This window comes from Crotalus tigris, unplaced genomic scaffold (genome assembly GCF_016545835.1).
Source record: "Crotalus tigris isolate CLP2741 ecotype Arizona unplaced genomic scaffold, ASM1654583v1 scf7180000019817.510193, whole genome shotgun sequence".
Classification (NCBI taxonomy): Eukaryota; Metazoa; Chordata; class Lepidosauria; order Squamata; family Viperidae; genus Crotalus; species Crotalus tigris.
In genome coordinates this window covers 143,719-245,726 of record NW_024097726.1, presented here as the reverse complement: position 1 = coordinate 245,726, position 102,008 = coordinate 143,719, and the positions used below count along the sequence as shown (strand labels likewise).

Genomic DNA, 102,008 nt, shown 5'->3' with positions numbered 1-102,008 from the left:
TCCTGTCCCTGCTCCACCCCTGCCCCGCCTGCCTGCAGGGCCACTCACCACCTCCAGGGCCCGCCACAGATCGCCCAGGCAGCCAAGCCACATCATTGTGGCTATGCCCTCTGTCCACGCCCCACAGCATCAACTGTGTGCAATGCGGTGTGAGGGCAGAGTCTTGTCTACGCTGCCTGGCTGCCATGTCCTTGGCTGCGCTGCTCCATGCAGGCCACGCTCGGGGATGACTCTCCTCCAGGGGGGCTGCTGGTGAGGAGGGGGTCACGGGAGGAGGCAAGACTGGGGCAACAGCATGTGTGCCCACAGAAAGGGCTCCAAGTGCCGCCTCTGGCACGCGTGCCATAGGTTCGCCACCACTGCTATATACTATTCTATATATTCTATATTATGCAGTCTTTGTCTTTTCATTTACAATTCTTTTTTCACTGTGTTGTTCCAAAGGTTTGTTTGTTTTTTCCAAAAGGCACCGTCCTGGACTTTCTTGTGTTTTTTATTTTCGTTTTGAAAATGTTTCATTTCCAATCCAAGAAGCTTCTCCAGTGCTAACTGACTGGTGGGGAATGGAAGAATTTATATTCTTTGCAGTCATCTGTTCTGAAGACTTCAGATGATTGCACAAAAAATATAAACACTTTCCCCACCAGTCAGTTAGAACTGAAGAAGCTTCTTGGATTAGAAGTGAAATGTTTTCAGAGGAAAAAGAACAAGAAAGCCCAGTTGCCTTTAGGGGGGGGAAAAGCACCTTTGGAAACAACCATGATCTGGATGATTGAGGCCCTCCATAGACATTCTCAATACATAGTACCTACACCAGTGATCCTCAACCTTTCTAATGCCGTGACCCCATAATACAGTTCCCCATGTTGTGGTGACCCCCAAGTGGGTGTGGCCACCAATAAGAGGGAGTAGGACAGCTAGGGAAAAGGGAAAAAAATGGGGGACAGCATGGTTTGGCGACCCCGTGAAATGGTCATTCGACCCCAAATGGGGTCCCGACCCACAGGTTGAGAACCACTGACCTACACAGATATATTTTTGACCCTTCTTAAAACTTTATTGGCCATATCAATGCAATTGAACCAATATCGATGGGGTTTCTTGAGTCTCACACATTGAAATATGAATCAAATTTGAGGTTGCTTAGCTAGTCACAGTATGGCTCAATGAGTGATGTGGTGCCATATGCTACTACAGACCTGGAAGGGCCATTGTTGATTACAGAATTTTAGTAACTTTTTGAAAAGATTAATCAGACATTTGATCAACCTTAAGGAAAATGTGATTTCTGATGGCCTTGTGAATTTGTAATTGAACTGCCAATGAAGCAATTTCAAAAATCCTCCCCCCAACCTGTAATTCCAACATTTCCTGGTGATGTCCTATGTAACCAACCAGGTCCAATCCTAAGTATAACAACAGATATTTGGGGATGTCAAGACATAAGGTCCACTGCTATATTTTTCCATCTGATGCAGATGCAGAAGTTGCAAGATTCACATCACTATGTCATGATATGTCCCCTCTTAACATTTAGTGTAATGAATTGTAATTGAAGGGCCTCTTTATATATACATACATTTATATGTATGTGTATGTATACATATATGTGTACATGTGTATCCATGTCTGTGTGTCTCTATATATGTGTCTCTGTATCCACATCCAATGGAACACTCACAGTTTTTTCCCAGATATTTTCATTCTTGGTGGTCCTTCCTTGTATAAGAAAGAGCTCTACATCCTTTTCTATTATCTCTGCTAAATTTCACCTTTGGTTTTCTTGCAAAAAGCCACACTTCTAATATCAAACCAAATCAAATCACTTTTGATTAAAGTAATTTGTCACCATATACTTTGAATAAAGGATGAGGTATCAGGAAGAATACATTTTGTTTCACTACAATTTCCTTATTATTAATTAACCGGATAATAAGTTACAGTACAAATAGTCGGATGGATAGAGAGTCAGCACAAAACTTTTTAAAAATAACATTATATGTACCAGTTTTAAAACATCCAGAAACACTAAATTTCATACAACCCTAACCAATCCAAAACTGAAACCTTATGATAACTGTGTTAAATACATGTTTCTCTCAAAATGGATAGATACTCAGATTCTTATACATTCAAAATAAGAAAGGGCTAGGTTAAGAGAATGGTTGAAAACATAGCAACCTGAACACTTATTTTGCAATGGGTACTCATAGGAAATGTCAGAAATCATAATAATCTTCCATAAATCCTCTTCTGACAGAAATATCTACTTCTATATGTACCTCTAGACAGCAATCAGATGTTCTATTCTTGTTTGGCAGCCATTTAATATAGTGAGAAATATTACATGATATACTCATTCCTCTTTATGAGTTGCTTCCTGTGATTTAGCTCAGGGCAGAAAACAATGATGTAGCACTTTGGCAAGAATATGCATCCCAGTAATGCAGCACTGGAGGACAAGATGGAGAAGACCTCCACAGCTACCATGGCTTTGCCTTTTGTGCTCAGATAGGCTGGAAAGAAGGAGACCCACACACTGCAAAAGGCCAACATGCTGAAGGTGATGAACTTGGCTTCGTTAAAACTGTCAGGTAATTTACGGGCGAGAAAAGCCACAATAAAGCTGGCAATGGCCAAGATACCCATGTAGCCCAAGACACAGAAGAAAAAGAAAGCTGATCCCTCATTGCACTGTAAAATCATTTCTTGAAGCTCTGAATGCATGTCCAACTCAGGGAATGGGGGAGATATCAACAACCAAAGGATACAAATACACACTTGGAAAAGAGAACAGGAAAGGACAGTGCAAAAAGCTAATCTTTTCCCCACCCATTTCCTCATTTGAGATCCTGGCTTAGAGGCCATGAAAGCAACAACTACAGTGATGGTTTTGGCCAGAACACTAGAAATGGCCACTGAAAAAGTGATGCCAAACATTGATTGTCTGAGAAGGCAGTTCACTTTGCCAGGCTGGCTGAGAAAGAACAAAGAGGAGAGAAAACAGAGCAGAAGAGAGACAAGTAGGATGTAGGTGAGAAACCGGTTGTTGACTTTGACAATAGCAGTCTCTCTGTACTTGATAAAAATTCCAAGTGCCCAAGAGGTCAAGAAGAAGAAACAAAAAGCCACTGAGGCTAAACAATGTCCCAAGGTTTCTTCAAAAGTTAGAAAGACTACCGATTTCAGGATACATCCTTTCTTTTCTTTATTTGGATAATGATCTTGTGAACATTCAAAACAGTCATCCATATCTGAAAGAAAAGTCAAGACATTTTTCATTTATCTATTCCATAACAATAGCAATAGCAACAACAATAGCACTTAGACTTACAGTATACTTCTTCATAGAACTTTACAGCACTCTCTAAGTGGTTTACAAAGTCAGTATATTTCCCCTAACAATCTGAGTTCTCATTTTACTGACTTTGAAGTGATGGAAGGCTGAGGGAACTTGAGCCAGTCAGGATCGAACTCCTGGCAGTGAGCAGAGTTAGCCTGCAATAATGCATTCTAACCACTGCATCACCACAGCTCCTAGTCATAATCTGGTTGATTGCCAACTGTTGTTCCATGTTGAATTCTTTCCACATGTTACCAGTTGGATCATGTTTCTATGAAAATACATTTTCCCTCAATGTGGATCATTTAGAATTGGCATAAATGAAGGGAAGTGTAATTGTTCTTTGAAATGCAATTTTTCGCACATTTTCAAATGTATTACAATATAGGCAATGTGAATTTTCCCATTTTCCCAAAACATGGAAAAAATAACTGTGATAATGGATATATAACAAGTAAGAGAATGAGAAATATGGACTCTGAGGTGCAAACAATATAATACATTTAAACCTGTTTAGCTTTCCTCCTTCCTAAAGAGTGAGTAAACTAAGAAAAGATTGGTATTTTTATTTGGGAAAAAAAGGTGGGGTCCAAGAAGAATAAATATACATTCATTATTTAAACTTTAATCAGAAGTTTAAATTTAATTTGCTTCTCCTTTTTTCCTATGCCATCTTTAAAAGAGATTAGTGGTCATCAAACCATACTTTCAGTTCAATAAAACAAAAAAGAAGAAAAAAAATTAAGAAATCGAATTAAATTAATGCTCATATACTCCAAATATATGCTCAGATGCTTTTGTTCTTTTTTTGTAAGAAGAAAACATGTTGTCTTTGTTTTTTCAGCATCCTTTTTCTTTAATTCTGAGTCTATTCTATGTTACTGGCTGATTACCTCTCATTCATGTATTTACTAGGTCAGACATTGCAAAGCTGGATTTAGAATGAGTAGGTTGTCATTCCAAGCAATTTGGTTCAGCATATACTCCAGGAAATATTAGGAATAGGTGCCTGGTATTAATCATCTGAAAATTATTACATTCACATAGCACCCAAAGTTAATCAAAATAATGTGTGACCATCAGTATTCTCAATATTTGATACTGTTACACGGACACTGAAAATCACAGAGACAATAACACCAATGCAAAAGAAATTAGAAATGTGGATATTAGCTTCTTCCTCTTCCTCTTCTTCCTCCTCCTCTTCTTCTTCCTCCTCTTCTTCTTCTTTCCCTCTCTCTCTCTCTCTCCCTCTCTCCCTCTCTCCCTCCCTTCCTCTCTCTCTCTCTCTCATCTATTATCTCTCATCTATCTATTATTCCACCAGGAACAGACAGACAGATATCCCCAGTGGAATAATAGTTGTAGGATTCCCATAAACAAATTTGAGAATCAACTATAAATATTCCCCATTAAAAATTGATAAAACTTGTAATTATACAAATATACATCTAGGATGTTACCTTTACTTGAAGCATATATAAGGAATGTTTTTAATGACAAATTAATGATCTAATACGAAAATATGGTGACAATACCAGTTTGATTTGAAATCTTCCCCTCTGAACATGGAACACAATCATAACAACAGAACACTCTCCCTTCAGCCCTTTTCTTCCAGTAACCCGGGGAACAAGGGTCATTACACAGAGAAACAGGCAAAACCTAGAGATATAGACATAGATATGAAAGAATCTGGATTAGACAATGGAAATTATCAAAATTGGATTATATGAATGACCTTTCACTTTATTAATATTTGGGTGGGGGTGTAGAAATTCCTAAAATCATAGAGACAAGAACAACAAGCAAAAGAAATTGCAATTCTGAATAATAACAACTATTCCTAATATAAATAAGGGTAATCTGGTGAAATAAAATATGATGATCTCCTCTTTCTTTCTTTCTTTCTTTCTTTCTTTCTTTCTTTCTTTCTTTCTTTCCTTCTTTCTTTTTTCTCTCTCCCTCTCCCTCTCCCTCTCCTCTTCTCCCTCTCTCCCTCTCCCTCTCCCACATCTCTGTCTCTGTCTCTGTCTCTGTCTCTCTCTCTCTGTCTCTGTCTCTCTCTGTGTCTCTCTCTGTCTCTCTGTCTCTCTCTCTCTGTCTCTCTCTCTTTCTCTCTCTCTCTCTCTCTATCTATCTATCTATCTATCTATCTATCTATCTATCTATCTATATATACACCTGTACCTATATCTATCTTTCATCTATCTACCTACCTACCTACCTACCTACCTATCTATCTATCTATCTATCTATCTATCTATCTATCTATCTATCTATCTATCTATCTATCATGACCTGCAGCATTGTTATATAATATGAATTTTCTCTAGACCATTGCAGAAATTCAGGGCTGTAGTATGTTTGAAAAAGATGATGGGAGACCTATTCTAAAAATAATAAAACTTTATTAAAACATACTACAGCCCTGAATTTCTGCAATGGTCTAGAGAAAATTCATATTATATAACAATGCTGCAGGTCATGACAGATAGATAGATAGATAGATAGATAGATAGATAGATAGATAGATAGATAGATAGATAGATATAGGCATATATATATACTAAGAAATAAAACGTGAGCACCAGGAAAAGTTAAAACATTAAAAGTTTTATAAAACATTTAAAAGTTTTTTAAAAAGCAGATCTAGCTTCCGTTGGCTCCTGCCAACATCATCAGGGTGCAAATGAATCAGTGGGGGAGACATTTATAAACAAGCCAGTGCCTGCACTCGACTCCTGGACCGCGTAACAGGTCCCAACCGGCCAATCGTTGCACCTGTGTCAATTGCTACATAATTGCTCAGTTTCTCCTCATTCTCCCCATCTACATGCGTACTTTCATTTTCCCACCTCTCTGCATCTGTGACTCAAGAGGGCACATAGCCTTTCTACAATCCAGCGTGTGATCATTATCACCAAGTTGCTTTTCCCCCTCCTCTCCCTTAAAACCTTCTACACAGATGGATCTCTTGCCCCCGCCACCCTTTTGACATCCATCACCATCATGTTCCTGCTCTCTATTCTGAGATCCTATTACAAACACCCTGCAAGCACTCGTACTATCGGACTTCCCTTCACAGTCGGTCTTTCTAACCACCCTCCTGCTGTAATCCTTAACAGCATCAATCTCCTTCTTTCTTGTAATAGCTCCTATTCCATTCGGAGAACCAATCCGTGATTCCTGCTGTCCGCTAAGCGGGGCGACAGATACCCTCCAGGGCGATCGTTTCAGCATCCAATCTAATTGGCGCGGTCCAGGAGTCGAGTGCAGACGCTGGCTTGTTTATAAATGTCTCCCCCACTGATTCATTTGCGCCCTGATGATGTTGGCAGGAGCCAACGAAAGCTAGGTCTGCTTTTTAAAAAAACTTTTAAATGTTTTATAAAACATTTAATCTTTTAACTTTTCCTGGTGCTCACGTTTTATTTCTTAGTATATATATATATATGCCTATATCTATCTATCTATCTATCTATCTATCTATCTATCTATCTATCTATCTATCTATCTATCTATCTATCATGACCTGCAGCATTGTTATATAATATGAGTTTTCTCTAGACTATTGCAGAAATGCAGGGCTGTAGTATGTTTGAAAAAGATGATGGGAGACCTATTCTAAAAATAATAAAACGTCATGAGATTTTATGAGGGAATGAACATAATTTCATACCTGGTTAAAACCAGGGTGCCAAATGATTGTGTTCTCAATGATAACCTCTTTTCCTTTTAGAGCACTGGGGTGTAACGTTCCAACTTTAACTCTCTGAAAGGATCTGTTTGGGAAAGTAATCATATTGATGATGTCAAAGCCACCTGGACTTTCTCTTCTGTCTTTAAAGAAGACTCTTTCTCCAGCTGAGTTGTTAAAAGAAACCTGTTGAAGAAATTTGTGAAGCTACTCAAAGAAGAAGAAGAAGAAGGAGGAGGAGGAGGAGGAGGAGGAGGACGAGGAGGGGGGAGAAGAGGAAAGAGGGAATAAAAAAAGGAAACAATGAATCATGGATAAAATAATTAAAGTTCTATTCCCAGGAAACCAACTAACATTTATTGGTTTGAAATACAGAAGAAGAAAATGTCCACCCACAAAGAATGATTAATAACTGAGATATGGAACTCACTTTTATTTTATGAATTAATTCTGACAAATACTTTAAAGCACCAAATTCAGCATTTCTCCTGGTACTTTATCATAAATCTGAAAACCAACTTCACTTCATAGAAATAATATACCACTACTATCAAAGAAGAACTATGATAACCCCTAGGTCTCCAGTCTAACAATCCTGTATTGAATACATTGCAAAAAGCTAAAACAAGTAAAATGTCCACAATTCAGAAAGGTTTGTTGGTCACAAAAAAGGTTAGCCTGCATTCAGACACAATACAATTGAATCCTTCATGGAACCAGGCTGGTTAAATTTACAAGACAGGCCAATTCAATGTAGAGATGAAACATTTATTTATGGAATGAACATTGATACATAAATTCTATTGACTGGGTTGAAATTGACAAAGACATGATTTATGTCCATCTTCTATTTTATAACATAGAATGACCTCAGACCCTAAAACCCTTGTGCCTCAGTCTCTCTATTGATCAGTGCCATAGGACAGGGTAAATAAGCTATGATAGCTGAAACACAAGATAGTGAGGCATGGAGAGATTACCTGCCAAGGCTGCAGATTTGGAATTTCAATCCATTGATTTTCTCTCGGTTGGGATTTTGGTCTCACTGCCTCATGCAAAGAATGTGCCACTGCATAAACAGCATTGTAGATACTGTAGCTTTGGCCAGTCATCTTCAACTCAAACAGAGGTGCAGGCAGATTCTCCAAATTCTCTTCCCCACTACAGGTTCCACTAAACATTGAAGGCAAATCTTCCTTTGAAAATATACAATCAAACAATTGTTGCCAAACATCTTGAAGAAATCCATCCTTGTGGGTTGAAGGTTTGATGACTCGAAGAAATTCTTTAAAGCCTTTAACTTCTCTTGAATGCACTGAAAAGGAAAGAGCCCCATGGAACAACTGAAGATCCCAGCCCCTTTGAAATCCTGTCAGTATGAAATCAATTGGATTCATCAGGATCCAAACTTTCCTAAATAATGCACTTTCTTTATTTTCAGGATCATGAAGAACCACAACAGTTCTGAGCCACACTATTGTGAATGAGTCTCCATAGACAAGAAAAACATTTGTTTTCTGATCCATCAATTTATTAGAAATAATTGAGACTGAATCGAACAATTCTGACAAATCTTCTAAGTGGATATGTTGTGGAATTTTTTGTGTGAAAGCTAAACAGATCCCATTCTGTGAAAGCAATGACTGCAGTTTCTGCGAAAAATGTTCTCCCTTAATTTCAAATGCAAAGACTCCAATCCACCTCCATCCAAAATGGAGGAAAAGTTGTATAACTCCCACGTACTGATAGTCCTCATTTGGCACCATGCAATAAAGTGAAGATAATTTGTTACTCTGAAACTCTTCTTGGGCAAAAGAGCCATAAGTCAACTACAGGAAAAGAAGGAAGGAAGGAAGGAAGGAAGGAAGGAAGGAAGGAAGGAAGGAAGGAAGGAAGGAAGGAAGGAAGACAGAAAGAGGAAAGGGAATGGAAGAGAAGGGAAGGGAAGGGAAGGAAAGGAAAGGAAAGGAAAGAAGGATAGGAAAATTATTATTTATGATAACCAGTGGAAAAAGATGGAAAAATCACTCCTGGATGGAAACTGAACAATTAAAAAGTTCTCAAACTCTAGCTACATTATAGTTTTGATGAACATTAACAGCAATAAAACCCCCAAGATGAAATATTTTCTCACTGAATGAATATAACTGGACTACAAGCTAAATTTAGTTTGCTACTATGGAGTTCCAGATAGCTCATGTCTATGAACAGCTTGGAACCTGCTTATTATCTGAGCATGTAAACTCTTCCTAGCTTAGGAAAAAAGCTTTTTAAGAGCTAGGGTTATTGTGTTACTTTCTGCCATTCTCTGCCCCAGGTAGAGAATGCATGAAAGACTATCCACAAGACTCTGGAGGAATAGAAAGAGTCAAATATGTCTTCATTTACTGCAATTATTATAGAAATCTCCAAAAGTAACATAAAGCTCCAATCCTTCAACTATTTCCTGGCAAATCAGTTGAATTTTACATTCAATTATTATTAACAGAAATCAACCCAGACATAGCAAAGAGAATTGTCACTATTATTGGGTGACTTGGTGGAATCTAGCAGTGAGTTGATGGCAGCAGTGAAAATGCTGGATAGCCTTGAGTTGGGGATGGGCAGGAAGTGACTGAAAGGAGATCCTCCCTAAAACCACGAGACATGATAGCAGTGTTCCAATATTTATGGGTTCCTACAAAGATGAAGGGTAAATTATTTTCGAAAGCTTCCAAAGGCAAGAGGAGAAACAATGGATGGAAACCAATCAAGGAGACAAACACCTAAAAATAAGGAGAAATTTCCTATGGGGAGAATAATTAACCAATGAAATAACTTGCAATCAGAGGTTGTGGGTGCTCCATCACTGGAGGCTTTAAAAAAGAGACTGGAAAATGATTTATCTGACATTATACATGTTCTCCTGCTCAAAGAGTTTATGTAGTAATTGTGTAGCATATGCTAGCCAGCCTTTGCACTCCTTATCTCAACACAGCTCCAGAATTCAACCACAGATAATGGTCAAATCAGAAGATCAAATGACCCTCTCAAATAACATTAATTTTGTACTGTAATTTATGATTTAAATTTTACTTTTCTAATCTATCAAAGAAAAGTGATATACTTCACTGATTACTTTGAGCCAACCTATTGGGTTGTGGGGGAAAATTGCAGATGGGAGAAAAAAGTGGATTGAATTGAAACCCTGCAGAAAGGCACACCAAAAAATAATCTCACATTCATTACACATGAAGTCAAATTACCTGTGGAATCTTGAAGAGGTTTATGCTTTCTGACATAAAGGATGAAGTAGGAGCACCTAGTCCTCCAATGATGGCCATGAGATTCTTCTGGTTATCACATTTGTAGTTAGGGACAAATTCCTGAGATTTGAAAAGCAGGTCCAGAGTGGTACGATAGGTCAACCTTGGGTTGTAGTAACTATCATAGATATGGAACCCAAGGGTGATGTTAGGTAAGATCTTGGAGTCTTCATTGATCTCCTTCACAACAAAGGCCACGGCAAGGACATGCTGATAAAATGTGGTTATTACACTGCAAATAAATTAAATAACCCATTGAAAAAATAATTTCACAATTCTTGTAAAGTGGCAGCATTTCTATATGAATAACAAATCATCTCTCTTGGAAGTAGGAATAGAATATCCTTTCTAAGATATTCAATAGATTTCCACAGAGTTCAATTTTACATTTTACCTGGTGTTTTCATGATTCGCAACAATGATATAATACAGCAAATAAAAATAGTGACTTTTTTCAGTTAACAAATATAATTCTGACAATTTGGGCACAAAGTATAATGGGAACAGCTTCAGCAAGTATCACTCATTTACTCTATGTACGTTTTGTGAGGGCTGATCATACAGAACATTTTTTAAATTACCTCAAGCTCATTAAATTTAAATTATACAATAAATTAATCATTATACTAAAGTCTTTTTCATGAAATACATGTTATTTTGGTGTAAGAAGTTCTTCAATAGACTTTTTGTACCTAACTTTCATGCATTTCATGAGAAGGACATTAATATAATGTAAAGAAAATGCTTTCTTCTGTTATAAGACAATACATTTGAATGATAAAGGCTTGTATGTGTGTTTGTGTGTGTGTATGTGTGTGTGTGTATGTATGTATGTGTAAACTCTGTATTTATTTTCAAAAGCTTTTATAGCTTTCTCCTGAAAGTTTGGTGTAAAATGTCCTTCAATAGACTTCTTGCACCAAACTTTCATGCATTTCACGAGAAGGTCTTTAATAGAATGTAAAGAAAGCATATATCAGAAATTTTGGGGGACCTGGCTAAGCTAAGAAAATACATGGGAAAAATAAAACTTCTTACAGAGGTAAGTCATAAGGTTTTAGAGAAGGGTGTTCCTTAAATTCAATTTCATAAAAGTGGTAAAAAATGTGAGACACCATCCCACCAATGACAAGATCACCAGGCTGGAACCACTCATGTGGAACAGAGAAAGCTTCACTTGAAGGGCATCTCACGAGTAACTACCTTGTGCATCAAGAATATCAAAAAGAATAACATCTTCATGCTTTTGGGATGGTGAAAATATTTTTGTCTTCCAGAGTATGTATGCACCCCAATGGTTCATCCACTGTTTAATCCAAAGATTTTATCTGAAAATGTCCTTCATGGGACAATCCATCAATTTATATTTGAAGAGCCATGAGGGTGCCAATTTGTATCTTGAATATCACCAGGATTGGAATATATATTATGGCAAGGAAGAAAGGCAGGAGTGAACGTGAAGCAATGATCATTATTATCCTTTGTGCCAATTTCCCTGTGGTTCAAAAGTTAATTAACAACTAGAACAGATACTTTAATTGTTGTTGAATTGAAATGTTTTCATGCAAAGTCTTTAATATTTGAGCCTAGCTAAAAAAAAAATATGATGATTCCTATAGATAATTGTTTTATTTTTCATGGAGCAGCATGGTGGCCTACAGGGGGAGTTTTTACCTCTCAGTTAGGAGGCTGTGAATTTGATCCTAGGTAGTGACAGATGTTTTGCTCTTTGGGCACAAAATATCTGCTGTGAACTCCATACAGGCATCAGGAAGGGCATCAGGCCAGTAAATGCTCAGGTCCATTCAGTCACCCTGATTCCACCCCAAAGAAAGGGATTACAGGGTCATTAAAAGAAAAAAAATTTTTTTTCATGAGATAATAAATGGCTAATAGTTTAATTATTTTTTTAACTGAACACAGGCCAATATAAATAGTCTAAGTTAGAGCATCACAAACCACAATAGGAAATATTGAACTGATACACAAAGAAAAGAAACATTATGGTTACTGAGTGTGACTGTGAGAATTTCCATGGCTCTGTTTCAGTAGGTTGTGTGTTCCACCAACAAATCCTTGTCTTCATGTATAGTGTTCCATGAGGATCCCTGGATATCGTCTCTGAAACTGTCATGGCTACCTCACCATATGTTTGCTGTATATTTTGTGGGTGCTGCTTCCTTTATTGTTGGTTGTTGATCCTAATAAACAAAATGTAAATTTCAGGATCTTGTTTCTCAGCTCTGGTTGCTGCATATTAATCTGGTTTTTTAAAAACTATATTTAATCATATCCTCACTAGCAGTGGGAATTTAATTTTTTAAAATGCTTTTGCTTAGCAACTTTGGGCCTAACTAAGATTCCTGTAAGAAATAATTATTTTGCTATTGGTGAGATAATAAGTGTCTGATGGTTTAATAATGAGAAAATGCCAATTAAAATAATATATAATAAGGGACAATGACAATAAAAATAGGCCTAATTGTTCAAATTCATGTTCATTTCTTACAATGGAGCAGGACTCCCATTTTTCATGTAAAGTGAACTGAGTAGTTGAAGAGAGAAGAGGAAACATTTTTATTTATTAAGGAATGCAAATTAAACAAGATAGCCATTTGGATGAATTCACTCATATTTCCAGGCAGAAAATGCTAATGTGAATAAACAGCAATATTGATATCATGAAATTAAAATACAGGACCCAAAGCAATTTATTTATTTATTTATTTATTATTTTGACAAATAATTCAAAGCATCAAACATATCCAACACATTTTCCTGTTCCTATTTTTCCCCAAACAACAATGACCCTCTGAAGTGAGTTGGGCTGAGAGAGAGGGACTGTCCTAAAGTCACCCAGGTGGCTTTCATGGTTAAAGTAGAACTCATGGTCTTCTGCTTTTTAGCCTGGTGTGGTATTTTATTAGCCATATATTATATGATGGAAGGGGTCTCCACTAAAGGACTAGTGGAAGACATACCTAAGTCAAACGAAATCAAATCAAAATCTATTACCGACACCAGCCAATATGTGTTTCTAATAAGGGGTGAGGTAGAAGGAAGATTACATTTCATATCTCTTTAAATTGCACCATTATTAAAATTGGATAGTAGGGTACAATAAAAATATATTATTAATCTTTTTCCATAGCCAGAAAGAACACATGATGTAGTACATTCTCTTTATTAATTGTTCCTGTGGTTTAGCTCAGGCCGCAAAATAATGATGTAGCACGTATATTACATGCATATATTACATAATATAAGGGGTCTCCTCCAAAGGACTAATGGAAGAAATACCTAAGTCAAACCAAATCAAATCAAACTTTATATAGACATCACCCAGCATACACTTCTAGTAAGGTATGAGGCAGTAGGAAACTTAAATTTCATATAATAAAAATACCTTGGTGGAGGGAGAGTGAATGGCTAGACTGTTCATGAATTTTTTTAAAAAAAAAACAGAGTTAAATGTATATTAAATGCTCAAGAACATTTTATCTTTTACCTTTCAAAGATGACCAATCAATCCAAAACTGACTCACTACAATGCTGAGCTAAATACATGTCTATAAAATATCCATCTGACGTGGTATTTTATTAAACATATATTACATAAAGAAAGGGGTCTCCTCCAAAGGACTAATGGAAGACATACCTAAATCAAACCAAATCAAATCAAATTTGATATGGACATCACCCAGCATACACTTCTAGTAAGGGATGAGGCAGAAGGAAAATTACATTTCATATAATGTACCCTAAATTGCAATAGCATACAGTAAAAATACCTTGGTGGATGGAGAATGAATGGCTATGATTGTTCATGAATTTTTTTAAAAAAAACAGAGTTAAATGTATATTAAATGCTCAAAAACATTTTACCTTTTACCTGTCAAAGATGACCAATGAATCCAAAAGAGATCCCCTGTGATACTGAGCTAAATACATGTCTATAAAATATGCATTAGATTTTTCCCATATTTATACACTGGTTTATGAAGTGAAGCTATAAAAACCATGAACTGCCAGCTGCCCTTTATCCTTAAAGTCAATATGTCAAATCTCTTAAAAATATAAACAGACAGATTGTCAAAATCTTGTTAGCTTGATGTATTCAAAGGAAAAAAAACGTTAGGTGAAACAATCTGATGTACTACATTCTCTTTATTAGTTTTTCCCTGTGGTTTAGCTCAGGCCGCAAAACAATGATGTAGCACTTTGGCAAGAATATGCATCCCAGTAATGCAGCACTGGAAGACAAGATGGAGAAGACCTCCACAGCTACCATGGCTTTGCCTTTTGTGCTCATATAGGCTGGAAAGAAGGAGATCCACACACTGCAAAAGGCCAACATGCTGAAGGTGATGAACTTGGCTTCATTGAAACTGTCAGGTAATTTACGGGCAAGGAAAGCCACAATGAAGCTGGCAATGGCCAAGAAACCCATGTAGCCCAAGACACAATAGAAGAATGTAGCTGCCCCCTCATTGCACTGTAAAATCACTTCTTGGGGCTCTAAGTGCATCTCTAACTCAGGGAATGGGGGATATGTTGACAACCAAAGAGTACAAATACATACTTGAACAAGAGAACAGGAAAGGACAGCAGCAAAGGCCAATCTTTTCCCCACCCACTTCCTCATTTGAGATCCAGGTTTAGTGGCCATGAAAGCCACAACCACCATGATGGTTTTGGCCAGTACACTAGAAATGGCCACTGAGAAGGTAATTCCAAAAGTTGGTTGTCTGAGAAGGCAGGTCACTTTGCCAGGTTGGCTGAGAAATAAAAAAGAGGAGAGAAAACAGAACAAAAGAGAGACAAGGAGGGAATAGGTGAGAGACCTGTTGTTGGCTCTGACAATGGGAGTGTCCCTGTGTTTAATAAAAGTTCCAAGTATCCAAGATGTCAAGAAAAAGAAACAAAGAGCTGCTGAAGCTAAACCAATTCCTAAGTTTTCTTCAAAAGTTAGAAAGACCAGCCGTTTCAGGATACATCCTTTCTTTTCTTTATTTGGATAATGATCTTCTGAACATTCAGAACAGTCATCCATATCTGGAAGGAAAAGTCAATGAATTTGTCACTTATCCATTTCATATTTTTGAAAATCATAGCCTGAGTGAATGCCAGTTCTTATTCTTTCCTATGATGTACCTTTCTGATAAAATTATATTAATAGGATCCCTGTATTTTGTCTTGACTTTAAGATGCTTTTGTTTTCTATGTGGAAAACTGTAGTTGGTTCTACAAACACCCACCCTGTGTGCCTTAGATGATAGAATATCTGATCCATTCACAAGACTTCTTTTATCTAGTGCTTTCACGTATTTTCAGGTTTTCATGGAAGTTAAAACTTGGAAAATGGCAGATCATGTGGAGAAGAAATGTTGCATTCATTACAGCTAAATTGAACCTAATCAGTTTACAGCACTCAGAATGTTGTTTCTTCAGCTTTACACTATCATTTATTTAAAATTAACTTTATTGTGCTTATTTCTGTACTGTCTTTAAAGGAGGAGCTTAGTATTTCACAAATCATACATTAATTCAGCCGAAAAGAACATATAAAGAATGTTCTCAGTTATGCTGATACATTCAAATAGAAACATAGAAAACTGATGGACCTAGTGGCCTTTTTTCTTGGTAAAGATCAAATATTTTATCCTTGTCTTTTTCCACCACATCTTTATCTTTAATTCTGAGTCTACTCTACAAACTGTAATAGGCTGGTCATCTCCCATTCATAAGTTTGTTAGGTCAGACATTGCTTAGCCGGACTTATGAGTAGGTTGAGATCCAACACATAATCCAGGAATCACCATCACAACACCTTGTTTTAATCATAGTATATGAACACCTGGTTTTAATCACATAGTATATGTGATCTACTTTGTCAAATGCTTCAGTAAGGCATTTGACAAAGTAGATCACAACCTACTACTTGATAAGATAGAAAAATGGGGGTTAGACAGCATCACCACCAGAATGATCCGTAGCTGGCTGAACGGCCGTATTCGGCATGTGGTCCTCAATGGAACCACATCTACATGGAGGGAAGTATGTAGTGGTGTGCCCCAAGGCTCTGTTCTGGGCCCAGTGCTGTTCAACATCAATGATTTGGACAAGGGGTTAGATGGGGAATTCATCAAATTTGCAGACGACACCAAGCTGGCAGGAACAGCCAACATTCTAGAAGACAGGCTTAGGATACAGGAGGATCTGGACAGACTTAAACACTGGGTGCTATCTAACAAAATGAAATTCAATAGTGAAAAAAATAAGGTTCTACATTTAGGCAAAAAAACCCCAAATGTACAGGTATAGTATAGGGGGTGCCTTGCTCAATAGTAGTAACTGTGAGAGGGATCTCGGAGTCTAGTGGACAATCATTTAAATATGACCCAGCAGTGTGCTGTAGCTGCCGAAAAAGCCAACATGATGTAAAAAAGATGTTGAGACTCTAGAAAGAGTACAGAGAAGAGCAACAAAGATAATTAGGGGACTGGAGGTTAAAACATATAAGGAAAGGTTGAAGGAATTGGGTATGTCTAGTTTAACGAAGAGAAGGACGATGGGGGACATGATAGCAGTGTTCCAATATCGCAGGGGCTGCCATAAAGAAGAGGGAGTCAAGCTATTCTCCAAAGCGCACAAAGGCAGGACAAGAAGCAATGGATGGAAACTAATCAAGGAGAGAAGCAACGTAGAACTAAGGATAAACTTCCTGACAGTTAGAACAATTAACCAGGGGAACAACCTGTCTCCAGAAGCGGTGAATGCGCCAACACTGGAAGTTTTTAAGGAGAAACTGGACAGCCATTTGTCCAAAATGGTATAGGGTTACTTGCCTGAGCTGGGGGTTGGACCTGATGACCTCCAAGGTCCCTTACAACTTTATTATTATTATTGTTGTTGTTGTTGTTGTTGTTGTTATTATTATTATTATTATTATTATTATTATTATTATATTCCTATATCAACCTAGCACCCAAAGTTCATTAAGACAATATTTGTTTCTGTTGCATGAGGATGGAAAATGTAGGGGCAAGAAGAGAAATGCAAAGGAAAATGCAAAGGTGAAGAAAAACAATTCCGTTGCTAATAAAAACTAAGGTTTCTGTGATGAAATAAGATCTTCCTCCCCCTCCCATCATCTATCTATCTATCTATCTATCTATCTATCTATCTATCTATCTATCTATCTATCTATCCTATCTATCACCTATCTACTTACCTATCTATTAATCCTTCATGGGGCAAATAAATGCTGGATTCCAATGAAGAGAATTAGCAATCAATTATTAATATTTCCTTTTAAGAATTGATACAAGTTGTAATTTTACATATTCACTATTATATTTTTGAAGCATTCGACGAAGTCCCATTCATCATCTTCAGGCTGGTGCTTTCAGCTTCGTGCTTTGAGCAGCAATGTGTGGTCTTAGCTGTTTATTCCTTTTAACTGCCAGTGGGGGTATGAACTGATTGGGTGGGAGCTTGGCTGTGTTCTGATTGGGTGGAGGTGTGTTCTGAATAGTTAGGGGCTTGGCTGTGCTCTGATTGGCTGGGGGAGTGTTCTGTTTGGTTGTGCTCAGGTTAGTCTGAGTTGCAGAGGGGTTTAAGATTTTGGGCTGCCTTGCTATTTTCTGGCTTCATGTTCGTGGTCGTGCCTCCTCTTCATGGAGGGTGTCAGTTTGCTTCATGTATGGATTGGAGGGGTTTAAAGTGGCTAATGATGCAGCTGTGGTCTGGCTTCTGGTTTGTGGTCGTGCCTCGTCATCGGTGTGGCTTTGGGTTTGTTTTTTGCGTGGATGTGTAGTGGTGACATCCTGTGTGGTTTTTGTGAGTGTGGGTCTGGTGTCATTTTTTGTGTTAGGGAGTCGTTTGTCAATAAGGGTGGGTTTCCAAATGGCTGGTAGGCGGGAGGTATCATCTCGCTTGTTCATGCTGTGTGGGCGTTTTTCTATCTCGATGGCTTCTCTGATTATTCTGTTATTAAAATGTTCACTTTTGGCAATGGTTCTGGTATTTTTTAAAGTCAATTTCATGTCCTGTGGCTTTAAGGTGTTGGACCAGGGAAGATGTTGGTTCCTCTTTTTTGACTGAGTTCTTATGTTCTTCAATGCATGCACTTATTCTTCTGTTGGTTTGTCCGATGTATGTGGTGGGACAAGTGGTGCATGGGATTTCGTATACTCCTTGATTTTCTAATTTCAATTTTATCTTTGGGGTTTCTAAGGATGGTGGATATTTTTCTGTTTGTGCAGAATGCTGTTTTGATGTTGTGTTTATGGAGGATCTTACTGATTCTGTCTGTGGTGCCTTTTATGTATGGGAGGAGGGCTTTGCCGTTTTCTTGTTCTTTGTCTTGGATTTTAGTGGGGGTTTCTTTTTGGATTAGGTTTGTAATCTTATTTCTATGGAATCCATTGGATGTTAGTACATTGGTGAGAGTGTGTAGTTCGGGTTTTAGGTGTTGTTCGTCAGCTAAGCGTTTTGTTCTGGAGATGAGTGTCTTGGCTACAGAGTTGATCTGTGCTGGGTGGTGGTGTGAGAGAGCGTGCAGATAGCAGTTTGTGTGTGTTTTCTTCTGGTAGATGGTGTGTCCTAGGGAGCCATTGGATTTCTTGTAGACTAAGACATCCAGGAAGGGAAGTTGGTTGTTAGCTTCTGTTTCCATGGTGAACTGTATTTTGGGGTGTAGGCTGTTGAGGTGTGTGAGGAAGTTGTCCAGTTTTTCTTTCCCATGTGGCCAGATTATGAAGGTGTCGTCTACGTATCTGAGCCAGAGTTTGGGTTTGTGATCCAATTTTTCTAGAGCTTGGGTTTCAAAGTTTGTCAATTCTGGTTGCTGCATATTAATCTGTTTTTTTAAAAACTATATTTAATCATATCCTCATTAGCAGGGGGAATTTAATTTTATAAAATGCTTTTGCTCAGCAAGTTTGGGCCTAACTAAGATTCCTGTAAGAAACAATTATTTTGCTATTGGTGAGATAACAAGTGTCTGATGGTTTAATAATGAGAAAATGCCAATTAAAATAATATATAGTAAGGGACAATAAAAATAGGCCTAATTGTTCAAATTCATGTTCATTTCTTACAATGGAGCAGGACTCCCATTTTTCATGTAAAATGAACTGAGTAGTTGAAGAGAAAAGAGTAAACATTTTTATTTATTAAGGAATGCAAATTAAACAAGATAGCCATTTGGATGAATTCACTCATATTTCCAGGCAGAGAATGCTAATGTGAATCAACAGCAATATTTATATCATGAAATTAAAATACAGGACCCAAAGCAATTTATTTATTTATTTTCGTATATTGACAAATAAACCCAAGCTCTAGAAAAATCGGATTACAAACCTAATCCAAAAAGAAACCCCCACTAAAATCCAAGACAAAGAACAAGAAAACGGCAAAGCCCTCCTCCCATACATAAAAGGCACCACAGACAGAATCAGTAAGATCCTCCATAAACACAACATCAAAACAGCATTCTGCACAAACAGAAAAATATCCACCATCCTTAGAAACCCCAAAGATAAAATTGAATTAGAAAATCAAGGAGTATACGAAATCCCATGCACCACTTGTCCCACCACATACATCGGACAAACCAACAGAAGAATAAGTGCACGCATTGAAGAACATAAGAACTCAGTCAAAAAAGAGGAACCAACATCTTCCCTGGTCCAACACCTTAAAGCCACAGGACATGAAATTGACTTTAAAAATACCAGAACCATTGCCAAAAGTGAACATTTTAATAACAGAATAATCAGAGAAGCCATCGAGATAGAAAAACGCCCACACAGCATGAACAAGCGAGATGATACCTCCCGCCTACCAGCCATTTGGAAACCCGCCCTCATTGACAAACGACTCCTAACACAAAAAATGATACCAGACCCACACTCACAAAAACCACACAGGAGGTCACCACCACACATCCACGCAAAAAACAAACCCAAAGCCACACCGATGACGAGGCACGACCACAAACCAGAAGCCAGACCACAGCTGCATCATTAGCCACTTTAAACCCCCCCAATCCATACATGAAGCAAACTGACACCCTCCATGAAGAGAAGCACGACCACGAACGCGAAGCCAAAAAATAGCAAGGCAGCCCAAAATCTTAAACCCCTCTGCAACTCAGACTAACCTGAGCACAACCAAACAGAACACTCCCCCAGCCAATCAGAGCACAGCCAAGCCCCTAACCAATCAGAACACACCTCCACCCAATCAGAACACAGCCAAGCTCCCACCCAATCAGTTCATACCCCCACTGGCAGTTAAAAGGAAGAAACAGCTAAGACCACACATTGCTGCTCGAAGCACGAAGCTGAAAACACCAGCCTGAAGATGACGAATGGGACTTCGTCGAAACGTCGCCAAGACACTTCCAATTTTACGCGGGAGAAAACCCGAACAACCAAAGACCTACATACAAATACCCGCGAAAACCTCAGAAAACACATATATATATATATATATATATATATATATATATATATATATATATATATATATATATATATATATATATATATAAAATAGTGAATATGTAAAATTACAACTTTTATATATATATATATATAGTGTGTGTGTGTATGTGTGTGTGTGTGTACAGTATTTGTATTTGTATCTTTTAATGACCCTGCAATTCTTTGCTTCGGGGTGTGGTTGAGGAAACTAATTAGAGCTTGGTGTTTACCGGTGGGAAGACCTTCATGATACATACATGGAGTTTGGAGCAGAGAATTACTCATTGAGCCCAGAGAGAGAAATACTTGCTGCTATCTGTGATCACAGGTTCCTGATTGTGGGGTGAGAGCTCCATCTCTAGACCACCATGCCGCTCTTTTGAAGCCTATATAATGAATGTTTAATTTATGAAATAACAATTTATTGAATAAAATATATAGTGAAACTGATAACCTACCAGTTTCATTAGAAATCTTTCCTTCTAGGCATGGAACACAGTCATAGCAACAGAACTGACTGCCTTCATCCCGTCTCTTCCAGTATCCAGGGGAACAGTGGTTGTTACACAAAGAAACCGGAAGAACCTACAGACATAAACATGATATGAAAGGATCCCGATTAAACAATGAAAATGGTCTACATTACATAAATGACCCTTAACATTTTTAACATTTTACATAGGGAATGTATTCCTGTGTATATGAACATGACTGAGCCAGAGTTAGAATGTTGTATTGCATGCTAATTCAGCTCACTGCCAGGAATTCAATGTTCATTGGCTCAAAGTTCACTCAGCCTTCTATCCTTCTGAGGTCAGTAAAATGAAGACCCAGATTGTTGGGGAAAATAGGTTGTCTCTATAAGCCACTTAGAGAGTGCTATAAAGCACTATGAAGCAGTACATTGTAAACAAGATGTTGAGCATTTGGAAAACTTGCCAAGAGCAACTAAGATGATTAAAGGCTTGGAGACTAAAACATATGAAGAACGGCTGCAGTATTTGGATTTGGCTATTCTAGAGAAAAGAAGGACTAGGGATTACATGATAGGAATATTTCAGTATTTTAGAAGTTGCCACAAAGAGGAGGGGGTCAATTTATTTTCCAAACCATCTGTAGGAAGGACAAGAAACAATGGATGGAAACCAATCAAGGACGGAAGAAACCTGGAACTAAGGAAAAACTTCCTAACAGTGAGGGCAATTAACCAGTGGAACAGCTTGCCTTCAGAAGTTGTGGGTGCTTGATCACTGGAGTTTTTTAAAGAATATAATAGAGCTGAAAGAGACCTTGGATTAGAAGACATCAAAGGTCCCTTCCAGCTCTATTCTGATTGATTGGTGTAAGTTTAAGCACTATTGCTATTGCTATTCATACCTGGTTAAAACCAGGGTGCCAAAGGATTGTGTTCTCAATGATAACTTCTTTCCCTTTTGGAGCATTGGGGTGTAACTTTCCAATTTTAATTCTCTGAAACGATCTGTTTGGGAAAGTGATCATGTTGATAATGTCAAAGCCACCTGGACCTTCTCTTCTGTTTTTAAAGAAGACACTTTCTCCAGCTGAGTTGTTAAAGGAAATCTCTTGAAGAAACTGGTGGAGCTACTTGAAGGAGAAAAATAAAGTCAAAAAGGAAACAATACATCAGGATTTTCTCTTTCTTTTACTCTTCCTTCCAAGGAAACCAAATAACATTCCCTGTCTTCAAATACAGAAGAAGAAAATGTCAACACACCAAGAACAATCAATAACTGAAATATGGAACTTACTTTATCAATTAATCGTCATGAAGCAAACTCAGCAATTCTTCTGGTAATTTACCATAAATCTAAAAACCAACATCATTTCATGGAAATAGCACACCTCTGCTACAATAGAACAACTGTCATAAGCTTTATGTTCCCAGGATAACAAATCTGCCTTGATTAAATTTCAAAAAAACTAATAAAAAAATGAAATGTTCCCATTTCAGAAAGATTTGTTGGGCAAAAAACAAAGACTGCCTTCAGAGGGCTCTCCATTGTATTCTTGGAACCAGGACTGATGAATTTATAAGTCAGGAAAGAAGAAATGGTGATTAATGGAATGATGATAGATACACTCATCCCTTTGATTAGAGTAGTATGAGTTTTAAATCTCTTTTATTCTATAACAAGTAACAATCTCTTGCAATAAAACTCTAGTTGCTTTAGGATCTCTAATGATATGTGGCTATAGACCAGGGGAAACAACTCATATCACATTGAGAATTACTATTTGCTAAAACAAAAGATAGGAATGGCATGGGGAGATTACCTGCCAAGGCTGCAGACTTGGAAATTCAACCTTTTGAATTTTTGTCCATTTGGGACTTGATGTCTTTGCCTCATGCAAAGAATGTGCCACTGCATAAACAGCATTGTAGATACTGTAGCTTTGGCTAGTCATCTTCAACTCAAACAGAGGTGCAGGCAGATTCTCCAAATTCTCTTCCCCAGTACAGGTTCCACTGATAGATGAAGGTAAGTCTTCCTTTAAAAACACGCAGTCAAACAATTGTTGCCAAACCTCTTGAAGAAATCCATCTTTGTGGGTGGAAGGTTTGATGACTTGAAGAAATTCTTTGAAGCCTTTAACTTCTCCTGAATGCACTGTAAAGGAAAGAGCCCCATGGTACATTTGGAGATCCCAACTCTTTTGAGTTCCCGTCAGTATGAAATCAATTGGGTTCATCAGGATCCAAACCTTTCTGAATAATGATCTGTTTTTATTTTCTGGATCACGTAGAAACATGACAGTTCTGAGCCACACTATTGTGAACGATTCTCCGTACACAAGAAAAACATTCGCTTTCCGATCCATCAATTTATTAGAAATAATTGAGATTGAATCTAATAATTCTGACAAATCTTCTAAGTGGATATGTTGTGGAATTTTTTGCGTGAAAGCTAAACAGATCCCATTCTGTGAAAGCAATGGCTGCAGTTTCTGCAAAAATCTTTCTCCCTTAGTTTCAAATGCAAAGCCTCCAATCCACCTCCATCCAAAATGGAGGAAAAGTTGTATAACTCCCATGTACTGATAGTCCTCATTTGGCACCATGCAATAAAGTGAAGATAATTTGGTACTCTGAAATTCTTCCTGGGCAAAAGAGCCATAGGTCAACTACAGGAAAAGAATGAAAGAAAGAAGGAAGGAAGGAAGGAAGACAGGCAGGAAGAAAGGAAGGAAGGATGGAAGGAAGGAAGGAAGGAAGACAGAAAGATGAAAGGAAAGGAAAGGAAATTATTATTTATGATAACCAGTGGAAAAAGATAGAAAAAATGACTCCTGGATGGAAACTGAACAATTGAAAAGTTCTCAAACTCTAGGTACATTATGGTTTTGATGAACATTGCAGCAATAAAACCCCCAAGATGAAATATTTTCTCACTGAATGAATATAACTGGACTACAAATTAAATTTAGTTTGCTACTATGGAGTTCCAGATAGCTCATTTCTATGAACAGCTTGGAACCTGCTTACTATCTGAGCATGTAAACTCTTCCTAGCTTAAGAAAAAGCTTTTTATTGCATTGCCTTCTGCCCTTCTGTGCTGCAGGTAGAGAATGCATGAAAGATTATCCATGAGACTTTGGAGGAATAGAAAGAGTCATGTATGTCTCATTTACTGCAATTATTATAGAAATCTCCAAAAGTAACATAAAACTCCAATCCTTCAACAATTTCCACGCAAATCAGTTGAATTTTACATTCAGTTATTATTAATAGACACCATCCCAGACATAGCAAAGAGAGTTGTCACTATTATTGGGTGACTTGGTGGAATCTAGCATTGTGTTGAGGGCACCAGTGAAAATGCTAGATAGCCTTGAGTTGGGGATGGGCAGGAAGTTACTGAAAGGAGATCCTCCCTAAAACCACGAGACATGATGGCAGTGTTCCAATATTTATGGGTTCCTACAAAGATGAAGGGTAAATTATTTTCCAAAACTTCCAAAGGCAAGAGGAGAAACAATGGATAGAAACCAATCAAGGAGACAAACAACCTAAAAATAAGGAGAAATTTCCAATGGGGAGAATAATTAACCAATGAAATAACTTGCATTCAGAGGTTGTGGGTGCTGCATCACTGGAGACTTTGAAAAAGAGACTGGAAAATCATTTATCTGACATTGTATATGTTCTCCTGCTCAAAGAGTTTATGTAGTAACTGTGTAGCATGTGCTAGCCAGCCTTTTCACTCCTTATCTCAACACAGCTCCAGAATTCAACCACAGAAAGTGGTCAGATCAGAACATCAAATGTCCCTTTCAAATAAGATTAATTTTGTAGTGTAATTTATGATTTACATTTTACTTTTCTAATCTATCAAAGAAAAGGTTTTGATATACTTCACTGACTACTTTGAGCCAACCTATTGGGTTGTGGGGGGAAATTGCAGAAGGGAGAAAAAAGTGGATAGAATTGAAGTCCTGCAGAAAGGCACACCAAAAATAATCTCATATTCATTACACATGAAGTCAAATTACCTGTGGAATCTTGAAGAGGTTTATGCTTTCTGACATAAGGGATGAAGTAGGAGCACCTAGTCCCCCAATGATAGCCATGAGATTCTTCTGGATATCACATTTGTAGTTAGGGACAAATTCCTGGGATTTGAAAAGCAGGTCCAGAGTGGTACGATAGGTCAACCTTGGATTGTAGTAACTATCATAGATATGGAACCCAAGAGTGATGTTAGGTAAGATCTTGGAGTCTTCATTGATCTCCTTCACAGCAAAGCCCATGGCAAGGACATGCTGATAAAATTTGGTTATTACACTGCAAATAAATTAAATAACCCATTGAAAAAAAATAATTTCACAATTCTTGTAAGGCGGCAGCATTTCTATATAAATAACAAACCATCTCTCTTGGAAGTAGGAATAGAATATCTTTTCTAAAGTATTCAATAAATTTCCACAGAGTTCAATTTTACATTTTACCTGGTGTTTTCATGATTTGCAACAATGATATACAACAGCAAATAAAAGTAGTGACTTTTTTCAGTTAACAAATATAATTCTGACAATTTGGGCACAAAGTATAACAGGAACAGCTTCAGCAAGTATCACTCATTTACTCTATGTATGTTTTGTGAGGGCTGATCATGCAGAACATTTTTTCAATTACCTCAAGCTCATTAAATTTAAATTATACAATAAATTAATCATTATATTAAAGTCTTTCTCATGAAATGCATCTTATTTTGGTGTAAAATGTCCTTTAATAGACTTCTTGCACCAAACTTTCATGCATTTCACGAGAAGGTCTTTAATATAATGTAAAGAAAGCAAATATCAGAATTTTTGGGGGACCTGGCTAAGCTAAAAAAATTCATGGGAAAAATAAAACTTCTTACAGAGGTAAGTCATAAGGTTTTAGAGAAGGGTGTTCCTTAAATTCAATTTCATAAAAGTGGTAAAAAATGTGAGACACCATCCCACCAATGACAAGATCACCAGGCTGGAACCACTCATGTGGAACAGGGAAAGCTTCACTTGAAGGGCATCTCAGAGTAACTACCTTGTGCATCAGGAACATCAAAAGGAATAACATCTTCATGCTTTTGAGATGGTGAAAATATTTTTGTCTTCCAGAGTATGTATGCACCCCAATGGTTCATCCACTGTTTAATCCAAAGATTTTATCTGGAAATGCCCTTCATGGCACAATCCATCTATTTCTGTTTGAAAAGCCATTTGTGTGCCAATTTGTATCTTGAATATCACCAGATTTGGAATATATATTCTGACAAGGAAGAAAGGCAAGAGGGAACGTGAAACAATGATCATTATTATCCCTTGTGCCAATTTCCCTGTGGTTCAAAAGTTAATTAACAACTAAAGAGATACCTTGATTGTTGTTGAATTGAAATGCCTTCATGCAAAGTCTTTAATATTTGAGCCTAGCTAAAAAAAAATATAATGATTCCGCTAGATAATTGTTTTATTTTTCATGGAGCAGCATGATGGCCTACAGGGGGAGTTTTTGCCTCTCAGTTAGGTGGCTGTGAATTTGATCCTAGGTAGTGACAGATGTTTTGCTCTTTGGGCACAAAATATCTGCTGTGAACTCCATGTAGGCATCAGGAAGGGCATCAGGCCAGTAAATGTTCAGGTCCATTCAGTCACCATGATTCCACCCCAAAGCAAGGGATTACAAGGTCATTAAAAGAAAAAAAAATATTTTTCATGAGAGAATAAATGGCTAATAGTTTAATTATTTTTTTAACTGAACACAGGCCAATATAAATAGTCTATGTTAGAGCACCGCAAACCACAATAGGAAATATTGAACTGATACACAAAGAAAAGAAAAATTGTGGTTACTGAGTGTGACTGTCAGAATTTCCATGGCTCTGTTTCAGTAGGTTGTGTGTTCCACCAACAAATCCTTGTCTTCATGTATAGTGTTCCATGAGGATCCCTGGATATCGTTTCTGAAACTGTCATGGCTACCTCACCATATTTTGCTGCATATTTTGTGGGTGCTGCTTCCTTTATTGTTGATTGTTGATCCTAAGAAGCAAAATTTAAACTTCAGGATCTTGTTTGTCAATTCTGGTTGCTGCATATTAATCTGTTTTTTTAAAAACTATATTTAATCATATCCTCATTAGCAGGGGGAATTTAATTTTATAAAATGCTTTTGCTCAGCAAGTTTGGGCCTAACTAAGATTCCCGTAAGAAATAATTATTTTGCTATTGGTGAGATAACAAGTGTCTGATGGTTTAATAATGATAAAATGCCAATTAAAATAATATATAGTAAGGGACAATGACAATAAAAATAGGCCTAATTGTTCAAATTCATGTTCATTTCTTACAATGGAGCAGGACTCCCATTTTTCATGTAAACTGAACTGAGTAGTTGAAGAGAGAAGAGGAAACATTTTTATTTATTAAGGAATGCAAATTAAACAAGATAGCCATTTGGATGAATTCACTCATATTTCCAGGCAGATAATGCTAATGTGAATCAACAGCAATATTGATATCATGAAATTAAAATACAGGACCCAAAGCAATTTATTTATTTATATATTTATTTTAGTATTTTGACAAATAATTCAAAGCATCAAACATATCCAACACACTTTCCTCTTCCTATTTTTCCCCAAACAACAATGACCCTCTGAAGTGAGTTGGGCTGAGAGAGAGGGACTGTCCTAAAGTCACCCAGGTGGCTTTCATGGTTAAAGTAGAACTCATGGTCTTCTGCTTTTTAGCCTGGTGTGGTATTTTATTAGCCATATATTATATGATGGAAGGGGTCTCCACCAAAGGATTAGTGGAAGACACACCTAAATCAAACCAAATCAAATCAAAATCTATTACCGACATCAACCAGCGTATGTTTCTGATAAGGGATGAGGCAGAAGGAAGATTACATTTCATATCTCTTTAAATTGCAACATTATTAAAATTGGATAGTAGGGTACAATAAAAATATATTATTAATCATTTTCCATAGCCAGAAAGAACACATGATGTACTACATTCTCTTTATTAATTGTTCCCTGTGGTTTAGCTCAGGCCACAAAACAATGATGTAGCATGTATATTACATGCATATGTTACATAATATAAGGGGTCTCCTCCAAAGGACTAATGGAAGACATACCTAAGTCAAACCAAATCAAATCAAACTTGATATGGACATCACCCAGCATACACTTCTAGAAAGGGATGAGGCAGTAGGAAACTTAAATTTCATATAATAAAGATACCTTGGTGGATGCAGAGTGAATGGTTAGACTGTTCATGATTTTTTTAAAAAAAAAAACAGAGTTAAATGTATATTAAATGCTCAAAAACATTTTACCTTTTATCTTTCAAAGATCACCAATCAATCCAAAACAAACTCACTACGACACTGAACTAAATACATATCTACAAAATATCCATTAGCTTTTTCCCATATTTATACAGTGGTTTATGAAGTGAAGCTATAAAAACCATGAACTGCCAGCTGCCCTTTATCCTTAAAGTCAATATGTCAAATCTCTTAAAAGGAAAAAAACGTTAGGTAAAACAATCTGATGTACTACATTCTCTTTATTAGTTGTTCCCTGTGGTTTAGCTCAGGCCGCAAAACAATGATGTAGCACTTTGGCAAGAATATGCATCCCAGTAATGCAGCGCTGGAAGACAAGATAGAGAAGACCTCCACAGCTACCATGGCTTTGCCTCTTGTGCTTAGATAGGCTGGAAGGAAGGAGACCCATACACTGCAAAAGACCAACATGCTGAAGGTGATGAACTTGGCTTCATTGAAACTGTCAGGTAATTTACGGGCAAGGAAAGCCACAATGAAGCTAGCAATGGCCAAGAAACCCATGTAGCCCAAGACACAATAGAAGAATGTAGCTGCCCCCTCATTGCACTGTAAAATCACTTCTTGGGGCTCTAAGTGCATCTCTAACTCAGGGAATGGGGGATATGTTGACAACCAAAGAGTACAAATACATACTTGAACAAGAGAACAGGAAAGGACAGCAGCAAAGGCCAATCTTTTCCCCACCCACTTCCTCATTTGAGATCCAGGTTTAGTGGCCATGAAAGCCACAACCACCGTGATGGTTTTGGCCAGTACACTAGAAATGGCCACTGAGAAGGTAATTCCAAAAGTTGGTTGTCTGAGAAGGCAGGTCACTTTGCCAGGTTGGCTGAGAAATAAAAAAGAGGAGAGAAAACAGAAGAAAAGCGAGACAAGGAGGGTATAGGTGAGAGACCTGTTGTTGGCTCTGACAATGGGAGTGTCCCTGTGTTTAATAAAAGTTCCAAGTATCCAAGATGTCAAGAGAAAGAAACAAAGAGCTGCTGAAGCTAAACCAATTCCTAAGGTTTCTTCAAAAGTTAGAAAGATCAGCCGTTTCAGGATACATCCTTTCTTTTCTTTATTTGGATAATGATCTTCTGAACATTCAAAACAGTCATCCATATCTGGAAGGAAAAGTCAATGAATTTGTCATCTATCCATTTTGTGTTTTTGAAAATTATAGGCTGTGTGGATGCCAGTTCTTATTCTTTTCTAAAATGTCCTTTCTGTTAAAATGATATTTAGAGTAGAATAGAATAGAACAGAACAGAATAGAATAGTAACTTTATTGTCACTTTGAATGTACACTAATTGGCATACATTAAAATGGAATTTCATTGCATACAGCTCTCAAAGGGAAACGTCCATCCCTTTATTTTATCGTGACTTTAAGTTACTCTTGTTGTCTATGTGGAGAACAATAGTTGGTTCTACAAATATCCATCCTGTGTGCCTTGGATGATAAAATAACTGATCCGTTCATAAGACATGTGTGACCTAGAGAAATTCCCTTTGCTTCTATGTATTTTCCAGTTTTTATGGAAGTTAAACCTTGGAAAGTGGCAGATCATGTGGAAAAGAAATGTTGCATTCATTGCAGCTAAACTGACCTTAATCAGTTTACAGCACTCAGAATGTTGAGGGTGAAGGTTCATTCTCTCAACTTTTTGTTACCAGGCTAGGTAACATTTTCAGTGGCATTTAGTAGATTTCTATTTCAGTGCTTTACTATTTACAAGAGCTTTAGGTGGGGATGTGTCAAGTGAGAGTCTTATGATGGGTCAGGTATGAGTCATGAGAGAGGGGCTTGTGATGGGCCTTGTGATGGGGAAGGTACTTCAGGTCATGATCATTGTAGAGTGTGAATTATCAGTGGCTGAGGTATGAGGCATCAATGAGAGGATGGTGATGGAACTTGACCCCCTGATAATTCTCAATAGCCCTGGCCTGAAGTAACCTCCCCATCATGAGCCCATCTGTGATGACTCACACCTGAGACATCATAAGACCCCCACTTGACACACTGATAGCTGAAGTCCTAATAAAGCAGATATATGAAACACAAGGACTGTGGGTCAGGGCCGGCCTGCCAAGGGCCCAAATTTGGCCCCTGGAGCTGTTCCAGAAATGGCAAGGGATCAGCCCCCACTGCCCCAGCCCCTGTTGCCCCAGCCCTGGCCCATCCCAACCCGGCTTAGCACCTTCCCAGTGCACACACAGGAAAAGGTGAGTGCTTGGAGGCTGGAGGTGCACAGGAACAGCTGCAGCTCATTTGCCTCATCCTGCTCTGCCCCTCCCAGCCTCGTCCCACCTCCCCGCACCTCGCCCGTCACACTTGGCCATTCCCGGCTTTGATGGTCCTCTCCTCATCCAGCTCTGCTTTGCTGGGCCTCGCCTCACTACACCCAGCTCCACTTTGCTGGGCCAGGCACCAAAGCACTGCTGAAAACAGTGGAGTCTGTATGTGTGCCTGTCTTGCCCACATCAGCCTTGCTCTCCACGGCATGCTACAGCTGATCTGAGGCAAGGAGAGCATAGCTGACGGGTGAGTTTGTAGCAGGCACACACACATACTCCACTCTTTTCAGTGGCCCTTCTTGCCACTGGGGCTGTTGCTTGCCTTCCTAAGCACTAGCGCCTCCATGCCCCACTCACTGGCTTGATGTCATAGCCTGCAAGGCTTCCCTTTCACTAGGATCATCCCACCCCCTAATGGGAAAGCCATGGGCTGTGGAAGCTACACTGTTAATATCTCCCCCTCACCTCACCCCTTCTTGAGCATGGTGGAGATAGAATGGGACTTTTAGGCCATGGAGCCTCTGCCTGCCAGCACGTGATAGGAGATCACAGGGGCTGTCGGGGGGACATGGCAGGTGAACAATGGTGGCATGCAGTTTCTGGCATGGGTGGGGGTCAGAAGCAAAACTGCCCTTTCGGCAGATGTAGAGTCAGTCCTGGCGTGAAATTGATAACCTACCAGTTCCATTAGAAATCTTTCCTTCTAGGCATGGAACGCAGTCATAGCAACAGAACTGACTGCCTTCAGCCCTTCTCTTCCAGGATCCAGGGAAACAGTGGTCATTACACAAAGAAACAGGAAGAACCTGCAGACATAAACATAGCCATTGATATGAAAGAATCCCGATTAAACAATGGAAATTATTTACATTGGGTTACATAAATGCCCCTGAACATTGTTAACATTTTTCAGGATTAGGGTTATTTGTTCCTTTGTATCTCAACATGATTGATACATAGTGGCACAATGGCTAGAATGCAGTATTGCATGCTAATTCAGGTCATTGCTAGGAATTCAAAGTTGACTCAGCCTTCCATCTTTCTGAGGTCAGTAAAACGAGCGCCCAGATTCTTGGGGACAATATGCTGATTCTGTAAACTGTTTAGAGAGGGCTGTAAAGCACGATGAAGTGGTATATACTATAAGTCTAAGCACTATCGCTATTACTTTTCAATAATGCAATAAACCAACAGTCCAATTGCTATTCATACCTGGTTAAAACCAGGATGCCAAAGGATTGTGTTCTCAATGATAACTTCTTTCCCTTTTGGAGCATTGGGGTGTAACTTTCCAATTTTAACTCTCTGAAATGATCTGTTTGGGAAAGTGATCATGTTGATAATGTCAAAGCCACCTGGACCTTCTCTTCTGTTTTTAAAGAAGACTCTTTCTCCAGCTGAGTTGTTAAAAGAAATCTCTTGAAGAAACTGGTGGAGCTACTTGGAGGAGAAAAATAAAGTCAAAAAGGAAACAATGCATCAGGAATTTCTCTTTCTTTTACTTTTCCTTCCAAGGAAACCAAATAACATTCCCTGTCTTCAAATACAGAAGAAGAAAATGTCAACACATCAAGAACAATCAATAACTGAAATATGGAACTTACTTTATCATTAATCGTCATGAGTACTTTAAAGATAGCAAACTCAGCAATTCTTCCGGTAATTTACCATAAATCTAAAAACCAACATCATTTCATGGAAATAACACACCTCTGCTACAATAGAACAATTGTCATAAGCTTTATGTTCCCAGGATAACAAACCTGCCTTGATTAAATTTCAAAAAATTAATAAAAAATGAAATGTTCCCATTTCAGAAAGATTTATTGGGTAAAAAACAAAGACTGCCTTTAGATGCCTCTCCATTGTATTCTTGGAACCAGGACTGATGAATTTATAAGTCAGGAAAGAAGAAATGGTGATTAATGGAATGATGATAGATACATTCATCCTTTTGACTAGAGCAAAATTTGCAAAGGCAGTATGACTTTTAAATCTCTTTTATTCCGTAACAAGGAACAATCTCTTGCAATAAAACTCTAGTTGCTTTAGGATCTCTAATGATATGTGGCCATAGGCCAGGGCAAACAAGTCATATCACATTGAGAATTACTATTTGCTAAAACATGGGGAGATTACCTGCCAAGGCTGCAGATTTGGAAATTCAACCCTTTGAATTTTTGTCCATTTGGGACTTGATCTCACTGCCTCATGCAAAGAATGTGCCACTGCATAAACAGCATTGTAGATACTGTAGCTTTGGCTAGTCACCTTCAACTCAAACAGAGGTGCAGGCAGATTCTCCAAATTCTCTTCCCCACTACAAGTTCCATTGATAGATGAAGGTAAGTCTGCCTTTGAAAACACACAATCAAACAATTGTTGCCAAACCTCTTGAAGAAATCCATCTTTATGGGTGGAAGGTTTGATGACTTGAAGAAATTGTTTAAAGCCTTGAATGTCTCTTGAATGCACTGTAAAGGAAAGAGCCCCATGGTACATCTGGAGATCCCAATTCCTTAGACTTCCCGTCAGTATGAAATCTATTGGGTTCATCAGGATCCAAACCTTTATTGATATGTCATTATTTTCTGGATCAAGTAGAAACATGACAGTTCTGAGCCACGTTATTGTGAATGATTCTCCATAGACAAGAAAAACATTCGCTTTCCGATCCATCAATTTATTAGAAATAATTGAGACTGAATCGAACAATTCTGACAAATCTTCTAAGTGGATATGTTGTGGAATTTTTTGTGTGAAAGCTAAACAGATCCCATTCTGTGAAAGCAACGGCTGCAGTTTCTGCAAAAATCTTTCTCCCTTCGTTTCAAATGCAAAGACTCCAATCCACCTCCATCCAAAATGGAGGAAAAGTTGTATAACTCCCATGTACTGATAGTCCTCATTTGGCACCATGCAATAAAGTGAAGATAATTTGTTACTCTGAAATTCTTCCTGAGCAAAAGAGCCATAGGTCAACTACAGGAAAAGAATGAAAGAAAGAAGGAAGGAAGGAAGGAAGGAAGGGAGGGAGGGAGGGAGGGAGGGAGGGAGGAAGGAAAGAAGGAAAGAAGAAAGACAGAAATATGAAAGGAAAGGAAAGGAAAAGAAAGAAGGAAAGCAAAATTATTATTTATGATAACCAGCGGAAAAAGAGGGAAAAATGACTCCTAGATGGAAACTGAAAAATTAAAAAGTTGTCAAACTCTAGGTACATTATGGTTTTGATGAACATTACAGCAATAAAACCCCCAAGATGAAATATTTTCTCACTGAATGAATATAACTGGACTACAAACTAAATTCAGTTTGCTACTATGGAGTTCTATGAACAGCTTGAAACCTGCTAACTATCTGAGCATGTAAACTCTTCCTAGCTTAGGAAAAAAGCTTTTTAAGAGCTAGAGTTATTGTGTTACCTTCTGCCATTCTTTGCCCCAGGTAGAGAATGCATGAAAGACTATCCACAAGACTCTGGAGGAATAGAAAGAGTCAAGTATGACTTCATTTACTGCAATTATTATAGAAATCTCCAAAAGTAACATAAAGCTCCAATTCTTCAACAATTTCCAGGGAAATCCATTGAATTTTACATTCAATTATTATTAACAGACACCAACCTAGACATAGAAAAGAGAGTTGTCACTATTGTTGTGTGACTTGGTGGAATTTAGCAGTGTGTTGAGGGCAGCAGTGAAAATGCTGGATAGCCTTGAGTTGGGAATGGGCAGGAAGTGACTGAGAGGAGATCCTCCTTAAAACCATGAGACATGATAGCAGTGTTCCAATATTTATGGGTTGCTACAAAGATGAAGGGTAAATAATTTACAAAGCTTCTAAAGGCAAGAGGAGAAACAATGGATGGAAACCAATCAAGGAGACAAACAATCTAAAAATAAGGAGAAATTTCCAATGGTGAGAATAATTAACCAATGAAACAACTTGCATTCAGAGGTTGTGGGTGCTCCATTACTGGAGGTTTGAAAAAGAGACTGGAAAATCATTTATCTGACATTGTATATGTTCTCCTGCTCAAAGAGTTTATGTAGTAATTGTGTAGCATGTGCTAGCCAGTCTTGCACTCCTTATCTCAACACAGCTTCGGAATTTACTACAGGTAGTGGTCAGATCAGAATATCAAATGACCCTCTCAAATAAGATTAATTTTGTACTGCAATTTATGATTTACATTTTACTTTTCTAATCTATCAAAGAAAAGGTTTTGATATACTTCACTGACTACTTTGAGCCAACCTATTGAGTTGTGGGGGAAAATTGCAGACAGGAGAAAAAAGTGGATTGAATTGAAGTCCTGCAGAAAGGCACACCAAAAAATAATCTCTGATATTCATTACAGATGAAGTCACATTACCTGTGGAATCTTGAAGAGGTTTATGCTTTCTGACATAAGGGATGAAGTAGGAGCACCTAGTCCTCCAATGATAGCCATGAGATTCTTCCGGATATCACATTTGTAGTTAGGGACAAATTCCTGGGATTTGAAAAGCAGGTCCAGAGTGGTACGATAGGTCAACCTTGGGTTGTAGTAACTATCATAGATATGGAACCCAAGAGTGATGTTAGGTAAAATCTTGGAGTCTTCATTGATCTCCTTCACAGCAAAGGCATTGGCAAGGACATGCTGATAAAATTTGGTTATTACACTGCAAATAAATTAAATACCCCATTGAAAAAAGAATTTCACAATTCTTGTAAAGTGGCAGCATTTCTATATGAATAACAAACCATCTCTCTTGGAAGTAGGAATAGAATATCTTTTCTAAAGTATTCAATAAATTTCCACAGAGTTCAATTTTACATTTTACCTGGTGTTTTCATGATTTGCAACAATGATATACAACAGCAAATAAAAGTAGTGACTTTTTTCAGTTAACAAATATAATTCTGACAATTTGGGCACAAAGTATAACAGGAACAGCTTCAGCAAGTATCACTCATTTACTCTATGTATGTTTTGTGAGGGCTGATCATGCAGAACATTTTTTAAATTACCTCAAGCTCATTAAATTTAAATTATACAATAAATTAATCATTATACTAAAGTCTTTCTCATGAAATACATATTATTTTGGTGTAAGAAGTCCTTCAATAGACTTTTTGTACCTACTTTTCATGCATTTCATGAGAAGGACATTAATATAATGTAAAGAAAATGCTTTCTTCTGTCACAAGGCAATACATTTGAATGATAAAGGCTTGTATGTGTGTTTGTGTGTGTGTGTGTGTGTGTGTTTGTGTGTATGTGTATGTGTAAACTCTGCATTTATTTTCAAAAGCTTTTATAGCTTTCTCATAAAAGTTTGGTGTAAGATGTCCTTCAATAGACTTCTTGCACCAAACTTTCATGCATTTCATGAGAAGGTCTTTAATAGAATGTAAAGGAAGCATATATCAGAAATTTTGGGGGACCTGGCTAAGCTAAGAAAATACATGGGAAAAATAAAACTTCTTACAGAGGTAAGTCATAAGGTTTTAGAGAAGGATGTTCCTTAAATTCAATTTCATAAAAGTGGTAAAAAATGTGAGACACCATCCCACCAATGACAAGATCACCAGGCTGGAACCACTCATGTGGAACAGGGAAAGCTTCACTTGAAGGGCATCTCAGAGTAGCTACCTTGTGCATCAGGAGCATCAAAAGGAATAACATCTTCATGCTTTTGGGATGGTGAAAATATTTTTGTCTTCCAGAGTATGTATGCACCCCAATGGTTCATCCACTGTTTAATCCAAAGATTTTATCTGAAAATGTCCTTCATGGGACAATCCATCAATTTCTGTTTGAAGAGCTATGCGGGTGCCAATTTTTATCTTGAATATCACCAGGATTGGAATATATATTCTGGCAAGGAAAAAAGGCAGGAGTGAACGTGAAGCAATGATCATTATTATCCCTTGTGCCAATTTCCCTGTGGTTCAAAAGTTAATTAACAACCAAACAGATACTTTAATTGATGTTGAATTGAAATGTTTTCATGCAAAGTCTTTAATATTTGAGCCTAGCTAAAAAAAAAATATGATGATTCCGATAGATAATTGTTTTATTTTTCATGGAGCAGTATGGTGGCCTACAGGGGGAGTTTTTGCCTCTCAGTTAGGAGGCTGTGAATTTGATCCTAGGTAGTGGCAGATGTTTTTCTCTTTGGGCACAAAATATCTGCTGTGAACTCCATGTAGGCATCAGGAAGGGCATCAGGTCAGTAAATGCTCAGGTCCATTCAGTCACCATGATTCCACCCCAAAGAAAGGGATTACAGTGTCATTAAAAGAAAAATTTTTTTTTTCATGAGATAATAAATGGCTAATAGTTTAATTATTTTTTTAACTGAACACAGGCCAATATAAATAGTCTACGTTAGAGCACCACAAACCACAATAGGAAATATTGAACTGATACACAAAGAAAAGAAAAATTGTGGTTACTGAGTGTGACTGTGAGAATTTCCATGGCTCTGTTCCAGTAGGTTGTGTGTTCCACCAACAAATCCTTGTCTTCATGTATAGTGTTCCATGAGGATCCCTGGATATCGTCTCTGAAACTGTCATGGCTACCTCACCATATGTTTGCTGCATATCTTGTGGGTGCTGCTTCCTTTATTGTTGATTGTTGATCGTAAGAAGCAAAATTTAAACTTCAGGATTTTGTTTGTCAATTCTGGTTGCTGCATATTAATCTGGTTTTTTAAAAACTATATTTAATCATATCCTCATTAGCAGGGAGAATTTAATTTTATAAAATGCTTTTGCTCAGCAAGTTTGGGCCTAACTAAGATTCCTGTAAGAAATAATTATTTTGCTATTGGTGAGATAACAAGTGTCTGATGGTTTAATAATAAGAAAATGCCAATTAAAATAATATATAGTAAGGGACAATGACAATAAAAATAGGCCTAATTGTTCAAATTCATGTTCATTTCTTACAATGGAGCAGGACTCCCATTTTTCATGTAAACTGAACTGAGTAGTTGAAGAGAGAAGAGGAAACATTTTTATTTATTAAGGAATGCAAATTAAACAAGATAGCCATTTGGATGAATTCACTCATATTTCCAGGCAGATAATGCTAATGTGAATCAACAGCAATATTTATATCATGAAATTAAAATACAGGACCCAAAGCAATTTATTTATTTATTTTAGTATTTTGACAAATAATTCAAAGCATCAAACATATCCAACACACTTTCCTCTTCCTATTTTTCCCCAAACAACAATGACCCTCTGAAGTGAGTTGGGCTGAGAGAGAGGGACTGTCCTAAAGTCACCCAGGTGGCTTTCATGGTTAAAGTAGAACTCATGGTCTTCTGCTTTTTAGCCTGGTGTGGTATTTTATTAGCCATATATTATATGATGGAAGGGGTCTCCACCAAAGGATTAGTGGAAGACACACCTAAATCAAACCAAATCAAATCAAAATCTATTACCGACATCAACCAGCGTATGTTTCTGATAAGGGATGAGGCAGAAGGAAGATTACATTTCATATCTCTTTAAATTGCACCATTATTAAAATTGGATAGTAGGGTACAATAAAAATATATTATTAATCATTTTCCATAGCCAGAAAGAACACATGATGTACTACATTCTCTTTATTAATTGTTCCCTGTGGTTTAGCTCAGGCCGCAAAACAATGATGTAGCACGTATATTACATGCATATATTACATAATATAAGGGGTCTCCTCCAAAGGACTAATGGAAGACATACCTAAGTCAAACCAAATCAAATCAAACTTGATATGGACATCACCCAGCATACACTTCTAGAAAGGGATGAGGCAGTAGGAAACTTAAATTTCATATAATAAAGATACCTTGGTGGATGCAGAGTGAATGGTTAGTCTGTTCATGTTTTTTTTTTAAAAAAAACAGAGTTAAATGTATATTAAATGCTCAAAAACATTTTACCTTTTACCTTTCAAAGATCACCAATCAATCCAAAACAGACTCACTATGATACTGAGCTAAATACATGTCTACAAAATATCCATTAGCTTTTTCCCATATTTATACAGTGGTTTATGAAGGGAAGCTATAAAAACCATGAACTGCCAGCTGCCCTTTATCCTTAAAGTCAATATGTCAAATCTCTTAAAAGGAAAAAAACGTTAGGTAAAACAATCTGATGTACTACATTCTCTTTATTAGTTGTTCCCTGTGGTTTAGCTCAGGCCGCAAAACAATGATGTAGCACTTTGGCAAGAATATGCATCCCAGTAATGCAGCGCTGGAAGACAAGATGGAGAAGACCTCCACAGCTATCATGGCTTTGCCTTTTGTGCTCAGATAGGCTGGAAGGAAGGAGACCCACACACTGCAAAAGGCCAACATGCTGAAGGTGATGAACTTGGCTTCATTGAAACTGTCAGGTAATTTACGGGCAAAGAAAGCCACAATGAAGCTGGCAATGGCCAAGAAACCCATGTAGCCCAAGACACAATAGAAGAATGTAGCTGCCCCCTCATTGCACTGTAAAATCACTTCTTGGGTCTCTAAGTGCATCTCTAACTCAGGAAATGGGGGATATGTTGACAACCAAAGAGTACAAATACATACTTGAACAAGAGAAGAGGAAAGGACAGCAGCAAAGGCCAATCTTTTCCCCACCCACTTCCTCATTTGAGATCCAGGTTTAGTGGCCATGAAAGCCACAACCACCGTGATGGTTTTGGCCAGTACACTAGAAATGGCCACTGAGAAGGTAATTCCAAAAGTTGGTTGTCTGAGAAGGCAGGTCACTTTGCCAGGTTGGCTGAGAAATAAAAAAGAGGAGAGAAAACAGAAGAAAAGCGAGACAAGGAGGGTATAGGTGAGAGACCTGTTGTTGGCTCTGACAATGGGAGTGTCCCTGTGTTTAATAAAAGTTCCAAGTATCCAAGATGTCAAGAGAAAGAAACAAAGAGCTGCTGAAGCTAAACCAATTCCTAAGGTTTCTTCAAAAGTTAGAAAGATCAGCCGTTTCAGGATACATCCTTTCTTTTCTTTATTTGGATAATGATCTTCTGAACATTCAAAACAGTCATCCATATCTGGAAGGAAAAGTCAATGAATTTGTCATCTATCCATTTTGTGTTTTTGAAAATTATAGGCTGTGTGGATGCCAGTTCTTATTCTTTTCTAAAATGTACCTTTCTGTTAAAATGATATTTAGAGTAGAACAGAACAGAACAGAACAGAATAGAAACTTTATTGTCACTTTGAATGTACACTAATTGGCATACATTAAAATGGAATTTCATTGCATACAGCTCTCAAAGGGACACGTCCATCCCTTTATTTTATCTTGACTTTAAGTTACTTTTGTTGTCTACGTGGAGAACAATAGTTGGTTCTACAAATATCCATCCTGTGTGCCTTGGATGATAAAATAACTGATCCGTTCATAAGACATCTGTGACCTAGTGAAATTCCCTTTGCTTCTATGTATTTTCCAGTTTTTATGGAAGTTAAAACTTGGAAAGTGGCAGATCATGTGGAAAAGAAATGTTGCATTCATTGCAGCTAAACTGACCTTAATCAGTTTATAGCACTCAGAATGTTGAGGGTGAAGGTTCATTCTCTCAACTTTTTGTTACCAGGCTAGGTAACATTTTCAGTGGCATTTAGTAGATTTCTATTTCAGTGCTTTACTATTTACAAGAGCTTTAGGTGGGGATGTGTCAAGTGAGAGTCTTATGATGGGTCAGGTATGAGTCATGAGAGAGGGGCTTGTGATGGGCCTTGTGATGGGGAAGGTACTTCAGGTCATGATCATTGTAGAGTGTGAATTATCAGTGGCTGAGGTATGAGTCATCAATGAGAGGATGGTGATGGAACTTGACCCCCGGATATTTCGCATCCTCCAATAGCCCTGACCTGAAGTAACCTCCCCACCATGAGCCCATTTCTGATGACTCACACCTGAGACATCATAAGACCCTCACTTGACACACCCACACCTGAAGTCCTTATAAAACAGATATATGAAACACAAGACCTGAGGGTCAGGGCCGGCCTGCCAAGGGCCCAAATTTGGCCCCTGGAGATGATCCAGAAATGGCAAGTGATCAGCCCATGCTGCCCCAGCCCCTGGCCCATCGCAACCCAGCTGGGAACCCTCCCAGTGCACACACAGGAAATGGTGAGCGCTTGGAGGCTGGAGGTGCACAGGAACAGCTGCAGCTCATTTGCCTCATCCTAATCTTCCTCTCCCAGCCTCGCCCCACCTCTCTCCATCTCTCCCGTCACACCTGGCTATGCCCGGCTTTGATGGTCCTCTCCTCATCCAGCTCTGCTTTGCTGGCCTTGCCTCACCACGCCCAGCTCCACTTTACTGAGCCAGGAACCAAAGCGCTGCTGAAAACAGTGGAGTGTGTATGTGTGCCTGTCTTGCCCACATCAGCCTTGCTCTCCACGCCATGCTACAGCTGATCTGAGGCAAGGAGAGCATAGCTGACGGGGCACACACACATACTCCACTCTTTTCAGTGGCCCTTCTTGCCACTGGGGCTGCTGCTTGCCTTCCTAGGCACTAGCGCCTCCATGCCCCACTCACTGGCTTGATGTCATAGCCTGCAAGGCTTCCCTTTCACTAGGATCATGCCACCCCCTAGCGGGAAAGCCATGGGCTGTGGAAGCTACATTGTTAATATCTCCCCCTCACCTCACCCCTTCTTGAGCATGGTGGATATAGAATGGGACTTTTAGGCCATGGAGCCTCTGTCTGCCAGCACGTGATAGGAGACCACAGGGGCTGTCGGGGGGACACGGCAGGTGAACAATGGTGGCATGCACTTTCTGGCATGGGTGGGGGTCAGAAGCAAAACTGCCCTTTCGGCAGATGTAGAGTCAATCCTGGCATGAAATTGATAACCTACCAGTTCCATTAGAAATCTTTCCTTCTAGGCATGGAATGCAGTCATAGCAACAGAACTGATTGCCTTCAGCCCTTCTCTTCCAGGATCCAGGGGAACAATGGTCATTACAGAAAGAAACAGGAAGAACCTGCAGACATAAACATAGCCGTTGATATGAAAGAATCCCGATTAATCAATGGAAATTATTTACATTGGGTTACATAAATGACCCTGAGCATTGTTAACATTTTTCAGGATTAGGTTTATTTGTTCCTTTCTATCTGAACATGATTGAGCTGTAGTGGCACAACAGTTAGAATGCAGTATTGCATGCTAATTCAGGTCATTGCCAGGAATTCAAAGTTGACTCAGCCTTCCATCTTTCTGAGGTCAGTAAAACGAGCGCCCAGATTCTTGGGGACAATATGCTGACTGTAAACTGTTTAGAGAGGGCTGTAAAGCACGATGAAGTGGTATATACTATAAGTCTAAGCACTATTGCTATTACTTTTCAATAATGTAATAAACCAACAGCCCAATTGCTATTCATACCTGGTTAAAACCAGGGTGCCAAAGGATTGTGTTCTCAATGATAACTTCTTTCCCTTTTGGAGCATTGGGGTGTAACTTTCCAATTTTAACTCTCTGAAACGATCTGTTTGGGAAAGTGATCATGTTGATAATGTCAAAGCCACCTGGACCTTCTCTTCTGTTTTTAAAGAAGACTCTTTCTCCAGCTGAGTTGTTAAAAGAAATCTCTTGAAGAAACTGGTGGAGCTACTTGGAGGAGAAAAATAAAGTCAAAAAGGAAACAATGCATCAGGAATTTCTCTTTCTTTTACTTTTCCTTCCAAGGAAACCAAATAACATTCCCTGTCTTCAAATACAGAAGAAGAAAATGTCAACACATCAAGAACAATCAATAACTGAAATATGGAACTTACTTTATCATTAATCGTCATGAGTACTTTAAAGATAGCAAACTCAGCAATTCTTCCGGTAATTTACCATAAATCTAAAAACCAACATCATTTCATGGAAATAACACACCTCTGCTACAATAGAACAATTGTCATAAGCTTTATGTTCCCAGGATAACAAACCTGCCTTGATTAAATTTCAAAAAATTAATAAAAAATGAAATGTTCCCATTTCAGAAAGATTTATTGGGTAAAAAACAAAGACTGCCTTTAGATGCCTCTCCATTGTATTCTTGGAACCAGGACTGATGAATTTATAAGTCAGGAAAGAAGAAATGGTGATTAATGGAATGATGATAGATACATTCATCCTTTTGACTAGAGCAAAATTTGCAAAGGCAGTATGACTTTTAAATCTCTTTTATTCCGTAACAAGGAACAATCTCTTGCAATAAAACTCTAGTTGCTTTAGGATCTCTAATGATATGTGGCCATAGGCCAGGGCAAACAAGTCATATCACATTGAGAATTACTATTTGCTAAAACATGGGGAGATTACCTGCCAAGGCTGCAGATTTGGAAATTCAACCCTTTGAATTTTTGTCCATTTGGGACTTGATCTCACTGCCTCATGCAAAGAATGTGCCACTGCATAAACAGCATTGTAGATACTGTAGCTTTGGCTAGTCACCTTCAACTCAAACAGAGGTGCAGGCAGATTCTCCAAATTCTCTTCCCCACTACAAGTTCCATTGATAGATGAAGGTAAGTCTGCCTTTGAAAACACACAATCAAACAATTGTTGCCAAACCTCTTGAAGAAATCCATCTTTATGGGTGGAAGGTTTGATGACTTGAAGAAATTGTTTAAAGCCTTGAATGTCTCTTGAATGCACTGTAAAGGAAAGAGCCCCATGGTACATCTGGAGATCCCAATTCCTTAGACTTCCCGTCAGTATGAAATCTATTGGGTTCATCAGGATCCAAACCTTTATTGATATGTCATTATTTTCTGGATCAAGTAGAAACATGACAGTTCTGAGCCACGTTATTGTGAATGATTCTCCATAGACAAGAAAAACATTCGCTTTCCGATCCATCAATTTATTAGAAATAATTGAGACTGAATCGAACAATTCTGACAAATCTTCTAAGTGGATATGTTGTGGAATTTTTTGTGTGAAAGCTAAACAGATCCCATTCTGTGAAAGCAACGGCTGCAGTTTCTGCAAAAATCTTTCTCCCTTCGTTTCAAATGCAAAGACTCCAATCCACCTCCATCCAAAATGGAGGAAAAGTTGTATAACTCCCATGTACTGATAGTCCTCATTTGGCACCATGCAATAAAGTGAAGATAATTTGTTACTCTGAAATTCTTCCTGAGCAAAAGAGCCATAGGTCAACTACAGGAAAAGAATGAAAGAAAGAAGGAAGGAAGGAAGGAAGGAAGGGAGGGAGGGAGGGAGGGAGGGAGGGAGGAAGGAAAGAAGGAAAGAAGAAAGACAGAAATATGAAAGGAAAGGAAAGGAAAAGAAAGAAGGAAAGCAAAATTATTATTTATGATAACCAGCGGAAAAAGAGGGAAAAATGACTCCTAGATGGAAACTGAAAAATTAAAAAGTTGTCAAACTCTAGGTACATTATGGTTTTGATGAACATTACAGCAATAAAACCCCCAAGATGAAATATTTTCTCACTGAATGAATATAACTGGACTACAAACTAAATTCAGTTTGCTACTATGGAGTTCTATGAACAGCTTGAAACCTGCTAACTATCTGAGCATGTAAACTCTTCCTAGCTTAGGAAAAAAGCTTTTTAAGAGCTAGAGTTATTGTGTTACCTTCTGCCATTCTTTGCCCCAGGTAGAGAATGCATGAAAGACTATCCACAAGACTCTGGAGGAATAGAAAGAGTCAAGTATGACTTCATTTACTGCAATTATTATAGAAATCTCCAAAAGTAACATAAAGCTCCAATTCTTCAACAATTTCCAGGGAAATCCATTGAATTTTACATTCAATTATTATTAACAGACACCAACCTAGACATAGAAAAGAGAGTTGTCACTATTGTTGTGTGACTTGGTGGAATTTAGCAGTGTGTTGAGGGCAGCAGTGAAAATGCTGGATAGCCTTGAGTTGGGAATGGGCAGGAAGTGACTGAGAGGAGATCCTCCTTAAAACCATGAGACATGATAGCAGTGTTCCAATATTTATGGGTTGCTACAAAGATGAAGGGTAAATAATTTACAAAGCTTCTAAAGGCAAGAGGAGAAACAATGGATGGAAACCAATCAAGGAGACAAACAATCTAAAAATAAGGAGAAATTTCCAATGGTGAGAATAATTAACCAATGAAACAACTTGCATTCAGAGGTTGTGGGTGCTCCATTACTGGAGGTTTGAAAAAGAGACTGGAAAATCATTTATCTGACATTGTATATGTTCTCCTGCTCAAAGAGTTTATGTAGTAATTGTGTAGCATGTGCTAGCCAGTCTTGCACTCCTTATCTCAACACAGCTTCGGAATTTACTACAGGTAGTGGTCAGATCAGAATATCAAATGACCCTCTCAAATAAGATTAATTTTGTACTGCAATTTATGATTTACATTTTACTTTTCTAATCTATCAAAGAAAAGGTTTTGATATACTTCACTGACTACTTTGAGCCAACCTATTGAGTTGTGGGGGAAAATTGCAGACAGGAGAAAAAAGTGGATTGAATTGAAGTCCTGCAGAAAGGCACACCAAAAAATAATCTCTGATATTCATTACAGATGAAGTCACATTACCTGTGGAATCTTGAAGAGGTTTATGCTTTCTGACATAAGGGATGAAGTAGGAGCACCTAGTCCTCCAATGATAGCCATGAGATTCTTCCGGATATCACATTTGTAGTTAGGGACAAATTCCTGGGATTTGAAAAGCAGGTCCAGAGTGGTACGATAGGTCAACCTTGGGTTGTAGTAACTATCATAGATATGGAACCCAAGAGTGATGTTAGGTAAAATCTTGGAGTCTTCATTGATCTCCTTCACAGCAAAGGCATTGGCAAGGACATGCTGATAAAATTTGGTTATTACACTGCAAATAAATTAAATACCCCATTGAAAAAAGAATTTCACAATTCTTGTAAAGTGGCAGCATTTCTATATGAATAACAAACCATCTCTCTTGGAAGTAGGAATAGAATATCTTTTCTAAAGTATTCAATAAATTTCCACAGAGTTCAATTTTACATTTTACCTGGTGTTTTCATGATTTGCAACAATGATATACAACAGCAAATAAAAGTAGTGACTTTTTTCAGTTAACAAATATAATTCTGACAATTTGGGCACAAAGTATAACAGGAACAGCTTCAGCAAGTATCACTCATTTACTCTATGTATGTTTTGTGAGGGCTGATCATGCAGAACATTTTTTAAATTACCTCAAGCTCATTAAATTTAAATTATACAATAAATTAATCATTATACTAAAGTCTTTCTCATGAAATACATATTATTTTGGTGTAAGAAGTCCTTCAATAGACTTTTTGTACCTACTTTTCATGCATTTCATGAGAAGGACATTAATATAATGTAAAGAAAATGCTTTCTTCTGTCACAAGGCAATACATTTGAATGATAAAGGCTTGTATGTGTGTTTGTGTGTGTGTGTGTGTGTGTGTTTGTGTGTATGTGTATGTGTAAACTCTGCATTTATTTTCAAAAGCTTTTATAGCTTTCTCATAAAAGTTTGGTGTAAGATGTCCTTCAATAGACTTCTTGCACCAAACTTTCATGCATTTCATGAGAAGGTCTTTAATAGAATGTAAAGGAAGCATATATCAGAAATTTTGGGGGACCTGGCTAAGCTAAGAAAATACATGGGAAAAATAAAACTTCTTACAGAGGTAAGTCATAAGGTTTTAGAGAAGGATGTTCCTTAAATTCAATTTCATAAAAGTGGTAAAAAATGTGAGACACCATCCCACCAATGACAAGATCACCAGGCTGGAACCACTCATGTGGAACAGGGAAAGCTTCACTTGAAGGGCATCTCAGAGTAGCTACCTTGTGCATCAGGAGCATCAAAAGGAATAACATCTTCATGCTTTTGGGATGGTGAAAATATTTTTGTCTTCCAGAGTATGTATGCACCCCAATGGTTCATCCACTGTTTAATCCAAAGATTTTATCTGAAAATGTCCTTCATGGGACAATCCATCAATTTCTGTTTGAAGAGCTATGCGGGTGCCAATTTTTATCTTGAATATCACCAGGATTGGAATATATATTCTGGCAAGGAAAAAAGGCAGGAGTGAACGTGAAGCAATGATCATTATTATCCTTTGTGCCAATTTCCCTGTGGTTCAAAAGTTAATTAACAACCAAACAGATACTTTAATTGATGTTGAATTGAAATGTTTTCATGCAAAGTCTTTAATATTTGAGCCTAGCTAAAAAAAAAATATGATGATTCCGATAGATAATTGTTTTATTTTTCATGGAGCAGTATGGTGGCCTACAGGGGGAGTTTTTGCCTCTCAGTTAGGAGGCTGTGAATTTGATCCTAGGTAGTGGCAGATGTTTTTCTCTTTGGGCACAAAATATCTGCTGTGAACTCCATGTAGGCATCAGGAAGGGCATCAGGTCAGTAAATGCTCAGGTCCATTCAGTCACCATGATTCCACCCCAAAGAAAGGGATTACAGTGTCATTAAAAGAAAAATTTTTTTTTTCATGAGATAATAAATGGCTAATAGTTTAATTATTTTTTTAACTGAACACAGGCCAATATAAATAGTCTACGTTAGAGCACCACAAACCACAATAGGAAATATTGAACTGATACACAAAGAAAAGAAAAATTGTGGTTACTGAGTGTGACTGTGAGAATTTCCATGGCTCTGTTCCAGTAGGTTGTGTGTTCCACCAACAAATCCTTGTCTTCATGTATAGTGTTCCATGAGGATCCCTGGATATCGTCTCTGAAACTGTCATGGCTACCTCACCATATGTTTGCTGCATATCTTGTGGGTGCTGCTTCCTTTATTGTTGATTGTTGATCGTAAGAAGCAAAATTTAAACTTCAGGATTTTGTTTGTCAATTCTGGTTGCTGCATATTAATCTGGTTTTTTAAAAACTATATTTAATCATATCCTCATTAGCAGGGAGAATTTAATTTTATAAAATGCTTTTGCTCAGCAAGTTTGGGCCTAACTAAGATTCCTGTAAGAAATAATTATTTTGCTATTGGTGAGATAACAAGTGTCTGATGGTTTAATAATAAGAAAATGCCAATTAAAATAATATATAGTAAGGGACAATGACAATAAAAATAGGCCTAATTGTTCAAATTCATGTTCATTTCTTACAATGGAGCAGGACTCCCATTTTTCATGTAAACTGAACTGAGTAGTTGAAGAGAGAAGAGGAAACATTTTTATTTATTAAGGAATGCAAATTAAACAAGATAGCCATTTGGATGAATTCACTCATATTTCCAGGCAGATAATGCTAATGTGAATCAACAGCAATATTTATATCATGAAATTAAAATACAGGACCCAAAGCAATTTATTTATTTATTTTAGTATTTTGACAAATAATTCAAAGCATCAAACATATCCAACACACTTTCCTCTTCCTATTTTTCCCCAAACAACAATGACCCTCTGAAGTGAGTTGGGCTGAGAGAGAGGGACTGTCCTAAAGTCACCCAGGTGGCTTTCATGGTTAAAGTAGAACTCATGGTCTTCTGCTTTTTAGCCTGGTGTGGTATTTTATTAGCCATATATTATATGATGGAAGGGGTCTCCACCAAAGGATTAGTGGAAGACACACCTAAATCAAACCAAATCAAATCAAAATCTATTACCGACATCAACCAGCGTATGTTTCTGATAAGGGATGAGGCAGAAGGAAGATTACATTTCATATCTCTTTAAATTGCACCATTATTAAAATTGGATAGTAGGGTACAATAAAAATATATTATTAATCATTTTCCATAGCCAGAAAGAACACATGATGTACTACATTCTCTTTATTAATTGTTCCCTGTGGTTTAGCTCAGGCCGCAAAACAATGATGTAGCACGTATATTACATGCATATATTACATAATATAAGGGGTCTCCTCCAAAGGACTAATGGAAGACATACCTAAGTCAAACCAAATCAAATCAAACTTGATATGGACATCACCCAGCATACACTTCTAGAAAGGGATGAGGCAGTAGGAAACTTAAATTTCATATAATAAAGATACCTTGGTGGATGCAGAGTGAATGGTTAGTCTGTTCATGTTTTTTTTTTAAAAAAAACAGAGTTAAATGTATATTAAATGCTCAAAAACATTTTACCTTTTACCTTTCAAAGATCACCAATCAATCCAAAACAGACTCACTATGATACTGAGCTAAATACATGTCTACAAAATATCCATTAGCTTTTTCCCATATTTATACAGTGGTTTATGAAGGGAAGCTATAAAAACCATGAACTGCCAGCTGCCCTTTATCCTTAAAGTCAATATGTCAAATCTCTTAAAAGGAAAAAAACGTTAGGTAAAACAATCTGATGTACTACATTCTCTTTATTAGTTGTTCCCTGTGGTTTAGCTCAGGCCGCAAAACAATGATGTAGCACTTTGGCAAGAATATGCATCCCAGTAATGCAGCGCTGGAAGACAAGATGGAGAAGACCTCCACAGCTATCATGGCTTTGCCTTTTGTGCTCAGATAGGCTGGAAGGAAGGAGACCCACACACTGCAAAAGGCCAACATGCTGAAGGTGATGAACTTGGCTTCATTGAAACTGTCAGGTAATTTACGGGCAAAGAAAGCCACAATGAAGCTGGCAATGGCCAAGAAACCCATGTAGCCCAAGACACAATAGAAGAATGTAGCTGCCCCCTCATTGCACTGTAAAATCACTTCTTGGGTCTCTAAGTGCATCTCTAACTCAGGAAATGGGGGATATGTTGACAACCAAAGAGTACAAATACATACTTGAACAAGAGAAGAGGAAAGGACAGCAGCAAAGGCCAATCTTTTCCCCACCCACTTCCTCATTTGAGATCCAGGTTTAGTGGCCATGAAAGCCACAACCACCGTGATGGTTTTGGCCAGTACACTAGAAATGGCCACTGAGAAGGTAATTCCAAAAGTTGGTTGTCTGAGAAGGCAGGTCACTTTGCCAGGTTGGCTGAGAAATAAAAAAGAGGAGAGAAAACAGAAGAAAAGCGAGACAAGGAGGGTATAGGTGAGAGACCTGTTGTTGGCTCTGACAATGGGAGTGTCCCTGTGTTTAATAAAAGTTCCAAGTATCCAAGATGTCAAGAGAAAGAAACAAAGAGCTGCTGAAGCTAAACCAATTCCTAAGGTTTCTTCAAAAGTTAGAAAGATCAGCCGTTTCAGGATACATCCTTTCTTTTCTTTATTTGGATAATGATCTTCTGAACATTCAAAACAGTCATCCATATCTGGAAGGAAAAGTCAATGAATTTGTCATCTATCCATTTTGTGTTTTTGAAAATTATAGGCTGTGTGGATGCCAGTTCTTATTCTTTTCTAAAATGTACCTTTCTGTTAAAATGATATTTAGAGTAGAACAGAACAGAACAGAACAGAATAGAAACTTTATTGTCACTTTGAATGTATACTAATTGGCATACATTAAAATGGAATTTCATTGCATACAGCTCTCAAAGGGACACATCCATCCCTTTATTTTATCTTGACTTTAAGTTACTTTTGTTGTCTACGTGGAGAACAATAGTTGGTTCTACAAATATCCATCCTGTGTGCCTTGGATGATAAAATAACTGATCCGTTCATAAGACATCTGTGACCTAGTGAAATTCCCTGTGCTTCTATGTATTTTCCAGTTTTTATGGAAGTTAAAACTTGGAAAGTGGCAGATCATGTGGAAAAGAAATGTTGCATTCATTGCAGCTAAACTGACCTTAATCAGTTTATAGCACTCAGAATCTTGAGGGTGAAGGTTCATTCTCTCAACTTTTTGTTACCAGGCTAGGTAACATTTTCAGTGGCATTTAGTAGATTTCTATTTCAGTGCTTTACTATTTACAAGAGCTTTAGGTGGGGATGTGTCAAGTGAGAGTCTTATGATGGGTCAGGTATGAGTCATGAGAGAGGGGCTTGTGATGGGCCTTGTGATGGGGAAGGTACTTCAGGTCATGATCATTGTAGAGTGTGAATTATCAGTGGCTGAGGTATGAGTCATCAATGAGAGGATGGTGATGGAACTTGACCCCCGGATATTTCGCATCCTCCAATAGCCCTGACCTGAAGTAACCTCCCCACCATGAGCCCATTTCTGATGACTCACACCTGAGACATCATAAGACCCTCACTTGACACACCCACACCTGAAGTCCTTATAAAACAGATATATGAAACACAAGACCTGAGGGTCAGGGCCGGCCTGCCAAGGGCCCAAATTTGGCCTCTGGAGATGATCCAGAAATGGCAAGTGATCAGCCCATGCTGCCCCAGCCCCTGGCCCATCGCAACCCAGCTGGGAACCCTCCCAGTGCACACAAAGGAAATGGTGAGCGCTTGGAGGCTGGAGGTGCACAGGAACAGCTGCAGCTCATTTGCCTCATCCTAATCTTCCTCTCCCAGCCTCGCCCCACCTCTCTCCATCTCTCCCGTCACACCTGGCTATGCCCGGCTTTGATGGTCCTCTCCTCATCCAGCTCTGCTTTGCTGGCCTTGCCTCACCACGCCCAGCTCCACTTTACTGAGCCAGGAACCAAAGCGCTGCTGAAAACAGTGGAGTGTGTATGTGTGCCTGTCTTGCCCACATCAGCCTTGCTCTCCACGCCATGCTACAGCTGATCTGAGGCAAGGAGAGCATAGCTGACGGGGCACACACACATACTCCACTCTTTTCAGTGGCCCTTCTTGCCACTGGGGCTGCTGCTTGCCTTCCTAGGCACTAGCGCCTCCATGCCCCACTCACTGGCTTGATGTCATAGCCTGCAAGGCTTCCCTTTCACTAGGATCATGCCACCCCCTAGCGGGAAAGCCATGGGCTGTGGAAGCTACATTGTTAATATCTCCCCCTCACCTCACCCCTTCTTGAGCATGGTGGATATAGAATGGGACTTTTAGGCCATGGAGCCTCTGTCTGCCAGCACGTGATAGGAGACCACAGGGGCTGTCGGGGGGACACGGCAGGTGAACAATGGTGGCATGCACTTTCTGGCATGGGTGGGGGTCAGAAGCAAAACTGCCCTTTCGGCAGATGTAGAGTCAATCCTGGCATGAAATTGATAACCTACCAGTTCCATTAGAAATCTTTCCTTCTAGGCATGGAATGCAGTCATAGCAACAGAACTGATTGCCTTCAGCCCTTCTCTTCCAGGATCCAGGGGAACAATGGTCATTACAGAAAGAAACAGGAAGAACCTGCAGACATAAACATAGCCGTTGATATGAAAGAATCCCGATTAATCAATGGAAATTATTTACATTGGGTTACATAAATGACCCTGAGCATTGTTAACATTTTTCAGGATTAGGTTTATTTGTTCCTTTCTATCTGAACATGATTGAGCTGTAGTGGCACAACAGTTAGAATGCAGTATTGCATGCTAATTCAGGTCATTGCCAGGAATTCAAAGTTGACTCAGCCTTCCATCTTTCTGAGGTCAGTAAAACGAGCGCCCAGATTCTTGGGGACAATATGCTGACTGTAAACTGTTTAGAGAGGGCTGTAAAGCACAATGAAGTGGTATATACTATAAGTCTAAGCACTATTGCTATTACTTTTCAATAATGTAATAAACCAACAGCCCAATTGCTATTCATACCTGGTTAAAACCAGGGTGCCAAAGGATTGTGTTCTCAATGATAACTTCTTTCCCTTTTGGAGCATTGGGGTGTAACTTTCCAATTTTAACTCTCTGAAACGATCTGTTTGGGAAAGTGATCATGTTGGTAATGTCAAAGCCACCTGGACCTTCTCTTCTGTTTTTAAAGAAGACTCTTTCTCCAGCTGAGTTGTTAAAAGAAATCTCTTGAAGAAACTGGTGGAGCTACTTGGAGGAGAAAAATAAAGTCAAAAAGGAAACAATGCATCAGGAATTTCTCTTTCTTTTACTCTTCCTTCTAAGGAAACCAAATAACATTCCCTGTCTTCAAATACAGAAGAAGAAAATGTCAACACACCAAGAATAATCAATAACTGAAATATGGAACTTACTTTATCATTAATCGTCATGAGTACTTTAAAGACAGCAAACTCAGCAATTCTTCCGGTAATTTACCATAAATCTAAAAACCAACATCATTTTGTGGAAATAGCACACCTCTGCTATAATAGAACAATTGTCATAAGCTGTATTTTCCCAGGATAACAAACCTGCCTTGATTAAATTTCAAAAAATTAATAAAAAATGAAATGTTTCCATTTCAGAAAGATTTGTTGGGCAAAAAACAAAGACTGCCTTCAGATGCCTCTCCATTGTATTCTTGGAACCAGGACTGATGAATTTATAAGTCAGGAAAGAAGAAATGGTGATTAATGGAATGATGATAGATACATTCATCCCTTTGACTAGAGCAAAATTTGCAAAGGCAGTATGACTTTTAAATCTCTTTTATTCGTAACAAGGAACAATCTCTTGCAATAAAACTCTAGTTGCTTTAGGATCTCTAATGATATGTGGCCATAGGCCAAGGCAAACAAGTCATATCACATTGAGAATTACTATTTGCTAAAACATGGGGAGATTACCTGCCAAGGCTGCAGATTTGGAAATTCAACCCTTTGAATTTTTGTCCATTTGGGACTTGATCTCACTGCCTCATGCAAAGAATGTGCCACTGCATAAACAGCATTGTAGATACTGTAGCTTTGGCTAGTCATCTTCAACTCAAACAGAGGTGCAGGCAGATTCTCCAAATTCTCTTCCCCACTACAAGTTCCATTGATAGATGAAGGTAAGTCTGCTTTTGAAAACACACAGTCAAACAATTGTTGCCAAACCTCTTGAAGAAATCCATCTTTATGGGTGGAAGGTTTGATGACTTGAAGAAATTCTTTGAAGCCTTTAACTTCTCTTGAATGCACTGTAAAGGAAAGAGCCCCATGGTACATCTGGAGATCCCAACTCTTTTGAATTCCTGTCAGTATGAAATCAATTGGGTTCATCAGGATCCAAACCTTTCTGAATAATGATCTGTTTTTATTTTCTGGATCACATAGAAACATGACAGTTCTGAGCCCCACTATAGTGAATGATTCTCCGTAGACAAGAAAAACGTTCGCTTTCTGATCCATCAATTTATTAGAAATAATTGAAACTGAATCGAACAATTCTGACAAATCTTCTAAGTGGATATGTTGTGGAATTTTTTGTGTGAAAGCTAAACAGATCCCATTCTGTGAAAGCAACGGCTGCAGTTTCTGCAAAAATCTTTCTCCCTTCGTTTCAAATGCAAAGACTCCAATCCACCTCCATCCAAAATGGAGGAAAAGTTGTGTAACTCCCATGTACTGATAGTCCTCATTTGGGACCATGCAATAAAGTGAAGATAATTTGTTACTCTGAAATTCTTCCTGGGCAAAAGAGCCATAGGTCAACTACAGGAAAAGAAGGAAGGAAGGAAGGAAGGAAGGAAGGAAGGAAGGAAGGAAGGAAGGAAGGAAGGAAGGAAGACAGAAAGAGGGAAGGGAAGGAAAGGAAAGGAAAGGAAAAGAAAGGAAAGGGAAGGAAAGGAAAGAAGGAAAGGAAAATTATTATTTATGATAACCAGTGGAAAAAGATGGAAAAATGACTCCTGAATGGAAACTGAACAATTGAAAAGTTCTCAAAGTCTAGGTACATTATGGTTTTGATGAACATTACAGCAATAAAACCGCCAAGATGAAATATTTTCTCACTGAATGAATATAACTGGACTACAAGCTAAATTTGGTTTGCTACTATGGAGTTCCAGATAGCTCATGTCTATGAACAGTCTGAAACCTGCTAACTATCTGAGTATGTAAACTCTTCCTAGCTTAAGAAAAAAGTTTTTTAAGAGCTAGGGTTATTGCATTACCTTCTGCCGTTCTCTGCCCCAGGTAGAGAATACATGAAAGACTATGCACAAGGCTCTGGAGGAACAGAAAAAATCAAGTATGTCTTCATTTACTGCAATTATTATAGAAATCTCCAAAATAACATAAAGCTCCAGTCCTTCAACAATTCAAATCAGTTGAATTTTACATTCAGTTATTATTAACAGACACCAACCCAGACATAGCAAAGAGAGTTGTCCCTATTATTGGGTGACTTGGTGGAATCTAGCAGTGAGTTGAGGGCAGCAGTGAAAATGCTGGATTGCCTTGAGTTGGGGATGGGCAGGAAATGACTGAAAGGAGATCCTCCTTAAAACCATGAGACATGATAGCAGTGTTCCAATATTTATGGGTTACTACAAAGATGAGGGGGTAAACTATTTTCCAAAGCACCAAAGGCAAGACAAGAAACAATGGATGGAAACCAGTCAAGGAGACAAACAACATAAAAATAAGGAGAAATTTCCTAATGGTGAGAACAATCAACCAGTGGAACAGATTGCCTCCAGAGGTTGTGGGTGCTGCATCACTGGAGGCTTTCAAAAAGAGACTGGAAAATCATTTATCTGAAATTGTATATGGTCTCCTGCTCAGAGAGTTTATGTACTAATTGTGTAGGATAAGCTAGCCAGCCTTTTCACTCCTTCTCTCAACACAGCTCCAGAATTCAATCATATGTAGTGGTCATACCGGAAGATCAGATGATCATCTCAAACAAGATTAATTTTGTACTGTAATTTGTGGTTTAAATTTTACTTTTCTAATATTTCAAATAAAAGATTTTAATTTTCTTGATTGATTACTTTGAGCCAACCTATTGGGTTGTGAGAAAAATTGCAGAAGGGAGAAAAAGTGGATTTAATTGAAAGGCATGGCCAAAATATAATCTCTGATATTCATTAAAAAAGAAAGAAAAGTTTCTCTTTCAAACTTCTGCAAAAATTACCTGTGGAATCTTGAAGATACTTATAACTTGTGCCATATAGGATGAAGTAGGAGCATCTAATCCTCCAATGATGGCCATGAGATTCTTCTGGGTATCACATTTGTAGTTAGGGACAAATTCCTGGGATTTGAATAGTAGGTCCAGAGTGGAGCGATAGGTCATGCTTGGGTTGTAATAACTATCATAGATGTGGAACCCAAGGGTGATGTTAGGTAAGATCTGGGAGTCCTCATTGATCTCCTTCACAGCAAAGGCCAAGGCAAGGACATGCTGGTAGAATTTGGTTATTACACTGCAAAGAAATTAAATACCCCATTGAAAAAAGAATTTCACAATTCTTGTAAGGAGGCATCCTCTCTGTATGGATAACAAACCATTTCTCTTGGAAGTGGGAATAGAATAGATATTCTAAAATATTCAATAATTTCCTCAGAGTTCAGTTCTGCATTTTACCTGGTGTTTTCATGACTTGCAACGATGATATAATACAGCAAATTAAAGTAGTGACTTTTTTCAGTTAACAAATATAATTCTGACAATTTGAGCACAAAGTATAACAGGAACAGCTTCAGCAGATATCAATCATTTACTGTCTGTATGTTTTGTAATGGGTGATCATGGAGAACATTTTTTAAATTACTTCAAGCTCATTAAATTATACACTAAATTAATCATTATATTAAAGTCCTTCTCATGAAATGCATTAAAGTTTGGTGGAAAATGTCCTTCGTTAGACATCTTGCACCAAACTTTCATGAATTTCATGAGAAGGTCTAACTTTACTGATATCAGAAATTTTGGGGGACCTGGCTAAGCTAAGAAAATACATGGGAAAAATAAAAATTCTTACAGAGATAAGTCATAAGGATTTAGAGAAGGGTGTTCCTTAAATTCAATTTCATAAAAGTTGTAAAAAATTTGAGACACCATCCCACCAATGACGAGATCCCCAGGCTGGAACCACTCATGTGGAAGAGGGAAAGCTTCACTTGAAGGGCATCTCAGAGTAACTACCTTGTGCATCAGGAACATCAAAAGGAATAACATCTTCATGCTTTTGGGATGGTGAAAATATTTGTCTGTTCCAGAGTATGTATGCACCCCAATGGTTCATCCACTGTTTAATCCAAAGATTTTATCTGAAAATGCCCTTCATGGGACAATCCATCAATTTCTGTTTGAAGAGCCATGTGTGTGCCAATTTGTATCTTGAATATAACCAGATTTGGAATATATATTCTGGCAAGGAAGAAAGGCAGGAGGGAACGTGAAGCAATGAATCAGCCAAGATCATTATTATCCCTTGTGCCAATCTCCCTGTGGTTCAAAAGTTAATTAACAACTAAACAGATACCTTGATTGTTGTTGAACTGAAATGCAAAGCCTTTAATATTTGAGCCTTGCTAAAAAAATATGATGATTCCTCTAGATTATTGTTTTATTTTTCATGGAGCAGCATGGTGGACTACAGGGAGAGTTTTTGCCTCTCAGTCTGGAGGCTGTGAATTTGATCCTAGTCAGTGGTTCTCAACCTTTTTAATGCTGCGACCCCCAACTGGTCGTAAGTTGAGGACTACTTAACCAGTCGTACGTCAAGGACTACCCAACCGGTTATAAGTTAAGGACTTTCCCTGCCTGGAAGCGCCGCGTATGGGTGGTGCCGCCCCCTGCGCCAGTTGAGGCGTAGCTGGCAAGAGGCAGTGACGGTGCAGGGTGACCACTGGCTGGGCCACCAGCCGGCCCAGCCCAAGGGAGGTAAGGCACCCGTCAGGCCCCACATGTGCCAGCAACTCTCCCTGCACCCGCTGGCCTCCCACCTCCCACCTCCCACCTCCCACCCCAGGCCCTCTTTTACTTACATTTTTAGTAGTTGCTCAGCAGGGAGAGGTGGAAACTTCCAGACAGCTCGCCTTTGCTGCAGACAACTTGCAGCACCGTTTGCAGAATGGGATTTTTGGCAGGCTCAGCAGGGCAGAGACAGCCTGGGCAATTCCTATTGGCTTTTGAAAGCCAATAGCATTAGACTCTATTCAAGAGAGTCTATTCTATTGGCTTTCAAAAGCCAATAGAATAAAAGGGAGTAGCACAGCTAAGGAAAAGGGGAAAAAATGGCAAACTGCATTGTTTGGCGACCCCCGTGAAATGGTCATTCGACCCCAAATGGGGTCCCGACCCACAGGTTGAGGACCGCTGTCCTAGGTGATGGCAGATGTTTTTCTCCTTGGGCACAGAGAGAAAATATCTGCTGTGAACTCCATGTAGGCATCCAGAAGGGCATCAGGCCAATAAATGCTTAGGTCCATTCAGTCAACCTAATTCCACCCCAGATCAAGAGATTACAGGGTCATTAAAAAATTTTTATTTTTCATGAGAGAATAAGTGGCTGATAATTTAATTATTTTTAAATGAACATATGTCAATATAACTAGTCTAAGTTAGAGCACCACAAATCACAATAGGAACTATTGAACTGGTACACAAAGAAGGGAAAAATTGTGGTTACTGAGTGTGACTGTCAGAATTTCCATGGCTCTGTTTCACCAACGAATCCTTGTCTTCATGCACAGTGTCCCATGATGATCCCTGGATATCTTCTTTGAAACTGTCATGGCTACCTCACCATATGTTTGTGGCTTCTTGGGTGCTGCTTCCTTTATTGTTGGTTGTTGATCCTAAGAAGCAAAATCTACATAAACATCAGTATCTTTTTTGTCTTTGGTTGCCGCACCTTAATCTTTTTTTTTTAAACTATATTTAATCATATTCTCATTTGAAGCAGAAATTGCCAGGTTTTTATTCAATAAATTTGCAGATGATAAATCAAGCATATATGATAATAATCCTGCTTTAATTTTCTTCTTAAAAAAAAACTCCTTTTAGGCTTTGCTTAAGTGACAATCTAGCGGTCTGCCCAAATTGACCATGAATTTAAACCTGCAACTCCCTAATCCATCTTTTATTGGCTGAAAAAGAACCTAAGCAAGCATTCTTTACATGTTTTCACTTTTGTTGTAACTGCATGGGAATTAGGGAGGGCAATTCTCTTTGGAGATGGGATGGATTCCCTCCCAACCAGTTCTAGACTGACTGCAAGGTTGCTGAGCCCTGAGGATGACCTTTTACCTGTCCCGTACCTCAGCACTCTCAAAATAACCTTGCAGCACTGTATTGGCTGCTGATAGACTGGTCAGGGGCGTTGGGTTTCAAAATGGGAAGAATAGTTTGATGGTTTTTGCGGGATCATTAGATTCTGCCTGACCTTACTGCAACCTTTACTGTTTCTCAGTAAAAGTTCTTTTGATTAACCTCATGATTTCAAGAGTTGTACTTTCCTGAGAGAACTAGTTGGGGCAGGTCCTTACATTAGGCAGAATCTGCAATAGTGGTCAACCTGGATAGGTGCCTATTTCTACTGTGGGGACCGTGCAAGGAATGATAGCACAAGGCATCTCTCTCTCTCTCTCTCTCTCTCTCTCTCTCTCTCTCTCTCTCTCTCTCTCGTATCTATCATCTTCATTAGAACATTCACAATATTTTCCACATATATTTTCATCTTTGTGGTCTCTTCCTGTACAAGACAGAGCTCCAGATTTATTTCAAGATTTCACCTTTGCTTTTCATACCAAATGCCACAATTATCTCTAACGATTTCTTATATGGTTTATATTAATTTATTCATCAATTTTATAAGGCTGTTCATCTCACAGAAAATTATTTTGGGTAGCATGCAAAAATCCAGAAGAACAGTAAATAAAGATCATGAGGATTATTAAATATATTATACAATAATGATACAACAACAACAACAACAACAATAATAATAACAATAATAATAATAAAGTTGGAAGGGACCTTGGAGGTCATCAACTCCAACCCCCTGCTCAGGCAGGAAACAGTATACTATAAAAATTCTAAAAGCTAAACTAAAAGAGCAATAAATCAAATCACTCTTTATTATGGTAATTGACTAGGATACACATCTAATAAAGCATGTGGCAGAATACATTTCTTTTCACTATTTTTTTTCATATTATTAAACTATGATAAAAGGTTACAGTGAAATAGAATGATGGCTAGAAAGTGAATAGTTATGACCAAGTCTAAAACATGTTTTAAAAATGCATTTATCTTTCAAAAATTCTATAATTTTCACATTTCAAAAAAACCCTAACCAATACAAAACTGATTCCATGTTAAATACATGCTCATAAAATGTAATTAACTTTTTACTACACTTATCAAATTGTTTAAGAATTGAAAATATAAAAACCATGCACGTGGCAGCTGCAAACTTTGGACAACCTTTGAGTTAACATCTCTAGTATCCTAACATTAACTGAGGAAGTTGAATTCTCATATCCTTGTTACCTTGGAATATTGAAAGAGAGAAAGGGTTAGGCAAAAGAATTTTGGAAAATTATTGCAAATGAGCATGAGCACTTCTGTTGGAAGGGGTGACCATAAGAAATCTTAATCATTTTTTTAATTTTCTTTTAATGACTATAATCCCTTGCATCAGGGTGAGTCAGGGCAACTGAATGGAACTGATTGTTTACTGACCAGATGCTCTTCCTGATGTCTACATGAAATTCGCAGCAGACAATTACTCATTGCGCTCAGAGAGAGAAATATCTGCAGCTATCTAGGTTCGAACTCATAGCCTCCTGATTGTGAGGTGAGAGCTTCACCTCTAGGCCACTGTGCTGCATAATAATTCTCCATAATTCATTCTTTGACAGAAATAAAAGCTATATTTTTCTACACTTTTCTGTCAGCAGTTTCTCATGCCAAGGAAGATTACATTATGTATTAAGTCCTCTTTATGAGTTGCTCTTTGTGGTTTAACTCAGGCCGGAAAACAATAATGTAACACTTTGGCAAAAATATGCATCCCAGTAATGCAGCACTGGAGGACAAAATGGAGAAGACCTCCACAGCTCCCATGGCTTTGCCTTTTGTGCTCAGATAGGCTGGAAAGAAGGAGACCCAAACACTGCAGAAAGCCAACATGCTGAAGGTGATGAACTTGGCTTCATTAAAGCTGTCAGGTAATTTACGGGCAAGAAAAGCCACAATAAAGCTGGCAAAGGCTAAGATACCCATGTAGCCCAAGACACAGTAGAAAAAGAAAGCTGACCCCTCATTGCACTGTAAAATCATTTCTTGGAGCTCTGAATACATGTCCAACTCAGGGAATGGTGGAGATGTTGACAACCAAAGGGTACAAATACATAGTTGCAAGAGAGAACAGCAAAGTACAGTAGAAAAGGCCAATCTTTTCCCCACCCATTTCCTCATTTGAGACCCTGGTTTAGTGGCCATGAAAGCAACAACCACAGTGATGGTTTTGGCCAGTACACTAGAAATGGCCACTGAAAAAGTGATGCCAAAAGTTGGTTGTCGGAGAAGGCAGGTTACCTTGTCAGGTTGGCTGAGGAACAACAAAGAGGAGAGAAAACAGAGCAGAAGAGAGACAAGAAGGGTGTAGATGAGGAACCTGTTGTTGGCTTTGACAATGGGAGTATCCCTGTGTTTAATAAATATTCCAAGTGCCCAAGAAGTCAAGAAGAAGAAACAAAGAGCTGCTGAAGCTAAAGCATTTCCTAAGAATTCTTCAAAAGTTAGAAAGACTACCTTTTTCAAGATACAGCCTTTCTTTTCTTTATTTGGATAATGATCTTCTGAACATTGAAAACAGTCATCCATATCTGAAAGAAAAGTCAAGGCATGTGGTTATACATTCCATATTTTTGAAAATAATATTCTTTATGGGTGCCAACTGTTATCCCTTTCAGGTTTTCTATTGGCTATCAGTTGGATCATGTTTCTATGGAAATGCAGTTTTTCCATCATTGTATGAGTTGGGACCAGCATAAAAGAAGTACAATGGGAAGGGCAATTATTTTATGAAATGGAGTTCTGTCTAGCATTTTCAAATTTATAAACATTTAGACCATTTAGACTTTTCCCATTTGTCTTAAACATGGAGAAGAAATCTGTGAGGACGGATATTAAAGTTTAGCTCTTATGGGCAACCTTTGACTTCAGAACAACAGATTGTGATTCACAGATATAGTAATGAATATTCACCTTGAAGAACTCCCAATACTATTTGTTACACTACAGTAGTATATTACAGTTTGCTTAGTTCTATCTAATGAAAACTTGTTGGAATGTTTAACCTACCCTTTTGATCTGTAATCTTCCCTTCTGGGCAAGGAACACAGTTGTAGCAACAGAACTGTTTTCCTTCCAACCCTTTCTTCCAATAGCCAGGGTAGCAATGGTCATTACACTGAGAAAATGGAATAACCTGGTGATAAACATAAAAGATTTTGCAAAGGGAATTTTTTAAGCAGTTTGTATTGTTCTCCTTTATAATGGGGGGGGGGGGGAAGAGAAGAATATTTGAATTCCTAAAGGGTTAGTCCAGGTGTATTTATAAGGTAAACGTTTCCCTGTCTAGATGTGTCTGACTCTAGGGCACAGTGCGCATCTCTGTTTCTTGTCTGAGGGAGCTAATGTTGTCTGAAGATATTTTCCATTGTCATGTAGCCCAGCATGGCTATATGCCAAAGGCCCCTGGAACACTGTACCTTCCCACCAAAGTGGTACCTATTAATCTACTCACATTTGCATGCTTTTGAATTCCTAGATGGACAGAAGCTGAGGCAGGAATGGGAGCTCACCCTGTTGCCCTTAGGTCTCAAACCCTGGCTCTCAGCTTTCCAGGTGACAAGCTCAGTATCTTTAATCACTAAGCCATCACATATTAATACTATCCATTAAAATGTTGACATTATAAGGATGTGCAAAGAGCACATTTGGAGAATGGCAGGGTGAATAAATAGCAATAGGTGTGAATGAGAAGAAGGAAGGAAGGATGGATGGATGGAAGGAAGGAAGGAAGGAAGGAAGGAAGGAAGAAGGGAGGGGGAGAGAGGGAGGGGGGAAGGAAGGGCAGTAGCAATAGCACTTAGACTTATATACTGTTTCATAGTGCTTTACAGCCCTCTCTAAGCAGTTTGCAGAGTCAGCATATTGCCCCTAACAATCTGGATCCTTAGTTTACAGACCTTGGAAGGATGGAACACTGAATCAAGCTTGAATCAGTGAGACTTGAACCGCCAAACTACTGGCAACCAGGAGTCAGCAGAAGTACCCTGTGATACTGCATTCTAACCACTGTGCACCAGGGCTCTTGAAATATGTGTGATTACAAATGAAAATAAAACCTAAATATGAAAAACTGTCTTTTAAATTACAATGTCATTTTGTCAATTTGGTGAATGCTTGATCATTGACAATATTTGTACAGAATATGCCATTTTTCTTTCAAAAAAGACAAATTAGATTTCTAAAGAGACTATGTTCAATATTGGATTATAACAGATCAAATAGTTGATTAAATGACCCACACCTGGTTAAAAGCTGGGTGCCAGATAATCAGTTCTTCATCAATGAATAATTCCTTCCTGTTGGGAATATGAGGATCCATCTTTCCAACTCTGACTCTCTGAAAGGATCTATTTGGAAAAGTGACCAAGTTGGTGATGTCGAATCCACCTGTTGCTTCCCCTTTCTCATTCAGGAAGACTCTCTGCCCAGCTGAATTGTTAAAAGAAATGCCTTGAAGAAATGAATGGAGCTACTTGAAAGAGAATGAAAGAGGGGGAATCATGAAAGGGTAATAATGAAAAAGTGGCTGGTATATTTAACTTTTACTTACTCTTTCTTCCCATTGCTCTAACAAACATCAAATAAGTACACTTAGAATATAGATAATCTATATTTCAGAGAAAGACACAGGTCTGTTCTATTATTAATTTAATATTACTTACAAAGAAAAAAGAAACAACAGCAGTTAACAAATCAAAATCAAAACAAATTATTGACATTATACAACTTGATTTAGATATGATTTACATCCACTATTTAAACAATTATACAATCAAATTTGGACCATATCTAAACTCATCCTATATTGTTTGCTCTTCATTAGTACAGTGAAGACCTGACAAATTTCCTTTAGCCAGATTTTATCATCTGAGATTCAATTGTTTTGAGAGAGAGAGAGATTGAGAGAGAGAGAGAGAGAGAGAGAGAGACAGAGAGAACTCTTTCAAACATAGAGTTGTTTCAAAGGGTGGAGGCTGCAGCTGAAAAGGACTGATGTTTGGTCCATACCTCTTGAACACTGATAGAAAGAGAGAATGCTCTCCATCCCAACTCTGAAATGTTCATGAGCCAAAGAGAAGTAGATAAGGGAACCGGCTGAGGATAATTTTGGATAAGAATAATTGTTCATAGGCTAATATAAAAAGTGAAATGTCTACGTTTCAGAAATGTTTTGGGGCACAGAAAAAGAAAGGCTGCCTTCAGACACAAGACAATTTAATTCTTCTTGGAACCAGGTTGGATAAATTTACAAGAGAGGCCAATTCTATGTGGAGGTGAAAAGTTTTTTATACAATGAAAGTTGATGCATAAATCCCACTGATTATACCGAAATTAGTAAAGACATGGTTTATGTCCATCCTCTTTTATTTTATAAAAGAGACCACTTCGATTAGAGATATTGGACTAGACAGCTATATAAGACACTGGAAAATGTTTGTGGACTTTCTACATGCTAAATATAATAACAGATGGTTAACAGAAGGTTTTGAAGTTTGGTGTAATATTTAGCTCAACCTGTTGACTGCCTTTTCTTCTCAGAACCTAAATGTTAAAGGTTAAATTTAATTGATCACTTTTTCTCCTTTTTTGTGCACTATTTTTTTTGGTTGTGGTCTTTAGGGTTGAATGTATATTTTTGTTTTGTTACATATTGTTTGTTTGTTTTACTGTTCTAGATTTTATTCTATATGATAAAACTATAAACTTATAAAAAAGAGAGACACTAATAGCTTTGTTGCCTCATCTCTCTATTGATTTATGGCCACAGACCAGGACAAAAAAGCTATATTAGATGGTGGACAATTTTGGATGATAATTGAAATGCAAGATAGATGTGATATGGAAAGATTACCTGCCAAGGCTGCAGATTTGGAAATTCAACCCTTTGAATCTCTCTTCGTTGGGATTTTGATCTCATTGCCTCATGCAAAGAATGTGCCACTGCATAAAGAGCATTGTAGATACTGTAGCTTTGGCCACTCATCTGGAATTCAAACAGAGGTGCAGGCAGATTCTCCAAATTCTCTTCCCCACTACACATTTCACTGATCAATGAAGATAAATCTGCCTTTGAAAATACACAGTCAAACAACTGTTGCCAAATCTCTTGAAGAAATCTATCTCGGTGGATTGAAGGTTTGATGACTTGAAGAAATTATTTGAAGCCTTGAACTTCTCTTGAATGCACTGTAAAGGAAAGAGACCCATGGAACAACTGGAGATCCCAGCCCTTTTGAAATCCTGTCAATATGAAATCAATTGGATTCATCAGGATCCAAACCTTTCTGAATAATGATCTGTCTTTATTTTCAGGATCACGTAGAAACATGACAGTTCTGAGCCACGCTATTGTGAATGATTCTCCATAGACAAGAAAAACATTTGCTTTCTGATCTACCAGTTTATCAGAAATAATTGAGACTGAATTAGACAATTCGGACAAGTCTTCTAAGTAGATATGTTGTGGAATTTTTTGTGTGAAAGCTAAACAGATCCCATTGTGTGAAAGCAATGGCTGCAGGTTCTTCAAAAAACGTTCTCCCTTATTTTCAAAAGCAAAGACTCCAATCCATATCCATCCAAAATGGAGAAGAAGTTGTATAATTCCAATATACTGATGGTCCTCTTTTGGGACCATGCAATAAAGTGGAGATAATTTGTTAATCTCAAAATCTTCTTGGGCAAAGGAACCATAAGTCAACTGGACAAACAAAAAAGAGAAATTCATTATTCATGAAAATGATGGAAAAAATATGAAAAAGACTGAACATTTCTCCATATCTAGGTCTTCATTTACTTCAATTATTATAGAGATCTCCAAAAGTAGACATAGTCCCAATCCTTCAACAATTCTGATGAACAAGAGAAGCAACTAAAACCCCATGATGAAATATTTTCTCATCTGAAATATAACTAGATTACAACCAAACTCAATTTCCTAATATAGAGTTCCAGTATGTTTGTCCCCTTAGACCACCTGGAAACTTGCTAACTATATGAGCTTATGAGCTCTTCTGAGCCTACGGAAAGGTTTTGTAAGAGCTAGACTTACTGGATTATCTTCTTCCCTTATTTGTAGCAGATAGAACTTATGAATGAAAGACTGTGACCATGAGATTCTGGAGGAATAGTTAATCATGTCTTCATTTACTTCAATTATTATAGAGATCTCCAAAAGTACACATAGTCCCAATCCTTCAACAATTTCCAGGCAAATCAGTTGAGTTTTAAATTCAGTTATTATCCAAACCCAACCTAGATATAGCAAGGGGAATTGTCACCCATTGTTGGATGGCTTGGTGGAATCTGGAACTGAGTTGAGGGCAGCAGTGAAAATGCTGTGTAGCCATGAGTTGGGGATGGCAAGAAGTGACTGAAAGGAGATTCTCCCTAAACCATGAGACATGACAGCAGTGTTCCAATATTTGAGCTGCTCCTACAAAGACGAGGAGGTAAACTATTTTCCAAAGCACCAAAAGGCAAGACGAGAAACAATGGATGGAAACTAACCAAGGAGAGAAGCAACCTAGAACTAAGGAGAAATTTCCTAACAGTGAGAACAATCAACCAATGAAACAACTTGTCTTCAGAAGTTGTGGGTGCTCCATCACTGGAGGCTTTTAAAAAGAGACCAGCAATCATTTATCTGAAATAGTATAGGGTCTTATGCTGAAAGAGGGGGTTGGATTAGAAGACCTCCAAGGACCCTACCAACTCCATTAACCTATGCTCTATGTTGGGTGTGCTAGCCAGCCTTTTCTATTGTCATCTTGACATAGCTCCAGATTTTACCACATAATGGTCCAACCAGAATATCAGATGACCCTGTCAAGTAAGATAAATTTTATACTGTAATTTGAGATTTAAATTTTAATTTTCTAATCAATGATTGTAATAAAAGATTTTGATTTTCTTGATTGATCATTTTGAGCCAACCTATTGAGTTGTGGGAACAATTGCAGAAGAGAGAGCAAAGAGAGCAAAAATGAAGTCTTGCAGAAAGACATGGCAAAATACTAAATAAGCCTATACATCAATCCTTCAAGAACAGGATTTTTTTTGAAAACAATTGAGTTTTACACTAAACTACTTTTATCACACATCAACCAAATTGTAGCATGAAGAAGTGTGACGTATTGCTACATGGCAATCAAAGCACGTATATGTTTGTAATAAAATATGTTGATTTGTTTAATTAGATTACCTTGAGCCAGCTTCCAGAGTTGTGGGGAAAACAGCAGAAAGGAAAGAAAAGTGAATTTAACTGAAGTTTTGCATAAAGGTGTGGAAAACAACAAGTATCTACTATTAATTACAAAAGAATTTTCTCTCTCACTCCATCCCAAACTACCTGTGGAATTTTGTAGACATTTATACTTTCTGCCATATAAAATGATGTATCCGAACCTAATCCTCCAATGATGGCTATGAGATTTTTTCCGGCTATCGCATTTGTAGTTAGGGACAAATTCCTGGGATTTGAAAAGCAGGTCCAGTGTAGTGCGATAGGTCATCCTTGGATTGTAGTAACTATCATAGATGTGGAACCCAAGAGTGACGTTAGGTAAGATCTGGGAGTCCTCGTTGATCTCCTTCACAGCAAAGGCCAAGGCAAGAACGTGCTGGTAGAACTTAGTTATTACACTGCAAATAGTTTAAACACCCCCATTAAATTGACAATTCTTTTATGGTGAAAGCATTGATATACAAGTAACAACCATTTCTATTTCTATCGTAAGTAAGATGAGAGTCTTTGTAAAACACTCAATAATTTGCATAGTGTTCAACTATATAGTGTTTCCATGATTGGCAACAAATACATATACAACAAAGTCACGATTTTGTTTTCTAACTATCACATTTATTTCTATCAGTTCAGCACAAAATAGAATACAGCCAGCAAGCAGCACTCATTTAATGTATGTAAGTTATGTGAGGAGTGACTGGGCAGGTGATATAATTTTAATTATCTTAGGCTCACTAAATGTACTCTTGCACTATAGTTTCATACATTTCATGAGTAAGACTTTAACGCAATGAAAAGAAAATGATTTCTTTTTCCCACAATCAGATAAGATTGAAAGACAAGGAAGCAAGAGTTAGTTTATATACAAAACCTTGAATTTGTTCTCAAAGAGCTATTAGTCATGTAAGCAATTTCGGGAGATCTGCCTAAGATTAGAAAAATGATTGGGAAGAAAAAAAATCCTTACAGTGGTAAATCATAAGGTTTTAGAGAAGGATGTTCCTTAAATTCAATTTCAAAAAAGTGGTAAATTATCTGAGACACCATCCCACCGACAATGAGGTTACCAGGCTGGTACCACTCATGGGGAATAGGGAAAGCATCACTCACAGGGCAGCTCAGAATAACTATATTTTGCACAAAGAGCATCAAAAGGAACAACATCTTAATGTAGTTGTCATAGTGAAAATATATGTGTCTTCTGTCCATAAGGAAGTAGGTATTTCAGTGGTTCATTCAATGATTAATCCAAGGTTTATACCTGACAATGCATCTGATCAGAATTTCCATCATTTTATATTTGAAGGTCCATGTGAGTGCAAATGTGTATATTGACTATCACTTGGATTGAACAGATGTTCTGGAAAGGAAGAAAGGTGGGAGGAAACTTGTAGCAATGAATCTGACAGAGCCATGATTATCCCTTTGTGCCAATCTCCCTGTAGTTCAATAATTACTTTATATCCAAATTGATACTTTAATTGTTCCTGAATTTGAATTATCTTTATGCAAAGCCCTTGATGTTTTCGACTGGCTAAAAAAATATATGGTGATTCCTGTAGGAGATAATTATTTTGGTTTTGATGAGGGAATAAGTGGTTCAACTGATGGTTCAACTTTTTTTAAAAAAAGTGATCAAACGCTAATAAAAGTAATCTAAGGGACACTGGCAATGAAAAATAGCCTTAAGTGTTAAAGTTCATGTTCATTTCTTACAATGGAGCAGGGTTCCCATTTCCCATATAAAATGAATTTAATGGAGAAGAGGAAACATTTTTACATATATTAAGGACTGACAAATAAGCTAATAATTTCTTTGGAGGTTTTATCCACATATTCAGTCAAAGAATGTTGAAGAATGAAAGGATAATAACATTGATACTCATATTTGGAAAGTTGCATTAGCCATTGCCTTGAGTTTAATAATCTACTCCATCAAATCTTTACTTCCTTTTTACTTATTTTATTTGTGTCCTGACTTGTATTATTTTAACAAGTAAGGCAGAGAGGATATCTAACAAATCTTCCTCCTCCTCTGATAGCATATGGTAGATATGATATGATATATATCAGTGGTGGTGAGCCTATGGCACGGGTGCCAGAGGCGGCACTCAGAGCCCTCTCTGTGCACACGCGCTCCGTCCCAGTCCTAGGCCTTCAGCTGGGTTTTATAAACTTTTTCCCTTTAGGCCTCTGTTGCCATGTACAAAAAAAAAAAAGTTTCAATCAATCAGTCAATTTCAACTTCTTGTGGGGAAAAAAGTTCTTGCAAAGTTGGAATTGATTGATTGAACTTTTTAGTCCCACCCAGTCTGCTGTTACCATTGCAGCCACGCCCAGCCAATGGGCCACGCCCAGCCAATGGGCCATACCGACCTGGCACCTGATGATACATAAGTGGGTTTTCGGTTGCAGTTTGGGCACTCGGTCTCTAAAAGGTTCGCCATCACTGATATATATATGGTGTGATATATGATATGATATGATAGCATATGATAGATGTGATAGCAATCTTCCAATATTTGAAGGGCAGCCACAAAGCACCTGAAGGCAGGACAAGAAGCAATGGATGGAAAATAATCAAGGAGAGAACCAACTGAGAACTAAGGAGAAATTACCTGACAGTGAGAATAATTAATCAGTGGAACGACTTCCCTCTAGAAGTTGTGGGTGATCCAACACTGGAGGTTTTAAGAAGAGATTGGACAACCACTTGTCTGAAATGGAATTTGGTCTCCTGCCTGAGCAGGGGGTTGGACTAGATGACCTCCAAGGTCTCTTCCAACTTTGTTATTATGTTATTCCTGTTTTCCTCACACAGTAAGAAAGTGGGTTGGGCTGAGAGAGAATGACTGGCTCAAAGTTACGCAGTTGTTTTTCATGGCTAAGGTGGCCTCCCACTTTCTAACCTAACCTGGTGCCTAAATCACTAGACCAAACTGATTGTCAAATCTGAAACGATAATAATAACAACAAAAACAATAACAAAATATAATAATAAGAATAATAGTTAATAATAAATAATAATAATAAAATAAATAAATAAACAAACAATAATAATAAATAAATAAATAATAAAAACTGGGGGGATCATAAAATAGAGAAAGTCATAGAAAATGATAAAATTAAAATGCTCTGGGACTTCAGAATTCAAACAGACAAGCACCTGCAACATAACACCCCAGACTTAACAATTGTCGATAAGAAAGACAAAAAAGTCTGGATAGTGGACGTGGCAGTGCCTGGAGACAGCAGAATAATCAAGAAAGAACTGGAGAAGATAAGAAAATACAAAGACCTACAAATAGAAATAGAAAGACTGTGGCAAAAGCAAGCAAGGGTAGTACCAATAGTGATAGGCTCTTTGGGTGCAATCCCAAAATAACTGAAGCACCACTTGAACACCATTGGCATTGACAAATTTGCTTTTAGTCAATTGCAAAAGGCAGCCTTACTAGGAACTGCTTCCATCCTGCGACGATATCTGTAATACCATCAAACATCCACATCTGCCTATCCCAGGTCCTTGGTAAGGACTCGATAGGTAGACAAAATGCTAAATCCAGTCTGAACGTCTGGCTGACTGTGCGATTATCCATAATAATAATAATAATAGTTGGAAGGGACCTTGGAGGTCTTCCAGTCCAACCCCCTGCTCAGGCAGGAAACCTTATACCATTTCAGACAAATGGCTGTCCAGTCTCCTCTTAAAAACTTCCAGTGTTGGAGCATTCACAACTTGTGTAGGCAGGTAGTTCCACAGGTTAATTGGTCTACCTGTCAGAAAATTTCTCCTTAGTTCTAGGTTGCTTCTCTCTTTGGTTTGTTTCCATCTGTTGCTTCTTCTCCTCCCTTCAGGGGATTTGGAGAATAGCTTGACTCCCTCTTCTTTGTGGCAGCCCATGAGATATTGGAACACTGCTGTCATTTCCCCCCTCGTCCTTCTCTTCATTAGACTAGACATACCATAACTGGCTCTCAGATCAAATATCTCACTTTTGAGTGAGTGCAGGAATCCTTTTTGAGCAGGGAACTCCAAAGCCACATACCAGAGTAGGAAATATTGAACTGATACTCAAAGAAAAGAAAAATTGTGGTTGCTGGGTGTGACTGTCAGAATTTCCCTGACTGTGTTTCAGTAGGTTGTGTGTTCCTCCAGGGAATCCTTATCTTCATGTATATTGTCACATGAGGACACTTGAATGTCTCCTCTGAAACTTTCATTGCTACCTTACCTTACAACATAATTCCTGAGTGCTGGTTCTTTTGTTGTTGGTTGTCCCAAAGGTGATTTTTCAAAAGGCAGCAGGACTTTCTTTGTTTTTGCTTGAAGACATTTCACTTCTCATCCAAGCAGCTTCTTCGGTTCTTGGTCAGAGTCAAAACTGAAGAAGCTTCTTGGATGAGAAGTGAAACATCTTCAAGGAAAAATGAAGATAGTCCAGTTGCCTTTTGAAAAATCACCTTTGGGACAACCATGACCTGGATGAGTAAGAATCTCCTTAGACATGTATTGTTAGTTGTTGATCCTGAGAAGCAAAATCTACATAAACATCAAGATCTTGTTTATTAATTCTAAGGATGGTTGCTGCATGTTAATCAGGTTTTATAAAACTATATTTAATCATATCTCCACTTCTAATGGATATTGCCAGTTTTCTATTTATGCTGTTGCCAAAGACCATCTAATATCTTTTAATAACTAATTTATTAATTTAGCAACTTCATGTGGCTGCGCATCTCGGGCAAGTGATTCTGGACAGCATGCAAAAATCCAGTACAGAAGTAAGACAATCATTAGTTAAAATCATTCTATAATAATTATTTAAAAGAATCAAAATGTCAAGCTGCGAAGAATGCTTATGCTACTGTATCCATTACTGCTTTTTAACTTGCCAACAGACTCGAGGGGGGGGGGCAAAAGGAAGAATTAAATGCAGGTTTCAGACATTGGACTGCCAAGCTGTGAGAACCAAGGTTGTCCAAGAACTGTTTACTGAGAACTGAAACACTCTCTCATAACAATTGTCTGACACTTTATTGGATAATGTGACTTAATAGGGGGGAGGGAGATTCTATACTTTAATGTACTTATTTTGGCACCAAGTAACCAGAGCTGGTTTTCTATTCATCTTTGCCAAAATGGTGTGCTCAATAAATTTTGCATTAGAGATTGGAAAGTCTCAGCTGTGCTTATTTTGTTGGGTTCATCAGTCGAAACCTCGACACAAAAATGATAAAGCTAAAACTGGAAAAGATCAAATCAAATCACTCTTTATGATGGTAATTGGCCAGCATAAACTTCTTGTAAAGGATGAGATGGAAGTAAGAATACATTTAATTTCCTTTCACTAATTCTTTTTGTATTATTAAAAAAAATAAATTACAGTGGAAATAGATTGATGAATAGAGAGTGAGCTTGATTTTTTTTAAAAAAAATGCATTTATATTTCAGAAACTCTATAATATTCACATTTCAAAGACCCCAGACCATTCCAAAACTCTAATACCGTGTTAAATACATGTTCATAACTTGATTTACCCCTTTACTATATTTATGAATTCATTTATGAATTGTAAACATACAAACTATACCATATATTCCGGTGTATAAGACGACTTTTGAGAGCGTTGAAACAGGCGCCGAACTCGGGGGTCATCTTATACACCGAGTCGTCTTATACGCCAGAAATAAGGTAGTTTTTGGTGTATAAGATGAATTTCTTGGCATGCGACTCGGCGTCAATTGTCTTATACGGCGGAAATAATGGTAGTTTCCAATGTATAAGATGACTTTCTAGGCATGCGATTCGGCGTCGATCGTCTTGCAACTCGGCGGTGAACTCGGGGGTCGTCTCATACGCCGGGTCACCCTATACACCGGAATATACGGTAACTATGGCAAGGTCCTATCATATAAGGAGGTACATCTGGTGGGACCCAGAAAAAAGGACTTTTCTGTGTTGACTCCCTCCCTTTAGAATATCATCCCTTCAGAAATTTGACACTCTTTTGTAAGCTTCTGAAGACTTGGTTTTGTCAGTGGGCCTGGGAAACTTAGAGTGGAGTGGCTTATTTGACTGTGTGTGGTCACCAGGCCAGTGGCATGGGGGTTATTGTTTTATTTTTATTTCTGTATTGTATTTTATTGCAAGTAAGCTTCCTAGAGTCACTGTGTGTGAGTAGGGGGTATATAAATTTTCTAAATAAATAAACAAGTAAACTACAAACATTGGATACAATCTGATTCAGTATCTCTAATCTCCTAACAAGACATCTGGATTCTCAATGTCTTGCTATCTTGAAAGACAGAAGGTGTTCAATTGAAGAATCTTGGAGAACGATTGCAAATGCAGCAGCAAGAGCATTTCTTTTGCAATTGGCAACCATAATAAATTGTAATGATCAGGATAATTCTCCATCAGTCCTCTATTGTCAGAAATAATGACTTCTACATGTCTCTTATGGACATCAAACAGACCTTCTCTTCTTTTTCTATCAGCTTTCTCAAAGCCAGCAATATTACATGATGTGTTAATTCCTCTTTATGAGTTGCTCTCTGCAGTTTAATTCAGGCCGTAAAACAATGATGTAACACTTTGGCAAAAATATGCATCCCAGTAATGCAGCACCGGAGGACAAGATGGAGAAGACCTCCACAGCTACCATGGCTTTGCCTTTTGTGCTCAGATAGGCTGGAAAGAAAGAAATCCATACACTGCAGAAAGCCAACATGCTGAAGGTGATGAACTTGGCTTCATTAAAGCTGTCAGGTAATTTACGGGAAAGAAAAGCCACAATAAAGCTGGCAATGGCCAAGATACCCATGTAGCCCAAGACACAGTAGAAAAAGAAAGCTGACCCCTCATTGCACTGTAAAATCATTTCTTGGAGCTCTGAATGCATGTCCAACTCAGGGAATGGTGGAGATGTTAACAACCAAAGGATACAAATACATACTTGCAAGAGAGAACAGCAAAGTACAGTAGAAAAGGCCAATCTTTTCCCCACCCATTTCCTCATTCGAGACCCTGGTTTAGTGGCCATGAAAGCAACAACCACAGTGATGGTTTTGGCCAGTACACTAGAAATGGCCACTGAAAAAGTGATGCCAAACGTTGGTTGTCGGAGAAGGCATGTCACCTTGTCAGGTTGGCTGAGGAACAACAAAGAGGAGAGAAAACAGAGCAGAAGAGAGACAAGAAGGGTGTAGGTGAGGGACCGGTTGTTGGCTTTGACAATGGGAGTATCTCTGTATTTAATAAATGTTCCAAGTGCCCAAGAGCTCAAGAAGAAAAAACAAAAAGCAGCTGAGGCTAAACCAATTCCTAAGGTTTCTTCAAAAGTTAGGAATACCAGCAGTTTCAGGATACATCCTTTCTTTTCTTTATTTGGATAATGGTCTCCTGAACATTCGAAACAGTCATCCATATCTGGAAGGAAAATCAAGGAATTTGTCATCATTTGTCATTCCATATTATTCAAATTACTTTCTCAATGGTGGCTAGTTGTTGTTCCTTTTGAGTTCTTTCCTCTTGTTACCAGATCGATCATGTTTCTATGAAAATTCAGTTTTTCCTCAAATGGAAAATGTAGGATTGGCATAAAAGAAAGCAGAAATGGAAGGACAATTATTCTTTGGAATGCAACCCTTGGTATCATTTTAAAATTTATTACAATTTCCATTTGGAGTTTTCACATTTTGTCCAAAACATGGAAAAGAAAACCATGAGGATATATGTAAGTCTCTAGTAACAGAGTGTATTGACAAACTTTGAAATCTGAACAATAGATTGTGAATCACAGCTATAAAAATGAATATTTGTCTTGAATAAGACATAGAAGTATTATTTATGTGCATCTGTTTCAAAATACAGCCTTTCTTTTCTTTATTTGGATAATGATCTTCTGAACATTGAAAACAGTCATCCATATTTGAAAGAAAAGTCAAGGCATGTGATTATACATTCCATATTTTTGAAAATAATATTCTTTATGGGTGCCAACTGTTATCCCTTTCAGGTTTTCTATTGGTTATCAGTTGGATCATGTTTCTATGGAAATGCAGTTTTTGCATCATTGTATCAGTTGGGACCAGCATAAAAGAAGTACAATGGGAAGAGCAATTATTCTATGAAATGGAGTTCTGTGCAGCACTTTCAAATTTATAAACATTTAAACCATTTAGACTTTTCCCATTTTTCCTAAACATGGAGAAGAAATCTGTGAGGATGGATATTAAAGTGTAGCTCTTATGGGCAGCCTTTGAATTTAGAACAACAGATTGTGATTCACAGGTATAGTAATGAATATTCACCTTGAAGAACTACCAATACTCTTTGTTACAATACAGTAGTATATTACAGTTTGAATGAAAAGTTGCTGGAATGTTTAACCTACCTTTTTGATCTGAAATCTTCCCTTCTGGGCAAGGAACACAGTTGTAGCAACAGAACTGTTTTCCTTCCAACCCTTTCTTCCAGTATCCAGGGTAGCAATGGTCATTACACTGAGAAAATGGAATAACCTGGTGATAAATATAAAAGATTTTGCAAAGGGAAATTTTAAGCAGTTTTTATTGTTCTCCTTTATAATGGGGGGGGGGAGAGAAGAATATTTGAATTCCTAAAGGGTTAGTCCAGGTGTATTTATAAGGTAAAGGTTTCCCTGTCTAGATGTGTCTGACTCTAGGGCACAGTGGGCATCTCTATTTCTTGTCCGAGGGAGCTAATGTTGTCTGAAGACATTTTCCATGGTCATGTAGCCCGCATGACTATATGCCAAAGGCCCCTGGAACACTTAACCTTCCCACCAAAGTGGTACCTATTAATCTACTCACATTTGCATGCTTTTGAATTCCTAGGTGGACAGAAGCTGAGGCAGGAATGGGAGCTCACCTTGTTGCCCTTAGGTCTCAAACCCTGGCTCTCAGCTTTCCAGGTGACAAGCTCAGTATCTTTAACCACTAAAATGTTGATATTATAAAGGTATTCAAAGAGCACATTTGTCTTGGAAGGAAGGAAGGAAGGAAGGAAGGAAGGAAGGAAGGAAGGAAGGAAGGAAGGAAGGAAAGAAGGAAGGAAGGAAGGAAGGAAGAGGGAGGGAGAGAGAGAGAGAGGGAGAGAAGGAAGGAAGGGCAGAAGCAATAGTACTTAGACTTATATACTGCTTCACAGTGGTTTAAAGCCATCTCTAAGCGGTTTACAGATATTGCCCCTAACAATCTGGATCCTTAGTTTACAGACCTTGGAAGGATGGAACACTGAGTCAAGCTTGAATCAATGAGAACTGAACTGCCAAACTGCTGGCAGCCAGGAGTCAGCAGAAGTACCCTGCGATACTGCATTCTAACCACTGTGCACCAGGGCTCTTGAAATATGTGTGATTACAAATGAAAATAAAACCTAAATATGAAAAACTGTCTTTTACATTACAATGTCATTTTGTCAATTTGATGAATGCTTGATCGTTGACAATATTTGTACAGAATATGCCATTTTTCTTTCAAAAAATACAAATTAGATTTCTAAAGAGACTGTGTTCAATATTGGATTATAACAGATCAAATAGTTGATTAAATGACCCACACCTGGTTAAAAGCTGGGTGCCATATAATCAGCTCTTCATTGATGAATAATTCCTTCCTGTTGGGAATATGAGGATCCATTTTTCCAACTCTAACTCTCTGAAAGGATCTATTTGGAAAAGTGACCAAGTTGGTGATGTCAAATCCACCTGTTGCTTCCCCTTTCTCATTCAGGAAGACTCTCTCTCCAGCTGAATTGTTAAAAGAAATGCCTTGAAGAAATGAATGGAGCTACTTGAAAGAGAATGAAAGAGAGGGGGAATCATGAAAGGGTAATAATGAAAAAGTGGCCAGTTTATTTAACTTTCACTTACTATTTCTTCCCATTGCTCTAACAAATATCAAATAAGTACACTTAGAATATAGATAATCTATATTTCAGAGAAAGACACAGGTCTGTTCTATTATTAATTTAATATTACTTACAAGGAAAAAAGAAACAAAAGCAGTTAAGAAATGAAAATCACAACAAATTATTGACATTATACAACTTGATTTAGATATGATTTATATTCACCATTTAAACAATTAGACAATCAAATTTGGACCATATCTAAATTCATCCTATATTTTTTGCTCTTCATTAGTACAGTGAAGACCTGACAAATTTCCTTGTTTTGAGAGAGAGAGAGAGAGAGAGAGAGAGAGAGAGAGAGAGAGAGAGAGAGAGAGAGAGAGAGAGAACTCTTTCAAACATAGAGTTGTTTCAAAGGGTGGAGGCCGCAGCTGAAAAAGACTGATGTTTGGTCCATACCTCTTGAACACTGATAGAGCGAGAGAATGCTCTCCATCTCAACTCTGAAATGTTCATGAGCCAAAGAGAAGTAGATAAGGGAACCGGCTGAGGATAATTTTGGATAAGAATAATTGTTCACCGGCTAATATAAAAAGTGAAATGTCTACGTTTCAGAAATGTTTTGGGGCACAGAAAAAGAAAGGCTGCCTTCAGACACAAGACAATTTAATTCTTCTTAGAACCAGGTTGGATAAATTTACAAGAGAGGCCAATTCTATGTGGAGGTGAAAAGTTTTTTTATACAATGAAAGTTGATGTATACATCCCACTGATTATACCAAAATTAGTAAAGACATGGTTTATGTCCATCCTCTTTTATTTTATAAAAGAGACCACTTTGATTAGAGATACTGGACTAGACAGCTATATAAGACACTGGAAAATGTTTGTGGACTTTCTACATGCTAAATATAATAACAGATGGTTAACAGAGGAATTTGAAGATTGGTGTAATATTTAGCTCAACCTGTTGACTGCCTTTTCTTCTTGGAACCTACATGTTAAAGGTTAAATTTAATTGATCACTTTTTCCTCCTTTTTTGTGCACTATTTTTTTTGGTTGTGGTGTTTAGGGTTGAATGTATATTTTTGTTTTGTTACATTTTGTTTGTTTGTTTTAAAGTTCTATATTTTATTCTCTATGATAAAACTATAAACTTATTAAAAAAGAGAGACACTAGTAGCTTTGTTGCCTCAGTCTCTCTATTGATTTATGGCCACAGACCAGGACAAAAAAGCTATATTAGATGGTGGACAATTGTGGATGATAATTGAAATGCAAGATAGGTGTGGTATGGAAAGATTACCTGCCAAGGCTGCAGATTTGGAAATTCAACCCTTTGAATCTCTCTGGGTTGGGATTTTGATCTCATTGCCTCATGCAAAGAATGTGCCACTGCATAAACAGCATTGTAGATACTGTAGCTTTGGCCAGTCATGTGGAATTCAAACAGAGGTGCAGGCAGATTCTCCAGATTCTCTTCTCCACTGCAAGTCTCATTGGACACAGAGGGTGATTCTTCATTTGAAAGTGAACAGTCGAACAATTGCTCCCAAACTTCTTGAAGAAATCCATCTTTGTGAGTTGAAGGTTTGATGACTTGAATAAATTCTTTGAAGCCTTGAATTTCTCTTGAATGCACTGTAAAGGAAAGAGCCCCATGGAACAACTGGATATCCCAGCCCCCGTGGAATCCTGTCAGTATGAAATCAATTGGATTCATCAGGATCCAAACTTTTCTGAATAATGATCTGTCTTTATTTTCAGGATCACGTAGAAACATGATAGTTCTGAGCCACACTATTGTGAATGATTCTCCATAGACAAGAAAAACATTTGCTTTCTGATCTACCAGTTTATCAGAAATAATTGAGATTGAATTAGACATTTCGGATAAGTCTTCTAAGTACATATGTTGTGGAATTTTTTGTGTGAAAGCTAAACAGATCCCATTGTGTGAAAGCAATGGCTGCAGGTTCTTCAAAAAATGTTCTCCCTTATTTTCAAAAGCAAAGACTCCAATCCATGTCCATCCAAAATGGAGAAGAAGTTGTATAATTCCAATGTACTGATGGTCCTCTTTTGGGACCATGCAATAAAGTGGAGATAACTTATTAATTTGAAAATCTTCTTGGGAAAAGGAACCATAAGTAAGCTGGACAAACAAAAAAGAGAAATTCATTATTCATGAAAATGATGGGAAAAATATGAAAAAGACTGCTATTTAGAAAATGAAGGTCTCTCTACATTGAACATTTCTCCAATTCTAGGTAGATTATGAAATTCTGATGAACAAGAGAAGCAACTAAAATCCCATGATGAAATATTTTCTCATCTGAAATATAACTAGATTACAACCAAACTCAATTTCCTAATATAGAGTTTCAGTATGTTTGTCCCCTTAGAACACCTGGAAACTTTCTAACTATTTGAGCTTATGAGCTCTTCTGAGCCTACGGAAAGGTTTCGTAAGAGCTAGACATACTGGATTATCTTCTTCCCTTATTTGTAGGAGATAGAACTTATGAATGAAAGACTGCAACCTAGATATAGCAAAGGGAATTGTCACCCATTGTTGGATGGCTTGGTGGAATCTGGAACTGAGTTGAGGGGAGCAATGAAAATGCTGTGTAACCATGAATTGGGGATGGGCAAGAAGTGGCTGAAAGGAGATTTTGCCTAAACCATGAGATATGACAGCAGTGTTCCAATATTTGAACTGTTCCTACAAAGACGAGGAGGTAAACTATTTTCCAAATCACCAAAAGGCAAGACGAGAAACAATGGATGGAAACTAACCAAGGAGAGAGGCAACCTAGAAATAAGGAGAAATTTCCTAACAGTGAGAACAATCAACCAATGGAACAACTTGTTTTTAGAAGTTGTGGATGCTCCATCACTGGAGGCTTTTTATAAAAAACCAGGCAATCATTTATCTGAAATAGTATAGGGTCTTTTGCTGAAAGAGGGGGTTGGATTAGAAGATATCCAAGGTCCCTACCAACTCCATTATTCTATGTTCTATGCTGTGTGTGCTAGCTATTGCTCCAGATTTCACCACATAGTGGTCAAACCAGAATATCAGATGACCCTCTCAAGTAAGATAAATTTTATACTGTAATTTGAGATTTAAATTTAAATTTTCTAATCAATGATTGTAATAAAAGATTTTGATTTTCTTGATTGATCATTTTGAGCCAACCTATTGAGTTGTGGGAACAATTGCAGAAGGGAGAGCAGAGAGCAAAAATGAAGTGTTGCAGAAAGACATGGCAAAATACTAAATAACCCTATAGCATCAATCCTTCAACAACAGGATTGTTGAAAACAATTGAGTTTTACACTAAACTACTTTTATCACATATCAACCAAATTGTAGCACGAAGAAGTGTGACATATTGCTACATGGCAATCAAAACACATATATGTTTGTAATAAAATAAGTTGATTTGTTTAATTAGATTACCTGGAGCCAGCCTCCAGAGTTTTGGGGAAAACAGCAGAAAGGAAAGGAAAGTGAATTTAACTGAAATGTTGCAGAAAGGTGTGGAAAACAACAAGTATCTACTATTAATTACAAAAGAATTTTCTCTCTTACTCCATCCCAAACTACCTGTGGAATTTTGTAGACATTTATACTTTCTGCCATATAAGATGATGTATCCGAACCTAATCCTCCAATGATGGCTATGAGATTTTTCCGGCTATTGCATTTGTAGTTAGGGACAAATTCCTGGGATTTGAAAAGCAGGTCCAGAGTAGTGCGATAGGTCATCCTTGGATTGTGGTAACTATCATAGATGTGGAATCCAAGAGTGACGTTAGGTAAGATCTGGGAGTCCTCGTTGATCTCCTTCACAGCAAAGGCCAAGGCAAGAATGTGCTGGTAGAACTTAGTTATTACACTGCAAATAGTTTAAACACCCCCATTAAATTGACAATTCTTTTATGGTGAAAGCATTGATGTACAAGTAGCAACCATTTCTATTTCTATTGTAAGTAAGATGAGAGTCTTTGTAAAACACTCAATAATTTGCATAGTGTTCAACTATATACAGGGTTTCCATGATTGGCAACAAATATATATACAACAAAGTTGCGATTTTGTTTTCTAACTATCACATTTATTTCTATCAGTTCGGCACAAAATAGAATACAGCCAGCAAGTAGCACTCATTTAATGTATGTAAGTTATGTGAGGAGTGACTGTGCAGGTGATATAATTTTAATTATCTTAGGCTCACTAAATGTACTCTTGCACTATAGTTTCATACATTTCATGAGTAAGACTTTAATGCAATGAAAAGAAAATGATTTTTTTTCCCCACAATCAGATAAGATTGAAAGACAAGGAAGCAAGAGTTAGTTTATATACAAAACCTTGAATTTGTTCTCAAAGAGCTATTAGTCATGTAAGCAATTTCGGGAGATCTGCCTAAGATTAGAAAAATGATTGGGAAGAAAAAAAATCCTTACAGTGGTAAATCATAAGGTTTTAGAGAAGGATGTTCCTTAAATTCAATTTCAAAAAAGTGGTAAATTATCTGAGACACCATCCCACCGACAATGAGGTTACCAGGCTGGTACCACTCATGGGGAATAGGGAAAGCATCACTCACAGGGCAGCTCAGAATAACTATATTTTGCAGAAAGAGCATCAAAAGGAACAACATCTTAATGTAGTTGTCATAGTGAAAATATATGTGTCTTCTGTCCATAAGGAAGTAGGTATTTTAGTCGTTCATTCAATGATTAATCCAAGGTTTATACCTGACAATGCATCTGATCAGAATTTCCATCATTTATATTTGAAGGTCCATGTGAGTGCAAATGTGTATATTGACTATCACTTGGATTGTACAGATGTTCTGGAAAGGAAGAAAGGTGGGAGGAAACTTGTAGCAATGAATCTGACAGAGCCATGATTATCCCTTTGTGCCAATCTCCCTGTAGTTCAATAATTACTTTATATCCAAATTGATACTTTAATTGTTGCTGAATTTAAATTGTCTTTATGCCAAGCCCTTGATGTTTTGGACTGGCTAAAAAAAAATATGGTGATTCCTGTAGGACATAATTATTTTGGTTTTGATGAGGGAATAAGTGGTTCAACTGATGGTTCAACTTTTTTTAAAAAAGTGATCAAACGCTAATAAAAGTAATCTAAGGGACACTGGCAATTAAAAATAGCCTTAAGTGTTAAAGTTCATGTTCATTTCTTAAATGGAGCAAGGTTCCCATTTCCCATATAAAATGAATTTAATGGAGAAGAGGAAACATTTTTACATATATTAAGGACTGACAAATAAGCTAATAATTTCTTTGGAGGTTTTATCCACATATTCAGTCAAAGAATGTTGAAGAATGAAACGATAATAACATTGATACTCATATTTGGAAAGTTGCATTAGCCATTGCCTTGAGTTTAATAATCTACTCCATCAAATCTTTACTTCCTTTTCACTTATTTATTTGTGTCCTGACTTGTATTATTTTAACAAATAAGGCAGAGAGGATATCTTACACATCTTCCTCCTCCTCTGATAACATATGGTATATATGATATGATATATATGATATGATATATGATATGATATGATAGCATATGATAGATATGATAGCAATCTTCCAATATTTGAAGGGCAGCCACAAAGCACCTGAAGGCAGGACAAGAAGCAATGGATGGAAAATAATCAAGGAGAGAACCAACTGAGAACTAAGGAGAAATTACCTGACAGTGAGAATAATTAATCAGTGGAACGACTTTCCTCTAGAAGTTGTGGGTGATCCAACACTGGAAGTTTTTAAGAAGAGATTGGACAACCACTTGTCTGAAATGGAATAGGGTCTCCTGCCTGAGCAGGGAGTTGGACTAGATGACCTCCAAGGTCTCTTCCAACATTGTTATTATGTAATTCCTGTTTTCCTCGCACAGTAAGAAAGTGGGTTCGGCTGAGAAAGAATGACTGGCTCAAAGTTACCCAGTTGTTTTTCATGGCTAAGGTGGCCTCCCACTTTCTAACCTAACCTGGTGCATAAATCACTAGACCAAACTACTGTCAAATCTGAAACCATTTCAGACAAATGGCTGTCCAGTCTCCTCTTAAAAACTTCCAGTTTTGGATCATTCACAACTTCTGTAGGCAGGTAGTTCCACTGGTTAATTGTTCTACCTGTCAGAAAATTTCTCCTTAGTTCTAGGTTGCTTCTCTCTTTGGTTCGTTTCCATCCCTTGCTTCTTGTCCTGCCTTCAGGGGATTTGGAGAATAGCTTGACTCCCTCTTCCTTGTGGCAGCCCCTGAGATATTGGAACACTGCTGTCATGTCACCCTCGTCCTTCTCTTCATTAGACTAGATATACCCAACTGGTTCTCAGATCAAATATCTCACTTTTGAGTGAGTGCAGGAATCCTTTTTGAGCAGGGAACTCCAAAGCCACATACCAGAGTAGGAAATATTGAACTGATACTCAAAGAAAAGAAAAATTGTGGTTGCTGGGTGTGACTGTCAGAATTTCCCTGACTGTGTTTCAGTAGGTTGTGTGTTCCTCCAGGGAATCCTTATCTTCATGTATATTGTCACATGAGGACACTTGAATGTCTTCTCTGAAACTTTCATTGCTACCTTACCTTACAACATAATTCCTGAGTGCTGGTTCATTTGTTGTTGGTTGTCCCAAAGGTGATTTTTCAAAAGGCAGCAGGACTTTCTTTGTTTTTGCTTGAAGACATTTCACTTCTCATCCAAACAGCTTCTTTGGTTCTTGGTCAGAGTCAAAACTGAAGAAGCTTCTTGGATGAGAAGTGAAACATCTTCAAGGAAAAATGAAGATAGTCCAGTTGCCTTTTGAAAAATCACCTTTGGGACAACCATGACCTGGATGAGTAAGAATCTCCTTAGACATTTATTGTTAGTTGTTGATCCTGAGAAGCAAAATCTACATAAACATCAGGATCTTGTTTATTAATTCTAAGGATGGTTGCTGCATGTTAATCAGGTTTTATAAAACTATATTTAATCATACCTCCACTTCTAATGGATATTGCCATGATATTATTTTAAATAATTATTATAGAATGATTTTAACTAATGATTGTCTTACTTGTGTACTGGATTTTTGCATGCTGTCCAGAGTCACTTGCCAAATGAAGTTGCTAAATTAATAAATTAGTTATTAAAAGAACTAATTTATTAATTTAGCAACTTCATGTGGCTGCGCATCTGGTGGCAAGTGACTCTGGACAGCATGCAAAAATCCAGTACACAAGTAAGACAATCATTAGTTAAAATCATTCTATAATAATTATTTAAAAGAATCAAAATGTCAAGCTGTGAAGAATGCTTATGCTTCTGTATCCATTACTGCTTTTTAACTTGCCAACAAACTCGGGGGGGGGGGGGAAGGAAAAATGAAATGCAGGTTTCAGACATTGGACTGCCAAGCTGTGAGAACCAAGGTTGTCCAAGAACTGTTTACTGAGAACTGAAACACTCTCTCATAACAATTGTCTGACACTTTATTGGATAATGTGACCTAATAGGGGGGGAGGGAGATTCTATACTTTAATGTACTTATTTTGGCACCAGATAACCAGAGCTGGTTTTCTATTCATATGTGCCGAAATGGTGTGCTCAATAAAGTTTTGCATTAGAGATTGGAAAGTCTTAGCTGTGCTTATTTTGTTGGGATCATCAGTCGAAACCTTGACACAAAAATGATAAAGCTAAAACTGGAAAAGATCAAATCAAATCACTCTTTATGATGGCAATTGGCCAGCATAAACTTCTTGTAAAGGATGAGATGGAAGTAAGAATACATTTAATTTCCTTTCACTAATTCTTTTTGCATTATTAAAAAAATAAGTTATAGTGGAAATAGATTGATGAATAGAGAGTGAGCTTGATTGTTTTAAAAAAATGCATTTATATTTCAGAAACTCTATAATATTCACATTTCAAAGACCCCAGACCAATCCAAAACAGATATCCTCTGATACCGTGTTAAATACATGTTCATCAATTGATTTCCCCTTTTGCTATATTTATGAATTGAAAACATAAAACCATAACTATGACAATGTCCTATCATATAACGAGGTACATATGGCGGGACCCAGAAGAAAGGACTTTTCTGTGTTGACTCCCTCCCTTTAGAATATCATCCCTTCAGAAACTTGACACTCTTTGGTTTTGTCAGTGGGTCTGGGGAACATAGAGTGGAATGGAGCTGATCAAATGGCTTATTTGACTGTGTGTGGTCACCATGTGAGTGGCATGGGGGTTATTGTTTTATTTTTATTTCTATATTGTATTTTATTGCATGTAAGCTTCCTAGAGTCACTGTGTGAGTAGGGGGCTATATAAATTTTCTAAACAAATAAACAAGTAAACTACAAACATTGGATACGATCTGATTCAATATCTCTAATCTCCTAACAAGACATCTGGATTCTCAATGTCTTGCTATCTTGAAAGACAGAAGGTGTTCAATTGAAGAATCTTGGAGAATGATTGCAAATGCAGCAGCAAGAGCATTTCTTTTGCAATTGGCAACCATAATAAATTGTAATGATCAGGATAATTCTCCATCAGTGTTGTCAGAAATAATGACTTCTACATGTCTCTTATGGACAGCAAACAGTCTTTGTCTTCTTTTTCTATCAGCAATTTCTCAAAGCCAGCAATATTACATGATGTGTTAATTCCTCTTTATGAGTTGCTCCCTGCAGTTTAATTCAGGCCGTAAAACAATGATGTAACACTTTGGCAAAAATATGCATCCCAGTAATGCAGCACTGGAGGACAAGATGGAGAAGACCTCCACAGCTACCATGGCTTTGCCTTTTGTGCTCAGATAGGCTGGAAAGAAAGAAATCCATACACTGCAGAAAGCCAACATGCTGAAGGTGATGAACTTGGCTTCATTAAAGCTGTAAGGTAATTTACGGGAAAGAAAAGCCACAATAAAGCTGGCAATGGCTAAGATGCCCATGTAGCCCAAGACACAGTAGAAAAAGAAAGCTGACCCCTCATTGCACTGTAAAATCATTTCTTGGAGCTCTGAATGCGTGTCCAACTCAGGGAATGGTGGAGATGTTGACAACCAAAGGATACAAATACATACTTGCAAGAGAGAACAGCAAAGTACAGTAGAAAAGGCCAATCTTTTCCCCACCCATTTCCTCATTTGAGACCCTGGTTTAGTGGCCATGAAAGCCACAACGACAGTGATGGTTTTGGCCAGTACACTAGAAATGGCCACTGAAAAAGTGATGCCAAAAGTTGGTTGTCGGAGAAGGCAGGTCATCTTGTCAGGTTGGCCGAGGAACAACAAAGAGGAGAGAAAACAGAGCAGAAGAGAGACAAGAAGGGTGTAGGTGAGGGACCGGTTGTTGGCTTTGACAATGGGAGTATCCCTGTATTTAATAAATGTTCCAAGTGCCCAAGAGGTGAAGAATAAGAAACCAAGAGCAGTTGAGGCTAAACCAATTCCTAAGGTTTCTTCAAAAGTTAGGAATACCAGCAGTTTCAGTATACATCCTTTCTTTTCTTTATTTGGATAATGGTCTCCTGAACATTCGAAACAGTCATCCATATCTGGAAGGAAAATCAAATAATTTGTCATCATTTGTCATTCCATATTATTCAGATTACTTTCTGAATGGGTGCTAGTTGTTATTCCTTTTGAGTTCTTTCCTCTGGTTACCAGATCGATCATGTTTCTATGAAAATTCAGTTTTTCCTCAGATGGAAAATTTAGGATTGGCATAAAAGAAAGCAGAAATGGAAGGACAATTATTCTTTGGAATGAAACCCTTGGTATCATTTTAAAATTTATTACAATTTCCATTTGGACTTTTCACATTTTGTCCAAAACATGGAAAAGAAAACCATGAAGATATATGTAAGTCTCTAGTAATAGAGTGTACTGACAAACTTTGAAACCTAAACAATAGATTGTGAATCACAACTATAAAAATGAATATTTGTCTTGAATAAGACGTAGTATTATTTATGTGCACACTAAGGCCATGTATTATAATTTGTTTAAATTTATTTATTTATTTAGTGTATGGTGATGTTACATTAGCCAGGAGAGTATGCAGACTAGTAGTCTGGCTGCCTAAGACTGCTAACTTGTTTGGTTCACACTTGTGTACTTTCCAAAGTGTGCCACATGGAGCAAACGAGCTGTGTATCAGAAGAAAATGTGAGCAGCTTTCCTGCAGCATCATCTGGGGGCCTTGTCCCTCCATCAAAGCTGCTTTGCAACTGAACATTGAAACAGGAAGCCCAGTGCCAGCGGAATTCTAATCACCAAAGTGGTACCTATTTATCTACTCACATATAACATGCTTTTGAAATGCTTGGTGGGCAGAAGCTGAGGCAAGTGATGGAAGCTCACCCTTCCACACAGTGCTAGGACTCGAACCACTATAGCAAAGACCTTCAGCATCATTAAGCCACTGAGCCATCGCACCTCTTCATTTGCTTAAATCAATCTAATGAAAACTTGATGGAATATCTAACCTACCTTTTTGATTTGAAATCTTCCCTTCTGTACATGGAACACAGTCATAGCAACAAAATTGTTTTCCTTCAGCCTCCTTCTTCCAGTATCCAGGGGAACAGTGGTCATTACACAAAGAATTTGGAAGAACCTGGTGATAAACATAAAAGGTTTTGGCAAAGGGAGAATTAAAAAAATATATATTAATCTGCAGGATTCAGTCTGAATCAGTCACCAGGACCAAAGGTTGACCAGTGACTGACTCAGAGTAGTTTCTTCAATATTATCCTCAGCCACATATATTTGCCTTCATTTGTGAATTGTTGTTTTTTCTTTTTTATTGGGGAAAATAATTCTTTATTTCCCAAATAGCTAGTGAATATTAGCTAGCTGGATTTATATTACACATTAAAATTTGTTAAAATTATAATGATGACCAAAGGGCCTGTCTGAAAAAGGCACTGTGAGTAAATAAATATGCATGATGACAATGTTATGGAAATGATGCAACTCCAATGATTTGCAAGGGAACCAAATATGAAATCCAGACTTTTACATTGTAACATCATTTTGTCTATTTGATAAATGTTTGATTGTGATCCACATTTGTTCAAAGTATGCCATTTGTTTCTTACACACATTGAAATTAGATTTCCAAAGAGGCTTTGGTCAGTATTGTTAAGGAGACCAAGGCCTCTATCTGGAATCATAATATCCTGATTCCCTGAAAATAAGACCCAGCCAGAAAATAAACCCTAGCATGATTTTATATATATTTTATTAATTTTCCAATTTTACATTTGAATATTTAAAAAGCAATGTGATGACTAGGTTAATCAATAGCTCAATAACAAAATCTTAGTGCAAATCTCAGACTAAAACATCAAACATTTCTTCTTTTTCCCTTAATAATTATTGTCTCATATTGAGGTTAGTACATTTCTAATTATATCAACTCAATAAGAACAATCCATATCCTGTTATTGATTTTTACTCAATTTTAATTTCTTATCAATATTACAATTTAACCTTTGATATTTATAATTTTCAGTTTTTCAGTAACAAAAATTTCCCTTATTTCACTTCATATAAACTATAATATCCAAAATACACATTTTATCTATTTAAATATAATCTTGTTCTATTTCCTAAGAGTTATCTATTTCCCACCGTATTAAATCATCTACTTAATAACACAATATCCCCTTTAATAAATCAAAACCATTTTTATATATATTGCCTGGGTTAATCAATAAATCAAACATATTTATAATATTTAATTTTCTTTCCCCTTTTAAGTCTAATTTTTAAATATTAAACCAATAAAATCCTTATTTTCAACTGGTTTCCAAATATTTGAAATCTAATAACTAAAATTCCCCTTGTCTCAACATCTCCCTTTAACCCACTAATTGGCAATATAAAATCCCCTCTAATGAGTCAAAATTCCAGTTTTTTCCAACCTCATTCTAGCTTTCTTCCTTTGTCAACTAGGCTTCCATATCAGTGTCCTTAAATCTCCCTCTATTCTTACATATGTTATTTGAATTAAAGGAGACCATTTGATTGCCAGTTTTTGGGAAGGACTAGTCCATTTGTATTTGTTAAATTGTCTCCCTGTTATTCCAGTTCCCCTTGTTTGCTCTAATATATTTGTCTTCAATTTAATCTGTTCTACTTCTTCCTCAAATTTCTTCTGATTTAAATAAGTCATTTCCATTTTCAATGTTGTCATTTCCTTTTCTGGATTTTCCATTCAGCTGGTCAATTGAGTCCTCTGTCTTAATATTTGGTTGTCTCGCTTCTTCTGTTATCTTCTGCATTGTTAGTTCTTTGGTTGTAGTCAAAATTTGGCTTTGTGCATCTAAGCTGGCGTCTTGATTTTTTATTTTAGGTCTTATTTTATCACAAGCTAAAAGAATGGTTTCATGTATTGCTTTCAACATAGAAAGAATCTTTTCCTGGTTTCCATCCATCTCTTTCACTTATTTGTAAATAGTCTTTGTAGTAAAAGTTATTTGTTAAGGAAAAGTCAGTAAAGGTTTGCATTCACAGTTCAAGTAGGCCAATTTTGCTGCCCAGCTGTTCTTTTGCAGCTAAGACTTTCACAGATGGTACCAAGGTCAAGAAGGTCTTATCTAAGGTCTGGGCTGTGAGCCAAGTCTCTTTTTAGGAAATAACAAATTGCAATACCAAGCTTCACCACAAGATGTCACTGATGCCCTTTAGAGTTTTTTAAGTCCTGAATTTTTCTAATTCTTTTTCCCTATTTTATTTCTTTTTTGTAGATAAAAACAAAAGTCTCCAATAAAAATAGAAAAAAAAAATGTTGGTCCCCAAGTTTAAGGAAATATAAATCCAATTAGATTAAAGTTGTTCTTTTTAACGCTTTGATTCCCCTGGGTAGTCAGATGCCACTATTCTTAGAAGGTGGGATAGAAATTCCCTTCCCTCTCTCCTCACAGAGGGAAGATACTTCAAACAGCCTTTACAGGAAAAGAAGGAACTTGGGGTAAACAGAAGATGAGATCTCACCCAGTTTCATCCGCATTGCTTTCAAAGTGCTTGATAGAAGATTTGACTTTGTCTGTCTGCAGCCTAATGACGAGCCATATTGCTATGGCTGGTCTTTTCTCCGCCAGTTTGGAGGGCTGCCCCGGATGAAATGGAAGGGCTGCCGCCCTCTCCCGATCAAGCGGGGGTCCCCTCCTTGCTCGTCTCCTTTACAGGGTGACTTTCGACTCGTTCCAGAGTCCCCTGGCAAAGGAAAATCGGATATGGAAGACGGAGTCGCCTTCCAACCAGCTGCAGCGGCTGGGCCAGCAAACCAGAAGTCGTTCTAGCATGATTTTTCAGGACGCTCGTAATATAAGTCCCACCTCAAAAATAACCCCCAGTTAAGATCTTCAGTCAGCCAGACGCATTTAGTACTGTATTTCCCTGAATATAAGCCCTAAGCAGAAAAATAGCCCTAATGCACCTTTTGGAGCAAAAATTAATATAAAACACAGTCTTATTTTCGGGGAAACACGGGTAGTTCAAGATATCATCAATTAAATGAATCCATACTTGATTAAAAGCTGGGTGCCAGACAATCAAACGATTATCAATGAATAATTCTTTGCCTGTTGGAGCACTTGGATCTATTATTCCGACTTTAACTCTTTGAAAAGACCGATTTGGAAACGTGATCAGGTTGATGATGTCAAATCCCCCCATTGCTTCTCCTTTCTCATTCAGGATCACTTTCTCTCCAGCTGAATTGTTAAAAGAAATGCCATGTAGAAATGGATGGAGCTATGTGAAAGAGAATGAGAGAGAGTTATAAAGATAATACAGATAGTCCTCTATGTACAACAGTTTGTTTAATGTCCGTTACGATGGCACTGAAATAAAAATTATGACTTTTTTTTTAGATTTAGGACCCTCACCATATTCTGACAAGCAATGTCAATGGGGAAGCCAAATTCACTTAACAACGGTGTTACTTAACAATATTTTGTAGTTTCTTGATGTTCACATCTAAATTTTTCTTGTCATGTACATGTATGCATCCAAACTACACTGTGTTGTTTCTCTGTGTCATAGACTATATGTGGGTATGTGGGCATATGGAATTTTTTAGGTCATATTTATGTAGTGTACATTGGAGCTGGTGACACTTTGAGAGCAATGAATTTTCATTTTAATGTATGCCAATTAGTGTACATTTAAAGAGACAATAAAGATATTCTATTCTGTTCTGTTCTGTTCCATTCCGTCCCATCCCATTATTCTATCCCTTTCCCTATCCCCTATTCCGTTCCATTCCGTTCCATTCCATTCCATTCCATTCCATTCCATCATTCTATCCTTTTCCCTATCCTCTATTCCATCCCATCCCATCCCATCCCGACCCGACCCGTCCCGTCCCGTCCCATCCCGTTCCATTCTGTTCTATTCTATTCTATTCTATTCTATTCTACTTAACTGGATTCTATAAGCAGAAAATATTAAGACTTTCTGCCATAGGTTCAAATGGTAATTCTAGACCAAACTGCTCATTGAAATAAAAGAAATGTCGAATGCAGAGAGAATACCTGCCAAGCCTGCAGATATAGAAGGTCAGTTTTTTTACCCATTATTGTTTTTTTCTTATTGAACCCTGACATGAATAGAGCCTGCAAAGCATAAGCCACAGCATAAACAGCATTATAGACACTGTAGCTTTGTCCAGTCATTTCCATTTCAAACACAGGCCCAGGAAGATCCTCCAGCTTTATCTCTCCCGGACACTGCATACTGGACATTTCTTGTAACTCTGATTTTGAGAATGAACAATCGAGTAATTGTTCCCAAACATCCTGCAGAAAACCATCTCTGTAGCCTGAATGAGGTTTTATGGTCTGAAGAAACTCCTTGAAACCTACAACTGCTCTTGAATGAACAGTGAAGGAAAGAGCCCCATGAAACATCTGGAGATCCCACATGACTTGAAAGCCTGAGAGCACAAAATCAATCTGTGCAGTCATGATCCACACCTTTCTAAACGATGCAGTTTCAATGCTTTCAGGATCTGCTACAAACATGATAGCTCTGAGACACATAATTGTCCCTGATTCTCCATAGACAAGAAATGTAGTGGTGTTGCTATTCCTCAAATTAGTGAAAATATTTGAGATTATGTGATAAAGTTTTGTATATTGTTCTATGTGGAATAGTTCTGACAGCCTTTCTACAAATGATGAACAGATTCCATTTTGTGAAAGTATGGGCTGCATTTTTTGTAAGAAACGTTCTCCATTGTTGTTATCCATAGCAAAAATCCCAATCCATGTCCAACTGAAGTGATGAAGCAGTTGAATAATCCCAATGTATTGATGTTCCTCTTTTGGGATCATGAAATAAAGTGAAGAGAACTTACTGGTCTGCAATTCCTCTTGGGCTAATGAGCCATATGTCAGCTAAAAGAAAGCAGAGTAATATTCTGCTGAGTTTTAGCTCAAATCTGATCTTTCTGGATCTAGTTTTCCTGTAAAAAATATCCAAAGAAGGATTTTTCCTCTATTTCTTTTGAAATATTAATATAGTATAGAATTTCTAGGAATTATTTCAAACACATTATAATAGTTCAATTGTCTGAACAGGACCAATGAATACTACATTCAAATTTTTCTTTAGTTATGTCATGTCCGTGGATACTCACTTCTGTGATTGGCATTGTAATTTCAGAAAAGAGTGATAAGTATTATACCTTAAGGTATACAGAATGTCTTAATACAAATCTAAGCCTAATATCTGATTGTCAGTAATTATGCTATAACAAGAAGGTGCAGAATTTTTCTGCTCATTCACTCCATACTTATCTGTGGAATCTTGTAGAAACCTACAATATCAGCTATATTAGATGATGTATCAGAACCTAATCCTCCAATGATAGCCATCAGATGTTTCTGGCTATCACATTTGTAGTGGTAATAAGCTTGGGAGATGGTTACCATATAGATTGAAGAAAGAAAAAGGAAAAAGAATGATAAATAAGCTACTAGATTCAAAAGGAGAATTACAGTTTCAAAATGATGCAATGAAAAAAATCATTAAAGACTAGTATGAGACACTTTATAAGGCAGAGGAAGTTCCTAAAGAAAAAAATGCAGTCGTACCTAAATAAACTAGACTTGCCAAAAATCCCGGAGATTGTTCAAAATATACAACGTGGAAAAATATCCATGATGGAGATTATAGAAACCATAAAAAGGCAAAAAAGGATAAGACTCTGAGTCCAGATGGACTTCCCGCAGAATTTTATATAGCATTACAAGATATATTAAGTCCAACGTTGAAAGAATTGTGTAATGAAATCTTCTTGGAGACTAAAATACCAAAGTCATGGTCTGAAGCTAATATTACTTTAATACTTAAAGAAGATACTGACCTTACATAAATAAAAAACTATAGACCAATATCGCTACCAAATGTGGATTATAAAATCTTTGCCTCAAAAATGGCAGAAAGAATTAAGAAATTCTTGACTGAATTTATACACACAGACCAAAATGGCTTCCTACCTAAAAGACAGATAAAAATAACTTAAGAATGATTTTGAATGTTTTAGAGTATTATGGAAATCATCCAGGGAAACAGATGGCATTAATATTTCTTGATGCGCAAAAAGCATTTGATAATCTGAACTGGCATTTTAGGTTCCAGCAGTTGGTGGAAATGGACTTTGGAAAAAACTTTATAAATGCAATTCAAACAATCTACCATAAACAAATGGCTAAATTAATCTTAAATGCAGAGTACATAGAAAATTTTGATATCAAAAAAGTTACAAGACAGGGATGTCCACTATCCCCATTGTTACTTATACAAACATTGGAAGTACTGACTAGAGAGATTAGAGAAGATATAAAAATTAAAGGATTGGAGATAAAAGATCAAAAATATAAATTACAAGCTTTTGCCAATGATTTGGTTTTTATTTTGAAGGAGCATCTTGAACAACTACTAAACTGTTGGTGAGAATGGAAAAGTTTGGAGAAGAGGCGAGTTTGAAAATAAATAAAGTCTAAAGTATTAACAAAGAACTTAACAGATAAACAGAAAAGTCAACTTATAAAAAAGATAAATCTGCAAATAGTTAAAAAAAGTTAAATACTTAGGAATCTACAGAACAACAAGATGTGCAACATTAAAAGAAGACAACTATGAAAGATTGTTAAAACAAATAAAACTGGACTTGGAAAAGTGGAAAAATATCCAACTGTCATTGCTAGGAAGAATAACTATAGTGAAAATGAATATTTTACCGAAAATATTCTTATTTCAAATGATTCCTGTAAAACTGGGACAGGGCTTTTTTGATGACATAAATGCAACAATATTGAGATTCATTTGGCAAGGGAAAAAAGCATGAGTTAAAGTGAAAATGCTACAAGAAGCTAAAGATAGTAGAGGATTTGGAGTCCCGGACTGGAAACTATATTATCAAGCAGCTATTTTACCATGGCTTAAAGAATGGATAATGCTGAGAAACAAAAGACTATTGTACTTAGAGGGGCATGACCTACAAATTGGTTGGCATGCCTTCCTGTAGTACAGGAAGAATAAAACACACAGATATTTCCAAAATTATTTCATAAGCAATGCTCTTCTTTTAGAATGGGAAAGAATAAAAGAGAAAATTTATATTAAGCTACCTGAATGGCTTTCAACAATGGAAGCTTTTGCTTACCCAAATTTAACTAACTATGATAAAGTCATGACTTATAAAGATATTTGCGAAGGAACGAAGGAAAATTGAAGGAACGAAGGAAAATTGAAAGACAGACAAGAATTACAATGACAATGTATTGACTTACCCTGGCGGCCATATTTACAAATCCAAACAAGATATGAAAAAGATGTGAAAATAATATAATTTTATAAAGAAAAGACAGAACTTGATCAAATATTGTTAAAAACAGATGAGAACTTGATTAAGAAACTCTATAGATTTCTGCTAAATTTAAAGATAGAAAAAGAACAAGTAAAAGAAACAATGATAGCATGGCCAAAAATTTTGGACATTCTATAGATTTAGAAGATTGGCAAAAACTATGGGATAGAAATATCAAATTGACTAAAGCAGTTTAATATAAAGAAAATTTGTATAAAATGTTTTACAGATGGCATATGACACCAGTAAGATTAGCGAAAATGTTTAAAAAAACTTCAAATAATTGCTGGAAATGTAAACAAAGATAAAAGGTAAATGTAAACAAAAGTAAACAAATTTAGTATCATATCTTGTGGACATGCCTTAAAGCAAAAAAGTTTTGAGGTAAGATACATACATGGTTGGAAAAAAATGATTAAAAGAAAGATAGAATTTAAACCAGAACTGTTTTTATTAGGACCTAATTATCAGAGGAAGAATGAATATTTAATATTGCATATACTGACAGCAGCGAGAATAGAATTTGCCCAATATTGGAAAAATGAAAACTTACCAACTGAAGAGCTTTTAATTAAGAAAAACTTAGAATGTGCAGAAATGGATAGACTGACTTCAGAGATTAAAGAGAAAGAAGATTCAGTTATTTTAGAACATGGGATAATTTTTACCAATGGTTAGGAAAACGAACTAGTGAGAAATGAATGTGATATGTTATTTTGAATATTAATAAGAAGAATGATATGCATTAATTAACTGATAGTTTATGATTATTGTTTATTACACTTATTACAGTTACTTATTACTATATCAACTATTGTTAACTGAACATATGTACTCAAACAATAGTCTGTTTGCTAAAGATTGAAAATGTTATTGGGGGATAACCCCAATGTTGACACCAACCCTCCCCCAACACCAATCCTGATCCCAACCCCACCCTAAACCTTAATCCTTATCCCGATCCTATTCTATCCCAAACTCCATAAAACTCAATAATTTTATTAAAAAATTAATACAAATTAATTTTGTATTTTGTATTAATCTTAATACAAATCTAAGCCAAATAGCTGATTGTCAGTAATTATGCTATAACAATAAGGTGCAATATTTTTCTGCTCATCCGCTCGATACTTACCTGTGGAATCTTGTAGAAACCTACAACATCAGCTATATTAGATGATGTATCAGAACCTAATCCTCCAATGATAGCCATCAGATTTTTCTGGCTATCACATTTGTAGTTAGGGACAAATTCTTTGGATTTGAAAAGGAGGTCCAGAGTGGTACGATAGGTCATCCTTGAATTGTAGTAACTGTCATAGATGTGGAATCCAAGAGTGACATTAGGTAAGATCTGGGAGTCCTCATTGATCTCCTTCACAGCAAAGGCCAAGGCAAGGACATGCTGGTAGAATTTGGTTATTACACTGCAAATAGATTGAGCACATCGTTTCAAAATAATAATTTATAATTTTGCAAATTATTTTAGGATGGTCATTATTTGTAACTGACTACCAGAAAACCTGTTTCTGATTGAAGCATTAAATAATTTTATAATCAGTCCAAGTATACTTTGCATACAATTTATTTCCTTTAATATTTTTCTATTTTTGATTCATCATAAGGTATACTAATTTCTAAAGTGTTAACTTCAGTGTTCAGTATCTCTGTCGGCTTAGTTTTCTAGGAACTTTACTGAAACGTCTTCAGAGAAAAAAAGCAAAGAAGTCCAGATGCCTTTTTGAAAAGCACCTTTATTTTTGATTTGTGAAGTGTGGCAGTACTGATTTCTTTTTTTAGCATTCTTCTTTTTGATAACCTCCATGCAATCAAATGGGCTTTTCTTATGAGAACATTGTTAATGAACCAAACACAAAGAAAATTTCCTCTTCTGTCACCACTAGAAAACTTTCAAAACACAAAAAATCTTAAAGTTACATGAAAAACTCTAGATTTTCTATACAAAAAGCTATTAGTCATATAAACGATTCTTTGGCATGTGCGTAAGGTCAGTTAATTCAAAGGAAAATCTTTACATTGGTGAATCATAAAGGTTGAGAAAAGGATGTTGCTTGAATAGAGTTTGATAGAAATGGTAAATCATGTGAGACATCATCCCACCGATGACGAGGTCACCAGGTTGATACCAGTCATGTGGAACAGGGAAAGCATTACTTGCAGGGCAGCTCAGAGTAACTGCTTTGTGCATCAGGAACACCAGGAAGATCAGTTTTATGACTCTCTGTGTAAGGAGTCTATCTTCTGGCAGAGCAAAGAGGAGGAAGAGAACTTTGAATCTCACAGAGACAGCATTAACATTCCCTTCCTCCATGTGGCTCTTGAAATATTTATTGTTTCTAAATTCCTATTCCCTTTTGTACGGAACGTTGGATATTTTGGCCTACTAGAATAATAGAATGATTATAGTAATTCATAAGGGATATAATTGCCATTGAACCATTGGCAACCTGTCAATTTTTTTTGTATATGTCTGATTAACAACTTTATTTCTTTGGGGTGGCAGAATAAGTGACTGATGTTGAACCTGTTTTGAAAATAGTGGAGAAATAGAATTGGGAAGTTTGAAACTACAACATTTCTCTAATTCTAGAAATCAGAACAAAGATTTAATTTAATCAATGGATTAGGAATCCATTTCCCTGCAAAATGTTTGATGAAATGGTCAAACATCAACTATTAGGGAGAGATTTGCAGGACGTGATTTGAAAATCCTTTGGAAACTAGATAAAAGTGCAAGTTAAATAGAAAACTATTGACACACACAGACCCTCCAAAGGATTAAAGAAGAAACAAGAGTGGATAGGGATATTTGTAAAAAATTAAAGTAAAATACGTTTCATGTTTTATCTTGTGTGTGGTTTTTATAATAAGAATGGTGAATTCACCCTCCACCCCCTGGAACTGATACTGTTCTGCTCCATTGGGTTTTTTAAAATCTATCTTTTAATCTATCTTTATCTATTTTTTCATCATCTTTCCAACTTGCTGTCTTTATTTTAGGATTCCAAGGCTATCATTTATGGAAATTCCAGATATTCTATAGTGGCAGGGGGAAAAGTCAGATTTTCTTGACCGCTTAATTGAAATGAATTGAAATAGGTAGCATCTGCCTTTTACAATATACAGAAAGGATATTTTAACACTAAAGGAACAAGCAGTCAAGAAACTGAGACTCTAGAAATAGTACAGAAAAGAGTAACAAAGATGATTAGGGGACTGGAGGCTAAAACATATGAAGAACTGTTGCAAGAATTGGGTATATCTAATCTACTGAAAAGAAGCACTAGTGGAGATATGATAGTAATGTTCCAATAATTGAGAGGCTACCACAAAGATGAGAGGGGCAAACTATTTTCCAAAGCACCAGAAGGCAAAAAAAGAACCAATGGATGGAACCTAATCAAAGAGAGAAGCAATGTAGAACTAAGGAGAAATTTCCCCAACAGTGAAGACAATCAACCAGTGGAATGGCTTGCCTTCAGAAGATGTAGGTGCCCCATCACTGGAGGCTTTCAAGAAGACGGTAGATAGGAATTTGTCTGAAATGGTATAAACTCTCTTGCTTGTGCAGGGCATTGAATTAGATGACCTTCAAGGTCTCTTTCGGTTATTCTAAGCTCTATGTTCCAAATATGCTACAGAATAGTATAGGTGAAGGCTTTGGAAAAGATATTTAAATGCTGTGATGCATCTATACCTACAAAGATCAGGATCATACTTGCCATGGTATTTTCTGTGACTTTATGGATTTTAAAAAAGAGTATTGATCTTTTGAATTTTTCTCTTGGGGAAGACCCCTGAAAATTTACTTGTTCAAAGACAGACAAACATTTCCATAAAAATAAATCCACTTTTGTCTTCTCATAGGGAGATAGGTGAACTAAGGAAGACAAACTAAGTCTAAAGCAAGAAAAAAAGGGAATGATTTATGAGAGGTCCTTGGTACTATCTGAGCATGGCTGTTTTCTTGCAAATCTTTCATTACCCAAACTAGGTAACATCGTCATTGCTAGTATTATTTGCCCTAGCAATAGCACTTATATACCGCTTCACAGTGCCTTACAGCCCTCTCTAACCAGTTTACAGAGTCAACATAATGCCCTCAACAATCTGGGTCCTCAATTTACTGACCTCAGAAGGATGGAAGGCTGAGTCAACTTTGAGACAGTGAGAATCGAACTGCCGGCAGTCAGCAGAATTAGCCTGCAATACTGCATCCTAACCACTGCACCACAATGACTCAATACCTACCTTTTTTTTCTTTCTCATTCTTCAAGACAAACACAATGTTGTACAAATGATTTTAGTATGGAGCTGGCTTTGTATTGGTGTAATAGTCTTTTAATAACAGTGTCCACAAAAAGTGGCTGAGTTTTGTTCTCTTCAAGGAAGTAAAATATCTCTGTGAGCTTCTCCTTTCCCCTCATTTTATATGTCTGGGTGCATATACTCACTGACTGGCATAGGAATGGCAGACCATTATTCCACTCAATCTTTCATCATTTTCATGTCTCAGCAATCTTGAACTGTGTTCTTTTGAGCTTTCAGACTTCTTTTTCTGAAGAGCAACAGACAGAATCCTATGCTCCTTATATCATTTTATATGATTTTTTCAATTTCCATTCAAGAGAAATTTAAACTTAAGTCAGTCTCTCTCTGCCTCCCTCTTTCTCTCTCTCCCTCCCTCGCCCCTCTCTCCTCCTCCCATTCTGTGTATGTGTGTATATATGTTTTACTGGGTCTGTCTGTCTGTCTATCATGTATCTGTCAGATCTCCTTTAGGGTGTGCCCTGTCATTCAGTTGGAGGGGAGAGGAAGAGGCTCCAGAGGAGCATTCTTTACATGCTTTTCTTTTGTTGTAACTGCATGGGAATTAGGGAGGACAATCCTCGTTGGAGATGGGATGGATTCAGTGTGGGATTCAAATATGTGAACAACAGTTCTCTGTGTGGATGCCATTTCCAGAAGTCCATTCTGGGCTTGGGCAACAAAAAGTTAGCTACCGGTCTACCAAAGTGGTGCAAAGTGGTTGAATCCCACCACTGGATGGATTCCTTCTCAGCTGGTTCCAGCCTGACTCCAAGGTTGCTGAGCCCTGAGGATGACCTATTATCTGTCCTGTACCTCAGAACTCTCAAAACAACCTTACAGCACTGTATTGACTGCTAATGGACTGGTCGGGGGGTTGGGTTTTGAAATGGGAAGAATAGCTTGATGGTTTGTGTGGGATCGTTAGATTCCACCTTACCTTACTGCAACAACTGTTTCTTAGTAAAAGTTCTTTTGATTAACCTCATGGTGTCAAGAGTTGTACTTTCCTGAGAGAACTATCTGGGGCAGGTCCTTACATTAGGCGGAATCTGCAATAGGGGTCAACCCGGAGAGGCACCTATTTCTACTGTGGGAACCATGCAAAGAATGTTTGTACAAGGCCACTGTATCTATCTATCTATCTATCTATCTATCTATCTATCTATCTATCTATCTATCTATCTATCTATCTATCTATCTATCTATCTATCTATCTATCTAGCTACCTACCTACCTACCTACCTACCTACCTACCTACCTACCTACCTACCTACCTACCTACCTACCTACCTACCCATCAATTTCATTAGAACATTCACAATATTTTCCACATATATTTTCATCTTTGTGGTCTCTTCCTGTACAAGACAGAGCTCCACATTTATTTCAAGATTTCACCTTTGCTTTTCATACCAAATGCCACAATTATCTCTAACAATTTCTTATATGATATCTATTAATTTATTCATCAATTTTATACGGCTATTCATCTTGCAGAAAATTATTTTGGGCAGCATGCCCAGAACAATAAATAAAAATCATGAGGATTATTAAATCTATTATACAATAATGATTTTAAAAAATAAAAATTATTAAAACCAAACTAAAAGAGCAGTAAATCAAATCACTCTTTATTATGGTAATTGACTAGCATACACATCTAATAAAGCATGTGACAGAATATATTTGTTATAGTGGAAATAAAACAATGGCTAGAAAGTGAATAGATATGACCAAGTATAAAACATTTTTTTAAAAAAACAAATGCATTTATATTTCAGAAATTCTATAATTTTCACATATCAAAAAACCCTAACCAATAGAAAACTGATTCCATGTTAAATACATGTAATTAACTTTTAACTACACTTATCAAATGGTTTAAGAATTGAAAATGTAAAAACCATACAAGTGGTAGCTGCAAATTTGGACAGCCTTTGAGTTAACATTTCAAGTAGCCTAAGTAAGGAAGTTGGAATGTCATATCTTGGTTACCATGGAATGATGAAAGAGAGAAAGTGTTAGGCAAAAGAATTTTGGAAAATTATTGCAAATGAGCATGAGCACTTCTGTTGGAATGGGTGACCATAAGAAATCTTAATCATTTTTTTTAAATTTTCTTTTAATGACTATAATCCCTTGCATCTGGGTGGAATCAGGGCAACTGAATGGAACTGATGCAGGTAATCCCCCAGATACGAGTGTTTATTTAGCAATATTTCACAAAAACAAGGTTATCCAGAAAGGATACTGACATTAAACATTCAAAATTGCGATCAAAACAGGCCTCTGTAGCCATGTGACTTGGATTCAGTCCTGGCTGCTACGGTGGCCATTTTAACTCTGTGACTTGCCTGGGCCAGTTCAGGCCTACAAGAAGCTGGAAGTGGTTGGTTTTGGGGTTGTTGTTTTTTTGTGCCTGTTCACATGGCCAAGCAAGATTTTTGCAGCTGGCAGGACCGTTCATTTTAGTTTCTCCTGGAGGGAAGATCTGCTGCTTGCTGGGCTTGAGGCCTGGACTTGTAGAGAACTAGCATTACTTCTGTAAGTATTTTAAAATATTCTTTTTTGTTACTCTGAAGTACTGTACTGTATTGTTTGTAATTACTTTGGGAATTGATCTGCTTTTTATTGTT

General features: G+C 37.4%; 6 protein-coding genes and 2 pseudogenes across 6 annotated transcripts; all 8 read right to left on the bottom strand.

The window, feature by feature from the left end:
* Positions 1–2,343: 2,343 nt before the first annotated feature.
* Positions 2,344–14,299, bottom strand: LOC120317759 (vomeronasal type-2 receptor 26-like). Its single transcript, XM_039364599.1, has 5 exons — positions 14,241–14,299; positions 10,289–10,580; positions 8,090–8,239; positions 4,882–5,008; positions 2,344–3,254 (listed from the first exon to the last, which is right to left on the bottom strand). The coding sequence occupies exons 1-5, from the start codon at positions 14,297–14,299 to the stop codon at positions 2,344–2,346; spliced, it is 1,539 nt and encodes a 512-aa protein (XP_039220533.1).
* Positions 14,300–14,504: 205 nt separating this feature from the next.
* On the bottom strand, positions 14,505–26,431 carry LOC120317757 (vomeronasal type-2 receptor 26-like). The gene is made up of 6 exons (XM_039364598.1): positions 26,229–26,431; positions 25,357–25,648; positions 23,140–23,964; positions 22,222–22,446; positions 21,303–21,429; positions 14,505–15,403 (listed from the first exon to the last, which is right to left on the bottom strand). The coding sequence occupies exons 1-6, from the start codon at positions 26,429–26,431 to the stop codon at positions 14,505–14,507; spliced, it is 2,571 nt and encodes an 856-aa protein (XP_039220532.1).
* Positions 26,432–28,915: 2,484 nt separating this feature from the next.
* On the bottom strand, positions 28,916–36,668 carry LOC120317756 (vomeronasal type-2 receptor 1-like). The gene is made up of 5 exons (XM_039364597.1): positions 36,466–36,668; positions 35,364–35,655; positions 33,128–33,946; positions 31,668–31,794; positions 28,916–29,814 (listed from the first exon to the last, which is right to left on the bottom strand). The coding sequence occupies exons 1-5, from the start codon at positions 36,666–36,668 to the stop codon at positions 28,916–28,918; spliced, it is 2,340 nt and encodes a 779-aa protein (XP_039220531.1).
* A 2,476-nt stretch (positions 36,669–39,144) lies between these two features.
* LOC120317755 (vomeronasal type-2 receptor 1-like) lies at positions 39,145–46,869 on the bottom strand. The gene is made up of 5 exons (XM_039364596.1): positions 46,667–46,869; positions 45,565–45,856; positions 43,329–44,147; positions 41,871–41,997; positions 39,145–40,043 (listed from the first exon to the last, which is right to left on the bottom strand). Exons 1-5 carry the CDS (start codon positions 46,867–46,869, stop codon positions 39,145–39,147), a joined length of 2,340 nt encoding a protein of 779 aa, XP_039220530.1.
* A 68-nt stretch (positions 46,870–46,937) lies between these two features.
* LOC120317754 (vomeronasal type-2 receptor 26-like) lies at positions 46,938–56,856 on the bottom strand. The gene is made up of 8 exons (XM_039364595.1): positions 56,654–56,856; positions 55,804–56,095; positions 54,839–54,893; positions 53,529–53,863; positions 52,072–52,198; positions 49,369–50,244; positions 47,766–47,829; positions 46,938–47,055 (listed from the first exon to the last, which is right to left on the bottom strand). The coding sequence occupies exons 1-8, from the start codon at positions 56,854–56,856 to the stop codon at positions 46,938–46,940; spliced, it is 2,070 nt and encodes a 689-aa protein (XP_039220529.1).
* A 3,756-nt stretch (positions 56,857–60,612) lies between these two features.
* On the bottom strand, positions 60,613–67,995 carry LOC120317753 (annotated as a pseudogene).
* A 5,767-nt stretch (positions 67,996–73,762) lies between these two features.
* On the bottom strand, positions 73,763–81,666 carry LOC120317752 (vomeronasal type-2 receptor 26-like). Its single transcript, XM_039364594.1, has 6 exons — positions 81,587–81,666; positions 80,724–81,015; positions 78,417–79,265; positions 76,126–76,236; positions 75,629–75,737; positions 73,763–74,661 (listed from the first exon to the last, which is right to left on the bottom strand). Exons 1-6 carry the CDS (start codon positions 81,664–81,666, stop codon positions 73,763–73,765), a joined length of 2,340 nt encoding a protein of 779 aa, XP_039220528.1.
* Positions 81,667–85,770: 4,104 nt separating this feature from the next.
* On the bottom strand, positions 85,771–96,337 carry LOC120317751 (annotated as a pseudogene).
* Between the last annotated feature and the right edge of the window lie 5,671 nt (positions 96,338–102,008).

Excerpts from the sequence above, each read along its gene's own strand:
- LOC120317759 (XM_039364599.1), bottom strand. The coding sequence starts at position 14,299 with ATGTATTTAGCTCAGTATCACAGGGGATCTCTTTTGGATTCATTGGTC. Across the intron at positions 8,240-10,288 it reads ACCTCTTCAAGATTCCACAG|GAAGATTTGCCTTCAATGTT; the intron begins GTAATTTGACTT and ends ATATTTTCAAAG. Across the intron at positions 3,255-4,881 it reads GAAGATTTCAAATCAAACTG|ATATGGATGACTGTTTTGAA; the intron begins GTATTGTCACCA and ends CTTTTCTTTCAG.
- LOC120317757 (XM_039364598.1), bottom strand. The coding sequence starts at position 26,431 with ATGAAGATGTTATTCCTTTTGATGTTCCTGATGCACAAGGTAGTTACT. Across the intron at positions 25,649-26,228 it reads AAACCTTATGACTTACCTCT|TGTAATAACCAAATTTTATC; the intron begins GTAAGAAGTTTT and ends ATTTATTTGCAG. Across the intron at positions 22,447-23,139 it reads CAAGTCTGCAGCCTTGGCAG|CTCCACCAGTTTCTTCAAGA; the intron begins GTAATCTCCCCA and ends TCCTTCAAGTAG.
- LOC120317756 (XM_039364597.1), bottom strand. The coding sequence starts at position 36,668 with ATGAAGATGTTATTCCTTTTGATGCTCCTGATGCACAAGGTAGCTACT. Across the intron at positions 35,656-36,465 it reads AAACCTTATGACTTACCTCT|TGTAATAACCAAATTTTATC; the intron begins GTAAGAAGTTTT and ends ATTTATTTGCAG. Across the intron at positions 31,795-33,127 it reads CAAATCTGCAGCCTTGGCAG|GTTCTTCCTGTTTCTTTGTG; the intron begins GTAATCTCCCCA and ends TTATGTCTGCAG.
- LOC120317755 (XM_039364596.1), bottom strand. The coding sequence starts at position 46,869 with ATGAAGATGTTATTCCTTTTGATGCTCCTGATGCACAAGGTAGCTACT. Across the intron at positions 44,148-45,564 it reads ACCTCTTCAAGATTCCACAG|GAAGAATTTCAGAGTAACAA; the intron begins GTAATGTGACTT and ends TCTTTTGCTCAG. Across the intron at positions 41,998-43,328 it reads CAAATCTGCAGCCTTGGCAG|GTTCTTCCTGTTTCTTTCTG; the intron begins GTAATCTCCCCA and ends TTATGTCTGCAG.
- LOC120317754 (XM_039364595.1), bottom strand. The coding sequence starts at position 56,856 with ATGAAGATGTTATTCCTTTTGATGTTCCTGATGCACAAGGTAGTTACT. Across the intron at positions 54,894-55,803 it reads GTATCTTCAAGATTCCACAG|AGCCTTGTGCATAGTCTTTC; the intron begins GTAATTTTTGCA and ends CTGTTCCTCCAG. Across the intron at positions 47,056-47,765 it reads TGCAGCAAACATATGGTGAG|AATATATATTCCAATCCTGG; the intron begins GTAGCCATGACA and ends TTTCCTTGCCAG.
- LOC120317752 (XM_039364594.1), bottom strand. The coding sequence starts at position 81,666 with ATGGTGTCTCAGATAATTTACCACTTTTTTGAAATTGAATTTAAGGAA. Across the intron at positions 79,266-80,723 it reads ATGTCTACAAAATTCCACAG|CTTACTTATGGTTCCTTTTC; the intron begins GTAGTTTGGGAT and ends TTGTTTGTCCAG. Across the intron at positions 74,662-75,628 it reads GAAGATTTCAGATCAAAAAG|ATATGGATGACTGTTTCGAA; the intron begins GTAGGTTAAACA and ends TTTTCCTTCCAG.